Source organism: Equus caballus, chromosome 1, assembly GCF_041296265.1.
Source record: "Equus caballus isolate H_3958 breed thoroughbred chromosome 1, TB-T2T, whole genome shotgun sequence".
NCBI classification, from domain to species: Eukaryota; Metazoa; Chordata; class Mammalia; order Perissodactyla; family Equidae; genus Equus; species Equus caballus.
Genome location: NC_091684.1, coordinates 48,839,608 through 48,983,786, shown reverse-complemented (window position 1 = coordinate 48,983,786; position 144,179 = coordinate 48,839,608). Strand labels below are relative to the sequence as shown.

General features: G+C 38.3%; 2 protein-coding genes across 6 annotated transcripts; one reads left to right on the top strand and one right to left on the bottom strand.

Moving 5' to 3' along the window:
- Positions 1-41,820: 41,820 nt before the first annotated feature.
- On the bottom strand, positions 41,821-62,094 carry CISD1 (CDGSH iron sulfur domain 1). 4 transcript variants are annotated; one of them, XM_014732966.3, is made up of 4 exons: positions 57,520-57,615; positions 55,266-55,474; positions 53,854-54,059; positions 41,821-45,254 (listed from the first exon to the last, which is right to left on the bottom strand). In XM_014732966.3, the coding sequence occupies exons 2-4, from the start codon at positions 55,303-55,305 to the stop codon at positions 45,165-45,167; spliced, it is 336 nt and encodes a 111-aa protein (XP_014588452.1). In that variant the 5' UTR covers positions 55,306-55,474; positions 57,520-57,615; the 3' UTR covers positions 41,821-45,164.
- Positions 62,095-63,203: 1,109 nt separating this feature from the next.
- On the top strand, positions 63,204-104,435 carry IPMK (inositol polyphosphate multikinase). 2 transcript variants are annotated; one of them, XM_023643441.2, is made up of 6 exons: positions 63,204-63,750; positions 79,038-79,123; positions 84,196-84,292; positions 88,230-88,402; positions 97,604-97,685; positions 99,202-104,435. In XM_023643441.2, exons 1-6 carry the CDS (start codon positions 63,561-63,563, stop codon positions 99,822-99,824), a joined length of 1,251 nt encoding a protein of 416 aa, XP_023499209.1. In that variant the 5' UTR covers positions 63,204-63,560; the 3' UTR covers positions 99,825-104,435. The 2 variants fall into 2 exon arrangements, with proteins under 2 accessions (XP_023499209.1, XP_023499206.1); XM_023643438.2 differs by having other exon boundaries at positions 63,223-63,750; positions 79,038-79,132.
- The last annotated feature ends 39,744 nt before the right edge of the window (positions 104,436-144,179 follow it).

The following is a 144,179-nucleotide window of genomic DNA, read 5'->3' as shown; positions in this document are numbered from 1 at the left end:
ATTCTTTTAATTCCAGAAGTAAGATGTTCATACTTTAGGGATAGCACGTATCTTATTCATGACTGGTTATCTCAGAGCATGAATTCTAAGAACAAGGAAAATGTCTTTTTTTTTCAATGAGTCAAAATATACACACAGTGAGATCACACATCCAAGTGTACAATTCAATGAGTTTTAACAAATGAATGTACCTGTGTAACAACATCACAATCAAGATAGAACACTTGTATCACCACAGAAAATTCCCTTCCAGTCACTTTCCACCCCAATAGGGAACCACTTCTCTGATTTCTCTCACCATAGATTAGTTTTATCTGTTGTTGAATGTCATGTAAATAGAAAAATATAACACATACTCTTTTGTGTTAGACTTTTTTAGCTTAACATGTTTTTGAGATTCTTCCATTTTTTATGTGTATCAGTAGTTCATTCTTTTAAATTGCTGAGTAGTATTCCATGGTATGAATATACTGTAATTTTTTTCTCTTTTCTCAAGTTGATGAGCATTTCGGTTGTTTCCAGTTTGGCTTTATTATAAATAAAGCTGCTATGAATATTCTCATACATCTCTTTTTGTAGACATATGTTGACATTTCTCTAAGATAAAACCTTAGAATTGAAAGTACCGCGTCCTAGGATATGGTATGTGTAATATCGTAAGAAACCACCAAAGAATTTTCCAAGGTGGTTATGTAATTTTGAAGTCCCAATGGCACTGTGTGACTGTTGTTTGTTCTAAATTCTTGTCAACATTTGATGGCCATCATTTAATTTTGGTTATGCTCTTGGGTTTTAAGATATCTCATTGTGGTTTTATTTTGCATTTCCCTGATGGTCGATGTTGAGAACCTTTTCATGTGCCTATCAGCCATTCCTATACTTTCTTTTTCCTCTAACAATGCTATGAAATGGGTACAAATTTCACGCTCTTACAGAAAAGGAAAATGAGATACGTAGACGTTAAGTGATTTGCCCAAAGCCTAATGGCTCATAAATGGTGGAGCTGGTATTGGAATATGGGCAGACTAGCTGGCTACAGAGTTTTCTATACCTCTTTCCTATACCTTTTAAGTGGGCCTTAATTTACTCTTAATTTTCTAACTCCTTAAGGTAGAAAGTCACAATGGTTTTAAACCTTTCCTCCTTTCTGATAGAAAACTTCAAAGCCATTGACTTCTCTCTATGTACTGCATTTCACAAATTTTGTTGTTTCATTTTCATTGGCTTTAAGTGTTTTCTATTTTTTTTTTTTTTAAAGATTTTATTTTTTCCTTTTTCTCCCCAAAGCCCCCCGGTACATAGTTGTGTATTCTTCGTTGTGGGTTCTTCTAGTTGTGGCATGTGGGACGCTGCCTCAGCGTGGTCTGATGAGCAGTGCCATGTCCGCGTCCAGGATTCGAACTAACGAAATACTGGGCCGTCTGCAGCGGAGCGCGCGAACTTAACCACTCGGCCACGGGGCCAGCCCCGAAGTGTTTTCTATTTTTATTTGTGGTCTCTCTTTGACCCATCCATGGGTCATTTAGAAGTGTAAAGTTTAATTTCCAAATATTTAGGGCTTTTCTAGATATCATGTTGTTACTAATTTCTAAGTTAATTATTTGTGGTCAGAGAACACATTCTGTAAGATTCCGTCTTTTGAATTTGAGTCTTATTTCATGCCCCAGCATGTGATCTGTCTTGGATAACATTCCATATGTACTGGAAAAAAATGTGATTTTTGAAAGCTAGTGGGTATAGATTTCACGAACGATCCGTCAGATCAAATCTTCTTTATCCTTAGTAGTTTTTGTCCAGTTGTTCTATCAATTTCCAGAGAAGAGTGGTTAAAAATCTCCAACTGATTATAGATTTGTCTATTTCTCCCCTTAGTTATTTCAAATTTTGCTTCATGTATTTTGCAGTTCTGGTGTTAGATGCATATACATTTATGATTATTATGTCTACTTAACTGACCATTTTATCATCTTGATAAAGTTCTGTCTATTTTAGGTTATGCACTTTGTCTTAAAGTCTAACTGTATGATGTTAATATAATCACATCATCTTATGATGCTTACTGTTTACATGGTATATTTTTTCTATCCATTTACTTTCAAACTATTTGTGTCTTTATATTTAAAGTGAGCTTCTTTTAGATATATATAGTTGGATCTTCATTTCAATCAGTCTGACAATCGCTTCTTTTTAACTGGAATGTTAAACCATTTGTATTTGATATCATTGGGTTTAGATTTACCATTTTGCTATTTGTTTTCAGTTTATCCCATTTTTTCTTTTGTTTCTCTGTTCCTCCCTTCCTGTTTTTTTATTAGTAGAATATTTGTTAGTATTCTAATTCCTTGAATAGTTTTTCTTTGCACTAAGTGCTTTACTTGGTTACTTCATTTAATCCTCTGACAATCCTATGAAATGGGTACAAATTTCGCTCTCTCACAGATAAGGAAAATGAGATACATAGAAGTTGTGATTTGCCCGATGCCTAATGGCTCATAAATGGTGGAGCTGATATTGGAATATGGGCAGACTAACTAGGCTTCAGATTTTATGATTAAAAAAAGAAAATCTCATGCTTAAATAAAAGTTAAAAGTGTAGTATAAAGTTTTTTTCCTGAACAATATTGGAGTGAGTTGCCAACATGACACTTTGTCGCCCATGGATAGTTTAGTGTGTAATTTCAATGAAGAAGGCTATTTTTCTACATGACCACCGTGCAAAGGTCAGGATCTGGAAATTAATGTTGATATGTACTACCACCTAATTCTCAGACCCCAATCAAATTTTGCCAGTTGTTCCAAGAATGCCCGTTGTAGCAAAAGGACCAGATCAGAATCATGTGTTGCCTTTGGTTGTCATGTCTTCTAGCCTAACTTCAAGCTGGAGTTATTCCTCAGTCTTTCCTTAGCTTTACTGACCTTGATTCTTTTGAAGATTTTAGACCAGTTACTTTGTAGGATATTCCTCAATTTGATGTCTTATCATGATTAGATCCAAGTTACGCACGTTCATCAGCAATGTTGGAGAAGCAATGCTATAATACTTCTCAAGGAATTTGAAATTCAATCTGACCCATTACTGATGACGTTTACTTTGATCACTTGATTAAGGTGATGTCTAGAGGCTTCTCCTAGGAAAGTTACATTTTTTTGTTTTGTAAATAATAAGCATTTTATGAGGAAGTACTTTGAAATTAGGTAGGCTGTTCCTCATCAAACTGTCAGTTTATTCATTTATTATATCACTATGGACTCACAGTTTCCTATTTTATTCAATGGTTTATATTCTCTTATCATCATTTATTTTGATGCTCAAATTGTCCCAAATTTGGCCAGTCATAGCCCCTTCAAGATGACTTCTTTGTCCTTTTGACATGTCTTCTCATTCTTTGAGATTTTCCTTACTTTCTGACACAAAAACCAGCTCCAGGCTCTTCTACTTTTTATCCCCCAGCTTTTGAGTTAACCATTTTCCTCAAGGAATTCTAGTTCCTTTTTATGGTACTATTATTTAGAAACAAAAATCTGGACATTTGGTGTGTCATTGTTTTGGGATGTAGTTATTTGCAGGCCTGTGAGGTAGACAAAGTTAGGAAATACATGCATGTGTGTATGTACATGTACAGACATTTACATTTATAGTTATTTCTGTAACTATCTAGATATATTGAAAACGAGGAATTGACACCAATATCTCCAATTCAGTTCCAATACTGTAAGGTTCATTCTAGTTTTTCCCTTTCCATATTTTAAATTCTTTTCTCTGGTGATGAGACCATGTCTCCTATTATACTCAAAATGTTCGTTTATTTAGTCTATTCCACTGATAAATTAATCTTCTATCACCACTGCTCCCCATTCCCTGAGCAAATTACCTGTTTACCCCCCTTGGGCCCTGACACTCTGCACTGGGCTGCCACACCCCTCCACCCCTATGTGAATGCCCTTTTCATCCCATTCTTGTTCCAGCTGCCTATTCTGGGCTGTCTTGCTGCATGAAAGCCCTCTTTATCCACCCAGGCTCCAAAATGCTGCATCAGGTTGCTCTCCCCACAACATGAATACTTTCCTTACTGTGTTTAGGCCCTGGCATCTCATGTTGGGGTGTTCCCCCATGTGAATACCATCTTTCATTCACTTCGCTCTGATACCCAATACCAGGCAACAACCCTGCTAGGACACTTTGCTCGCTCCACTTGCTCTCTGACAATCCAAGTTAGGCTCTCCTTTTGCATGGATATCCTCACCCATCTTGGGCTCTCTCACCAAATACTGAGCGTCCCTCTTACACAGATATCTTTTTCACCCAGCTCAGGTCTGACAGCCCACATTGGTCTGCCTTCTCATGTGGACACCCTCCTCATTCAGCTCAGGCTCCAATACCCCATACTGGGCCACCTCCCTCCAACAGGGATGCCTCTCCATCCTGCTTAGGCTCTGACAAGTGACCAGTGCTACCCCCCTACGTTGATGCCCTCTTCACCTGCCTCGGCTATGATACTCTGTGCTGGGCTGCCCTTCTGCACAAACATCCTCCTCACTCCATTTGAATTCCAACACCCCAGGCTGGGATGCCTTCCATGGGGATGCCCTCCTCACCCTACTAATGTTCCTATACCTTGCATCCAGCCAGCCTTTGCAGACACTCTCTGTATTAGTCTTCTATTGTTGAGTAACAAATGACCACAGTCTTAGTGGCTTAAAAAAACACTTCTTTGTTATCTCATGGTTTCTGAAGGGCAGAAATCCAAGGATGGCGTAGATGAATTCTCTACTCAGGGTCTCACAAGACTATTAAATTGCCAGGGGATGAGAGTCTTGGGGGATGCAGTGGGTTGAATGATTTTACCCAAAAATGCGTGTTGACCCAGAACCTCAGCAGGTAACCTTATTTGGAAATAGGGTCTTTGCAGGTGTAATTCATTAAGGATCTCAGGATGAAATCACCCTGGACTTACAGTGGGCCTTAACTCCAATGACTTGTGTTTTTATCAAGAAAGGAGAGGGAGATGTGGACACAGAGGAGACAGAGAAAGAGAAGAAGGTCATGTGAAAACAGAGCCAAAGATTAAAGTTATGCTGCCACAAGCCAAGAAAAGCCAAGTATTGTTGGCAACCACCAGAAGCTAGGAGAGAAGCACAGGAAGGTTTCTCTCTCAGAGCATCCAGAAGGAACACACCCTGCCAACATCTTGCTTTTGGATTTCTGGCCTCCAGAACTGTAAGAAAATAAGTTCCTGTCATCTTAAGCCATGCAGTTTGTGATACTTTGTTACAGTAGCCCTAGAAAACTAATACCAGGGCGTGCTAGAATTCTGCTGACTACACTCTCCTAACCCCCCAACTTCACCCCATGCTGACATCCTCTTCACCGTAATTGGCCTCTGACATCACACTCTGGGCCACTTTCTCTCCCAACTCTGGCATAGACACCTTGCTTGGCCCTACTTGTTGTCTTTAGGTCTGAATTATTCAGGAAGAGAAGGAAAAGAATGGGAAAGAAGAAAATGAGGAAAACTCTCCAATAGATTTTTAGCTAATCCTTTCCACATCTCTCTCTCCCTTTTATTTAGTATTTGCTCTAGAGATTAAAATATGCATCTAAATTTATCAATGCCTATTCAGAGTTAACGTTGCATCACTTCATGTAAAATTTAAGAGCTTATGATGGCATACCTCCCTGTTCTTTGTGGTATTGTTGTAATATATTTTACTTCTACAAATATTATAATCCCACAATACATATTATAATTTCACATTAAATAGTCAGAAAAAAAGATAGTCTTTTATGCTTGTCCATATTTACCATTTTGGTGCTCTTTATTCCTTCACACAAATCTGAATTTTCATTGGTGTCATTTTTTCTTTGTCTTAAAAAACTGAGAGCAAGGTGTCAGCGGGGCTGCATTTCTATCTGCAGCTTGAGGTCCTCTTCTAAGCTCATTCAGGTTGTATGCAAAATTCAGCTCCTTGTGGCTGTAGGACTGAAGTTCCCATTTTTTTGCTGGTTGTCAGTCAGGTATTATTCTCAGCTCCTAGAAATCTCCCTCAAGTTTTAGCCGCATGTTCTTCACAGGCTGGCAGCTTCTCCAAAGTTGGCAGGAGAATCTCTCTGTCTTCAATCTGCTAATACAGAGTCTTATATAACAAAGTAATCAGGAAGGCAACTATTCTGTTGTATTCACAGGTCCCACCAATGCTCAAGGCGAGGGTATTAAACAGGACAGCAATAGAAAATTAATACAGACACTAACTCCCACATTCTCCCAGACTTCTACCTCCTACCTACTTTCTTGTTGGTCCATAGAGTTTTACTATAGGAACTTAATTATTTTAGCTTCATTGTTTTGGTTTTTTGTTTGTTTGTTTTTTGAGGAAGATTAGCCCTGAGCTAACATCTGCCACCAATCCTCCTCTTTTTGCTGAGGAAGACTGGCCCTGAGCTAACGTCAGTCCCCATCTTCCTCTACTTTATATCTAGGATGCCTGCCATACCATGGCTTGCCAAGCGGTGCCAGGTCCGCACTCAGGATCAGAACTGGCGAACCCCAGGCCTCCAAAGTGGAACATGTGCACTTAACCACTGTGCCACTGGGCCAGCCCCTAGCTTCATTATTTTGATCCCCATTAAACTATAAAAAATTATCCAAACAATACTAAGTAACCACCTAAATAAGATTAGTAGGAATTTATTATGAATCCTTTCTCTGGTAAAGAGGGTAAAATTTTTTTGCAGAGGAGAGCATAATGGTGGTAGGGCTGGTAAAGAGGGGACATTGCCAAAAATGGGAGACTAGATAAAACTACACTCTCACAAACAATTAGCTGTAAATTTGTGACTTGGACTCAATCCATTGATGCACCAAGAAATAACTTTCCATTCTTAGCTCAGCCTCTGCCCTACAGAAAGGAGCATCTAAAAGTCATAGCTTGATTTTAAATCTGTTCAACAACCATAGAATTTAGGTTTTCTAATCTATTGATTAACTCAAACTAACCCAAGCTTTGCATTTTTCTATTTGAAAAGTTGTCCCAGCTCGGGAAACGATCTGAGTCTGTGCAAAGGAAGACGGGTGGGGTAGACAGGGTCATGCAGGGCAAGGTGCTTGAAAACTAGGGAACTTTAAAGAAAGTCCAAATTTATGTACCCCAACCCAGGCTGGAAATCTGAATCTTAAAAAAGCTCTCTAGGGCCGGCTCTGTGGCTTAGTGGTTAGGTTTGCACGCTCTGCTTCGGTGGCCCAGGGTTTTGCAGGTTCAAATCCTGGGCGCGGACATGGCACCGCCCATCAGGCCCTGCTGAGGCGGCATCCCACATGCCACAACTGGAATGACCCACAACTAAAAATATGCAACTATGTACCACGGGGCTTTGGGGAGAAAAAGGAAAAATAAAATCTTTAAAAAAAAAAAAAAAAGCTCTCTGGGTGAAGCAACTCTTTCCTTCTCTCCCCTCTCACTCTCTGTCCCTATGAGTGGGTGTGGGAGGAGGGTGAGATTCTCAGGCAGCATCCGAGTGCAGGTCAAGATTCTGAAGAGCCTGTGTTTAGGAACCACAGAAAGGGTGGAAAGAGGTTTAGGAACCACAGAAAAGGTGGAAAGAGGATGTCACCAACAAGCAAGAGACTTAGGTCCTGCTAAAAATACAGATGTCACGATAGGCCAGAATTCTCAAACTACGGTGCGAAATCCTGAATTCATATTAGAATCAACTAGGGAGCTTGCCAAATATAGCAATGTCCAGGTCTCAGCCAGGGGTAATTAAATCAGACTGTCTGGTAAGCTCCGGCAAAGGCTTTTCGATGAAAGTTCTTAAATCAATGGTTGTCAAGTTTTAATGTGTTCTCAAATTTTAGCACGCATCAGAGTTTTTGACTCAGGAGGTCTGAAGAGGGGGCCCAAAAGTAGTGTTTCTAACAAGCTCCCAGGTGATGCTGATGCTGCTGGTTCTGAGACCACACCTTGAAAACTGCTGCTCAGGATCTTTGCTGTTCAAAATGTGGCCCATGTACCAGAAACATCAGCATCACCTGAGAACTTGTTAGAAGTGAAGAATCTCAGGGCCCTACTCAGTCATGCTGCATCAGAATTTTCAGTTTAATAAGATCCCTAGGTGATTTAGATAAACATTAGAGTCTGAGAAGCACCGTGCTGGAAGCCACTGATATACAAGACACCTCTAAAAATGCAAATTCCTTCAAAGAGTCTAATTTAGTAAGTCTTGAGTACAGTTGTGGAGTCTATACTTTTGAACAAGCTTCCCAGGATATTTTGATGCCTGAGGACAAACACTTGGAGAGACTCTCCACCTTAGGCACATCCTCAAGTCTCTCTAAGCCCCAATTTCCTCATTTATAACTAAAGTCAATAAATGTTATATTTGTTTAAAGTGAATGCAGCTGAAACTTTTGGTGCCCTTCCAACTCAAAGGTCTATGATTTGTACCAAAAGAGGTGATTTTTCTGTTCTTTGTAAATATTAAGAAACCTAAAAAGAAAGATTACAAGTTTATTTTTGTCTTTCCCAGGGCAAATTTACCTCCCAACAGAAGAGAAATCACACTTAAAAAAAAAAATCTACTTTAACATCTTATAATGATAGTTTACACTTTTGGATTGCTTTAAACTTTTCAAAACATTTCACATGTATTTTCGCAACATGCAAGTATATAGGCAACATATAGTAGTTTCAAGTTTTTATTTAGTCTCTTGTTCTTTCTTCCAGGCCACAGTTTCAAAATGTAGTCTGTAGTCAAATACATAATCAATTAAAAAACATTACTTAATACCTACTGTATGCCAGACACTGAAGACACATGATAAAGAAAGTAAATAAGATCTCTACTCTCAAACAGTACATCAAAATCTTATGGGAAGTGGAGAGGGCTGCAAGTCTTATTAGAAATGCAGATTTCTAGTCATCAGCCCACACTGTCAATAAACAATCTCTGTCTCTAGAATTACCTCTATTTGGGGCATTACACTGTGCTAGGTGATAAGGATTACGCAAAAGAAAGATTAGATTTTCTCCTACCTTCTATAAACTTAAAATCTATGTGGGAAGAAGATGTCAAAAAAACATATGAGATAAATAAGTAGCAATGCCAGATCATATTCATTCATTCATTCAACAACAAAATTTTCTGAGAGCCAAATAAATGGTGCAGAGGATAAGTGTTAATAGTGTTCAAAAATGGTATTATTGTGGACTGGAGAGCAAAGAAAACCTCTGTAGAGATAACAGAACTTGAATGGAGGGAAGAATTTGGAATAGCAAAGGAATGGGTGAACAACTTTCTAACATGAGGAAATGCACATGGAAGAGAGCATGAAATGTTCATATGGGGGCCAAGTTTCCTGTAGGGCAGTAGCATGGAAATACAGTTAGCTGTGATCAAGGATCAGGATCAGATAGTGAAGGCCATTGACTGCTGGGTCTAGAAACATGATATTGAGCTTAAATGCAACAAGAAGAGGTTTTTGATCATGAGAGTGATACTGTGACAGTGATATATTAATTATAAGATTGGTCTAGTAGAGGGGCATAGGGTGGATTAGATGAGGAGAAAAGGGAGGAAGGAAAACAGCTTGAGTTGCTACTGCAGTGTTTAGGGCCAAGACAATAAGAACCTATACAAGGATGACAGCCCTAGAAACACAAAGAAAAATATTTTGAAAAAAGAACCCATGGAACTTGGTTACAATTAGACAAAGAAACTGAAAAAGAAGAGTAAATTTGAACTTTATGGAGAGGGGATGGTAAGTCGAGTTTAGGACACATGCAATTTGAGGTTATCAAATGTACGAGGTGTCCAAGGGGAATTGCCATGATGGTAGATAGAGACATGGTGCTGAAAATACAGATTTGAGAGCAATCATGTGAGAGGATGGATTTGAAACTTTAAAATATAAATTGCTCCCCAAAGGAGTAGGGGGAAAACAGAAAAGAAAGTAAGATACTAGAAACTGAACTCTGGGAAATAGCTACAGTGAAGGAGTTAGAGGAAAAAGAAGGACCTGTAGAGGAAAAAAAGGTAGAGAACCAAGAAAGTTCTGCCTAGTGGGAGCCAAGAGAAGCAAACAAAAAGCCAGCTGATTGTTCCAGAAAGGCTCAGGAGATGAAGCTCTGGTTCCTCAGAAGGAAAGGGTAAAGAGTTGAGAAGAGGGAGTTGAAAGTCTGTGTAAAAGTCTATATAAAAAGCAGTTAGACCCTTACCTTACGCTACATACAAAAATTAATTCAAAATGAATTAATGACCTAAATATAAGACGCGAAACTTTAGAACTCCTAGAAGAAAACATAGGGGAAAAGCTTCATGACATTGGATTTGGCAATGATTTCCTGGATGTGACATCAAAAGTGCAGGCAACAAAAGCAAAAACAGACAAATGAGACTACATCAAACTTAAGAACTTCTGTGCAGCAAAGAAAACAATCAATAGAGTGAAAAGGAAACCTATGGAATGGGAGAAAATACTTGCAAACCATATGTACGATAAGGAGTTAATATCCAGAATATATAAAGAATTTCTAGGGCCTGGCCCCATGGCCTAATGGTTAAGTTTGGCACTCTCCACTTTTGTAAACAAATCCAGGAAGTCACACACTATCAACCTTACCCAACGTGAGAAGGAACTACACAAAAGTGTGCCTACCAGGAAGTGACAATCATTGGGCGTCTTGGAGACTGGCCACCACAGGGGGAAAGGAAAAGTTAATAGAAAAGAAAAGCTAATAGAAAAGGCATTAAGGGATGGGTCTAAGCCCTTGCTACTCAAAATATGGTCTATAGAGCGGCATCATTTGGGAGACTGTTAGAAATGCAGAATCTCAAGCCCTGTCTCAGGCCTACCAAATCAGAATCTGCATTTTACAAGATCGTCAGCTGACTCATCTGTATATAAAATTTTGAGAAACATTGATTCAGAGTACAGGAATGGGGATTGGCTCTAGAGAAGGAGATTGCATCCTCTGCAGGGACAAAGAAGAGTGGAAGTGAATCTCATGACAGAGTTGAAGGGGAGAGTAAATGAGAGTGCTTATAAAGGAAGCGACTTCTTGCCACATTGAGTTAGTTCAGATAAGGCCTACTTACAACTAAGAAGATTTAATGAATAATAAGCCCGTTTTCTTCAGGAAGTAATATAACGAAATGGAAAGAACATAACTTTGAAATAAAAATTTGGATTTGTATCCTGACTCCAGTACTAATCAGCTGTGTATCTTTGGGCAAGTTTCTTAACCTCTCTAGTTCTTAATTTTTTTCATATGGAATACGATGGTAATAATACCAATTCCATAGAGTGGATCAGAAGATGAAATAAAGTGTATAAAGCACTCGGTTCAGAGGAAGCATCCAATATTATTTTCATTCCTTTGCTTCTTTTTTCCAACTCTAAACACTCCATTTAGGTCCTATCTTTTGGTATTTTAACTTTGGTTGTTACTTGTGGGGAAATTTCTCTTGAATTCTCGAGATTCTCGAATCTCAATCTTTATAATTTTATTAGAGAGCACGTTGATTAGAGGGAGCACATTACATTTGCTAGCACCATATCTAAGAAAACACATATATTCTGGAAAGTCCCTAATTCCTCCCTCATTTCATCAGAGTCGATGTAGTAAGAGGTGCTATATTGAACAAGAAGTACTGGCCAAAAAACAGAGCCTAATTGCACAACAGAGGTGGGGATTGTGCCTGGTGTTGACTCACACGAGACTCTACTTCCTAGACATCGCTTTCTGGAATAGTCCCTGTCTCCACCTTATTGCTTAGCATTGGACCTTCCTTCTTATTGTAGCTCCCATCTATGTTTCTTCCGGGCCCTCTTGGAAGCCTACCATAGTTTTTCTATTTCTTCCTCTCACTTCTTTTCCCTAAATTCACAAACACTCTTCCTTTGAGACTTTTCAGAAAGAATTTTAATAGTAGTAACAACAGGGAAACTGATGAAGTTAACAAACACAATCAACAACAGTGACATGACAAACTTATAAGAATTCTTCAAAACAAATATAAGATGAAAACATTAAAGGCCAGTTCTCATCAACAAAGTGAAGACCACCCGCAAACTAGAAGAAAATATTTTCAAGTTACACATCTGATAAGGGACTTGTATCCAGAATGGAAAAGAACTCAATAATGTAAAGACTAATAACACAATTTAAAAATGGGTGAAGGATTGGAATAGACATTTCTTTAAAGATGGATAATAAGCACAAGAAAAGATGCTCAACGTCATTATTCATTAAAGGTAGGCAAATCAATGAGATAATACTTCACACCCACTGGGATGGTTATATAGATCTTCCTTGACTTTCAATGAGATTACATCCCAATAAACCCATATAAGTTGAAAATGTGTTTAATATACCTAACCTTACCAAACATCATAGCCTAGCCTAACTTACATGTGCTCAGAACACTTACATTAGCATACAGTCAGGCAAAATTACCTAACACAAAGCCTATTTTATACTAAAGTGTTGAATATCTCATGTAATGTATTGAATGCTACACTAAAAGTGAAACGCAGGATGGTTGTCTGGGTACAGAATGGTTGGAAGTGTGTCAGTTGTTTACTTTTGTGATCCCATGGCTCACTGAGAGCTGTAGTTCACTGCCACTGCCTAACATAATGAGAGAGTATTGTACCACATATTGCTAGCCCAGGAAAAGATCAAAATTCAAAATTTAAAGTATGGTTTCTACTAAATTTGTATTGCTTTTGCATCACCATGAAGTCAAAAAATCATAAGTCAAACCGTTGTAAGTTGGAGACCGTCTGTAACCAAAAAGACAGACAATAATAAGTGTTAGAGAGGATGTGAAGAAAGTGGAACCCTCACACATTGCTGGTAGGAATGTAAAATGATGTAGTCACTTTGGGAAACAGTTTGGCAGTTCCTCCAAACATTAAACAAAGAATTATCACATGATCTAGCAATTCCACTCCCAGATATCTACCCAAGGGAAATGAAAACAAATATCCATGCAAAAACTTGTACACAAATGTTCACAGCATCATTATTCATAATAACCAAAGAATGGAAGCAACCCAAATGTCCATCAGCTGGTGAATGGAAAAACAGATGTGGTATACCCATACTATGGGGTATTATTAAGCAATAAAAAGCAATATAATATTGATATATGCTACATCACAGATGATCCTCAAAAACGTTATGCTAAGTGAAAGAAGCCAGTCACAAAAGATTACATATTGTATGACCCCATTTATATGAAATGTTCGTAACAGGCAGATCCACAGAGATGAAAGTACATTAGTGGTTGCCAAGGGCTGGTGGGCTGGGAAATTTGGGAGGGTGGTGAAGGGTGACTTCTAATGGGTATGGGGTTTCTTTTTGGGTTGATAGAATTGTTCTAAAATTAAATTATGGTGATGGTTGCAGAGCTCTGTAAATATACTGAAAACCATTGAATTGTACACTTAAAGCTAGAGTCGGTTCTGTCCACATTGGGATTTGAATCCTCAGGCTTCATCACTATCCCTCTCTTCCCCTGGATTCTTTCCCTGGTCAGCCGTATTCCAGCGTCCATCTCCAGGTTGCCATTTCTGTATTTCCACCCCTCCAAATAAGAAAGGAAAGAAGATCTCAGAATCCTCCAGCCCCAAAATCTGTAAAGTAGAAGTCCTTCACCCTAGCTGTGCATCGGAATAGCTAGAACGGGGTAGAGAGGCACAGGGAGTGCCGGCCCTGGCAGCTCACCCGTCAGCCTTGCCTGGAGCTCCTGCGAGCTCCATCAGGCCCTTCCCTGCCTCTGTTCATCCTGTGGGCCCAACCTACCCACTGTGCCACTACTGTGCTCCAGGAAGCAAGTGAAGAAGACAGTCCAGCCCCTCTGGGCCAGGATGGAGGAGATGGTGGGAGCTGAACTCCACATCTCCACATGACCATCACCCATAGCAATGAGAAGCCTGACCTTCATGTCACCCTGCCGCGGGGCTAGGATGAACCAGCTCTCCATCGCCCAGTGGTGCAGCTTGTTGAAGTGGTCACAGGGATTGCACTTCCCTTCAGAAACTCCTATTTAAGGGGAAATCTCTGCAGGATATGGAGCACCCATTGTTGGTACTTGGAATAGAATGGTTGCTGGATCATGTTAAATCGGGAGAAAGAATGGTCCAGGGAAAGAAGTGAAATAAAGAATTGATGTATTTGGAATAGTCTCTGGAGAGGTTTGCTGACCAAGTACAAGAGGTGAATGAGGAGCTCCTTGGGACCGGGGAAGGCGTGCTGACCAAGGCGCACCGGATAGAGTCAAAGTGACAAACTGACAGTTTATAAAGACCTTGGAAAAACTGACGCACTGATTTGGCCAGAAAATTTCAAAGACAGTAGAGCATAAAGCAAGGGTTTGATGAAAAGATTCAGGCATTCCTGGCCGAGTGTGTGACATGGTAGAACACAGCATCTGCCAGAAATCCAGCGTTTGCAATCCATGAACTTGGCCCTGGCCTCTCTTGGTCAGGATGTTAGCGCTCAAGGGAGAACAAGAATTCATCCTTCCTCTGCCTTTTTGTTCTATTTGGGCCCGCAAGGGGTAGGATGACACTCACCCACACTGATGAGGGCAGATCTTCTGTACTCAGCCTAGCCATCACCCTCACAGACACACCTAGAAATAATGTTTTACCAGGTATCTAGGCATCTGTTAGCCCAGTCAATTTGGCACATAAAACTAACTGCATCTGGATAGCTAGGATGCTTCTTAAACAGAGCAGCTACGTCACCTCAGTCTTCAGCACAATGCCCGGCAGATGGGCTCCTGACAATCCACTCTGAGGCAGAGTGGTATTTCACTGAAGTCCCAGAAGTCAGGACTGGGATTGTGGGAGCTCAGACAAGGTGGTGCTGAGGGCAGACAAGTGAATGAGGCTCTAGGCCTGGCCCCTCTCACTCCCAAATGGAATTGGAGCAGTTCAGCATTTATCTGTTTTTCTAAAGTACCTGAGTGAACTTGGGTAAGTTTCCTTGTATAAAAATTGGTTTAATAGCACCTGCCTCATATAATGAATGAGGTAGTGCACGTAATCGCTTAGCACACTGGAGGAGCATGGGGCGCGCGCGTTTCAGAAAAATGTTTGCTGCTATTGTGTTTGGATTCTACTTTAGAGTTTGTTAGAAGGATGGCTTCCAGTACCTGAAAAACAGGTCTGGAAATTACTGATTTGGCCCTTATTCCTCTTTAAAAAAAAGTTTTGATAAATTACGTCAGTAGTACATGAATTCATTTGTATGAAAATTTTTTTTAAAGAAGCAACAGTGACAATACAGAAGTCTGCCCCCATGTTTTTTTCTCTAAAATGAAAAATGTTTTTAGGGAAAACATCCAAAATCAACTCAGTTCAAATTTTTAAGGTAAAAATGATTAAGGCAGTGATAGTCCTAGAGCAGAAGAACGTTATCTGTAGAGAGAATATTATTCCCTAACTAGATGTGTTCTACTCTGCAGAGTTCTTCCTTCTCAGCTCTCTTTTTTTGCAACTCCATTTAAGAATTTTCTCCTATGCTTGGAAATCTCTTGCCTCTCCACAAGTATTTTCAGAAATTTAGTCCCTTCATCCTTTGATATGAATTGTCGTATTAGGCTATGATATAAATATTCTGGATGGAGCATTTCAACTCCATCCCCATACTTCGTTACTCTGAGAATGTTGATGTACAAGAGTTGTCCATTTTGCATCTGATATTGCCATGTAGTAGTAAAGACTCTTCTTTAGAGGCAATAAATAAGTATCTCACTCTGTTAATTCTCTAAGTAATCCAGGACAATATTCGACAATATACTGAGAAAGAGGGATGTTTGTAATTTTACTCTTCAGTTTAAACAATAGTAAGCCTGTTAACGCTATAAAAGTTGTTACACAAGTCGACATGATACAGCCCTTTAACAAACAAACTTATTTCCAAGTGCCTTGCGTCACTGCTGGATGTGCTTTTCTGCAAAGCCTAACATGATCTAATTATGGGCAGTAAGAGCAACAAGGACTCCAAAAGCCTGTCTGCCCAGGAAGACCTTTGTTATATATCTCGTGAAAAAGCAGAGAGGCAATTCCTTCTGACTGCCAAAGGGAGTTTGGTGGTTGGGCTCACCCTGAGCAAAACTGGAATAAAGTGTGTATTCCTAACTCCTTTCTGGACTTCTTTGTCTTTTTCAGAAACTTTCCCCCCCAATATCCTTCTGCTATTTTCCTTCCTCTTTCCTTCTCTTTCTCTTTCCCTCTCCCACACCCAGGATTGCAAGGGGGACGTTGCTTAACTCCAAAGATGAGAAATAAATGCAGCATTCCTTAGTCTCTAAAAACCCATGCCTTCAACCTTAAAATAGAAGGAAATTCTGACACATGCTACAAGATGGATGAATTCAAGGATATTATATGAAGTGAAATAAGCCAGTCACAAAAAGACAAATACTATATGATTCCACTTCTGTGAAGTTCTACAGTAGTCAAATTCATAGAAACAGAAAGTAGAATGGTGGTTTCCAGGGGCTAGGGGGTGGGGGGTGGGGAGTTGTTGTTTAATGGGTATAGAGTTTCACTTTTGCAAGATGAAAAGAGTTCTGAGGACTGGTTGCACAGTGACGTGAATATACTTAACACTACTGAACTGTATACTTAAAAATGGTTAAGTTGGTAAATTTTACGGGTTTTTTTCTACCACAATTTTTTAAAAAAACATGTCTTATTGAAAAGACAAACAAGTGTTGGGGAGGATGTGGACAAATGGGAACTCTTATACACTGCCAAATATTTTGTCAGTTTCTTAGCAAAAACACAAACTTTACCATATAATCTAGCAATTTCACACTTAGGAATCTGCCAGGGAGAAATAAAACGTGGGTCCACAAAAAGATGTGTACATGAATGTTCATAGCAGCATTATTCATAGCAGCCCAAAACTGGACACAATCCAAGTGTCCACTGACTGGTGAATATATAAACTGAATGTGGTGTATCCATACAGTGGAATATTATTAAGCAATAAAAAGGAGCAAATTGCTGACACATGCTACAATATAGCTGAACATCAAAAATATTGTGCTAAGTGAAAAAAGCCAGATGCAAAAGACCTGCCTGTTGTATCATTCCATTTACATGAAATGTCCAACAAAGGTAAATTTACAAAAACCAAAATAAAGCAGATCAGTGATTGTCTAGTCTTGGGAATGCAAGTGGTGGTTAACTGTAAACAAGCACAAAGGAACTTTTTGGGAAGATTGAAATGTTTTAAAATGGGATGTGGTGATGGTTGTACTCCATAAAATGTACTTTCACTAAAAAAAATCACTGAAATGTACATTTTAAATTGGTGAATTTTATAGTCTGTGAGTTATACCTCAATAAGATAAGTATTAAAAATTAAAATTCAAAACAAAGCCATGCCCCACATATGGTGAGCCGTCTTGGAGGGCAACTGCTTCCTGGAGCAGAGGTGAGCTGTCTCTGCTGAGCTCTGCCCAACATGAAGATTTGTGAGCAAAAGAAATCCACACACATACACCAACCCTCGTACCCAATCATAAAAATAAAATCTCATGTTCCTGCAGATTCTAACATGCCTCCCCTACGTTCTCAAAGAAAAAACATATATCATGGAAGAATTCCCACCAGTGAAGTGCACTTTGCACACCAATCACCTTGCAGCCTCATAACCACCCTAGGAGGTAGGCATTAGTATACAAATAATGTAGAACAGCACAGATTGTCAGATATCCCAATTTCATAAATATGAAAATACAAAAAAGTCTGCCTTTCCATTAAGGAAATACTAATTAGCCCCATTTTACATATATGGAAACTGAGATTTAAAGAGAAAAAATGATTTCATGAGGTCACATAGCCTGCAAGTGACTGAGCTAATAGCCATGGTACTTCACTGCCTTCCACTACAAGATAATATGCTTTTTCTGAACGTATATGCTCCTCCCATAAGAACCCCCCTCTTGAGAACAGTCGATCTCTCAGAGGGTGGGATCTGGCACTCATTCTGCCAACCCCAGTTGGCCTTGGACAGTCAGGGCAAGGAGTGTTGCTTATCCCATCTGTTATGGAGAGAGCAAATGTGTGACTCTCAACTCTGTGAGCCAGGCCCTTTTGTACACCTGTCTCTCTGCTTTTATCTGTCAAAGAACTCCATCCACTGCTGTCCTGCGCAAGAGGAACACATTCTATCATTAGATGATCAGGAAATGGAAGAAACGGGAAGAGACTGAAAATGAGGGGGTCCACTTTGTAAAACTTGAAAGTAAAAAGAGTACAGCTGCCAGGAACAGTGAAGAGAAAGCACATTTTGACCAGGAAGAAAAAAGTGAGACTTTGGGCAGAGGCCCTTTGTTTGCTAGGGGATAACTGTGCTGTTTTGACGCTTGCCTGTTGGGAAATGGGGAGACAGCAATGGAATAGAAATGGCGAAGAGAGCCACAGTTTCCGGTTTTGACAAAAACATTCCATAAAAGGTGCACTTACATAAGTGACTGCTATGTTGTTAATTTCTTATGTCTCTCCAGCCCACCACCCCAGTGGGGATGGGAAATGACTGAGTCACATCCAACATTAACATCCCACCCACCTCAAAACAAAGCAAACTTTTGGTGTCTGGATTGAAGTTTCTCTTGCCTTTGCCTGAAAAGGAGGTGGAATTAGCGTGAATGTAGGTGTTGTAGCTACACAGCTGCTGTAGCCTTCATACCTTAAAAAAGAAAAATCACCTTATTTTGCAGTGTTAAAAAGTCTCATGCAACTGACAGCTTTAAGAACCTTAAGCCTCTTGGAATAATTTCCAGATATTTCTAACACAGAATGCTGGGGAGGGGGAAGGGAGAAAGAGTGAGGGAGAGAGAGAGAGACAGAGGAACGACAAGACAGAAAATTCAGTATCAGAGGCAGGAAAACTGCAAAGTCATCCCGGAATAGGTCTCAGAGGCAGGAAAACTGCAAAGTCATCCCGGAATAGGTCATTTAACGCTGGATTCCACAATCCCCCGGATTACTGTGTGGTTTAGCTTTCGGGCAGCCATAATATAGCTGTCCTGAGCTTAAAGCCTAAAGGAGTAAAATTTAATAACACCTACATCACATAGAATTATAGGCACATCCATTGATCCCATGTGTGTCAAGGATGCTGTTCACCCTGGGTACAGACTCAATAGGGCTCATTGTAGAGAATTTCAGAATAATATAAAACTGTCAGCGATTCTAAAAAATGTTCAGTGATAAGATACTCCTACCCCAAATCTTTCACTGATTGAAGTTCTGAACTATCCCTGCAGTTCCTCTTGAGTTTCTTTTTTTACATCTCTATTGCAGTGTAATTCGCCTACCGTAAAATTCACCATTTAAAGTGTACAATTCAATAGTTTTTAGTATATTCACAGAGTTGTGCAGCCATCACCACAATCTAAGTTTAGAATATTTCCATCACATATTGAGTTTTAGTAATACATATGTAAGCTTCTAATTAGCACATTGTTATTACTAATCCTTTAACAGCTTTGCATACTACATGGGAGTTAATTCGGAGAATTTTTAATTATACTGTTGGCAGTAAGTTTGTAATGATCTAGAACTGTTTTAGGTCGTTGGACAGTTTTTGCCTCCAATCTTTGTAATTTACGTATTTCTACTTTAAACAATAGATTGAAAATAAACAATGATAGATGTAAACAATTTTTTTTTAGTTTATTTCCCCGGTATGAAATTTTTGGATGAGGCTAATCAGATACAAAATATTTTCAAACTGAGAGGATCAGACTTTAATATTATCTTGTGAAACACTACCTTTAAAATTGTTCCCAGGGCCGGCCTCATAGTCGAGTGGTTAAGTTTGGGCTCTCTGATGCGGCGGTCCAGGGTTTCACCAGTTCAGATCCTGGGTGCGGACATGGCACCGCTCATCAAGCCATGCTGAGGCAGCGTCCCACATGCCACAACCAGAAGGACACACAACTAAAAATACACAACTATGTACTGGGGGGGCTTTGGGGAGAAAAAAGGAAAAATAAAATCTTTAAAAAAAAAGTTCTCATCACAAGAAAAAAATTTGTTAAAAAAAAAATTGTTCCCTGGAAATCTGCCCATAGAAATTGAGGAGGAGAGTATACAACAACAAAATGTAAGGAAATGGGAGATTTACATTTAAAAAAAAAAGAATAAAACTTCAAAGAGGAATGCCAAGAGAAACAATGAAAGATGCTGGTCTCATATTGCTAGAAGAAATCGAAAGTCAGTGTTTGAATTCCAAGCACTGGGCACCCATTTTAAAGCAATGGATCAAAAAATGCCAATATTTACTATTATTTAGTCATTTTCTCAGATTTTTTTAATAAGATGAAAAACTTTGGAAGTTTTTACTAAATTATAGAAAAAGTAATTTCTGGTAAAGATAACATTTTAATGGAAAATTTTCGATGCTGGAGACATTTGAAAGCTTCTAGAGTCAATCCTAAGGACAAAGACTTGAAGATATTGCAATTTCTGGTTAAATCCTATTTTTATGACTCTACCAAATTTCTCCTCATGTTTAAGACTTTCCCTATCTCTTTGTATGTCTCTTGCTTTGTGTGAAAGAAACTTTTCCAAGTTAAAATTATTAAAACATGTTGTTTGCTCCGAAGATAGATGGATGAATCTGACTAGACAATCTATTGAAAGTGACGATAAGAAGAGGGTCAAATTTTATGAAGTCATTGACAACTTTTTCTAAGTTAACACTCAAAAACAGAAAACATAATGCCATTCATTTGTCACAGACCCATATGTAGGTATTTTTCCCTTCTTTCAAAAAATACATTAATATAATTAAAAAGCATTGATGCTTTACTTTTTTCCTTAAAATATTTTAATTTTTTTTTTAAAGATTGGCACCTGAGCTAACCACTGTTGCCAATTTCTTTTCTTCTTTCTGCTTTTTCTCCCCAAATCCCCCAGTACGTGGTTGTATATTTTAGTTGTGGTCCTTCAAGTTGTGGCACTTGGGACACCACTTAAGCACTTGGCCCTGGGGCTGGCCTCAAAATATTTAAATTTTTTTTTTTTCACCAGCTTGCTTATGTATATGAAGTTAAATAAAAGAAAATTGTCTCCATTTGCTTTTCTTTTCTGGCCATTATTATTATTCATTTCTTTTTATGATATTACTGAAACTAATTTTGTCGTACAGAATGAGGGGTGTTTAAAAGCAACAACAACAGGGCTGGCCCTGTGGCCAAGTGGTTAAATTCACACGCTCTGCTTCAGTGGTCCAGGGTTTCATTGGTTCGAATCCTGGGCCTGGACCTAGCAACCCTCATTAAGCCACGTTGAGGCAGCGTCCCAAATAGCAGAGCCAGGAGGACCTACAGCTAGAATATACAACCATGTACTAGGGAGATTTTGGGGAGAAGAAGAGAAAAAGAAGAAGATTGGCAACAGATGTTAGCTCAGGTGCCAATCTTTAAAAAAGAAAAAAGAAAAACAACAAAACAAAACAATCTGCTCTGGATGTCAGATATGAAAGATATTTGACCACTACATTGATCACCTTTGAAAATTACTTGTATGTTTGGTTTCTCTTTTCTTTTTTAACCTATGTTCTCATAAATAAAGATATACTGGTAACTTCCTGCAAATTACTCTGTTAGAGCCTGGGAGGGCAACATGACTCACAGCTGGTGCTCACATGTGTCAGACGCTAGGACAGGCAGCTTCTCGTGTGTTGCTTGATTCAATCATCACAACAACCCCATGTGGTAGGTTTTACTATTTTCATTTTACAGAACAGGTTCAGCAAAATAAACAAGGTTACATGGTAACGTGGTTTTTAACTAATGGATTTGGATCCGGATCTGTCTCCAATGAGTGGTATTGTCCCACAGGTATTTACAGTCTAACTGAGAATTCAGAATCCATAAATAAAGACAAAAAGGTAAAATAATATAAGTAATATTATGCCAAGTGGCCATAAAAACCTGACCAAGCCCTTGATTGGGTCAAGAAAGGGAGCCATCACTAAAGGCTCTTGCAGTTGAGAAGGCTTTGTGGGGAAATGGTTGAGCAGGGCTTGCAAGGGAGTATTTAGATACAAAACTACAAAAAAGAGGAATATACATGAGGAAATGTGCAAAGTTGGGTCTGCTCCTGGCCTGTCAGGACTGTAAGTGCTAAATTTAAATGATTTAGAAGGACCTGCTTAGAGAATAAAATTCTTGTCGTTTTTGTCTACCTATATAAGTGAAACAAAATCCTACTAACCGCTTCCAGTCACCTTCAAGTTTGGGCTTGGATTTCAAAAGCTAATGCCATTGTATTCAATGTAACAAATATTTAGAGCATAGTAGCTATGGATAAAGGTTTGTTCTGATTTTTCTCCAAACTTCACGATTTTTAATTACTGTATATATATATGCACATATACACAAATATGCACACACAAATAATATTTTCGCAAAAAAGGTAGCTATAATGAAGCATATGCATACTCTTCTGCACCTTGCTTTTTTTGCTTAACCTATATTCTAGAGAGTTTCATATCAGCCTCATTTCTTTTATTGGATCCGTCTCTTTTCAATGTAGTCATACGCCATAATTTATTTAATCTGAACTCTGTTTTTTGCCCCTTAGGTTGTTTCTTTTGGTTTGCTATTACAAACAGTACATCACATAATGACCTTAAAACAATATCCTTTGCTTACATGTGAATAAATCTACAGGATAAATTCCTAGAAGTGGAGATTCTGGGTTAAATGATCCACGAATTTTTGATTTTTAAAATTGAAACCCAACCCCTTCATAGAGGTGGACAGTGATGGTTTTTCACCTATCTGGAACCAAATTATTTCCTCGTAGAAACAAAAGATTGATCCATTAATGCTTTGTACTGTCTCCTGGGTCCAATGAAGCAGCCTACCACAAAAGTGCTTTCAATTCATTTCATCCCATATTGCTGGGGCCCATGCTACGTGCAAGCATAACCTAAAAGAGTGAGCAAGAAAATGGACTGTGAGGGGGAGAATTAGAGACATCCTATAAACACTAGAGAAGAAAAAATCCTCCTGCACCAAAACACCCACATTCAGACAGGCGGGAAGTGCAGAGCAATCTTGAAAGAAGAGACTGTTTGTTCATCCCAAGTCCCCTCTCAAAGCCTCGAGAAGCCTGGGACAGGCAGGAGACTCCAGTAACAGAGGTCAGGCTTGGGTAAGTACACTGAGAAAAAGAACACAACCAAGCTGATAAGCTAAGAAAAAGTTGGAGTGGCTGGCGATGGAGAGGAGGAAGAGTGCTCTGGAAGTGAACCAGGGAAGAAGAAGGGTTGGGCTTCTTGGAAGGCAGAGAGAAAAGCTCACCGGGAGAAGGGTGTTAAGATGCCATGAAAAGGGAAGTAGGTTATACAGGGAAAGGTGGGAGGATGGGGTTTGTTGAAAAAAAAGTTCATTATAGTCCCTTTCCTGTCATTATGTCTCAAGTTTTATCTGTTGAAAGCTCCTGTAGTGTGTCCCTACCACCTAGACTCAAGTCTTATTTTCTTTGCACTGTGACACAGGCCAAAGCATCTGCTGTCTTGCCCTCCTCTTCTCACCTCTTTTCTTCTCTGCGCAAATGGCAGCATCCCACATAAAATATAGGAAGATTGGCACAGATGTTAGCTCAGGGCCAATCTTCCTCACAAAAAGAAAAAGAAAACACTATGGGACAACAGAGGAGGGAGTAATGGAATGTGTGAATGGAGGATCATGAGAAAACACCCAAATTCACAGTTAAATATTTGATCTGGGCTTTGAAGGATGATTTATGTATTTGGCAGGTGAAGAAATGGGAAAGGAATTTTAGGAAGCTTTGGTTTCAGGGATTTCTTTTGGGCTTATAGAGAGGCAAATTAGTCTGGGAGCCTAAAATTCTTTCCTCTCTATGGTGGACAGACTTTAAGACGGCTCCCAATGATCCCCTCCCCATGGTATTCATGCCTTTGTGTAATCCCCTCCCCTTGACTGTGGTCAGGATCTGTGACTTGCCCCTAATCAATAGAATACTGCAAAGTGACAGCATGTCACTTCTGTGATTACCTTACTTGTGGTATAACACCTGTCTTGCTGGCACTGATGAAGCAAAGGCCATGTTGGGGAGGCCCATGTGGCAAGGAACTGAGGGTGGCCTTTGCCCAACCAGACAGAACTAAAGGTAGCCTCTGCTGACGGCTAGAAACTGAAGCTCTCAGTCCACAGGTCACAAGGAAGTGATTTCTGCTAACAATCATCTGAATTTAGAATAGATCCTTCACCAGTCAAACCCTGAGATGAGACCACAGCCTGGCCAACACCTTGATTTCAGCCTTATGAGACCCTGAAATGAAGCTATACCTGGATTCCTAACCCTCAGAAATTGTGAGATAATAAATGTGTGTTAAGTTGCTAAATATCTGATAATATTGCTTGCAGCAATAGATAACTAATACACTGCCCTTATGCCTTTTCTCTTCCTGTTCCTTTTTTCGCCCTTTTTTATTTTCTTTCTTTTGAAGTATCTCCGCTCTTTACTCTCTTCTTTCTCTTCTCTCTTTTGTAGAGAGGAACTAAGCTAACTTTTCTGCCAAGCTTAGTCCAGAATACTCTCTCTCCTCTTGAAATACAGCAAGTAGGGGCTGGCCCGGAGGTGCAGTGGTTAAGTTTGCATGTTCTGCTTCGGTGGCCTGGGGTTCGCTGGCTCGGATCCAGAGTGCAGACCTATGCACCACTTGTCAAGCCATCCTGTGGTAGGCATCCCACATAACATAGAGGAAGATGCGCACTGATGTTAGCTCAGGGCCCATCTTCCTCAGCAAAAAGAGGAGGATTGGCAGCAGATGTTAGCTCAGGGTTCATCTTCCTCAAAAAGAAAAAAAAAAGAAAGAAAGAAAGAAAAGAGAAAGAAATACAGCAAGTAGTAATTTTAGTAATTATCTTTGTCTAGGATTGAGTGAAAAATGCAATTGTGTGCAAGAACTTGGATTTTTGAGGTCAGAGAGACTTGGGTTTGAATTCTGACCTCTCTACTTAATGGCTATGTGAATTTGGGCAAATTATTTAACTTCTCTGAGCTTCACTTGCAGTAAAATAATACAAAATGTTACAAAAATAATGAACCAGGGTGGAAGCTTCAAGTTTCGACGATTTACTTGTAGTCAAGGTGCTGTTTCTAAGGGCAGCTCTAAATACTGTGCTCTCAAATGAACAGTGGCTGGATCAGTGGCTAATAGTTCTCTCTAGTAATGCCAGTTAGTGTTAACTAGTGTAGATATGAAAGGAATTCTGACTATAAAGGAGTCATTCACTCTTATTTCATCTGGGGAAAATACCATTACATATTAAATTTAAATTTCTGGTTGGTTCTTATAAGAAAATTTACTTAGATATTTGTCTAAGAATGAGGAAGAGTTTACGTATTTCATTTAGTCTGTTGAAATAATGGGAGATTTTAACTTTGCTTTTATTTGACCCTTGTAATGCTCTAAATAGAAAATTGACCCCAGTTTAGCAGCCTCTGGTGGAATACACATCATTCACTTAAAGAGTGTTCCTAGTGTCTATTGAGGACAAAATGCATTTAAAAAATTCATCTGTCCTACAAATGAGAAAATATTTTGTAGAGGAAAGTAGCTGAATAAGTTAGGGAAAAAGAAATCATTCTTTTTATTGCTTAATAAGAGGGAAGAAAACCGAACAGAAGTCAGCTGTGTTCCTTCTCCCAACAAATGCACACCAGGAGAGGAAAGGCCAATCCAAAGGCCAGGTACCCAAGTATGTCCACGTCTACACCCCAGGGCCTAGCTTCTGACTAGTGGAGAGAAAACAAGGAATAAATGATCTGGTAAAGAAAAGAAGGCAGAAAGGAGAAGAAAAGAAGGAAGGGGGTTGGAGGAACACGTTTTGGAGAAACTTCATCCTCCTTTCTTTACTCAGTCACAAGGGCTACAGAAGCTGATGCAAGCCCTCCTGGAAAGTGGATGACGTCTATGTGCTGGGCATTTCTCTCACATAAGATCCCAGGGCTGGCATCAGCAGTTCCTGGGGTCTTAGGCTTATAAAGATTATCTTGAGAAGAAGGGCTCAGTAGGGCTAGACATTGGAAGGAGATAAGGGAGGAAAAAAAGGAATTTATGCAGTAGAAGAAGGTGTAATGAGATTTGGGAAAAGATGCAAAAACTACAGTAGAAATAGTAGAGACCTTTTCCTGGTCATTCCTTTGAACTGCAAGTTTGCAACAGGATTATGGAGGCCCTTTAGTTGTTGGATCACAGGGAACCAGGTAGGAGGGGAGTTTGGGAGAAGACCTAGGAAAGCCAGGGCAGCACTGGAGGGGGCCGTCTCTGGGCAGTGGCCATTCACCATCTGGTGTGAAGGAATTTCAATAATTTAACATCTGGCATGGCCATCCTGATGCTTCCCGGGCTGAACATCAGCCCTGCCAGTTGTCTGTCCAGGAACCCCCTCAGGTTCTTACTATTATTTCCTGGGATCAGTGGAGCCAATAGCTCAGTCATTGGACCAAATGCCCCTCTTCGGTCTTCTTTTCTCCTTTTGAAATGCCTGGAAAGAAGTACTGAAATGTTATCACTACTTTTGCTTCCAAACAGCACACACACACACATTCTCACACACACATATTTTAAAGGAAATCCACTGTGTAATGAATCTCGATCAGTCTTTCACAGTTTGACAGTTGGCCCAGTCCATATTAAAATCTCACAGGGACCATCCCGAAGCTACAAACTCCAAAAGCAAAGATGCGCCTTGTAGAAGAAAGGAAAGCAACCAGGGCTCGTTTAGGAGCATAGCCTCCTCGTAGACACGAGCATGGAAGTCATCCAACTGAGGGGAATAGAATTCCTCTACCACCTCCCAGAGCTTCCCCCATAGTCCTCCATTTGAAACCCTCTATCGGTATGTGTAAATTGTGTGTCCCTGACTCCAGTATTGTCACTGGGCTTGGTGCCATGCTGCTGCTACCTTTCATGCCCACAGGAGAGTTGCTTCCGGAGGATGCTTGTTATAAGCAGCGAGCCCTGCTACTGCTGCTTTCACCAGATGTCCCAAAAGAAACGACCCTCCACATCCTGGATCTCTACAATGCTTAGTGGTACTACCTTCTCTTCAGCCCTCAGGGTCTACTGTTGCAACTGTACGGTGCAAGAGAGCATAGAATACCCCTCCTTATCTCTTCCAAAGAGCTCAGACATGGTCTTAGTTCCCAGTTCCAGGGACAATCTGCATGACCAAATCTCTCCATAATTGCCCGAAAATCTCTCTCCACTGGCCTACTCTATCTCTTGGCTTCTCTTCATCATTCAGTCCTTTTAAATCCCTTTGCTCCTCCCTCATTCCTGGAGTTTAAATTCTCTTTATTGCTTGGGTTATCAGATGGGGCCAGGGGTTTTCCGATTGTGCCACTAGGACAAGCAATGAGGAAGAGGCTTTCTCTGTGCTCTGGCAAAAGGGTGGAGTACCTAAAAGAAAGCTAACTGTTGGCAGTGTTAAAGTTAGCCTCCTCCCAGCATAGTGCCGATGTGCTGAAAGGATGTCTGTCTCCTTCTTGGCCTTGAATTGCATGACCAAGTCTCCTCTCTGTTTTCACAGCCTTAGTACATACCAGGAATCAAAAAGAAAATGTGAGAGGGGCCGGCCTGGTGACGCAGAGGTTAACATCGAGCGTTTGGCTTCGGCTGCGCAGGGTTTGCCGCCTGGATCCCGGGTGAGGACATGGCACCGCCTGACAAGTCATGCTGTGGCAGGCATCCCACATATAAAGTAGAGGAAGATGGGCACGATGTTAGCTCAGGGCCAGTTTTCCTCAGCAAAAGCAAAAAGAGGAGGATTGGTGGCAGATGTTAGCTCAGGGCTAATCTTCCTCAAAAAAAAAAAAAAAAAAGGAAATGTGGGAAAAAAATTTGCCCTACTATGACTTGCACCACTATGTCTTCTAGAATTTTAAGGAAATTATGCTTTTAGTTTGTTTTTACAGAATTTCCCTCCATCTCCCTGTCCTCGCCTCCAGTTCTCCCCAGCAAACTATGCACAGGAGTCCGCGGGGAGGGCGGAGACGTGGTTCAATGAAGAATGTGAGTAGAAACACCATGTGTTACTTAAAATCATTGTTTCCAGTGATGACTAAGGCTTTGGGACTGGATGAAGTGTATCTGCTTCTCTCTTTAAATTATGATGTATTTTAAACATAAAGAAAATGCCCAAATTATGTAAAAGATCCCCAGTCCTATGTCCACCACCCAGATATAATGAATGTTTACATTTTGTAGTATTTAATATTATAGATAAAGTTAAAGACATTTCATTCCCCTACTTCTTTCTGAAGAGGTAGCTCCTGTGTTGAAGTTTCGTGTGACCCTTTTATAACTTTATTAAACATTTATGAACACATAGCTGTATATACTATTGTATATATAATATTAGATGAGTATATCAAATATTAGATGTGTATATCTAATATTAGATATACAATAGGTAGCTATATAGATAATAAAATATTGACTATACATAATATTGGTTTGTATATAATATTGGTGTCTTAAAGTTGTACGTTAATGGCGTCACACTTTATCAATCTGTAACTTTCTTTGCTCAACAAAAATGTTTTTGAGTTTTATTCATTTTGATGCATATAAAGCTTGTTAAGTAATTTCAATTGCTGTATATTATATATAAATAGGCCACAATTTATCCGTTAGTTCATGTCAGTCGACATTTAGATTGCTTCAACATTTTACTATTACTAATAATACGTCACTAATGGCTTTTGCTTTTTGGATTTTACAATTAAGCAAAAGATTTTCTGGGTTAAAGTCTAGAAATGAAATTGCTGGGTCATAGAGTATACGCACTGTCAATTTCACTCAATATTGCCAAATTACTCTTCAAGCTTATTGTGCCAACTTACACTCCCTCATTCTCTCCCAACATTCAGTATTATCAGTCTTTTTTGATAATCAGATGAACGTCAAACTGTTGTTAAAGTGTGCGTTTCCTTGATTAATCAAGAGGGTGAGCATCTTCTAGCTAATTATTGATCATTTGGGTGTCCTTATCTGTGAATTGCCTTTTCACATCTTTTGCCAATTTTTCCTCTCTTTACTTTCTTAATGAATTTATAGAAGTTCTTTATATATTCTGGATATTAAAGGCACTGTCTTCTGTCACACAGCAGTTTGAAATATCTATGTAGTCAAATATGATTATCTAAATAGTCAGATCTTCCCCTTCAGAGTTTGTGCTTTTGGGGTCTGGTTTAAGAAATCTCTCTCAGGGGCTGGCCCAGTGCCGGAGAGGCTGTTTGCCATGCTCTGCTTCAGTGGCCTGGGGTTGACCAGTTCCGATCCCGGGTGCAGACCTACACACCGCTTGCCAAGCCATGCGGTGGCAGGTGTCCCACATATAAAGCAGAGGAAGATGGGCACGGATGTTAGCTCAGGGCCTGTCTTCCTCAGCAAGGAGAGGAGGATTGGCAGCGGATGTTAGCTCAGGGCTAATCTCCCCCCCCCCCCCAAAAAAAGAAATCTCTTTCTCTGTCAATGTCAATAAAATAGTCTGCTGTATTTTTTCTAAGCATTTGAAAGTTTGCATTTTATATTTAGTTGTTTAATTTACCTGGAGTTCATTTTTGTATAGAATGATATTGGAATCCAATTTTGTCTTTTTCCAAATGTTTAGACAATTGATCTGCTGCTGTCCATATATATGTGGCTCTGGTACGGGCTCTCTATTCTTTTTTCACTGATATTTTTGTCTCATACCTAGCCATGCTATTCAATTACTCTAGCTTTATAATGAGTTTAATGTCCTGAGTTTAATGTCCTGTAGGACAAATGCTCCTTTCTTATTTGCCTTGAAAATTAAGTTGTCTATTCTTTACACTTTCATATGAATTTTAGGATCAGCCTGTCAAAGTCTAAAAAAAAACTCTGTCGGAATTTCAATTGTAATGGCATTAAAAGTAAAGAGTAATTTAGAGGAGAAATTGATAACACTGGATGGTAATTCCTAGCATTCTTGATCATACTGTAATCTTCATTTTTTTCAAGTCTTTTCATGTGTTTACTGAAATTGGTATACTTTTTTCCACAAAGATCTTTGCATCTTTTGTTAAATTTATTTCTTGGCATTTTTGTAATTATTTGTTGCTAGTTTAAAAGAATATGATTGATTTGGTATCATGACCTTGTATTCCGCAACCCAGTGTGATCTTATCTGCTTTAATTGTTATAAGATTTTCATGTCAACAATCTTTAGGGCACCAAGTATAGCCCAAGGTCAAGAGTAATTATAAAGTCATAGTTAAGACTCTGAAAATTAGGAAGTGACAAATAGACCACCAAGAATTGTTTGTCCTTTTCAATCCTTTCGTCTCTTATTCAAGTATCTTGGTGTCCTCCCTGTCTGCCCCCTCTCCTCCCACATGGACTAGGACTTCCAGTGACTCATCTGAACATAATTTTAATAGTCAAGTAGTACAAAAAGATTCTGAAGAGAAAACAGCTGTCCTTTCTCATCTTTCAGTTTGGGTAAAATAAAAATTAATGGTTTAATCATTATAACTAGATAAATATTATTCACAGCAAAGGCACACATGACTCTTTCTTTTCTTGTATTTCATTTATGTGTCCTGGAGTTTTTAATGCATCTATTAACTCCAAATTTCTTATCTCTCTTGCTTGTTTGCTCTTGTTTTTCCTGTTAGAGTTTACCTCACAGGCCTGGAAATCATTGGCTGTCGGTTCACCTTTAAGAGGGGGCACTGAAAAGCTGCCTCAGTCTCCGAGTGTATAAGAAGAATGTGCTGACCAATGGGTATTGCGTTAGGGTTATCCATTTACGTTACAAATGTCAGTATTTACTTTTGGCTGTTCTACAGGCTGGGGGTGGGGGGGTTGCTGTGGATGGAACGTTTGTGTCCCCTCCCCCCAATTCATATTTTGAAGCCGTAATGTGGTGGCATTTGGAGGTGGGTCCTTTGGGAGGTAATTCCTTCATGAGAGGAAACCCTATGATGGGATTGGTGTCCTTGCAAGAAGAGGAAGAGAGTCCTTTCTCTCTGTTCTCCACCATGCGTGGATACAGAGAAAAAATGGCCATCTGCAAACTAGGAAGTGGGCTCTCACCAGACACCGGATCTGCTGAGCACCTTGATCTTGGACTCCAGACAGTGAAAAATAAATGTTTGTTATTTAAGTCACCCAATCTCTGGTTGTTCTTGTCATAGCAGCCTAAAATGACTAAGGTGAGGGTGGGATGTGGAAAAGAGTGACAAACAACCCATCAGGAAAAGGGGCTGCAGGTCTCGTTATTTAATATAGAGATTTTAACTTAGCTTTCCTGTTTTTAATTGAGCCCCTTGACATCTTTAGAGTCCTGGAGTCCAGTACCCACCCATGATGACCTCTCCCCAGAGAAATCCTTAGTCATCTTTCAGAGAGTCATCTGCCTCTTGGGCCTGACTGGGAATTTGGTGAGAGTTGTCTATAGTTCTCTAGTCAGATGTTTAATATAGCCTCTTGTTTCCAGTGCCATAACCTTCCCCTGTGTTCCCAGATACCCCAGTTCCTGAATCTCTGTAGAATTATATTTTTCTTCTTCATATCTTTATTGAGATTTTTTAAATGAGTTTTTTAAATACAGAAAAGTTGACAAATAACATCATATATGTCTGTGACATTTGCAAATATACCCCTTCCCCCAATTTCTTGTTTATCTTTTGATTTTATTTATTGGGTTTTTGTCATGCAGAAGAGTTTTGTGTTTTTTTAAATGAAGTCAAAAGTCATGGCTTCTGTGTTTTGTTACATGTATAAAAGTCTTCCCCACTTCAAGAGTTTAAAAACATTGTTTTGTCTTCTAGAACTTCATAGTCTCTCACTATCTTTACATTTTTTGGTAGGATTATCAATTATTGTAAAAGATAGCAGGTAGTGGTAGGTATCCAATATCATTCTTTCTTCCCAGCTGTTGGCTATTTATTTGTCTCAGCACAATTCTTTGAATTATTTATCTTTTTTTGATGATTAAAAATACCACTTTTATTTTAAATTCTTATTTGAATTAAAGTTCTTTCTAAGCTTCTATTCTATTTCATAGTGTTTTTTTTTTTGTAAATTCATGCTCCATTATCATGCCATTTCAATTATTATTGTAGTTTAATAATAGGTTTAACTATTTGAGGTTGCTAATTTGGGGTTTAATAATAGGTTTTGTTATCCTCCTACATCGATCTGGAGAACATCTCAGTAAATGCTCGGGTCAAAAGCCTTGCAGAATCCTTTCTCTTTTTCTCAAATATTACATCCAATCCATCTGCAAATCCAATCCATTGTTCCTTCAAAATATATCCCGAATCTGACCAAATCTCTACCACTGCGTCCTAGACAAAGCTGCCATCATTCCTCTCATCTGGACTGTTGCAATAGCCTCCTAAGTGGTTTCCTGGCTTCTCTGCTTGGTGTCCCTACAGTTAGTCGTTAGTCATTAGTCTCCATACAGAAGCCTGGGTTATATGAAATCAGATGTCAGCCTCCTGCTCAAAAACCCTCCAGGAGCATTTGATCTTACATCTCACTCAGAGTAAAAGACAAATATATTCACACAGCCCTGTGACTTCTCTGATCTCATTCTCTCTCCCTCCCTCCCTCAGCACCAGCCCCAGGGACCTCCTTGCTATTCCTTAAAAACAAACGAAGAAACAAAAAACTTAGCATAATTTACCCCAGGTCTTTATACCTGCTGTTCAGCCACCTGGAACTTGCTTCCTTGAGATATCTATTTAGGTTGGTGGCAGAGAGGGAAGAAAGGGAGAAAGAAGCATAAGTATGCTCATGTCATAATTTCTGAATATATAGTAGCTAGACACCATCTAAACAAATAGGAGATAAAGCATTTCATAATAAAGGTCACAACTAAACAAAAATACAAACTTGCCAAATTGTCAGAAGCAGCACACACACCAACACAAAACATGCATAGAACATATAGTGAAATATTATTTAAAAAAAAGAAGCTAAAAAAAAGAAAGAAATCATTGAAAAATGATAAAACTGGGGCCGGCCCAGTGGCGCAGTGGTTAAGTTTACGTGCTCTGCTTCGGCAGCCCCGCCCAGGTTCACTGGTTCAGATTCCGGGCATGGACCTATGCACTGCTTATCAAGCCATGCTGTGGCAGGTGTCCCAAGTATAAAACAGAGGAAGATGGGAACAGATGTTAGCTCAGGGCTAATCTTCCTGAAAAAAAACAAAAAAAAAAAGATAGAACTAAGACTCATCTAACTATTATTTCTATAAATGTGAACATGCTAAAACCTACCTATTAAAAAAAAAGACTCTGGTTGAATTATAAAACAAAGAACATTCTACACTGTATATTCTGTATATACAGAGACCACTAAATTAAAATTACTCAGAAAATTTGAAAGTAAAAGGACAAGTAAAGATATTCTAGGAAAATAAAAGAAAGTGGGGGTTGTGATATTAATCAGATGAGATTAAATTCTGGAAAATAATTATAAAGATGACACTTTATAAAGGCTGCAATATACCATGAAGGTCTTACAGATATGCCAACTTACCTGTACACTTTGACCAAAATCGTTGGAAATTGCAGGTGAGGATTGGGGTGGGGAGGGTAGAGAATCTGGAGGCCCATGTATTGCTTTCTTTGACCTTGAACCATCATTTAAGTACCACTTTTACTTTTTAGGCCGCATCTAAGTACTTCTTGTACAGTTATTTACTTTATGTTTTTCTTTAAGTGACTCATTTCTTAACGGAAATAAGTTTATTTAATACAAAAATTGGTAAATGTGAGAGTTAATGCCCTATCTAAAAAAGGCAGCTGTTCCTTGGTTCTGAGAATGCAGTTCCTTTTTACTAAATTATTCAAGTAAAGCCAGAAATCTATCTTATTATATAAAATCTTCTGATTTTTCAATGTTAGCTTAAAGGGACAAACAAACCTGCCTGTGGTTCTTTTGGCCAAGGGTCTCCCAGTTTTCAGTCTTTGTGTTAGTAGGTGCTGGACACACAAAAGGAATCCTCTGCTTGTCTCCTTCCTCCAGTCTCAGTCAGAGGCTCTTTCAACTCAGTGCCCCCTTCTCTCTTCTCCCTTCATCCTCAGCCAGCGATGCGCCACTTAGGACTTTCCTGGACCGTAAACTCCTGAAGAGCAAAGATGATGTCTTGTTGCACGCCCTCTCTCCCTCACTCATGCCACCCCTCCTGCCTACTGGAGTTTCTGGTAGTTAATAGGTGTCCGTTCATTCATCTAACAAATGTTAGATAGCAAGGAATTAGAAAAGACTTCATAGCTTAAGTGAAAAGGTTTATAATAAGTGTAATAAGGACTCGGACAAAAAATAAGCCGAGTTCTGTGGGCTGCAAAGAAGGTGCACCTAATCCTAACTGAAGGAATAGGAATGACTCCCCAGAGGAGGCGATATCTGAATGGATTCTTTGATTCCTGAGGGAGAAGTTGGATTTATCCAGAAAAAAAAAAAAAAGAGCTGTGTGTGTGTGTGGGGGGTGGGGGGCATTCCAAGAAGAGAGAGCAGATTTGTATGGGATGTAAATTAGACTGGAAAAGCTGATTTCTAGAGCATGGGCCGGGAATGATGACTGATGGCGTCAGAGGGCAGTCAGGCTTGGTCACCAAGAACTGCACTGAATAACTTATGCCATGCTAGCACACTACACAAATCAATACCTCTGCACTTTTTTTTCCCAGAGTTTCCCCTCCCCTCCCCCCCCCCCAATTTGTAATTTCTTTTTTCTTATTCTCTGACTGGGAAAATCTCACTTATCCTTCATGTACCAGGTCAAATGCCAATTTTTCTGGAAAGATGTTCTCAACCCTCTGGTAACCCCCAAGAACAAAATTTGGATTGATTGAACTACTGTACTTGGCACATACTTTTATCTTAGCTCTAGTTATTTGTTTTATACTTGTTATTATTAGTTTTCAAGCTAGGCTGGAATCATTTTAAAGTCAAGGACTGTTTTTAAGCTCATCTTTGAATCCAAAGCCTCTGCAAGATATTTCGTAAAGGGCAAAAGGAACAAGAGTATGTCACTGACTTCGAGGAAATAGCATTTGAGATAAATGTTGAGAATAAATAATATTAGACACAAAAAAGAGTGAGGGAGGGCATATCATGCAAATGGAATAGCGGGAACAAAGATATGATTTCTTATTAAATCATTTGGGTTAAAATGATTGCTCAAGTGATTAATGGAGAAAAAGGAAATTTGATGGCATTGATATAGGAGGGAGGTTGTCATGAAATTCCATCACACTGAGCTCTTCTTCCATTGCTTTGACCTGTGTTCAAACACTTTTGATGGGGGGAGGCATTTGCCTATTTGTACTAGTGCCATTGAACAGACAACTCTGACAGGTCTTTCCTTATTGTGTGTCCTTTAAGACTCAGCTCATGTTTAACTTTCTCCCTGTAGTCTTTTCCAACTACTATTGAAACCCAAAAGGCTCCTTTTTCTTTTCTAAATCCCTCTGGACTTTCTGCTGGTACAAAATCTTTCAACACAAACTATAACCCCCAAAGGTATGTTTACTTCCTTTGTAATTGCATTCTTTATACTTTGATTTATATCTGCCAAGTGACCTTTTGGCTTGCAATTGATATTTGTAAGCCATCATAAATAATTACCACATATATAAATATATATATGTATGTATCCACATACACACACACATACACATATATACATAGATAGTTGACTCTTTGTTTTACCCTCCCAAAGAAGAAGAAAAAAACCCTCCTTTCTCTTTGGAAAATTAGAAAATTAAGTCTAGAGAAATGTGCTTCAGGAAGTGTATTATTTTTAAAGTTTCCTATTGTTTAAGATGTATTTGAAGGCAATGCGAGATTAGAAATTTTATTTGATATTCCATGAGGAGTTTCTCAGAGCTCACCCTGCAAGTGTGTAATTTTCTGTGCCTACTGATAAAGAACAGCCTGAGATCTACTTGCTTTGATCTGCTTACTGTCTGGAGTTTGATTCTGCCCTTAGGGTTTACATTCTTCTCTTTTTTTTCTTAGGACACTAATAAAAACTTAGCTGGTTGAAGCGGCTTCTTTGAAATCAAGTGGTACAGCCCCATTAGTCAACAGTACAGTAGTTTTTCTAATCTTGATTAAATGTTAACGAAAAACTTACAGAAAAGAGACTTTGTTTCCGTAAACCTAGTAACTTGCCATAGAAAGGTATGGCCAGGACTCCCCCTGGTGGACGTGGTAACAAGTACATGGGAATCTCCAGAACTTTGCATTTCTCGCTAGGCTTTCATCCTATGGAGTAGATATTAAAAGAAGAGGCCAAAGGACTAAAGAGGAAAGAAAAAAATGTGGAATGTTTGGGTTACGTTTCTCAGTTTAAATTTCCAATCTCATCACCTTTGTACGGTGTGTTTATTGCTCCTGTTCTCTTCCAGTTTCTTGTTCTGGGTCTTTAGACAGTGTTGATCAAACAAAGGGAATAACAAAGCAAGCTTATACTCAAAACAACTATAGTTGGCTGACTATAGTTCTGACGAAACTATAGTTTCTGATCAAGAAAAAGGTTTCCTTTTTACACTTTATTTATTTTTTTTTTTGAGGAAGCTCAGCCCTGAGCTAACATCCGCCAATCCTCTTCTTTTTTTTGCTGAGGAAGACTAGGCCTGAGCTAACATCCATGCCCATCTTCCTCTACTTTATATGTGGGATGCCTGCCACAGCATGGCTTGATGAGCGGTGCCATGTCCGCACCCGGGATCCAAACCAGCAGACCCTGGGCCACCAAAGCAGAACGTGCACACTTAACCACTGCACCACTGGGCCGGCCCAAGAAAAAGGTTTCTTTGAATTGAAACGATCATGGTGATGCAGGAGTAATGATTCCCACTGCATTCTGATATCCCGTTAAATGACTGAACAGTAATGGACGATAATGAATAACTGAGCACACTCAGCCAGGTGTTGGGCAATGTGTAGGACAGCCCTGTGAAATAGTTAGTCCCATTATCCTTGTTTTATAGGGGCCCTAATAAGTTAAGTGATCTGACCAAGGTCACACAGTGGAAAAGGCAGAGTCCTTACCTCTTTGTTTGTTAGGGACCCTCCAGGGTGCTCACTGATGGGCAGTGAATACTGAGAATAGTTTTGGTATAAATATCCACTTAACCCTCCTCTTCAAAAGTACAGTGTGCTATATATAGCTTAATTTAAAACATCACTATTTTACTGAGATCATGAAATATTTCCACCCAGATCAGGTATTTTTTCATTAGGCAATGACCACAATACATAACAACATTGATTTAACTTCTTGGCCTCTCTGGTGAAGCGATCAAGGTCAGACACATGACTTTTTAAGATTTGGCTAAAGCAGTAAGGGCCAGCCTCTTCTCCCTGGCTTTAACCCTGCCTTTGTCCTGCTTTCACCTGATGAGTCAGTGATGACAATAAGTTCATCTTGTACATTAAAAGTCAGGAGAAAAAAATACTATTAATGAGATTATTCCACAGGAAGGTGCACTGCAGACACACCAAGTGGATCACCAATCAGGGCCATGTTGGAGGAGAAAGCAAGGTGGACTTCTCTGGTCTCCCAGCCTGGAAACATGCTTACCTCTCTTCCCTTCGAACACTTACTCGTTCTTCTTAATGTCCTGACCTCTGATTCTGGATTTTTGTCCCTTGTGCTCTTACAACTTTTATACTTCTCTCCCTCACCTCATATCTCTAATTATATTGCTCATGGTCTGATTACTTGTCTGTAACACCAACCTTCCCCCTTACTGAGAGTGGGGTTTGATGAACTCCATGAGGGCGGGGATTGCTTCAGTCTTGTTACTTAGAGCCTGGCAAACAGCGGGTGCTCAATAATTATTGGCGGAAATCGCTGTATAAAGACCCTGCAGTTTAAAAAACTGCTTTTTTTCTTCTCCTCACACGGAAAAACAGAGGACCTTTTCAGAAAATTGTCTTGGGAAGGTCAACACGTTAGCCAATGTTCAAACATTTCTCTCTGCATTATTTAGGTAGAAAACAACTCTGAATCTCTTTCTGTGCTTCTTCTAGCAGGGGGCACGATTTCAGGGTAAGAAAGCCAAGCTGGTTTGTATTATGTGTGAGATACAATGATAGATGCTTAAAACCATTCTCTCTAACCTTCTGGGTAGAGTCCCCCTTTTATGTGTTCTAAAAAAATAAAAGGGGCTGTATTAGTCAGGGACCTCCAGAGTAACATAAAACATGTAAACAAAGAGAGAGAGAGACAGAGATTTATTAGAAGAAATTGGTTCATGAGATTACTGAGGTTAACAATAACCAAGATCTGCAGGGTGAGTCAGCAAGCCAGAGTCCCGGGAGATCCAACGCCGTAGTTCCAGTCCAAAGACTGGCAGGCTTGAGACCCAGGAAGAGCAGATGTTTCCGTTCAAAGGCAGTCCGCAGGAAGAAGGCTCTCTGCCTCCTGGGGGGGTCAATCTTTTTGTTCTATCCAGGCCTTCAGCTGATTGGATGAGGCCCACCCACATTTGGGAGGACAACCTGCTTTACCTAGTCTACTGATTTAAACATTAATCTCATCTGAAAACACCCTCACAGAAGCACCGAGAATAATGTTTGACCAATATCTGGGCACTCTGTGGCCCAGTAAGTTGATATATAAAATTAACCATCACAGTGCCCCACAGAAAATTATTTGTCAGGTGGTAGAAAAAGGATTTGAACTTAAGCCTGATCTAGAAGCCCATGATTGTTGCACCAGTCCACACACTGCCCCCAAAAGGTAATAGATACAATCAGAAAGCCTTCCAGGTTGACAAACACCAGAACCTTTGGTCTTTTTCTTTCTTTTTTTTTTTTGAGGAAGATTAGCCCTGAGCTAACATCTGCCACCAATCTTCCTCTTTTTGCTGAGGAAGACTGGCCCTGAGCTAATGTCCGTGCCCATCTTCCTCTACTTTATATGTGGGACGCCTACCACAGCACGGCTTGCCAAACCGTGCCGTGTCCGCACCCAGGATCTGAACTGGCAAACCCTGGGCCTCCGAATCAGAACGTGCACACTTAACCTCTGCACTGCCGGGCCGGCCCCACTTTGGTGTTTTTCACAGCAGCTTTCTCTTCTCCCAAAACAATCCACAGATTTTAAATATCCCAACTGTCAGCTTTTCCCCCAATTACCATGCATCACATGCACACTGGCTTAAAACAAATTGATCCAGATAGCAGCAGTATTGCCTGGTTGGTTGGTTTTTATACCAGAAGTTTAGGTACAGAAGTATTGATTAGACTAAGCTATAGCCAGTCTTGTTAGGATAAAACAGCTTTTCAGTAAATTTTTCTAATAAGCATGTTCAAAAGTCTACAATACTAGGCGTAGAGGAGCAAACGACAAAAACGGTAATCAGGATTTTGGGGCAGAACAAGACAAATTATATTGATTTTTTGGCTATTACCTCTGCATCCTTTTAAAATTACTTTCAGATCTCGTATTAAAGCAAGTACATATTGAGCACCTGCTATATACCTGTAACTGTTTTAGGCACTGGGTATAATGTAATGATCAAAATTTCAAACATTTTCTCCCTCAGAAGTTGAAAAAAGCAAGTTAGGTAGCGTGACCAATGACTTGCCAAACCAGATGCCAAATCCTAAGGGAGTCAGAGAGCTGTAAACCGTAAACTGCTGCAAGTGACGAGACTTTTGGGGGTACGAAAGTACTTCAGGATCAGGGGTTTACCTCAAATGCACACGCTGGATGGCATTGTTAAATTAAGAAATGCAATTTATGGTTTAATATTTTCATTATCAGAGACTCTACACTAGGTGGCATCCAGAGTCAGGATGGAAGCAGTAACCAGCAATGGAAAGCCAATGTTAATTGAGTTTCTGTGCTAGAAGCAGCTTTCCTGTGGATCTTAAGAGAAATAGTAATAAAAGAGAAAGGGATGAGGTTGCTTTAAGGGATGATCAAAACGCTCTTTGTTGTAAGGGATGTGGAGGTGAAGAAACAAGGAAAAGACTCATGTGATGGCTACAGGGCAGATTGAAAGTTGGAAAGAAGAAGGCTGAGAAATTTTAAAACTATAAAATCATAATGGTATTCAGGTGAACATACAGCCTTATTGCCTAGAATGAGGAGGGGGAGCTTGTATCAAGAGAGTTTAGGATAAAGAAAAAGGATTGCTGTGCAGAGATGGAGTACATAAATGGAACTCTTACCTTTCATTGTTGGGAGATTTTGAAATAAATTTAACCGACTTAGCAAAGTTTAATGGACGATGGAGCCATAAAAGATATCATCTCTCATGCCTGTCCTGATTATGGAATTAGATGAGCCACTGCCTAACCCAATAGTGAAAATGTTGGTAGGCAATATTACTGGCAGAAAAGTAATTTATCCAACAGTAATGAGCACATGGGCAAGCGTGCAATGTCCAAAATTACTTTAAACGTAAAATAAAGTTGGGAATCTATACAACTCTGTATACTTACAAATGAAAACAACTTCTGAAATAGCACTTGAAGAACCAGGTCTTGACAGAAATTGACTTCTGCTTATCTGTGACAGGTTGGAAGAACTAGAAATAGACTATCTTCAGTGATACAGGTATCAACTAAAGTGAAGAACATCTAGTCTACACAACACCTCGTTGACAACATTCTCAGCTTGGCACACTTTTTTTGTTTGTTCCACGTTTGAGGTTGAATGGCCTTTTTTCCTGTTCACAGACCTAAGGGGTAACACCATATCAATACCCCTAATTTATAATCTTAATTATATTCACCTATTTACTAATTAAAATCTTATTCTGTCTTTCCCCTTTGGCATGATTCTTGGCAACTTCAGTTAATATATGCAATTATTTTGTCTATGAAATACTTAAGTCCATTAAAAATACAGAATTTTCTCAGGAAAGGGAGACGTTCAGTTAACATTCATCCTTTGCAAATCTCAGTGTTATGTATTTTATTTAATCCTTTAAAGTCATAGGTTGCAAAGGGATTAAGATGGCTTGGCATTACTCTTAGTTGGGATCCATGATGGTAAACTAAGTGGAAGTAAATTTTTTTTTATTTTTGTGAGGAAGATTGGCACTGAGTTAACATCTGTTGCCAATCTTCCTCTTTTTGCTTGAGGAAGATTCGCTCTGAGCTAACATCTGTGTCAATCTTCCTCTAGTTTCTATGTGGGATGCCGCCACAGCATGGTTTGATGAGCAATATGTAGGTCCACACTTGGGATCAGAACCCACGAACCCTGGGCCGCAGAAGCAGAGTGCACACACTTAACCACTATGCCACTGGGTGGGCCCAAAACCATTTTTTTTTTTTTTTAAAGATTTTATTTTTTCCTTTTTCTCCCCAAAGCCCCCCTGGTACATAGTTGTACATTCTTCGTCGTGGGTCCTTCCAGTTGTGGCATATGGGACGCTGCCTCAGTGTGGTTTGATGAGCAGTGCCATGTCCGCGCCCAGGATTCGAACCAATGAAACACTGGGCCGCCTGAAGTGGAGCGCGCGAACTTAACCACTCGGCCACGGGGCCAGCCCTGGCCCAAAACCATTTTTTGATATTAAAGGCTTTGCATGAAGCCTCCATGCATTGTAGTAGTAATCATATATGAAGAATTTCAAATATACAAACTAAATATTAAAATCAACAAAACTGTTGTTTTAATACCTTAATAAAATAATTAATAAGAACTTTAGATAGGACCTTGGCTTAGTGGTTCCCAGACTTTTAGATTGCATGGAGCAGTTAAAAAAAAAGTGGGGACCAATATAGGGCTGCCAACTTTTTATTTTGCCAAGTAAGGATATTTAAAGCAACTGAAGCTACTATCAACATTTCATAAAAGGATCATTCAATACCGCAAAAGCTGGATTAATCTTTTAACAAAAATTAAATTCAAGCTGATAACCTTCCATCAGCCTTTTATCTTTTCCCTGTGTGGATGCTGAAAATTTAGTCTTGGCCTAGAATTTGGGAACAATTGGCCTAACATGCCATTTAGTCCAACCACTTCAATTAAAAGGCTGAGAGGTGAGTGGCTTTGCCTGAAGTCAGTTAGTGTTAAAATCTGGGGAAAGCATAGCTTCCGACAACACCCTCACAGATGATACGCAAGCACTAAACATGTTGCTAATTAGGCATCTTAATCAATGTTTACCTGAAAACGAAACCTGTCATAAGTAATGTAAAGTCAAATAAACCTACCTACTTTGTAGTAGAAAGACTTGGTATACATGACTGTCCCTGTTTGAGTTTGTAAGGGAAAATAACCTCAAGTGATAAGTTATCATAATTATATAACCTATGTCAAAAATGATATAACCTAACCTGTCAGCTTTTAATTCTCCAAAATGTTTCATTCTCAGTGACAAGGTCTACAGAAGATGCTTAATAAACGTCTGTTTCACGAACAGATGAACGTCACTCTAAATCTCTGCAAAACAAGTTTCTTCATCACATTTAGAAGCCTCTCAACCTAGCACATCTTGCAGAAATCACTGGGACAGAAGTGACATAGAGAAAAGAAGATGGTGGTGGTGTCGGGGAGCCCCACTTGCCTGATTTCTCAATCAAATGCAAAAGGAATTAGAAGCTTTAGGGTGCTTAAATAAGAACAGTAATTGCACACAGTGATTTTTGCGTAAAAACACCTCACATCAACTTGGCTACACCCACTTTACTTTTTAGGTTAACGAAGTAACACAGAAAGAGTTTAATATCCCAAAGGAATTCTAATTCAAAAGCATGTAATGAAACTAACGTGATTTAGGGAATACTTTTACTTCATTATTTTGGACTATCAAAATGCAACAGCAGATGCGCATTTCACAATTAGGTGATCATTTCCAATTTCACCATAAACATACACACCCCTTTGGAAAGTAATTTTGAGAATTGGCACTAGTTTCTTCTTACCCCATTAGCTACAAAAATGCATGACTAGGGGGCTGGCCCCGTGGCTGAGTGGTTAAGTTCGCACGCTCCGCTGCAGGCGGCCCAGTGTTTCGTTGGTTCGAATCCTGGGCACGGACATGGCACTGCTCATCAAACCACGCTGAGGCAGCGTCCCACATGCCACAACTGAAAAAAAGGACCCACAACAAAGAATATACAACTATGTCCCGGGGGGCTTTGGGGAGAAAAAGGAAAAAAATAAAATCTTTAAAAAAAAATGCATGACTAATTTCAAATTCAAAATTCAGAATACAGTGTTTGTTAAATGGAAGTCTCTTTGTCACTAGCTTTGGGAGGGCATGGATTTTTCTTTTAAACAATTAACCTTTAAAACCATGATGCTGTCTTTTGCTGACCCATTCATACCTATTTAAAAGAGGCGGGGAGAGGCATGGAAAAAAATCACCCTAAGAATCTGATAGGTAGAAGCAGCGTTTGTAGGATTTGAGATTTTTGAGCCAAAAATGTGCCTTAAAGACAAGTTAACTAAGTCACACGGGCTACTTAAAACCATATACACAATTTTGGTATCAGCTTTGTCTACTGTAACAGACAAAACCATACATTGAAAAAATATCAGTGATCATAAATAATATAAGAATACTGATGTTCGGTTTCACTGATTCCTGTGACTTTCAAGATAATTTCGGATTTTAGCAAGTAGAAATTTGTGATTGACTACTACTGAGAATTCAAGTATACTAAACGATGAGAACGTTTACCTGCTAGGGTTTTCAATTCCAAATTGTTTGCCTATGTTACATACATATTTTGTCATGACTTTTCCTTTCAACCCATAAAATCAAAAAACTTAACTTTACACTTTAAAAAATATATTCACTTCTGTCAATTCTTGTATTTTTCCTAATTATTTTGTTCTCACCTTTTCTTTTTTCTGAATTAGTAATGAATGCAATGTTTCTGGTCTGAGTCTTTGAAAAACGTTATATAAACAAACATGTCTTCAAATTTTTGCTTTTAAGGTCACACAATTTAAAAGAGGATTAATTCTTATTTTTCTCTCTCAAATAGTTTCTTTGGTAGAATCAGTCATGTGCCTGATTATCGATGGTGGGAAATAAAAATCTTCGATTAGCCCTGAGCTAACATCTGCCACCAATCCTCCTCTTTTTGCTGAGAAAGACTGGTCCATGCCCATCTTCCTCTATTTTATGTGGGACACCCACCACAGCATGGCCTGACAAGCAGTGCCTAGGTCCGCATCAGGGATCTGAACTGGCGAACCCCAGGCCGTGGAAGCAGAATGTGGGAACTTAACTGCTGCACCACCGGGCCAGCCCCTTCCCATTCCTTTGATCTAGCCTTGTGATTACTATTTCGGTCATGGATGTGTGGCTTTGTGTTCAAGAGACTTGACATTATGTGCTGCAATTCCTTCGATGCCTCTAGCTTGAGTGGTTGCCACTCCATGGGCCAAAATTCTGGAACAATTCCTTCATAACTACTTTAAATCTAACATCCCGTTGATCTAAATTTCCATTATTGGTTCCTTTAATGGATCAATTAAATATCTATGAAGATAAATAGAAAGAAGTCACTACCCCTTTATTATTGACCTGGCCCACTTATATAATTCAGCAGAGTAACATTCAAAGTTCATTTGGACTGAAAACTGTGAAAACATAGAAGCTATATTTTCTCAGTGCCTTGACCACTGTCAAGAAATCAAGGTCCTAACAAGTTTTTCCTAGATTATATTAAGAGATTAATGTAGCTTAATCACACTCAATTTACTTTCTAGGTTAACTAAGTAATATTAAAAGACGATAATTTTTCTTTGAAACCTACAAGTACAATCTGCATATACATGATTTTGAGAATAATTTAATACATTAAGATCAATGCACAACTATGTTCTAATGTCATTATTTGAAATGTAAAGAAACGGATCCTTACAAGACCAAAATAACCCACAGGCTATGAGGTTGGTTTTTACTTTTTCCTTTCTTTTTGTTTAAACAAATGTGCACCACGATGGTTCAACAAGTAAGGCAGATGCCACGAATATGAACGCTGTAGTCTGGAACACACCACATCAAGAATTCAAGGGAGGTGAATTAGACAGAAGTGGTAGTCATTCTAGTTAAACACTCAGGTAACATGACGACAAGCTGGTTTGCAGCATCAGAACTGTCCATTTAAGTGTCTTTTTTCTTAATGATCAGAGGTCCCACGTTGTCTCCAGTCTCTTCATTGTGTTTTGTGTGTGATCCATCACACAATGGGAACTAGGAAGAGAAAGAGAGAATGTGAAACATGTAATCACAAAACCAGTATTACGTGATGCTTAATTCACATATATTAACGTGAGAACTCAAAAGATTTTTCAAGGCTACCTTATACAGGTTTTCTTAAAGAGCATTTGTAAAGTGTATATATTAAGTAGGAGGAAGAAATCAACTTGTGGATAATACACAGATCATTAATTGCATTTTCATTTGTGCATTTGATTATGGATGTTAAAAACCCTTTCCATGTTTATGCACTAGTTACATTTCCTTCCTAGTGAACTATGTCCATTGCCTATTTATTCGTAAGAGCCTAAGTTCATTAGTTTAAAATCAATTTGTACATTATCCCTTTGTTGATCATCTTTGTAGCAATTTTTCCTACAACCTTTTTTATTTTGCTTATTTGTTCATATCCTTAATTTCTCCAGTTTTATACAAACAAGCCAATATTTCCCTTCTTAGCATCCTCCATTGAGACTTCTTTCTCCTAGAGATGTGATAAATTTCCATTCCTTTTCATTTCTCATTTTAGATACAACTGACATTTTGGTGTCCAGTGGGTGGAAAAGGGAAAAAACAATTTCTAACACAGTGTTTCCCAAAGTGCTCCAAAGAAGCTAAGTCCTGAAAGATGTTCTAATTTGGTTTCATTCTGTGTTTAAAAAACATATATAGTTCTCTTGATTCACAACATATATTGTTATTTTAAAGAGGTCCTGCTATAAAAAACCCCAGAATTTTAACCCAAAACTTGGCAAGCTGACTGGACTATGGACACTTTTAACTTTGATATCCACTGTCATAGTGCTCTATACAGCACATTTTGCAAAATGCTGTTCTAAGATCCTGTTGCTTCATTATTATTAGAGGCAGTTGCTTCCCAAATTGTTATACTTTTATGCATAATTTTATCAAAATAAATTCTACATACAAAAATGCCTACATAGGGCCTGCACGATGGTACACGGGTTAAGTTCACACGTTCCGCTTTGACGGCCTGGGGTGTGTCGGTTTGAATCCCGGGTGCGGACCTACACACTGCATACCAAGCCATGCTGTGGCAGGCGTCCCACATATAAAATAGAGGAAGATGGGCATGGATGTGAGCTCAGGGCCAGTCTTCCTCAGCAAAAAGAGGAGGATTGGCAGCAGATGTGAGCTCAGGGCTAATCTTCCTCAAAAAAAAAAAAAAGCCTATTTATAGGTTCTATATTATCATTATTCATCAGGCAACTACACTGGAATAATGACTTGTTTAAAATATGCTTCAATATTTGGTAGAGCTAGTTTTCATTCATATTATTCTTTTATTAAACCTTTCCTATTTATTCTTTACCTAACTTTATCTATTTATTCTTCCAGATAAACTTCAGAATTTTTTGCCAAGTCCTGTTTTACTTCTCTTGTAGTTTTCATCCTCACGTGCCATGCATATTCTGGTAAGATCACTTCTGCCTTATATGTTTTATGGTTATTACAACTAGGTACATTTTCATGCCTGACTACTCTGGCTATTTTTGCAAGTATATCCTTCCTACTGCTAAATGATAAAGAATCCAACAATGTTTTAAGTGTCTCCTCAGGATTTTACACTCAGAAGGTCCAAGCATCAGTAAATTATTTTGTTTGTTTCCTTCTAAATTTATACGTTTTATTTCTATTTCATGTCAAACGAAGATAGATAGCATCTTTGTTTTATTCTCGATATCCTGAATGTACTTAAACTCTAAAATCTAGAATTTCTCTGTTTAGTACAAGGTACATTGTTGCATTGAAGGAGCCTATGCGGAAGAGTAAAGTAACAGACATCTTGGCTTGAAGAGTAAAATCGCCGCATTACTGGGGCTGGCCCCGTGGCCGAGTGGTTAAGTTCGCGCGCTCCGCTGCAGGCGGCCCAGTGTTTCGTTGGTTCGAATCCTGGGCGCGGACATGGCACTGCTCATCAGACCACGCTGAGGCAGCGTCCCACATGCCACAAATAAAAGAACCCACAACGAAGAATACACAACTATGTACCAGGGGGCTTTGGGGAGAAAAAGGAAAAAATAAAAAATCTTTAAAAAAAAAAAAAAATCGCCGCATTACTCACAGTGAAGGGAGTATAATTTTAGATACCTGAAACTAATCTTAAACTCTGATATTAGAAGTGTTTATTCTAAGATTACAATAACATTGGGTTGATGTTAAAGAAACAATTTTAATTTTACTATCTGTATATAATACTGAGAAGCAGTAAATTAGTTAAAGAAAAATTCAAGGTATCAGCATATCTGAAATTTCTAGGTACAAATTCTATCTTGGGGTAGATGGTAACATGTATAAATACATATATTATATATACATAAATGTAATATATATAAAACTTACATTATTTCTTTTTGTTAGGTCAATAAGATGTGTTACACAGTAGATTCATACTAAAGACAAGTCTTTGTAGCAAAAACATGAACCCAAGCTTTCAGTTTTTTCTTGGCATAGATGAGGAGAGAGGCCATAAAAAAATCAAGCTGAAATGTATCCCACAGCAAAGAGCAGCATTTCAAAGGGACGCATGTTTAATAAACAAACAGATGATTTTACAGTGAGAATAAAAGTTTACTTTGTAAAACACTCGATTTTTATAAACAGCACATACAAAACAGGGCACTGTACAGTTTTATGCATCCAGGTTCTAAAACATATTTTTGAAAAATGACATATTTGTAAATTTAAAAAGCTTACTCAAATAACTTACTGAAATAGTATGTTTAACTTTTATTTCTTTCTTAATTTCATGTTGAAAATATTAGAAAACTAATGTACTTTCTCTAATTATTTTGCTCCATATATAGAATCAAGAACAGGAGAGAAATCCATAGAGAAATATACGAAGCAAATCTAACAAAAGATTAAGAAAGTCATACATTTAAAATGCGAATATATTTTTTATAACAATCTTGTTCTGCCTAAAAACTGAAATTTGCCTGTTTCACCAAGTTCTTAAAAGCAAACAAGTAAAAGTTAACTATTTCTTTAAGAAGTAGTGAGTAGTAAACCCTGGCTATATGTTAATAAACTTTCAAGCTTTTAAAGTGTATAAAGCTTTTATGCATTTAAAATGTAAACCAGGTATTAAAAATCATTTTGTTCAGAGTAGAAGATATCTTTTAATAGTACTTTCTATATAACTTAACCCCAGGAATTACTGAATAATTTAATAAATTTCAAAATTTTAAGTGAAAGTGGATTAATAAAACTCTCATTTTCATTACACTATTATTTAATACTATACTTCTTAGATTAGGTTTGAAAACATATATCCACCACACATTTTCTATGTCCTGCATAGAAAGGAGAAAAAATAAAACAAGATACCTCCTGAAAAACATAAATATTGTTATAATATACTATTTGAATTTTAAAGCCGAGTAATTACCATTCATTCATTTATACTCTATTGAGAATCATGAAACAATTTCAATAAACATGTTCTATTAACATGTACAACACATTCTTCAGAAATTGCTAACCTTATCATGAAATAACTCATTTTGACTTTGGTTGAGAAAAATGTTTAAGTCTTTTCATTAATTTAAAATGAGTAATCCCTGGGGCTGACCCAGTGGTGTAGTGGTTAAGTTTGCACACTCTGGCAGCCCAGGATTCACAGGTTTGGCTCCCAGGTGCTGACCTACACACCACTCATCAAGCCAGCATCCCATATACAAAATAGAGGAAGACCAGTACAGATGTTCATTCAGGGCCAATCTTTCTCACACACACACAAAAAAGGGTAATCCCTAATGAATAAATATGAGAATACCTAATCTTCACATGAAGTTTGGGAGATGATTCTGGGGTTCAATAATTAGCACAGAGTTGATTAAAATTTGTTCTGGGATGCCAGTGTTTATTTATTAAGAAATTGTGGAGAAAGTTGTGATTTAAATCAGCTGAATTTCCTGTATGTCTAGAAAATATTCCATTATGTTTGTTAACCCAATTAGACAACTGCAAATTCCAAATATTTTTTAAACTAGGGAAGAAAGGGTGGGGAGAAGAGGTTGGAATAAATGTTTAGGAGGAAAAAACTACTAGAGATCCTTCATCTTTACTCGGAAAGCTAGCAAGGTTATCTTCATTAAAAGACACAAGATTTGAGTTTTTCTTAATGATCCCACATCTCAAGTTATGAACTTTCTGTTATTAGGGTGATTCAAGATGGAAATAAAGGCTTTTCCTTAACTTGTATCGTCTACCTGCAACAACTAAAAAAAAACTGTATCTTCCTTCTCCAAACTTCGTATTTTTAATGAAATTTGGATTCTACTTCCCAAGGAAGTTGCCTGGGGTCATTTTGGGTCATTATCATAAATTGCTCTGAGAAACATGCTTGCTTTGGTTGAGAAAGAAAACAAAGGCAATGGGATCCTTGAGACTACCTGATAGAGCTATACGATATTTTATATCATTCTTACATATAGTAAAACTTAAGACAGATACAATAGGAAAATGTATAAAGAGAAATTAAGATTTTACACGACTGTTCTTATGTGGTTGGGCAAGCAATGTACCCGACATCAAGAATATTGTTTCTATAAAGAAATGGACTCACTGCAATCCACTTCCAAGCCATTAATGGGATGGAGATTTTCTGTCACACACACACACACACACACACAAAACAAAAAGAAGACCACCATCACCACAAAACAAACAAAAACTCCAATCCTGAAGTTGTAAATGAAGGAAATGATCCCATATAGTATGTTTCAATTGTGTTTCACTTCAATTTCAGTTGAGCTCCTGATGTTAACTCACAAGCATTCCTCTATTACGTGATTTTCTTAGTCTACGTTCTTCTGCTGTCCTTCCTCAAACTCTCTCCTGTCTCACAGATGGCCACCATACAACTCAGCAAATGACGTAACCAATGGCAGGGGGTGGGGGGTGGGGGTGGGGGGTGGGGTGGGGGGCGGGGAGATGAGGACCCAGCAAGACTATGCTGCAAACTCTTCCCCCTCAGACCAACGTTCTCTCATCTTGTTTCGAAAGTAAGACTATTTTTACGGCTGAGTTTCACATCTGTGCTCTTACTCTCATTTCCTTCCACCCTCTTTCAAGACACCTCTGTCTCAAATAGTATCTTTCTTTCCCTGTAGTCGCCTTAGTCATTTCCTCTCTTTTGGCTCCTTTCCTTCTCAGTTCAAATATGGACAGCCCTTTTGTGAAATACTATGAAATAGGCCAGTTTCTGAAACAGCAGAGGGCATACCAAACCTGGGGGGAAGAGAGGAAGAATGAGGTATGTTAAAAAGCATAATTTCCGGACATTACTAAGAGACCTGATTCACCAGGTCCGGGAAAACTGCTCAAAATGTCAGACACACAACACAGGTTACTAGTGGTTATACCTTAAGAATGAATTAGGATTGAATTAAATATATAACTTTTTTTGAGAGAGGCAAAAAGCCATTTAAATTTTATTTTAAAGACAACTGGTTTGTACGAGGAAAAAAACTACTGAATATAAACTCAATTTAGCCATCTAATCAAAGGTATTAATTACAAGTCCTCTGGGAATTGGCATGTAAGTGTGTGACTTGGCACCTGTAAGATAAGCTTAGAAACCTCAGGAATGTGGGGAGTTTCCAAAGATGTCTAAAGATCAACAACATCCACTAACTTGAACTCAACTGATTCACGTGGGAATAAAAAAGTGTCCAAGATTCAGTGAAAATTCAGAACTGACAAATCCTAGATGTGAAGAGGATCACTAATGGCATTACAGATAAGCCCAAAAAAAGACACTGAAAATAAAACGACTGGTCTGGCATCCCATTACATTAAGTCTACCTATGGGAAATGACAACCCCTAGTTTTACCATCTGGAAACTCTAAATTGTGTGATTAAAGGATAGTCCTGGAACACTTTGTTCAACTATAAAGTCTAATAAACATTTCAACCACTAGCTTGTGTCCACTTGTCATTCTTCCTGAAATACTTGAGATCAGGCCGCGAAAGTCCGTATTTGCTTTATCGACCCTTTACCCTCTGGGAAAACCCAATCAAAGCAAACACTTTATTTGACCTCAAAGCTAAGCTTTAGAGTTCACTCAAGCAGTTATTTTTCTTTTCATTCATTGTCACATTTACCGAAATTGTGACCTATACTCAGACTTCTAGCATTTCTTTATTAGTAATTCACACTCTAACCCACTTGGACACAGCTTCTATTCTAATCATTCTGTTGAAAAGACACCAAAAGGTCAAAAGCCTACTTGTTCAATCCAACAACAGTCTTACTCTAATAGTTTGCTCACCTGAGTGTCTTTGCGCAAGCCAATGGTCACAACCAAATCTTTGAAACTTTTTCCCTTTTCCACCGTGAAGCCAAGATATTCTTAGTTTTCTTCTAACTCTGGCCAAATTCATCTCCTTTTTGGGCTCTTATTCTTCTTTCCAAAATGCAGGAATTTCTCTAAGATTTCATACTTAGCCCTTGATTTTTCTCTGTATCCAGGATCTGCTGCATTCCTACACTTGACTCATCACTTTTGCTGATCTCTATCTCCAACCCTAATGTCTCAGCTTTAGTCCCACATTTCAGATCATCTGCTGGACACTCTCATTCAAATGTCACCTCAGATTCACTCTCTGAAATTATCACTGTCCTAGAAAAATAGGTTTTCACCTTGAATTCCTTATTTCTGTTAATGGCATCCCCTCTTCTAATCCTACATGCTTATTTCAGTGAGCTTTAATCTTCCTCACAAAGCAGTCACTGCATTTGACTGATCCTTCCTGCAAAATGTGTCATGCATCTGTTCATTTTTTTTCCATTCCCAAAGCCAGTACCCTGGTAAAAATATCATAACTTTATGTCTGAAGTCCCTGAAAAGGAACTCCCCCATGTTTGGAGGCACTCTTCCACGTCACACTGACACTCAGCACTCCTCAATATGCACTTGAGCATGGGGGAGGAGGGGTGCAAGGACCAGAGTAGATTCTTCATTAATCCCATTTGTGCTCATGTGAGTACTTCCTAGCAGATTTTGAGAACGACTCCCCAACACCTGCTAGTTTCTTCAAACACTACCACCTTTCCAGGGGCATTTTAACTTCCAGGTATTTCACTACGCCTTCCCAGAAAATTCTAGCCCATGGTGTAAACTCTTCCTTTTACTTGGAGCACTTGTACTGCATCTATTATACACATCTATGATTCCTGCTGTTTTACTATTTAACTTTTCTCATGCATGTATATATAGTAGGCACTAAATGCAGTACTTATCATTGACTAAGGAACTATAACAAGTGACTTAGAAATTCCCTAATTTCTACAGGTATTATTACTTTCTGTATTATGATGAGCAGCAAGGGAATGAAACCTATTATAACTTTAAAGAAAAAACCAGTTCTAGGCTACAGAATATTATTGAGGATTATTTTCTAGCAACTCCACTAGTACTTATGAACAATCCCACGTTCCAAATGAACAGTGCTCTTCTTAAGGTACAACTTGTTGGAATGGGACTATTAATTTTTGGTTCATATTCCATATGTTCATCAAGTAGTTTTCAGACACAATGACATAATCTAAGCACTAGATCACTGGATGATACAACATCACCTGTACTGGGAGAAGAGGGTTAGTGGAATATGCTTTCCAGTACCTAGTATGTGACTTCTTCCTTATTTGTGATCTGTGATTTGTGATAATGGTTTTACACTACGGGGAAGAGGTCCCTGACATAATGTGCTTTCAGAAAGAGATACATCATTTTTATTGTCTATTTTCTTAGGCCTTACAGTGTCACCTTTAGTGAAATCCATTTTATTTAATGCTAATAATGGCAGTACATCCAGTATTTTCACCATATTTCTCACAATACACCAGAAATTTTGAAGTCATTCAACGTATGAAGCTTTTCAAGATGACCTTAGGAGAGCATTTACCATCTTTAGATCTCTAGCTGTCATCACTGTCTAAAAGCTGCCCAAACACTGAAGGCATCACAGATGACACTTCCAAGTGGAACTTGATGAAATGCAATTCTCACAAAAGAAAATAAGATTTTAAAAAATCCTCTGTTAGATATTTAACTATAGGAGCTACAGCTTAAAGAAAGCTGAGGATACAGGGTGAATGTATTAATCGGATAAGAAACTTTCAAGGGCAATTTTCCAAAAGTTTCTCTTGAAATTTCTAAAACTTGTCTTAGAATCCAGGAGCTTGAAAGCTCAAAAAAAGAACTGACCTCTTCTGTTTCTCTTTGTGTTTAGGCCGCAACCTCCCTTTCAAGGCTAAGATCCACTTGGGGAGGAAATTCTAAGAGTAAATAAAGGGATTTTTCTCTCTTCTTTTGCCAAGAATACAGTTACATTCACCTGAAGTCAATGAGAGTACAATGTAATTTTACTGCACAGTGGTTATATATTTTAGTAAATATATTCCTGAAGAGTACATGGAAACACAGAAGAACAGGATCCATTAAAAAAAGAAAGAAAAGAAAAAGGGATATCTTAATATCTCATGACACAAGTTTGATAGAATAGTTTTAAAGGCAATGTTACATTAAAGATGGCACTAAATAAAGGACTTGTTTTCCTCACCTTTTTGGACCTCCAACAACGGCAGTACACAGCTTTATCTCCCAAATCCTCCATGTCAAAAGCGTGTACTACCTTGGGGTTGTCTTTCTGGATGTGAGGGTTGACCATTGATTTGTTGCGATGATCTTTACCATAAAATCTTTTGTAAGCTAGATAACCAATCACAGCTGTGCCCGCAGCAAAGGTAACTGCTGCGATCCATTCAACTAGAGCAGGGAAAGAAAACAGGAATAATGATCAAAACCAAAACACACGCTAATAATCTAACAGGAATGTTCAGGAAATCCAGTTTTTGAGTATTAAGCATCCCAACAGTCAAAGGTTTTTAATGTTAACAAAATGATCAGAACACACTGGTGTAATAGTCCTTTGTTCAGACTTTCCCCAGCCCTTACTAAAGCAACTGTGTATTTTCTGTTGAGTGATGATGGCTAAATGAAGATAGAAGAGGGAAACTTATTTTATTGATGGAGAAGGAAAAACAAGGCTTAATAATCTTTTTAAAGTGTTCATAAGTAGATTTAAAATAATATGAGCCTGCAGATACCTATTACTTAGACAAAACAACTGATACATAAAAAAATTCAGATTACAAGCAAGACCATAAAAATTCAGATTGCATATGACCTCCTCCCTCCCTCCCCACACCCGCCAAAAAAAAACCAGGTGATTATGTTAACAGAATGACTTATCAGAGTTCATTTAAACAGTAGATCTTTTAGGGATTTATTTATTTATTTATTTATTTGGTGAGGAAGATTAGCCCTGAACTAACATCCTCCGCAAATTCCTCCTCTTTTTGCCGAGGAAGACTGGCCCTGAGCTAACATCTATGCCCATCTTCCTCCATTTTATAAGTGGGACCTCTCCACAGCATGACTTGATAAGCGGTACATAGGTCCACACCTGGGATCTGAACTGGTGAACCCTGGGCTGCCAAAGCAGAGTACGGAAACTTAACCACTACACTACCAGGCCGGTCCCACTTCAGTGCTTTTAGAACACATTACCACAAAGTTGGTATCTGAAGAAAAAACAAAAAAGGACAAACCAAACAAAACCACCCTTCCTACTAAACATTCAGACGAATATATCCAGCAGGATTGTGGGCTTCAAAGTTATTCTTTTTTTTTTCTTAAATTTCAAAGTGCTTTCTCATTAAAATAAAAATCAGAATGTACTCATTTCATATTTCGTAAAAAACATGGTTAATATAATTATAGTTATATTCTCATTTAATAAATTCTAAATTTCCATTGTCAACTAGTGGATGATCATTTGAATTCTCTGCTAACTTCATTTTAAATTTAATGACATTTTTCTACTCAATTATTTGCTTGACTAACAGGCCATCTATTCTTTTCAATGTAGCTTTCAAGGAGCCCTTAGAAAACCAAGCACTTAACAACTACCCCAGTTCCAGGGAATGTTGGAGAGAAGCAAGTTCTGCATAGTCTGGTTAGCCTCAGCCTCAGAGGAGAGTTGTCTATTCCCAGCATGGAGTGGACTGCAGAAGAAGGTGAACAGGGGTCAGGATAAACACGCTGGACTGCTTCCCAGCACTTCCTGAGTCAGATCTTCATAGCGTTTGAAATAAGTTCCCAGACTATCAAATAAAGCCCTAGAGAGATAAGTACAAAAACACATTCCAAGGCCAAATAAAAACATATAATGAATAATTAACCATATGGCTTATTTACACTATTGAGTCAAATTTCTTACTGCACTAATACGAGTAAATACCATACCTAATAGCGCCTTACATAAAATTGGAGCTCATTCTTACAAAACTCTAATGGGAAGGAACAACCATTCTCACACTTAGTTCTTTTTATCTTGGTCTCCTCTTCTGGCTTATTTAATAATTTAGTTTTTATCAAATGCTTCTAATTAGCATGCTCCTTGGATTCCATTTTCAACTATCGTATTTTTCTCTACAAAGTAATTTAGTTTGTTTTCCTTCCCACAACATTTCCATTCCTCCTTGCTATAATACCCTCAAATAAACATGAATGTTATGTCCTTCCGAGGTGCTGCACGACTGGGAAAACAAGTTAATAAGTCATTTGACAGTTTCAAACCTTTGGCCTCATTGGAAGGATATTTCTTAACCACAAGCTTTATGTAGATTTGTCTTGAACCTTAGTGCTGCTTCATGGTATTACCCTGCGGCGATTCCAAGCAGGGCTGAAACTTTGCTCTGATTTCTAGCTTGATTCATGATCTTCCCTTTGGGCTAAAATATTGCTTTGCATAGTATATGTTCAGTTATGTTTGCCGAACGTTATCTTTAGTATAAACTTAAAAGGGAGAACATCCCAAAAGACTAAAATAACACAATTCCCTAAATGCTACTGATCTCAGTTACACCTAATTTTTAGGTGAATTATGAAGTAATCTCTGATTTGTTTTAATGGTGCCTATATATTACAAAAAGGCCTGAGCTCCAAAGAATAACTACAATTGGCTAGCATTAATTTGTCTCACAATATTCTCTTTTTAGAGAACCCGCTAGGAATTTCTACCTGAAATTCATGATAGGCCAAAAGAATCTTTCTTAGCCATTAAAACATTCTTCTATTCTCTTTTCTCATATTACTAACTGAATCCAAATGGTGACCTTTTTTTCAAACTTTTACCTCTCCTGGATTTTTTGATGGTGGAAGAAATGACAGAATAACTGACATAGAAAAGAGGCAACAGCAAATGAAAGAAATGGGAACTGACTCTAACTATTACCCAAGAGTAGCTGCCCCATGGGGGAATCAAAACACACACTCTGTGACCCTACCTCCTGACAACGGTCACTTATAACCCTATATAAATGTCACAGTACCATATGTGTGCTAGGAAAATGGCTTTGTATTTGCTCTAATGAGTTTTTTGGAATCACAGAGCTAGATTAGGTCCTAAGAATTTCCATTTCTTTTTTCCCCCGATCCAAAATTCTAGTTTTCTAATCTCATTTGAGACAAATGTAAAAGTTCCCAGAATAAGAAAAATGTTGCTGTTTTATCATTTCATTTCTGCAGCCTGAAACAGTTTTCTGGCAAAAAGCTATGGATGCCGTTGGCACTCTAGGGAAAAGAAGGAAAGGAAAGTATATGGAGATAGACGAGAATGATTGATTCAAAAGCCAAGAATCAGAGTAGAGAAAGAATTGAAAACCCAAGACAGTTAACAAACAAAAACAATAAAACCCAAGTAACATTTAGTCCTTGTCTATATGCCTATTAAGAATAGACACAACCTCAGAGACAACAAGGGATTTGCCAAGACCCAATTGTTAGCTGGCACCTTTCAGACACAAATCTTTTAGAACTGGCGTCCAGAAAAATCCTGAGCATTATTTCTGTCTCTTCTGGTTCATCCTCACTTTTCTATAGACATCTTCCAAAGTATAGTATTCCTACTTTCTATCTATACAAATACCATGAATAAGCCAATATGAGGACCAAAATACAAAAAATACATTTCTAAATAATCCCTCCCTTTCTTTTCTTACTCTTCCCATGGCCCACTACTGTATAATCTTTGGTTCTCTCTCAGAATTATTCAGAGGTCGAGAATACATGAACTTGTTCCCAAATCTCTTGTTTATGACCCATTCCTCAGCTTTTCTCTACTGTGGGGATTATTTCGATTTAACTTAGACAGAGATCTCACCCTACTTCTTTTCCTTTTGCCCCTTGTCTGCTCCAAACTGTCTTCTCCTGCCCAGTATCAACTGCCACAGAATCAGAACGTTCCTTTCATCTCAGGAGAGGGGGAGGGGAGCTGTGTTTAAATCTTTCACTCCCTTAGGTCTCCCCCAGATTGGTAGGCTGTGCCTGGTAATGTTTTCCTCTCAAGGCCTGCCGTACAAATGGTGTTCAGGGTTAGTCGATAAAAAGAAATAATAGATTACTCCATCTGTCATCCATCCTACCATCACGTTGCTCTTACACCAAATGACTTATCTTTGGCCTCATCTTAACCTATTGTATCCAGGTGTGGAATTTAAATACTTCCTAAGATTAAAAATAAAACTTTAGGGGCTGGCCCTGTGGCCGAGTGGTTTAAGTTCATGCACTCTGCTTTGGTGGTCCGGGGTTTGCTGGTTCAGATCCTGGGCATGGACCTATGCACTGCTCATCAAGCCATGCTGTGGTGGCATCCCACATAGATGAACTAGAATGACCCACAGCTAGGATATACAACAACGTACTGGGGCTTGGGGAGAAAAAACACCAAAACTTTATTATGGAACATTTCAGACATACATAGGGAACACTATAATGAACTCCCATTTACCCTCACCCAGCTCCAACAAATATCAATTCACTGCCAATCTTATTTCATCTATAGCCACCAATCCCCCAATGATTTATTTATTGTTTATAACCTATATGAGCTACCTCTTTTATTCTCAGTACAATCTGCACATTCCTTCTCAGGAATGTGAGAAACCCTTAAAGAGAAAATTTTAAACCTATATAATAAATGGATATATTCACATTAAAAAAATAAAGTTACTTTAAATGACTCAATTTATTGAACCCAAACAATATTTTCATATGTCAAGATTAAATGAACTGGAAAATTATGAATTAGTTTCAATCAAATAGACAAAGATATAAAAGTCAGAGAATAAGCACTTATGAAATTCAGTTTTGGTTATGTGCACTGTAACATTCAGGGTTTAGGATGAATAATAAAGTGCAAGGTCGACAGACAAACATCTATTTTGTAACTTGAGGCTAAAGCAAATACGAAAAAAAGTGATTTGAGGGGACAGCAGGTTAAGGAAGGCCTTTTAAAATATTTGGTTTAGGGGCCGGCCCGGTGGCGCAGTGGTTAAGTTTGCACGTTCCACTCCGGCAGCCTGGGCTTCACCGGTTTGGATCCCAGGTGCAGACCTAGCACTGCCTGCCAAGCCACGCTGTGGCAGCCATCCCACATATAAAGTACAGGCAGATGGGCACGGATGTTAGCTCAGGGTCAGTATTCCTCAGCAAAAAGAGGAGGATTGGTTTTTTTTTTTTTCAGGGATGAAGGTGAATTATGAGTGACTTTGGGCTAAGAGAAGAAAACCCCTGTGAGTAAGAGGCCTGAAGATTTAAGAGTAATAGGTATTAATAGTGAGGCAAGAGTTTAAAGCAGGAAGAGAAAACAGCATCTGGAGGACATGGAAAGAAAAAGGTCTCAGTTAATCTCTTCCTTACAAACAGAGGAGAAGAGGTTAAGGATGAGAGCAGATTCAATGAGTTTTGCAGGTTATCAAGGAGTGAGACGTCTAGCAAACTTCCTGAAGGTGATCTATTGGGTATGAGAGGGAGTCACTAGAGACTGGGGACTCCATAGTAGTGAAAGCCACTTAAATGTTAGAACTGTGGGGCCCGCCCCATGGCCAAGTGGTCAAGTTTGCCCACTCTGCTTCGGCCACACAGGGTTTCGCCAGTTTGGATCCTGGGCACGGACATGGCACCGCTCATCAAGCCATGCTGAGACAGCGTCCCACATAGCACAACCAGAGGCACTCACAACTAGAACATATAACTATGTACTGGGAGGGCTTTGGGTAGAAGAAGAAGAAAAAAACGAAGACTGGCAACAGATGTTAGCTCAGATGCCAACCTTTAAAAAAAAAAGAAACTGTAATAAACTAATATTTGGTATCAAATAAAAAATAAGATTGGTATGTCAATTATACCTCAATAAGGAAAAAAAATAAGGTCGGTGTCATAGACCAAACAGGTATCAAGAGCCATCTCAGGGACTGGGGTCTTTGGATTTTAATTCCAATTACTCACCTTCATTGCCTCTCCCAGATTCATGTCCTGGCCTGATTCTCATTAATTTTATTTATAACCCACCCATTATTTTTCCTCTAAATAGAAACAAGAATTCTGCATGCATACAAATATCCTTTTATTTTTTATTTAACATATACTTACATAGTGCTTACCATTGTCAAATACCATTCTAAGCCCTTTATAATTATTAACTTATTTAGTTGAGAAGAGACATGGTCATCTTCCCCAAAATCAAAAGATCTAAACTGATTTTCACTCTATAGGAATTAATAGGTTTGGTTTAAAAGTTGGGAGTAGAACAATTTGAGAGCTAAACATTACAAGGTGGATTCCCAAGACATTCCCTGTCCCTACCTTGCCACACCACTATATTTGAGGGCAAAGGTGCTGGCAGAAGAGATTTACAAAGGTGTTGGGCCTCTTTCCAAAGTCCTCACAACAACTTTTACGCTTTTAGGTGAAAAAAAAGTAGCTACCTCTCATAACAAAGTTGAGTACTTCAAGTTTAATCGCTTCAGCAAGCAATTGCCTACCCCTTAGAAAATGCCAAACTAATAAGAAAGTCACCTTTGGATTCCCCTATGGTTAAGATTAAAAAAACAACAAACTTGTCTTGACTGCAAGAAAGATGAGCCCGCAAATAGAGTTAAAAAGTCCTAGAGGGGTTGGCCTGGTGGCATATGGTTAAGTTGTGTGCTCTGCTTTGGTTTCTTGGGTTTGGATCCCAGCGGGGGACCTACACACTGCTCCTCAAGCCATGCTGTGGCAGCATCCCACATACAAAATAGAGGAAGACTGGCACAGATGTTAGCTCAGAGCCAATTTTCCTCACTCTTCCACCCCTCAAAAAAGCACTAGGATTCATCTATATCTATCTCATTTCAATACTAGACTACCCAAAGAGAGTTTAGTGCCCATTTACACACAATGACTCCACATTTTAAAAATACGTTTTGGAATCTTTGGGCCCATATCACACAAACACAAACTATCTTCTGAAATTACCGGTGGCTCAAGTCACATGAATATCTTATTTTACACAACAGTCTTATTCCTGAGAAAGTAAAGGTCTGAGTTTTTTTTAAAAAAAAAAACACAAACAAAAATCACTCCACATTTTAAGTGCACCAAAGTGCTTCTACTTAAAGGAGCCCAAAGATGAGTATCCTTTGAAATAATTTTTGCCAATAATCACCTCCTATATAACTCATTAGTAACTTAAAAATGTCACGGGTTATCACTCTCACTCTGCCAGGTAACTTTGGACAACAAAAGTGGAATTCTCCAATTTAACAGACTCGATTACAAAATTAAGGCTAAAGTTAGCAAGGGCTTTTTACTGAACCTGACGCTCTAGCTGCCCAATATTTACTAAGTGAACTGACGGGACTATTTTATATTAACTTCTAAACAATCTCTTTATCTTTACTTAACTACTGTTACAGGTAAGCAAGCACACCTTGAGGTGTGGCGTTTTACACCTGGGCAGGGAGATCACATGTATCACCTAGCTGATGCAGTTATATATTAACAATTATACCACCACCAAGAATTGTTATAATGTGAAGCCTTACATTAACCGACTTCTAGAAAGTCTCTTAATTTTAACTGGACCTTCTGTGAAGGTACGTTTCTAAACGCCAGGTACTAGCATAAGAAGCAAGGCTCAGAAAACTGAAGGCTCCGTGAGCTCGATTTTCAATCCTCTCTCCTGGACTACTGCCACCGAGCGCCAGATGCCAGAGACATTAAAAAACTGGGAAAACTGAAGACTTCGGACTGGATTTCTTCCCTTAAAAAAAAATGTGCAAAACTAAGATGTGATTAGTCATGCATCGCTTCGGGGTTGCAGGAAATCGACCTCCTCACTCCACGGTGATTTAAACATGAGAAGGGGGAACAGGTCTTTTTTTTTTTCTTCCCACCTTTCCTTTTTCCAGGCTCTGTGACTTAAGAACACAGAGGCATCTCAGGGGGAGAACGAGAAAAGCTAGCAGCGAGATCATCAGGTTTTAGGGTTTAGCTAGTTACGGGAAACGTGGTTCAGACCTGGGTGGGTGCTTGCGTGCCCCCCACGCCACTTATGCCAGAGGATATCACCAATCCATACCCTGACCTCGCCCCCTTTCCCCGTCTGGCCCAGGGAGCCCGTAGGCCGGCCCAGCGCTTGCCCTTCTGCATCTCAAGGTTACGGGACCGGCGGGCGCGCAGCAGGGCAGCCGTAGCAGCCCAGAGAAGCTGAAGAAGCTGCAACCGGGGCGCAGGCCGTCCCCCGCTCCCAGGCCCTACTTCACCTTTTACGCTGGAAGTCAGACTCATGGCGCCGTCGCTTGCCAGGCGTGTGCACAGGACACAGACCACAAACGGGCTCGCACGGACAGCAGGAGTCAAGGTGCGACAGGCGGCCTAAGGGCACCTACTCCAGGCTGCTACGGCGCAGGCGCCGAGAGCACGTGTGTATTATCCACCCAAGTAGATGTTGAGCATGCGCGGATCTGCCTCCCGGGATTTAGGGAAGTCTTGAGTCCGGATTTTGACAGCAGCAGGAGCGGGGGAGGAGGAAGAGACCTAGAGAGGTAGCAACTGAGTTTGCGCAATCCTGAGGCGCCCTGGGGCAGGGCCTTGGGAATACGTAGTCCAGGCCAGATTTTATATCTCTTCCAGGTGTGCGGGTTTCTCAGGGCAGAGGACAGGTGCTGGTGTAACACTTGGCGTAAACAGATATCTAAGATTTTACCCACAATTTTCTTGCTCGGTCCAGTACCTGCAGGCCAGGTCCAGTTTTCATATAAAGTGCCAGTGGCAGACACATAGGAATCAATTCTGGAGTCTCATTCCAGAAGCTCCCCGCGCTCCCGGTGTGCATCCCTTTCTTCTGCCTTTGACCCAGTTATCTCTTGAGGACCTTGGAACATGCGCTAAGGCTCGAGTGGGAGAGAGAAAAAAGCGGCTCACTTCTTTTAAAAATGTGTTAACTTAAAAAAAGAATGAAGATTATTCTCTATCTTCTACAGTCTGAAATTAGTACCAGTTCCAAAATTTTTTATAAAAGCTGTTTAGAGACATCAGTCGGGGGCGGGGGGGGGATTTGAGGGTGGGTGTTCTACTAAGCTGCCTGTTTTTACTCCTGCAGTTTCTGTGCAGGGTGGGAGTTGACTGCAGCTAAAGGGTGGCCTCCCAAGCTACCCTTGGCACAGGTACTGCCTCTCAACTCTCCTAACCAGTGACTGCTGTTCACAACTGGAAGCCCCTGGCGGCTTTGAGCCGGACCCTGGGAAGCGCTGAAACGCGCAGTGAATGAAGACACGACAACCCTGGGGGCATCGTCACGGCAGCCCGGGGGTGCGCTCGCCCCACCGAGGTCGGCTTTAGCTTGCTTTGGCAGCGCTGAGCGCCCGCCGCGCTGCTGGGGTCCTGTCCGACGGCCTCTGAGCATGCTCAGTAGCGGCGGCGGCCGCGGGTCGCGCAGTCGGAAGCTCGCGGCGGCGGCGGCCGTGCAGGCGGCGCTGACGCGCGCGCGGCAGCTGAGGGGACTGGAGGACGGCGGGAGGGGGAGGGGAGGGGGCGGGGGCGCGGGAGGTGGGGCCGCCGTCGCCGTCAGGGCCCCAGGGAGCGCGGGGCGCCGCCGCCGCTCCTCTGTTCGCTTCAGTCTCCAGGGCTGCGTCGTGCCGGTGGCCGCGGCGGCAGAGCAGCGGGGGCCGGGAGCCGCGCTCGGCCGAGAGTTGGGCTGGCGAGAGCCCGCGCCTCCGCGGCGTCATGGGCCCCCTCCCCGGGCCTCAGCGGACACCAGCCGCGGGAACCCCCGGGCCTCCTCGCGGCCGAGCCTGAGCGACCCCCGGCTTCTCCGGCGCCCCCTCCCTCCGCCCGATTTTTGTCCTGCTCTCGCCGTCGCTACCGCTTCAGCTTTCAGTTATGGCAACGGAGCCGCCATCCCCCCTCCGGCTCGAGGCGCCCGGCCCCCCAGAAATGCGGACCTCGCCGGTGAGCGAGCCTGCCCCTGAGGGCACCCCGAAGCCGGCGGGCGGCAGGCTGCGCTTCCTCAACGGCTGCATGCCCCTCTCGCATCAGGTGGCCGGGCACATGTACGGGAAGGACAAAGTGGGTAAGTGGGGGTGGCGCGGGGCTCGCCGCTCCCCTTCCGCCTCCGCGAGCCCCCGGCGGAGGCAGCCTGGCGCTTCGGGGCCGGGATGGACGCCCCTCCGGGGCTGCACGCCGCACCCCCGCCCCCCCCCCCCGGCCTCATCCGCTCTCCCTCGGAGCCTCGCGACCCGCGCAGCAGGGGCTCGAAAAGTGGGGCGATTCCTAGGGTGTGGGGCGTCAGGCTTGCAGCAGGAGGTGACCGGGAGGGGAGTTCCTGGTCTCCCCAGGGAGGGTGGGTGTCAACTGGAGACGGTATTGTTAGTGAAAATAAGGAACTTCATTTTTACTGGACGGGGAAGTAAATTCTCCCCAGAGCACAGGATCTGTTTATTATAGGCGGGCAGCTATTGCAAAAGAAAAGGAATGAAATGCAGATGATGCTAATCTGGTGCTTCTCTTCTCGGTGCAGCTGCATAGCTGGAAGGGAAGAAAAAACAGAGGGCTTTTTCTTTCTCTTCTTTTTTGGGGGGGTGGGGGCGGGAAGCCTGTCTGGGTTTATCCGGGATCTCTCTCCTTGACCTCCTTGAGAAATTTTTCTGCTATCTCCTGAATTTCTCTGGGAGGCGTGGCTCCAGTAGTGCAGAAACTCGGATTCATCGTAGGAAATACACCCTGCTGTTGTCCTGGAATGATACACAGTTGAGACATTCGGTTGTTTTTCATCCGTCTTTATCAGACTGTATCATGGCCTGTGTAATACATTTTGTGAGCTCACAACGTTTAAAGCACAATACAGGGCCTTATCTCAGTTTATTGTCTTGGTGAGGTCAAAGTTCAGTTTAGGAACTGAAATTCACCTAGTTTACTCACACTCGTTCTCTGGGCCGTGATTATTTGGGGAATCTGACTGATGAGTGTGTGAGAATTGGGCATCTTAGGTCGACCTGGAAACCACTAGAGACAGTTTGGTTTGTGCTGGTAAGATGGTTCTAGTTTAGGCTGGTAAGGTAATACTGACATATTTAGACGAGGTGACTGAGGCCAAGCCTGGTTAAGTGACAAGCATAAAGTCACACTGCTACTATGTGTTAGAATCGGAAAACCAGGGGTCCTGCTAAGAGCACTGTCTTTTTCGGCCATGCATTGTACTTGTAGATAACTCAAACATTTTTGAAAATGGATGAGTACTCGTTTGAATGTATGTATTTCTCAAAGAGCAGAATTTCCCACTACTATTGTCTTTATCTGTTTCTTTTCTCTTGTTGAAAGTGAGGCATAAATGATGTTGTCATGTAGATTGTGTGGCTTTCTGCTCAATAAATTTTGGGTTCCTTGAGGTTAGAGACCAAATCTGTTTATTCTCATAGCCTCATACACAGACTGGGCTCAGTTAAACTCCGGAAATGTTGAAAGAGTGAAAATGACTGTTCCTTTAGTACACATAGGTAAGAAAACAAGGAAACAAATATGATCCTCAAGGTGCTTCGCATAGATGTAAGGAAACAACCTTCTCAAGACGCTTAGCATAGACATATTATCATGTGTGTCACTTCTGGTAATGAGAGTACTTATGGAATTACTGTTAATAGATTTATATTGCATACCTATTGATTTATATTACTGAATTGTAATGATACTATTCCTAATAATCTAGAGGCCTGAAAAAGTAATTGTTTCCTTGAGGGTCCCTAGAGATCAATTTTCCTGCAAAGGAGAAGAGATTAAAAGTCCCAGCATAAACCCAAACAATCTCAATGACGATTGTCACTTAAGAGTGTAACCACTGCTTATCAAAGTATGTAATTGTGAGCCTATTCAGAGAGCTATTTCTAGGTAATTATAAATGTACCCTGAATGTGACATAGGCTGCATTGTAAAAACAGTGGCTGAAAGAGTTAATTTGTCATCCATATTACCTAATTAAAGGAGTAGTTTAGATTCTAGAGGAAGGAGTCCTTAATTTTATTTATTACTGCTTTTAATTTAAAATAAACTTTTTTTTTTCAATTTTGTAAGGTTTTCTTGTCTAGGGACTGTCTTTGCATCAGCAGGGCACAGCATCTCAAAGATACTGTGCTGTCAATCTAATAAATATTTGTTGAACTTAATTCTCAGTCATTTACACAATCTTGCATATATTATATATTGTTCGTAAAAGGACACCTGAATGGTGATACTCTTTTATATTCATAAAATGGATAACAATATGGTTAGTAATTCAGAGTTCAAAATTTATCATCTTTCTCCACTACCATAAATTACTTATAAAGTACATTGTGTAGAACATACTTTGGTTTGGCTGTCAACTGTAATTCTCAGAATAAACTTTCTTAAAGATGTGTGGATATTTATTTTTGTTTTGTTTGTTTGTTTAAATTTGTTACTATCATTAAGTAGACAGGGTTTTTCAATTTAGGATTGATGTCTTACCTATTTCCAAAAAGGAATTGTTGGCTTTTTTAAATTAAAAATTGAAAACATGGAACCAATTGCACAAAGGTACTTGAACAGAAAAATAGATTTTATTACAGTTAAGTGATAAGAATGTGATAGTTCTAATATGAGAGTTACATTTTATGTTCTTTATTGAAATCATATTTTATCAAAGTATATTTAAATCTTATTTCTAAGACTACAAAGTGTTTAGTTCTTTAAAATGGTAAAAGTAGTACATGATCTTTTGGGAAAAAAATTCAGTGTAGTAGTGCCCTGCCCCCACCTCTCCCTCTCCCTGGGCAATCAGTGGTAACTATTTCCCATGAATCCTTTCAGGCCTTTGTTTCTGGGCGCATACAAAAACATTAACAAAATTCGGATTTTTCATATAAATAGATGTATTAGCAACTTTTTGTTTTCATTCTGTGTCATGTAGTATGTCCATATTTTTCTACTTATGATACACTTCATTCTTTTAAAAAACTGTTGTATTCTACAGTGTGGATGTATCATGATTTATTCCTCTGGTAACGTATTTTTAAATTTTCACCATTTTTTTTTTCAATTATAAATAATATATTAAACATTCTTGTTTGTTATAGTGTACCTTGCACATTGTGCAACTTTTTCTATAGGAAAGTTTCACAGAAGTGTAATTGCTATCAATTTAAATTCCCAAAGTTTGCCAAAGTTAGCATAAAATCCTTTTTCTGTATTAATTTTTAACGTGTACCACTGATTTCTTTCAAAAGTCCTTAAAGCTTTAAATGAATAGTTGAAATATGGTTTGTGTATCCTGATCCAACTAAAGATATAGAAATGACATAGTTCGTAGGGAAAAGAAGCATTTAAACTGATAGTGTTTTGGGGGGAAAACCCGCAACTATTTTGGCTTACTGGTCTATTTTATTAGATAGTCTCTGAAACTAATTGACTTAAAATAATTTCAGACTTTCAGAAAAGTTTCAAGAACAGTATAGAGAACTTAACATTTTGCTGAATCTAGCGCTGTCTCTGCATATTATTTTTTTTCTGAACTATTTGAGTATAGGTTGCATAGATCATGCATACCCCTTTACACAGTAATGCTTGAGTATTTCTGTAACCACAGCATATTTATCAAATATGGGAAATTTAATAGTGATACAATGTTTTTATCTAATCTATAGTCCATATGCTAATTTTGTCAAGTGTTCCAATGTGTTTTGTTTTGTTTGTTTTTCTTGGTACTAGTCCTGGATCATTTATTGCATTTAGGCATCACATCTCTTAGAATCCTTCAATTTGTAACAGTTCCTCAGTCTTTATCTTTTATGACATTGTCATTTTTGAAGAGTACAGGCTGGTTATTTTACAAAACAGTCTTTAATTTGGATTTCTGATGGATGCTTATGATGAAATTCAGGTGATGCACTTCTGGCTGGAACTCTATACTAATGTGTCCTTCCTAAGGTATCACATCTGGAGGCCCATGATCTCTATCTGCCCATTATTAGTGATGGTAATTTTGATCATCTGGTCCAAGTGAGGCTTCTCCAGTAAATAGTTAATCTTTTTCCCTTTGCAACAATAAGATGTCTGTGGAGGGACAGTTTAAGATTGTGCAGCTGTATGGATCCTCATCACACTTCACCCTAGATTTGGTGTTTATTTATGATTCTTGCCTGAAGTAGTCTTTGATACTTGAAAAATGCTGATTTTTCCAGATTAACCACGCACCCTATTTTAACGACATTTTGTTATAAGAAGTAGCCCTCCCTTTACTCCTCTGTACATATCTGTGTGCTTTTTTTTATGATCAGTTTGGACTTATGGATTCTTATTTTATGAAGTGTCATATCCCGTTATAGAACTTATTTACTTTGCTGTTTAGATTGTCCCAGATTTGGCCACTGGGAGTGCTTCCTTTCTGTCACAAGTAATTTTAGACTCATCTCATACCTTCCCTTCCCAGCTCCAGAACCAGCCATTTCTCCAAGGACCCCTGGTTCATTTTTAGTGGGAAATGGTATTTAGAAACCACGATCTGGGTGCTAGGTGTGCTCATTGCCACTGGGGTATCATTGCTTCCAGGCCTTTTCAATGGACATAACTAAAAAGTATGTATAGATATTTTAGAAATCCTAATTTCATACTAATACTTCCAATTTCATTCCAACTCTACGGAGTTCTTTTCCTGATTCTAAATTTGTACTTCCCGTCTACCTCAGTGAGGACCTGGCTTCCAAGAATATTAATGGTTTTGGTTTTTTTTCCCAATCCTATAATTTTCAGAATTTTTATACCCATATTACTGCAGAAAACAAACCTAGAATAAAGAATTCAGGATGAGATTGCCGTATACTGAGGGGATGTGGTTGGAAACTTCAAAAGTTATTTGGATTGGAAGGTTTTTTTCTTGTTATTTTTACTCCCTCTTCTCTGTTGTAATATTATTTGTTTGAAATACAATTGGATTCATTTGTTTCTGTTTAAATTCAGTTCCCTCTCTTCATTTTTGTTTATTTGATTATATATTTTTGAATGCTTATAAAATTAACATGCTTCCAAAAGTCAAAACTTTATGAAAAGTTTATTAGAAGTGTCACTCCATTCCCTGTCACTCCATCCTATTCCTCAGCATCCCTTGTGGGTAACCAATTTCATTGTTTTCTCATTTATCCTTTCTGAGTTTCTTGTTGCAAAAATACGCAGATCTCTGTGTTTTCTCATTTCTCTTTCTTTCTGACACAAAAAGTAGTATGCTTATATAGTGTTTTGCACTTCTTTCTTTTTTCCTTTTTCCTCCTCAAAACGCTGGTACATAGTTGTATATTCTAGTTGTAGGTCCTTCCAGTTCTTCTATGTGAGCCACCGCTACAACATGGCTACTGACTAGTAGTGTGGTTTCTTGCCTGGAAACCGAACCCTGGTTGCCAAAGCAGAGCCTGCTGAACTTTAACCACTAAGCCATCAGGGCTGGCTTTACACTGTGCTTTTTAAACCTAACAATATATCCTAGAAGTCCATAGTATCAGTTCACAGAGTGCTGCCTCACCCTTTTTTATAGTTCAGTTGTGCTCCATTGTGTGTATATACCCCAGTTTTTTCAATCAGTTTTCTAGATTTGCTTTTGGACTTTCATTAATTTTTGTTGATTGATTTTTTTACCCTAGCAATAATATCTCACTGTCTTAATTCAAGTTGCGTTATAAGTCTTGATGTATGGTACAATAAGCATCTCATTTTTTTCAAGATTGTCTTGTCTATTTCTGGTCCTTTGCATTTCCCTATAGATTTTAAATCAACTTGTCTTTTTTTTCCCTAAGAAACCTGATAAGGTTTTGTGTCTGCTTTGAATCTATAGATTGCTTTGGTGAGAATTGATTCCTTTGTAATACTGAGTCTTCCAATACTTGAACATGGTATATCTCTATTTAGGCCTTTTTTAGTTTCACTTAGAGAGTCATAGTTATCAGTGAAGAGGTCTTACACAACATTCACTAGGTTTTTGCTAAGTAGTTGATGCTATTGCAAATTACACTGTCTCTTTAAAGAATTTTATTTTGGAGAAATTTCAGACTTACAGAATAGTTGCAAGAATAGTGCAATGAACTGATGTATACCTTTCATAATATTTTGCCACATTAGCTTTATCACTTTCTTTATTTGATAATGATTCTGCAGAACCATTTAAGACTAAATTGCAAACATAACTCCTTTCCTCTAAATAAAGTGTGTATCTCCTAAAAATAAGAACATTACCTTACCATGGTAAAATTAGCAAATTTAGAATATTTAACATTCATCTTTGCCATTATTCCTATAATATCCTTTGTAGAAATTTTTCCTCATCCACGACTACACGTTGCATTTAGTTGTTATGACTCTTGTTGCCTGTCATTTGGAGCAGATTCTCATTTTTCTTTATGCTTCATAACTATGAAATATTTGAAAATATAGGCATATGGCTTTTTAGAATATCCTTTAAATTAAGTTTGATTGTTTCCTTATAATTAGATTTAGATTAATGCATTTTTGGGAAGAACACTCTGTGAGTTATGTTGTGTTCTTGAAGCATCATAAAGCACGGATGTCAGTTGCATTACTGGTGATATAACTTTGATCAACTTGGTTAAATGATGTCTGCCAGATTTTTCCACTGTAAAGCTTTTATTTTTCCTATTGTAATTAAGTGATTTGAGAAGAATATTTTGAGACTGTTAAATATCTTGTTCCTCCTCATCTAAGTTTTCACCCAACGTGATAAGCATCCATTGACAATATTTGACCAACTCACTTATTACTATGATAGTTGCAAAATAGTAATTTTCTCTGTCATTCCTGTTACATTTATTAGTTGGCATTCTACTTTAAGGAATGTAAGTTTCCCTTCTCTTTCTCTTTCGTTATCAGGATGGACTAATGGATTTTTCAAACTTCAATGAATGAATCTTACCCATTATTGTTGCTGCTTCTTTTGATGCTCAAATTGTTCTAGATTTGGGCAATGGGAGCTTCTTCAAGCTGGCTACTTTGTCTTTTCAACATTTCCCTTTTTTTATTTTAAAACATTTTCTCACTTTCTGGCATAAAAAAATATTCCATGTTCATCTTGTACTTTCCTCATCTCTGCCCTGGAATGAGCCATTTTTTCAAGAACCTGGTTCCTTTAGTGGTAAAAGCTGTTTAAAAATCAAGATCTTTGCACCAGGTGTACTTACTGTTACTTGGGTGTGGTTGCTGTTTATCCTTTTAGCAGATTTGACTAAGAAATACATAATTTCATATTCTTAAACATTTGAGTTCATGCTCACTGATAATTTACATCTGTTACCACAGGGTGGTTCTTTGCCTCTCCCTGTTTTATATTTGTATCTCCCTTCTTTCTCATTGAGAACTCTGTCTCCCCAAAACATCAAAATATTTACTCATTTTGGAATATTTAAGCCAACCTTGCATTCCTGGAATAATGTCTATATGATCATGATAAATTATTCTGTATATATTGCTGGATTAGGTTTACTAATATTTCAGTAAAGATTTCTGTGACTGTTCATTTGAGATAATTGTGTGTAATTTTCTTTTAAGTCTTTGTTGGGGTTTTTAAAAATCAAGACTATGGTGGCTTCATAAAAAGAGTAGGGAAATATTTCCTGCTTTTCTGTTTTGTGAACAAATTTGGTAAGATTGGTATTTTTTTCTGTAAATGTTTGATAGAATTTACTAGTGAACTCATTTTGACCTACAGTTGTCTCAGGATATTTAAAATTATGAATTGAATGTTTTTTTGTAGACATAGGACAACTCAGATTTTCTATTCTTATGCAGTTTTAATAATTTGTATCTACAGGAATTTGTTCATTCATCTAAGATTTATTGATATGAAGTTCATAATTCTCTTAGGATTTTAATGTTTGTAGGATTTGTAGTCATATCCCATCTTTCATTTATTCCTCATAATGGTAGTGGTAATTTCTGTTTCCTTTTTTTTTCTTGTTCCATCTAGATGGAGGTTTATCAGTTTTAGTGGTCTCAGAGACTCTAAGTTTCACTGATTTTTCTCCATTGTTCACTCTTATTTTATTGAATTTTTTGCTCCTCTCTTTCCACTTATTTGGGGTTAATATTTTCTTTTTCTGTCATCTTAAGTTGGAACCTGTTTTCTTTTGTAACACAAACATTTAAAACTGCACATTTTCTTCTAAGCACTAAGTAGTACTTTAGGTACAGTCCACAAATTTTGATGTGTTGAGTTTTCATTATCATTTAGTTAAAATATTTTCTAATTTCACTTGTGAATTTTGACCCATGGATTAATTAGAAATGTGTTTACTTTCCATCTAATTTGGTATTTTTCTCAAATATCTTAGTGTTATTTTTGTTAAGGTCAGAGAATATTCTGTGTGATTTCAGTCCTTTTAGATTTTAGTCTTGTTTTTTATAGTCCAGCACATGGTCAGTCTTGGGAAATGTTTCATTTGTACATGGAAAAAATGTATATTCTGTTGGATGTAGCATTCCAGGTGTCAGTGTGGTCTAGTTGTTTGATACTGTTGTTCAAATTTTTTATATCATTACTAATGCTCTCTATACTTGTTTTATCAATTATTGAGAGTAATTGTGGGTTTGTGTATCTTTTCTGACAGTTTTTTTGTTTGGTTTGTTTTTTGGTGAGGAAGGTTACCCCTGAGCTAACATCTGTTGCCAATATTCCTCTTTTTGCTTGAGGAAGCCTCATGACTTGATGAGTGGCTTGTAGGTCTGCACCCAGGATCCGAACCAGTACAGTACACCCTGGACTGCCAAAGTGGATCATGCGAACTTTACTACGCCACCAGGCCAGTCTCTTGGTTCTGTCAGTTTTTGTTTCGTGTATTTTGAAGCTTTATTATTAGGTATACACATTTAGGCTTGTTGTGTCCGAATGAATTGACTTTCTTATCATTAGGAAATGTCCCTCTCTCTATGATAATTTTCCTTTTCTTGAACTCTCCTGTGTCTGATATATAATAATATTAATATATCAACTTTCTTGTGAGTAGTACTTGCTAGTATATATTTTTTCGCATCCCTTTAAGCCATCTGTGTCTTTATATTTAAAATGTCTAGGAGTTTGTTTTTTATGTCCTATTTAGGATTCTGTAAGCTTCTTGATTCTGTGTTTTTATGTTTTTCATTAGTTTTAGAACATTTTGGACATTGTCAAGTATTTCCTCAAACTCTTTCTGTCATTAAAAAATTTTTCCCTTCCAGTCTTTTTAAATAACTTGTTTATGTAATTGAGATTGTACAGATGTATAATTATTTTAGCATGTATGTATTTTTTATGTTATTTTTTCAATAATAAAAACGGTATGTGTTTATTATAGAAATTTCTAGAAAAAGTGACAATAAAGGGTTAAAAATTACCTAGAATGTTCCATCCACAGATAGAAAGTATAACATGCATTTATTTTACATAGTTGTAGTTCCACTGAATACACAATTTTTTTTATTGTGGTAATAAACCAAAACATAAAATTTACCATCTTAGCCATTTTTAAGTGTACAGTACAGTAATGTTTAACGATATGCTCGTTTTTGTGCAACATATCTCCTAGAACTTTTTCATCCTGCAAAACTGAAACTCTGTATCCATCAAACAACAAATCACCCATTTACCTTCCCACCAGCTCCTGGAAAACAGCATTGTAATTGCTGTTCTAAGAGTTTGACCACTTTAGATACCTCATGTAAGTGGAATCACACAGTATTTGTACTTCAGTGACTGGCTTATTTCACTTAGCGTGTGCCCTTAAGGTTCATCAATGTTGTAGCGTATCAAAGAATTTCCTTCTTTAAGGCTGAATAATATTCTGTTATATGTACATACCACATTTTCTTATCCATTTATCTGTTGATGGACATTTAGATTGCTCCCACCTCTTGGCTCTTATGATTTATGGCTGCAGTGAACGTTGGTGTGCCTTTCTCTCATTTTTTTCCTGAGATTCTAAAGATCTTTTCTCAGACTGTTTGATATTATTCTACAGATCTTGGATTCTCTCTTCAGATTTTTTCCACTCTTTTTTTCTCTCCCTTTGCGATTCACTTTGGGTAATTTCTGTTGACTTGATATCAGAGTCACTGATTCCTTCCTCTGCTGTTTTGTGTCTACTGATGAGCCCGCAGAAAGCATTTTTTGTCTGTTACCACAGTTTTTTATTTCTATCATTCCATTTTTTTCTCTTAAATTTTTGTTCTGCTGAAATTTTCCATCTTTTCATTCATGTTGTTTACCTTTTCTATTATAACCTTTAACAGCAATTATAGTTATTTTAAGTTGCTTTGATAATTCTAACATCAGTGTCATCACTGAAACTATTCTGTATGTTGCACTGTCTCTTGGCAGTATTTTTTCCCTTGCTTTTTCATGTCTTGTAATTTTTTTTATTAAATTCTGGACAGCATGTGTAGGATTGAAGCAACTGGAGCAAACATTATTTATGCCTGAAATAAATATGCCTTTTCTGCTAGGCTGTTAATGTTAGTGATTGAGCCAGTCTAGTCAGGAGTAGAGCCAGCCTTGACCTTTGTTGTTGTTATAGTTACCTTCTGTTATGGACTGAATGTCGTATTCTTCCAAATTCATATGTTGAAACACCAAGCCCCAATATGATTGTATTTGGAGATAGGGCCTTTATGGAGATAGTTAAGATAATGAGGTTATAATGGTGAGGGCCTGATCCAGTAGGCTTAGTATCCTTAGGAAAAGAGACAGGAGCAAGCATGCTCTCTCTCTCTCTCTCCCTGCCATGGGAGGACAAAGTGAGAAGGCAGCCGTCTGCAAACCAGGAAGATAGCTCTCACCAGGATCGAATTGGCTGGCACCTTGGTCTGGGACTTCTAGCCTCTATAACTGTGAGAAAATAAATTTTTTGTTGTTGAAGCCACCCAGTCTGTGGTATTTTGTTATAGAAACCTGAGCAGACCAATCCACCTTCAGTGCACCATGTGCTTGAAATACCTATGTTGTAAATTATGTTTATGTAAGTTATGTTTAAAGTGGGGCTGGTTTGCCAGAGGATTTTTCTCAGTATTGCTGTTTAACCCTCTGCTTTAGTTCTTCCTTGTGCACTCATGCCTCAGAGAGAGTTTTTCTTCGTGTTCATTCCCCTCCTTCAAATACAGATTACTGTTGCTGATTACTTGGTGATTGCAGGCCTGGACTAGGCTGTAGGCGTGTCCTGTGTTGCCTGGTCCAGTTTCAATATTAGGAAGGCCCTGTGACCTTGAGTCTTGCGGTGGGCTTTTTCAGTGATCCTACACCTTTTTTTTTGTGGGAGTCAAACTCTTTAGCAGGTGCTTTACATGAGTTTCCTTTCCTTCCCCTGTAATAGGAGACCTCTGAACTGTGAACCCGTTATCGTTTTCTGCTCTCTCGGCTCCCCAGGATTAGAGGATTTTTTCTTTTAACGTTTGCCTGTCCACAGTGGATCACCTGTGCCTTGGGGGGCAGCATAATTTACTGCCCTTATCCTGGAAGCTTAAGAGTTTTGTTCACGGGGCAAGAGGTCCTGGGAGGTCTTTTTTTCTATAATAGTGGTGTCTGCCTTCCTCAAGGACTTCCTCTCTTCCTACCCCTGAGGGTCCCTTTTTCTGGGTTTTTTTGAGAGGTGGGGTTTTCCTTACCCCAGTCTTTCTCTTGAGACACTGGAAGAGAGATCCCTGGAGAAGATGCTGCAAGTGTTTGCAGCTTCTCAAGAGTTCTGTAGAAATCTTCCTTGACTTATGATGGGACTATGTCCTGATAAATCCATTGTAAATTGAAAATATCGTAAGTTGAAACTGTGTTTAATACATCAAACCTACTGAACATCATAGCTTAGCCTAGCCTTCCTTAAATGTGCTCAGAACACTTACATTAGCCTACAGTTGGGCAAAATCATCTAACACAGAGCCTATTTTATAATAAAGTGTTGAATATGTCGTGTAATTTATTGAATACTGAACTGAAAGTGAAAAACGGAATGGTTGTATGGGTACAAAATGGTTGGAAGTGTATCAGTTGTTCACCCTTGTGATTGCATGGCTAACTGGGAGCTGCGGGTCTCTGCTGCTGCCCTGCATCGTGAGAGAGAATCACAGTGCATATTGCTAGCCTGAGAAATATCAAAATTTGAAGTCCAGTTTGTACTGAATGCATATTGCTAGATCTTCATCGAAGAAAATTCATAAGTTGAACAATTGTTATATTAGGGACCATCTGTACTCTCTCCCTAACCTACACTTGTCCTTTAGCCATTTGTTGAAAATGTTAGGTGAATTATTTTTACTGCCTTGTAAGGTGGCCCCATCTTCCCATGCTCTGCCAAAAGCAAGCCAGTGCTCCCATCCTGCCTTTTAATAGTGGTTTGTGTCTTAGATTTCATGTTTGCTGTTTACCATCTCAGCACTCCATGGATGGGAAGGCCTTTCTTGTTCTACATCCCAACCTTTGGGAACAGAATTTCTCTTCAGAAATTTTTAGTTATATTAAACTACTCCTTGAAGTCCTAAAATCTTTTTTTTTTTTTTTTAAGATCGGCACCTGAGCTAACAACTGTTACCAATCTTGTTTTTTTTCTGCTTTATCTCCCCAAACCTCCCCCCCCCCCCCGCCCCATACATAGTTGTATATCTTAGTGGCAGGTCCTTCTAGTTGTGGGATGTGGGACGCCACTTCAACGTGGCCTGACCAGCGGTGCCATGTCTGTGCCCAGGATCCGAACCCTGGGCCGCCGCAGCGGAGCGTGCGAACTTAACCACTTGACCACAGAGCCGGCCCCTGAAGTCCTAAAATCTTTTAACTGCTTACCAACAATCTTATCTATATGGTTTCTTCTGAGAAATCCACTGAAAGCCTGGTGAGGGATCCTTTGTACATTATTTTCTTCTTTCTGCCTTTAGTATTTTTCTTTGTCATTGACTTTTGACAGTTTTAATATTATATGCCTTGGAGAAGGTCTTTTTGGTTTGATGCAATTAGGAGTTCTATTACCCTTATTTACTCGGGTGTCCACTTCCTTCCCCAAGTTTGGGAAGTTCTCAGCTATTATTTCTTTGAATAAGCTCTCTGCTTCCTTCTCCTCGCTTCTTCCTCTGGGATACCTATAATCTTACTTTTCCTAATTGAGTTGGATATTTCTCGACATGAAAAAGAATTTCTTCATTTTTAAAAAAAATCTTAGTTCTCTCTCCTTCTCCACCTGAATCATGTCTGTGTTTCTATCTTCAAGCTCATTAAGTTTCTCCTCCATGGGGTCTGCTCTCTTTTTTATGTTTTCTATATTTTTTATCTCATTAATTGTGTTCTTCATATCCAGAATTTCTGTTTGGTTTTTGTAGAGCTTCAAGCTCATTGGTGAAGTATTCCTTCTGTTCATTAATTTTATTCCTGAGCTCATTGAACTTTCTGAATTTCTTGTAATTCATTGAGTTTCTTTATGACTGCTGTTTTGAATTCTCTGTCACTTAGATTGTAAACTTTTGGGACTTCAGATTTGGTTTCTGGAAAGTTGTCATTTTCCTTCTGTTCTGCCATGTGACTATAGTTCTTTAGGGTGTCTGATGAATAGATCCTCTGCCAGTTCATTTGTGGTAGTAATCACCTTCTCTTATTTGGATATGGCTTTGGTTAATTTGATTCCAGTCACCTGAGTCTCGTGTTTGTCCACTGGCTCTCTCTGGGCTCGGATGCTGTTGTCCCAGGCACCACCTGTGTTGCTGTTCCCCGGTTGTCTGGGGATGCTGGTTGTACCACTGCCAGGGGTACTGGGTTCACAGGTGTCGCTGTCCCTGGTGGGGGCGTATGGGCCAACGGACTCATATGTAGCCTCTGCTGCTGGTGGAATTGGTGTCAGGGTGCTGCCACTGGGGGCTGGGTGCTCCCGCCCTGTCTGCTTGCAGTTGTGCAGGTTGAGCCACTGCCTCTGCCGCCATTCCACTGACTGTTGTGGGGCAGCACTGCACTGCTGCCGTTGCTGCCCCTCAGGCATTCGTGCACTGGCTGTCGCTGCTTCTGGACTTTGCAGACGCACATGGGGCTGCTACTGCTGCCTTCTGGGTGTTTGTGCATGAGGGGCTGCCACCACCTCACTGGCATTCAGGTGCCCAGGGCCATGCTGCCCTTGCCTCCTCTTGCAGTCATTCAGGCCACTGTGTGAGGATCCATGTCCTGGGTTACTGCTGCTGTGGGTGGGGCAGAGGACTGCTTTCCTAGTTCCACTGCTTCCCCGGGGTCTAGTCCACCCACCTTCAGATATAAAGCTGCCTGGATCTCTTGGGCGTCTTGTGCTGTTTAGGGAATCCTGTGTTGCTCAGTGGATGTCTGTCTGGTTGTAGTTTAGAGGTGAGAGACACAGGGAACCTCTTACTCTGCCATGATGCTGACATAACTCTCCCTTATATCCGTACAGATTACTGTTTACCGCCTTTCTGTTCTGTGTCTAGGTCTTAAAACAAACGTGATTATTGTATTTCTTAAGTTGCAACTTTCTGCTTTTGTTGATTAAATTCTGCGTTTTTGTCATGATTAAAAATTCCTGACACTTACCAAAAGAAATAGAAACTTAATAGCATATTTCAAAATTATAAATAGATTTATTTGAGCCCTATTGTGTTTAGCATGATTTTGTAAAATCTCAGTATATGAAAGTTTAAGATTTTAACATGTAAGTTTGAGAATGAGTCTTCATAGTATAGGGACAGGGCCAGTGCTAGTACATATATGATGACTTTAGGAAAAGGCTCCCGCTTTGAGTGGGCTGATTGTAAAAGTGCCCCTTCCTGCTCCAGGGTTGGTGCCTGATTTCAACCCCCACTTTTCCCATTGGCTATGTGCCCTCCTACTATCTGTACAGCTGTACATAGTGCATCTGAATCAGGAAAAATTTTTAGTTGCTTTCTTGTAACAGATGAGAGAAACTTGTAAAAAATTACAAAGTAAGAAGTTCATATAGGACTACCATTAGCATGTATTTTTTTTTCTGCTAATAAAAGTGGCATCAGTTTATGCTTCTGCTTTCAACTTCTTGTTTTAACTATAAATTAGCATCTCTTGGAAAGTCTATTACCAAAGAATTTCTATAAAAATGTACACAAATGTTCTATTTATTAGAAAGTCTGAGAGCGCTACTGGGGAGTAGTGGTTGGAGACAATAAAACCAAGCTACTTAGAATTTTTTTTCTGGTGCTTTGTGTATAACAAGAATTGAAATGTGTTGCATGAATGTTAAAATTTCTGAAATAAGTAAAAGGAAACGCTTAAATTTATGAAAGTTGTTTATCTGTAACTTCAGGTACAAATCTATCCTATAATGCAAGGTACAATATTGTTAAAGCATTAAAGTGTATTCAATTTTTGTTTTATAGGTATATTGCAACATCCAGATGGCACAGTTTTGAAACAGTTACAGCCACCTCCAAGGGGTCCAAGAGAGCTGGAATTCTATAATATGGTAAGTGAGGTAAGATTTGTTTTGTTGTATTCAAAGTGTTTTTCATTGTTTTCTGGTGGTGAGTCAGTAAGAAATACATTTGACAGCAAGTCCTAGTATACTGTATATGTGACTGAAACAAAAGCTTCATGAAATACAATTCTTATCTTTACTGATGCAGTGTAGTATTTTCTATTCTACTTCATTTTTTAAAGATCCTTATTCTGATCCACTAAATTGACTTCAATTAATGAGATGACCTACATTTTGAAAAACACTTAACTGAGAGACTTTGTATTTCTCAGAAATACTGAGTGTAAATAAGTGTTTTTATTACAGGATTTCTTAGAGCCTTAAATAGGCTAATGTGTACGTTGAATCACCAAAGTGGGGGAGGGGGAAGAGGCATCCTTAACATCTTAGTTAACCATATAACTAGGATACTTTTTAGTACATTGGTAGTGTTTTTCAACCACCACCTCTGTCTAGTTTCAAAACATTTTCATCATACAAAAGAAAACCTTGTGCCAGTTAAGCCATGATGCCCTATTCTTCCTTCCCCCCATTCACTGGTAACCACCAATCTGCTTTCTGTGGACTTGCCTATTCAAGGTATTTCATATAAATGGACTTATACAATATGTAATCTTTTGTGTCTAGCGTCTTTTGTTTAGTGTAATGTTTTTAAGGTTCATCTACATTAAAGTAAGCATTAGTATTTTGTTCCTATTTATAGCTGAGTAATATTCCATTGTACTTACCTACCACATTTTGTTTATCCATTCACCCATTGATGGACATTTGGATTGTTTCCACCTTTTGGCTTTTGTAAATAGTGCTGCTGTGAACATTCATGTATAAGTATTTGTTTGAGTTCCTGTTTCCATTTTCTTTGGATATATACCTGGGAGTGGAATTGCTAAGTCATATGATAATTCTACATTTATCTTTTTGAGGAACTGTCACATTATTTCCCAAAGCGGCTGCACCATTTTATATTTTCATCAGCAGTATGTGAGAGTTCCACATATTGTTCCACAAACAATGCTTGTTTGATTTGTTTTGCTTTGTTTAACGGCCATCTGAGTGAGTGTGAAGTGTTAATCTCATTGTGGTTTGTTTTGATTTGTATTTCTCTAATGGCTCATTATGTTGAGCATCTTTTCTTGTACTTATTGCCATGTTTATATCTTCTCTGGAATAATGTATCTTCAGACCCTTTGCTCATTTTTTCATTGGGTTGTCTTGTTTATTTAGTTTTAGGAATTCTTTCCATATTCTAGATATAAGCCCCTTATCAGATCTATGATTTGCAAAGATTTTCTCTCATTCTTTGGATTGTCTTTTCACTTTCTTGGTAGTATCTTTTGAAGCACAAATGTTTTTAAATTTTGAAGTCCAGTTTATCTTGTTTTTTCTTTTGTTGCTTGTGCTTTTGGTGTCATATCCAAGGTCATGAAGATTTATGCTATTTTCTTCTAAGAATTTTATAGCTTTAGCTCTTAAATTTAGGTGCAAGTGAAAAAAAACAATACAAGCTAAATTGAAAAACAAGTATTGCTATAAATGCTTTACCAATATTAACTCAGTTAATCCTCACAACAACCTGTGAGTTAGGCACTGTTAGTTATTATCCTCATTTTATATATAGTCGTGTGTCACTTAATGACGGGGATGCGTCCTGAGAAATGCGTCGTTAGGTGATTTCCTGGTCGTGCTAACATCATAGAGTGTACTTACACAAGCGCAGATAGTATAGCCCACTACATACCTAGGATATGGTACTAATCTTACAGGACCACTGTCGTATATCCAGTCCATTGTTGACCAAAGCGTTGTTATGCGGTGCATGACCATACGGTACGTGCACACTACAGCATGATTAGTTTAAATAACTTGACCAAGATTGTTCAAATAGTTAATGATGGCCTCAGGATTTGAATGTAAGCAGTGTAGCTCTAGAATATGCGTTTAACTTCTCCACACTGCCTTTATTTTGAAGAAAGTATTTTATATTTATTCTGTAAAAGTCTTGTACATAATTTGTTGAATTTATTCTAGGTACTTTATTTTTTGTTTCTATTGTAAACAGTATTCTTTTGAAGTACGTTTTCCAATGATTGCTAATATATGAGTGAAATAGATATTTCTATAGTGTTCTTACATATAGTAATCTTACTGAACTCTTATTAACTTGTATTTATCTGAGCTTCTCTAACAATTCTAATTGTTTTCTGTATAGACAGTTATATCTTCTGTGATTGGAAGTTTTGTTTGTCCCTTTTGATTCCAGTTACTTCTCTCAAGGACTTCCAGTCTAGTCCTGCATTGAAGTAATGATGGGGGCATGTCCCTCTCATTTAACAGAAGTGCTTCTGACATTTCCCCATTAAAGTATGACTCTAAGTTTTTGATAGCTACTTCTGCGCAGATTAAGGAAATTGCCTTTTGTGTGAGTGAGGGTTCTGTCAAGAAATAAATGTGCTTTCTGTCAGTTTAATAAAAGGACTGTTTACAAAGGTGCAGTCAGAGTTTAAGGCCACCTGCAAGAGATAATGCTATACCACCCCTGGGCCGAAAGGGCAAGGAGAGGGAGTGGTTACTAAAACCCAGGAAGCTAACTTTGTGAGAAGACATGAACTAATAAGGAGGGAACTAGAGAAGTAAATAACCTGATCTCAACTCTTCTACCCTCCATCTCTTGCACCAGTAAGAGACAATGGCAAGAGGGCAAGGGACCCACCCATTGTCATGCAGTTGATTCAAGTTAGCTTCTTGGGAAAGGGGAAGATAGACAGAATTTTTTCTATTTTTATTTCAAGAAACAATTTAAAACATGAATGGGTATTGAATACTTTTCAGCTACCTTTTCTGTATCTGTTGAAATGATCATATGAGTTTCTTCCTTTAATCTGTTAATGTGGTAAATGCCATAATAGATTTCTAGTATTAAGTTTAGAATAAAACTTACTTGGACATGTCTTTTTTATTTGTTTTATAATAGTGCACATTACTGGGTTTTGTTTGCTAGTGTTTTATTTAAGATTTTTTCCAGCCATGCTCATAAATGAGATTAAACTATTATTTTCCTTGTCTGGTTTTGATATCAGGTTTCTTTTAGCTTCATAGAATGAGTTGAGGAGTGTTTCTTTTTCTATTTTATGAAAGAGTTTGTATCGGATAAGGATTTATCCAAAGTTTACACCAGTAAACTTTAATGGTTTTGGATAATTAGGTAGACCATATTTGGTGAGAGTTAATTGGATAAGATGTTTTACAAGTTGTTTTTAAAACAAAAATCTTTTCCTTAAAGTCTTGATAAAACTTAAGTATAAGTTCATCAGAGTAGCGTGTGGTCTGTCTCTGTCTCTTTCTTTCTTCCTGTCCATCCTTCTTTTTTCCTTTCATTCTTTCCTGGGAAGGGATATATTTTTAACCAGTGATTTAGTTTCTTAAATGTCTTGATTTTTTATTTGTTAATGTAATGGTAAAATAGTTAGATTATATTTTTATACAAAATTGACCACTTGGCAAAGTTCTTCATAGTATTTAAAAAAATCTCTGCTAATCTAGTTGTGACTCACTTTTTATTCCTGATATTGTTGACTTGCTGCTTCTCTCTTTTTCTCAATCAGTTTGGCCACCAGCATTCTTGTAGTGTAATGGTAGGGGAATGGAGAGGGATGCCAAGGTTTTTACTGTTCACTATTTAGATTTTTATTTGCTCTCCCTTTTTCAGTATAGTAATTCTATCATCATGTATGCCTGGTCCCTAAATTCAGAGATCCTTTGGTTCAAGTCTTCATAGTGGACCTTTGTGAAGCCCACAGATCACTGCTCAGCTTAACGCTTTTGGTTTCCTCTTTATTTAGATCCTTGTTAGTTTCTGTTCTTTCTTGGGAGCTCAGCTATGCATTTAAGGAAATATTCGTTAATTTTATCTTACATTTTTAGGTAGAAAGTCTGGCATGTTGCAGTAAATACCAGTCCTAGTACTTTAAGAAATTTATATTTAAAATAAGAAGAGAAGGTTTACTTCTCTACTCTTCCAGTTCTTTTATCTTTTTCGCTTATAAATATTTCATGGACTTCTTTAGGTAAGTACATAGAGATATACTTGGCTCCTCCATCTTGTTTTTACGTCATCATGAACACTGCCCTCATTGTCATTGTGCCAGGAACAGAGGGATGATAAGGTACACCCTGCTCTTAATTACCTTGGTCTGGAAGTGACTAATATCACTTCTGCTCACATTTCAGTAGGGGAGGCTGGGAAATACAACGTACCATATGAATATTTGGTGAGTCTCTGCCACACTTGAGTTTATTCTGTAAAGTTATGTTGTATGTAACTACTTGGCATGGTTTGATATATATAATTAGAATTCAAATACTAAGATTTCATAAGCATTTTATACCAGTAAACTTTAATGGTTTTGGATAATTAGGTAGACCATATCTGGTGAAATTTCATTGGATAAGATGTCTTACAAGTTGTTTTTAAGACAAAAATATTTGTTTCCTCTTCTAGGAAAAAAACTAAGACCCTAGTTCCAGGATATCTGAACATTTCTAGTATTTTCTAAAATTCTTACTGGTTATAAATGAAGGAATTAAATGAGCTATAATTAGACTTAACATTAAGTTAAAGGATAACTTTTTTAAAAAAAGTAAAATCGCAATTTGCTTATAGATGTGATCAAATGGACACTAAACTCCCCCCATCCCTTGGGGGTGGTGGAGAGACACCAATTGAACCTCCTCTGGCCAGAATTTATTTGCATGTCTATGAACAAGAATTATTTTGTATTTGCTAAGAGTTATCTACAACTTACTTAGTTCTAAAATAGTTGAAGGATAGTGAAAGCCTAGAGTTAAGTAACCGAGAAGACCTTGCTCTAAACAACACATAATTTTTCACTGGAGACGCACAGTAATCTTTTTTTTTTGCTTTTTCCAAATTTACTTCCAAATTGAAACTCAGACCAGATAAATTGTGATTCAACAGTATTGTTTTATTTGAAAAGTATATAGCAATTATAAAGCGTTATAAGAAAGCTAACATGCAAATGTTATATTTCTCTTTGTTTCAGGTTTATGCTGCTGATTGTACTGATGGTGTTCTTTTAGAGCTACGAAAATATTTGCCAAAATATTATGGTATCTGGTCACCTCCCACTGCACCAAATGGTAATCTTTTCTTAAAAATCTATCTTTTAATCTTAATTCATGAGAGTGGCTTTTTAAAAGTCTTTATATAAAACTAAGCCTAGTAGTATAAAAAAGAATATATATGTGTTTTTCTTTCTAATCCTTCTCTACTTCATTAAAGAAAACTTATTAACACTTGCTTTTCATAACCAGTTTCTTAAATGATACATACAAATTAATGGCCAATCTTACAATTGAATGAAAATAATGTATACTGGTACTTAATACTGTATCAATTTACAGATGTCCTTTTTTTCCTGGTTTATTGGGCAGTTTCTTTTCTCATTTTGAGTAGGAAAAAAAATCAAGAAAAATATTTTCTTTGCATAATTTCCTCCCTATCTCCTACCCACTCCTTCATCCTCCACCTCCAGGCTTTAAATTGCAGTCTTTTAAAAAATACTGGTAAGTTTCGTAGTTAGGAGACAAAATGATCTATGTAGGTCACAGTATTTCTCTCTCTTAATATTAGTTAATATTGAAGCAGTATTTGCCACTTCAAGGCCTTTGACAGAGCAGAGAGAATTTGATTAAACAAGCAGCTTGACTACTTAATTGAAGAAGGTTCATGAATGGAGAAGAGTTTCAAACTTGACAGAGTTTAAGAATAACCCATAGGCTTCTTAAAATGCAAATTAATAGACTCAACTCCCAGACATTTTGATTATGTAGCTGTAGGTTGGCGTTTAGTGATATACTTGTTAAATAAAAGCTGCAAGTTTTTTTGATGTGGATAGTGCTTGAACCACATTTTGAGAATGAGGAGAGAAGGGGGCTCCAGTTTGAGCTTGTTCTTTGCTTCACTTCTTTGTCTTCCTTCTGCTTATTCACAGGATTTGCCAAGTTGCATTAGTAGTGAATCATGGTGTCTGCCTGTGACTGTCCCCAGTTAGCTAATAGTCAGTCAATAATGTTTTTAAAAAGTGAGCTGAGCTTTAGTATTAGAGTAATGACGTAATTTATTTCCTGGCCCTTTTTTTTTTCTTTTTTTATTTGGGCATCTTTTCTTATATGCTCAGGGTAGAGTTTTATAAAGCTTGGTAAATTCTTATAATCCAAAGTAGTAAAATGTAGAAAGTACTGTCAGTTCAGCAAATTATTGTAACTTTAGGGAAGCATAAGAATGTGCTGACCAATGTGTTTTTTTAAAAAATTTTTTTCTGACAGCTTTATTTATCTGTTTATTTGGTGAGGAAGATTGGTTGCCAGTCTTCCTGTTTTTGCTTGAGGAAGAGTGGCCCTGAGCTAACATGTGTGCCAGTCTTCCTCTATTTTGTATATGGGACACTGCCACAGCATGGCTTCATGAGTGGTATGTAGGTCCTTGCCTGGGATCCAAATCTGCGAACCCCAGGTCGCTAAGGCGGAGCACAGAAACTTTTTTCTTACATTGAGATATGCTTATCTCAGTATAAACTTATGTTGAGATATGATTTACATACCATAAAACTCACTCATTTAAAGTGTACGATTCCGTACAATTCAGTTTTTAGTGTATTCATGGAGTTGCACAATCATCACCTGTAACTATTTTTAGAACATGACCAATAGGATTCTTTTTTTCTTTTTAAGATAAAACATTTGTTGGCAATTATTTTTAAAGATTTTGGGCTAGTTCTATATGTTAAATCTCATTTGTACCTGTGTATGAACACAGATGCCTAGTACACATACTATCAAAAGGCTTTTATTGATAGTTTTTTAGAGGAATGGAAATGTATATGTTCAAGTAGGTTTGAGCAAATTTAGGCTTCTCAGATGTAATGTCCAGCCTTATTGATTGGTGGGGTTCTGGATCTAGCTACCAGTCAAGCTTCAGGAAGCATGGACTAAAATAAGCTGGCATACATGTCTGTTATCTCCCTCCCTCTTTGCCCCAGATTTGGAGGTTCAAGTTCTCTACTTGTGATTCCTACTTTCAGCTTCTGTTGCTCAGAAGTGGCTGGTGATTGATGGGGAAAGTGGGAACAAGGCCTTCTCTGTTTTTCCGTTTGGCTTCATAGTTGGGCAGGGGATCCTCACCTGGTCTTTTCTCCTTTTTGAGAGGTTCAGAAATGAAGATGGTAGCCAATACTTAGTAAACTTTCTAGATATGGTGGGGAAGAGCCTGATGAAACTTGGAACCCATATTCTCATAATTTATAGAATCAGCGATATTCATTAAGGGGATCTAAATAAGTCTTCCTTCAACTCCCTAAATGCCCTCTCCCTTGTCTTTGTTTTAAAGGAACTAGTTATCTTTACTATTTAGTTATTTGTAGGTCTTTTGATTTTTCCACAATGTTTCAAATGTTTCTGTTTTTTCTCCTTTGATACTGGGGAATTTTCTGCCTCTCTTTCTTAGAGTGTCAGGACTATATTTCAGCAGTAGAAAATTTGCTATAGGAATTTTTATTTTATTTTTTTAGGAAGGTTATCCCTGGGCTAACTACTGCCAGTCCTCCTCTTTTTTTTGCTGAGGAAGCCTGGCCCTGAGCTAACATCGTGCCCATCTTCCTCTACTTTATATGTGGGATGCCTACTACAACATGGCTTGCCAAGCGGTGGTCCGCACCTGGGATCCAAACCGGCCAACCCTGGGCCACCAAGAAGTAGAACATGCACACTTAACCCCTTCGCCACTGGGCTGGCCCATCTATAGGAATTTTTAATGTTTAATGTATTATAAAACGATATAAGTATATTTAATTTATATTTAGGATAATATTTAATTATATATATTTAAGTTGAAAATATATGTAAAATAGAAAAGCTTCCTTCCTTCATAGTAACGTTGTGTAATCTTGTGCTATCATCAACAGCATGAAGTATATAAATGTTTTGAGCATGCTAACCATGTCATTGGTAAAGCCACTGAGAAATCTTACTTAGTAGTCTGCTTATAACCAGCCATGAAGTGGTATGTTTTGAAGTACCTGGTAGTTATTTTCAGGATCTTTACCTCAAAAAATTAAGAAACTATAGAAATTATATATATACTTTCCATAAATTAATAGATAAATGCTAGATTTATCTTCTGTGGACATAGCCTTTTAAACTTAACTATATTTCTCTTCAGTGTGACCTCTTGTAATGAGCTCCATGTATTTATGAAAAGTAGATGTCCTTCTATTTATTTTGCAAATGCCAAGACTAAGCATTGCAGAATACTGTCTTAGATCTGAGGTTCACAAATGCTGGTCCTTGGACCTCTGACAGATGGGCTTCATCAGAATCTGTTGTCCTAAACAGAGTGTTTGAGAATTTAAAAAAGTCGGTCCAGTTATTCTACTATCTATCTTTATGATTTATACACACACAAATACACACATGCATATATATGTACTTATATGTAAAACTCTCTCCATTTTTTTTAATATGTAAAATTCTGTCTTTACTTGCAAGTTACATCAGATCAAATAATCGTAATTATTTTCCGAATATCATATTAATGTAGTTTATTTCCTTGACCTTGGTCAGAATGAACTAAACCATTCCAGATAGAACATTTATCTTATGCTTAGTTTGTCGGACTTTTTGGATGAGTTTTACAACATATTGTCTGTTCACCTAAAAATTGAAAAGTACTGCTCCACTCTACCCAGAGGGGCCTAGCTCAAAAAGTGTCCTTAGATATCCATTCTGTGGCCTTGCTTTATAAGTGAGGCTCCCCTGCAATAAAATGCCTTTGATCATTTAAATTACTGAATCTCAAGATTGACCTACTTCAAATTAAGGTCTATTCTAGTGAAATAATTTGCTAATTGCGTTTTTCAGAGAGAATTTGTATTTAGATTTATTTCCAGTGATGATGACTGTAAAAAAATCAGCAAAGATCTCAATGCTCAGATGATTTCCTCATTTTGTTTTCACCTGACAATTACTTGAGTAGTAGTGTGTTTGCCTAATACTAATTAAGGTTTTTCTTTAATAACAGATTTATACCTAAAACTGGAAGATGTGACCCATAAATTTAGTAAGCCCTGTATAATGGATGTAAAGATAGGGCGAAAAAGTTATGATCCTTTTGCCTCTTCTGAGAAGATTCAGCAACAGGTCAGCAAGTACCCGTTAATGGAAGAGATTGGGTTCTTGGTGCTTGGCATGAGGGTAAGAGTGATTATTAATATAATGCACACATTTCTCTTTACATGTTTTTCCTTTGAAAAATTACAGATGTCATTATACTACTAATATATCAAAAGATAATATATTTGGAATTGATTTGTCCCTCACTCCCCAATGTGAGCAGAGATTTTTAGCTCTTTTGTTCACTGATAACATGGTCAGTGTCTGGAATGATTCTGACATATAATATGTGATTATTAAATAGATGAATGAATGTTTTAAACAAGCTTATGTTTAGGTACAAAATTTATGATAAGTAAATGTGATATTTATGATTTTCGCATGAGAAAAGTGTTGTTTATATATTCAGTAATTTTTATATATTTTAAAATAGAAAAAGGAAATTAAAATTAGGTCACTGTTTCAGATTGTGCTTTAAAACAGTTATTTTATTTGCTCATGCTTCTGTGGTTTGGCAATTTGAGCTGGGCTCAGGTGGACAATTCTGCTAGTCTCCCCTAGGGTCCCTCCTGTGACTGCACTCATCTGATGGGTCTACTGGGGGTAGATGGTGTAAAATGACCTCACTCTCATGTCTGCTTAACTATATAAGCATAATGGGTAGTTTTGAAATTCATGTAAGATGGTATATGAGTCTTTTGAGTTTTAAGCAGGAGAGTTAATAGGAAGCGTTATAGATGAACTGTTAATGTGATGGTTATAACAGCACAGTTGAATTTGGTATTCTGATTGTAAATAAACTAAAGAAATTGTTGATACAAGTATTTCATTTTAGGAACTGTAATTAAATGTGGGTATATAGTAAAGAGAAAAAAGGGTAATGGAGTAATGTTAAAACAAACAAGGAATAAACATTCCACAGGAATCTGAGTGGGCAACTATTTAAACTTTCACTGTTTTCAAATCTCTCACCTTTCCACTTTACTTCTCAACTTTTAGCAGATGACTTTGCCTTCTGCTTCAGAAAAAAATGAAAGCCATCAGACAGGATTTCCTTTAATTTCCTGCTTACAGATGTACATGCCTAACCTGCAAGTGCTTTCATTCCCTCTCTACTCTTTCCTGTCACACTGAAGAATTTTCTATCCTCCTGTCTAAGGACAGCCCTTCTCTCTGTTCTCTGGATCTCATTCCCTCCCACCTTTTCAGAAACCTCTAACACAATTGATTCTCTCTTGTCTTTCTCATATCTTCAACTTCTGTCTCTCTCTACTCTTTTCTTTTTGCTTTAAATATGTTCAAATCACTCTCAATTTTTTAAAAAACAAAACATCAGAACCTACCTTTACCCTGCCCTGTTCTCCAGCGGTGGATTTAATTTGCCTCTCCTTCACAACCAAATTAGTTATTTCCATTTCGCTACTTTCCACTTAGTATTCTTCAGTCCAATCCAATATGGCTTCTGCTCCATCATGCCACCAGATTGGCTTCTCACTAAGATGTCCCTAATGATATCTCCATGTTACTAAATTCAAATGGTATTTTTCATTACTTACCTTATGTCACTTAGAAAAGCAGCCTTCAAGGCTGACTTGGTCCTCCTTGAAACATTCCTCTTTGTGTCCATGGCACTGCACTCTCGCCTGGTTTTTTCCAAAGGCCACTGTGCAGGTTTCTTTGCCAGTTCATTTCTCTCTGTTTATTCTTTAAACGTTGAGATATTCTGCTCAGTTCCATTTTACTGCCTCCCTCTCTTTTCTTTCTATTTCTTCCTAAGCAGTGTCCTTTGTTTTCAGTGGTTCAGTTTCACTTACATTGATAACTCCCAAATGTATATCTTCAGCCTCTGCTTTTTCTTTGATCTCCTGATCTGTATAGCTAACAGCCTACTAGACATTTTACTTAGATAACTTAAAGACATTTAGGATTAATACATAAAAAACTGACACACACATCCCTCTTGGAAACTAACAAACATAACATAGCAACAAATTTCTGTTATTCCCTATCTCAATAAATTAGAAATCACCATTACATTCAGTTTTGTAAACTAGAAACCTTACAGTCACCATCACCTCTCAGAGCTATCCATCAATCCTATCAATCTTAATTCCCAAATATCTGTTGAGTCCCATTATCACCATTATCCCTCTCCAGACTCTAGTATCTTAACTGATCTTCCTCTTTTTGCTTGAGGAAGATTGCCGCTGAGCTGACATCTGTGCCAGTCTCCCTCTCTTTTCCATGTGGGATGCTGCCTCAGCGTGGCCTCATGAGCAGTGTGCAAGTCCACGTTCAGGATCTGAACCCATGAACCCCAGGCCGCCAACACAGAGCACCTGAACTTAAACTACTACACCACAGGGCTGGCCCCTGAAGTTAATTTTTTGGTGTGGTTTGAGGAAGGGGTCAAGCTTCGTTCTTCTGCGTATGGATGTCCAGTTGTCCCAGCACGAGTTGTTGAAAAGACTATTCTTTCCCTCACTGAATGGTCTTGACACCCTTGTTAAAAGTAAATTGACCATAAATGTGTGTTTATTTCTAGACTCTCAGTTCTATTCTCTTGATCCAGATTGTCTATTTCTATGCCAGTACCACACTGTTGTCTTTTTTTTTTAATTTCAACTCTATTGAGGTATAATTAACATATAAAGTTGTAAGATATTTAAAGTTTTAAAGTGTACATTGTGGTGATTTGATATATGTATACATTCCCCCCATCTGGTTAATTAATGCATCCATCACCTAACATCTATCTTTTTTGTGTATGTGTGAGAACATTTAAGTTCTATTCTCTTAGCACATTTCAAGTATACAATACAGTGCTATCAACTGTAGTCACTATGTTTTACATTAGATCCTCAGACTTTAGTCATCTTATAGCTGAAAGTTTGTACCCTTTTACCAGCTTCTCCCTATTTCCCCCATCCTCTAGTGCTTGGCAACCACTTTTCTGCTTTCTGTTTCTATGAGTTTGACTTTTCTTTTAGATTCCATGTATAAGTGATGTCAAACAATATTTGTCTTTCTCTGTCTGGCTTATTTCACTTAGCGTAATGCAGTTAAGGTCCATCCATGTTGTTACAAATGGCAAGATTTCCTTCACTTGAGAATAATATTCCATTGTATTTTTATTTTTTATTTATTTTTTATTAATTTTTTTCCTTCCCAAAGCCCCCCAGCACACAGTTGCACATTCTTGGTTGCGGGTCCTTCTAGTTGTGGCATGAGAGAGGCCACCTCAGCATGGCCTGATGAGCAGTGACATGTCTGCGCCTAGGATCTGAACCGGTGAAACCCTGGGCCTCAGCAGCGGAGTGCGTAAACTTAACCACTCAGCCACAGGGCCAGCCCCTCCATTGTATTTTTATACCATATCTTTATCCATTCATTCATTCATGGATACTTTAGGTTGTCCGTATCTTGGCTACTGTGAATAATGCTGCAGTGAACATGGCATGGAGATATTTCTTCGATAGCCTATTTTCATTTCCTTGGATGTATACGCAGAAATAGAATTGCTGGATCATATGGTATTTCTATTTTTAATTTTTTTGAGGAACCTCCATAATGTTTTCCGTGGTGGCTGCACCAATTTACATTTCTACCACTGGTGCCGAGGAGTTCCCTTTTCTCCATATTCTCACCAACACATGCTTATTATCTCTTGTCTTTTTGATGATAGCCATTTTCACAGCTGTGACTGCTATCTCATCGTGGTTTTGATTTGCATTTCCCTGATGATTAGTGATGTTGAGTACTTTTTGATGTTCTGTTGGCCATTTAGATGCCTTCTTTGGAAAAATGTATATTCAGTTCCTCTGCCCATGTTTAAATCAAATTGGCTTTTTTTCCTATTATATGAGTACTTTTATATTTTGGATATTAACCAGTTATCAGATATGTGATTTGCACGTATTTTCTCAGAACCGCACTAACTTGATTAACTGTAGCTTTGGAGTAAGTTTTGAAATCAGGAATTGTGAGACCTCCAACTTTGTTTTTCGTTTTTGAGATTGTTTTGACTATTCTGAGTCCCTTAAATTTCCGCGTGAATTTTAAGATCAACTTGTCAGTTTTGGCAAAGAAGTGCCAGCTAGGATTTTGGTATGGATTATGTTGGATCTGTAGGCCAATTTGGGTTCCCCTCTTTTTGTTCTCATATCTTCCTTTATATAGTATTTGACAGTTTATAATTACATATTGTTTACTTATCTGAGAAAAGGCATGATTGAAGTGTGAAATAAAATGATAATGTGAATATAGATTTAATTATACAATTCTGGAATATTCAGATTGGGAGATAAATCTTGAATTTTCACAGGAGTAATGTTAGGATTAATTTTTTCAAATGATTTATTTCTTTAGTAGGTGATAAATTCATTGAATTTTTTAATCACAGTGGGTTTATAGACTAATAATAAAGATAGACTTGGATAATTTTAGAATTGATGTTCCAAATTTTAAAAGTTTCCCCCCAGGACAGTCATGCCTTTAAATAAAAAAACCTTGGATATCACTGAGTAGATGGAGGTTCACCAAATACATGTTTTTAAATAGTTTTCTGTTATGTTTAACCAGTAGTGAAAGAAATTTCGTGGGCAGAATAACTTGCTGATTTTCTGTGCTGATTTAGGAATTCTTTATTTTTAAATGATTTTCAGCAATTATACTCTTATTTCCTTGATTCCAACATGGGGTAGATGATAAGACACCATTGATAGAATAAGAAGATTTGTTAAGATATGTATTTTAAAAGAGATAGAAACATAATAGGGCCTATAAGAGAAAGGGAGTCAAGAGAGGAGGGGTATAGAGTGACTTTGGAAAAGGTGGTATTTTGAACTGGTGGCAAGGGAAAATAATAGCTAGAAAACCAAGAAGAAGCAGAGCATATTGTGAACTGTTAGGAGTTTATGCAAGGTGACTAGAGCATACCATATATGGATAGGTGGAGTGTATATTGTCTTAAAGGATCATACTTGAGAGAAGTTAGTATATCAGCAACTTGCTTTGAGACTTACTGGTTTTTTGAAATAGGGTCCTTAAGAGTTAACTATTGTGTACATGGTTAATTTTCCAATTTTTGTATTGACTGTGAAGACATGTGCTATGTAATTATAGGGATTTATTATTGAAATAAAATCTGTAGAAATTCACCTGAAATTAAAACATGTAATTAAGACTTTAGAATGATTTAATTTTTAGATGTTTCTGTATGTTTTTTGTGACAACTTAAATTTTTGACAAAGAAATACCCTTTGGAGAGAAATAACCTTTCTTAACCACTGATTCCTGATTACTTGATACTTCTCTTTTGATCTTGATTGATCACGTTATCTAAAAATCAGAATCACTCTGTATATCTTTTTTCTTTATAATACTGAGTCACTGTCTTCAAATCTCTCCTTCCCATGAATTGATTTAATATGAAATGTATTTCACTAAAGATATTTCATTTTGTTTGCACCTGACATAAGTTCATATAAAATAATCAACTTATATAGTGAAATATGATCCAGTAAGTGCTGGAGCTTACTTTTGCTTGTCATTCTGTCCTACTCGTGTCTCCCAGCTTTCCTTTCCATTAAAAAAAAATTAGGTACCTTTTTTGCTACATATTTACATATTTTCAAGATGGGAGTATAAATTTTGATTTAGAAATATGTTTGCTACTGACCAAGGCTGGGAAGTAGGTAGAGACTGGAGAAATTCTCAGATCTCTTTCCATTCTAGCTTTAACTAGTAACGTAAAAATAAATAGAGGGAGAGGGAATATCAACAAATATCAATAATATCAGTAAACTGAAACTATTTAGCTTTAGTCTATATGTGAAATTTAGATTCTCATATGTGAAATTTAATTTAGCTCAGATAATATACCGCTGAATAGTAGAATGGTGACTCTTTTTATTTTGAGAATCCTCTTTTTTTTGGTGCATTTCCTGGTTTGTAGTTTATATGACTATGACTTGAAAATTTTCTGTTTTTTTGTTTTTATGCAGATTTGTAATTTATTCAGATTATTATTTTTCTCAATTTCATCCTTTTTATTGTGACATAATTGACATATTGTGTAAGTGTAAAGTGTACAACAGGTTGACTTAATACATTTGCATATTGCAGTATGATTACCACCATAGCACTAAGTAACACCTATATCACATTGAGAATCCTCCTTTAAACATATTTATGTGTATAGAGAACATAAGTTGTTTCTGTTTTTGTTTTATAAACATTTTGGATGTGCTTAAGTGTTCCTACAAAAACATTTTTTCCTGTAATCAAATATAATTTTTGGTGTTTATAAAGTGCTTTCTTCCATTCATAGTAACAATTTTTAAAGATAAATTGTCTCTCTTTAATGGGCTGTATGTGTATATAAGAACATGGTTGTATTTGAACTTTTCCAATGACTTGAAGCATTTGAGATAGATGATAATTAGCTATGCGAAACTGGGAGTTACAAAATATCAATTTGTTAAGTTAATATATTCTTAATGCTTCTTAAAAATGTATTTAACTAAAATTTGAGAAGTTACAAAGTTGTGTGGTTCAAACTCCAAAAAATATAAAAATATGCAGAGTGAGAAGTCGCCCTCCACAGAGAATACCGTATTCTATTTTTTTCTCCAGCGTATCCTTCCAGAGGTATGTTACACATTTAAAAACAAGTACTACAGGGGGTGGCCCAGTGGTGTAGTGCTTAAGTTCGCATGCTCCACTTTGGTGGCCCGGGGTTCGTGGATTCAGGTTCTGGGCACAGACCTACACAGCACTCATCAAGCCATGGTGTAGCATCGTCCCACATACAAAAATAGAAGAAGGTTGGCACAGATGTTAGCTCAGCAACAGTCTTCCTCACCAAAAACAGAAAAACAGGTACTGCTGATATGTGTTCTATTATCACAAATCCTGCTTTGAACACTGTTGCATATCTTCCTTTTTTGTCCATTTAACATATCATGCCATAATTTGAACAGTTCTCTTTGATGGATTCTTTGATTGTTTCCAATCTTTTGCTATTACAGGTGAGTAACCAGAGACCTACCTCATTCCACCAGTAAGCTAGCATATTTATGGGATAAGTTTCTAGGGGGGAATTGCTTGGCTTATGTGCATTTATAATTTTGGTAGATATGAGCATCTGCCGGATACAGAGCAGTAGTTTTGAACCAGGGGCACTTTTGCTGCCCAGGGGGACATTTGGCAATGTCTGGAGACATTTTTGGTTGTCACGGTTTTGGGGAGGGCTGTGGTCCTGGTATGTTTGAGAGCTGTTTGATTTTCGTGAACTCTTCAGGTCCTTTGTTTATTTTCCCATAAGAGTATATATGTCCTTTGTTTGTCATAAATTTCCAATACTGTTTGTCTATTTGTGTTTTGATTTCTCCATGGTAAAAACACTGTGAACATTTTTTAAATATTTTATGTGGTGGAAATTGCTGAGTTTTGGTTGGAAATACCTTCCTAGTTAGCAGTTATTCAAAGATTCTTTCATGTTGATGGGGGGAGGGCACTTGTATCATTTCCTTTTGTGCATTTTGATCTTTGATGTATTTGGAATTTATCCTTGCATAAAGTGTAAATACAGCTTTTTTTTTTCCCAGATCACTACTTAATCATACTAACACCATTTAATAAATAATTAATCTTTTTCTGCTGATTTAAAATATCATAACATACAAACTTGTCATATGTATTTAAAATATATTTTAACAGAATCAGTATCTCAAAGAGATACTGTTCATTGCAGCATTATTCACAGTAGCCACGATATGGAAACAACCTAAGTGTCTGTCCACAGATGAATAGATAAAGAAGATGTGGTATATATACACAATGAAATATTAGCCATGAGAAAGAAAGAAATCCTGCCATTTGTGACAGCATGGATAAACCCGTAGGGCATTTTACTAAATGCAATAAGCCACGCAAAGAAAGACAAATACTGTATGGTATCACTTCTATGTGGAATCAAAAAAGAAGCCAATGTCATAGAAACAGAGAATAGAATGGTCGTTTCCAGGGGCTTGGGGAGGGAGAAATGGAAAGATGTAGGTGAAGGGGTACACACTTTCAGTTATAAGATGAAGAAGTTCTGAGGATCTATTATACAGCGTGGTGACTATATTTAATAATTATGGTATTGTAAACTTGAAATTGACTGAGAGTAGATTCTAAGCATTCTTCCCACACACACAGAAAAAACGAGTTAATTATGTGACGAGATGGGAGTTAATTATCTTGATCTTGGTAATCATTTCACAATGTCTGTGTATACTAAATAATCACATTGTACACTTTAAATATGTACAGTTATGTTTGTTATTTATTCCTCAATTAAGTTGGAAAAAAATAAGTTTGTTTTAATGTCTAGTAAGATGGCAAAGTTAGTCCCTCGTTGCTAATGTTATTTCGATTTTTTCTGGCTATTCTTATTTTTCTATATGAACTTCAGAATTAGCTTATATGGTTAAAAATTGTCAGTGTTTTATTATAATCTCATTTTAAGTAGAGATTAACTTAAGTAGAATTGCTATCTTTTATGATGTTGAGGCTTCCTCTCTGAGAACATGGGTGTGTGTTTGTGTGTATGTCTTAGGACTGTTTTAAAGATCATACGTTTATTTAGTTTATTTCTATGTCTTATTTCTTTTTTGTTGCATTTGTAAATGGGATCTTCCATTACAATTTCTAAACAATTATTTGTATATATGAAAGCTGTTTTCTGTTTACTAATTTGTACTCAGTCACCATTTCGTTTTCATTGTTTGTATTAGTTTTTCATTTGATTTTACAGTATATAACTATTACCTACAAAGAGTAATATTTCTGTCTCCTCCTTTCCAAATTATTACATCTTTGATTTCTTTCTCTTGTCTATTTGCATTTATTAGAAACTCCAGAACAATATTAGATAGTAATGATGATGGAAGACATTGTAAGAGAATACTTTTTGTGGAAGTTTCTTGTGTTTTACGACAGATACTTCCTTATTTCCACTTTAAACTTGAAACTAATTTTTGTTGGATTGAGATAGATAATTTTCATATTGGGAATATTCATTTCCCTTTTAAAGAATTTTCATCAATAGTGGATATAAATTTCTTAAATGAGTTTTTGGCATCTGTTGATGTGACGATGTGATTTTCTTCTTAGATCCATTAGAATGAAATATATGAGTAGATCTTCCCATCTTTTACCATCCTTGCATTGCTAGGGTAAACTCCACATGGTCAAGGAATATTAGTTTTTAATATTCAGTGCTTTTTCTGACAGGTTTATCATGTTCATTCTGATACCTATGAAACACAAAACCAGCACTATGGAAGAAGCTTAACAAAAGAAACTCTAAAGGATGGTAAGGATTGAAAAACCATATTTCAATGCCTGTATTACTGCATGGTTGTCACAATAATTCTCAAGTGATTTCAGTTTTAACTCTCTGTTGGTATAAATAAATAAATAAATAAATAAACTTTACAAAAAATAATAAATAAATAAACTTTAAAAAAAATAAACCTTAGATGCACAGAATTAGATTAATCATAATCTTTAGTTCATGATACACCAAAACCATAGGTCCATGAATGGCCCTCTTTTACATTTTTATTCATTTTTTATTTATTAATATACTTTAAAAAAGTAATGGATATCTGTGAACCAACCATCTAGTTCAAGTACTGGAACTAGAGATTGTCTTTGAAATCATAGAATATAGATTATAGTATATTAAAACTGCTTGTTTTATAACACACTTTAAAATGTGTGTTATAGCATGTAATGTATTTTTATTGAAATTTCCTTCATATAGTTGAGCTATATAAGCTACATAATGAATAAACAAGTGGCTTTAAAAGTAGTTTAAATAAAGTCTGTTAACATATATGCTTCTAAAATATTTATGGCCATTACAAAAGAAATGATATCTTGGATTTCTGGAAATACTATTCTATTAGGAGTTTATTCTTAGCTCTACCTAAGATGAGGAAGAGCTTATGAATAGTGTAAGGAGTTTGAAGAATAATTTTTATTTTATGTATAGAAAACAAACATCCACAGTGTGATCTTAACAATTAGTTTCTGCCTTGGTATACTTAATCAATAGCAAGATAATAGTCCAATTGACTCTTGATTAATATTTTCCAGGCTAATCTGAATGTTTTTTAGCAGTTTCTATCCCAGAGTGGAGGAATAAGCTATTTAAAAACAAAAATCAAATTATGTATGCCCATAAATTCCCAATTATGATAAATTAGGCATAGATAATTTTAAAAGAGGCCTAATAATCTGATATATTAAACATTTAAAAGTCAATTTTGAATAACATACTCAACCTGGAGTAGTGCTGATCCCCAAAGTGAGCATAACTTTTGTGAAAAGACTGATTTAATCAGTACTATAGAAAACAAAAAACTTATGACAGGTACAATTTGTTATGTTGGTAATGGGCTGTTGACACCATTAAAAATGGTTACGATTTAACTCTAGGTTTTAGATTAGTTCTTGAGTGTTATTCTAACAAACAAGTAATCTTACTATCAAATCTTTCACGATAGCAAATGAAACAAATGTTGGAATGATATTCTTTAAGAGAATATGTATAGAGAGAAATAAACCATCAGTCTACCTGTAGTAAATGTTTTTGTCCGAATACAATCTTTCACTTTACCTAAGTGTCATTTAAATGTTTTCTAGTAAGGGCATCTTCACCAGAAATTAAGTTGAGGTCCAAGTTTCTGTGTCTGACTGGAATTCTTACCTGTTCAGTTAATTTCAAGGAGTGATGGGAAAAAGTTGAAGAATTATATCTAAGATGAGTTTACTTCCCAAGTGATAGCTATTTCACTATAATACTAATATTTTCCTTTTTATAGGAGTCTCCAAGTTTTTTCATAATGGATTCTGCTTAAGAAAAGATGCTATTGCTGCCAGCATTCAGAAGATTAAGAATATTCTGCAGTGGTTTGAAAGCCAGAAGCAGCTTAACTTTTATGCAAGTTCATTACTGTTTGTTTATGAAGGTTCATCTCAGCCATCTACTACAAAATCAAATGACAGAACTTTGGCAGAGAAGTTTTTGTCCAAAGGACAACTTGCAGACACGGACGTACTGGAGTACAATAATAACTTTCATGTGTTAAGTTCCACAGTGAATGGAAAAATAGAGTCGTCAGTAGGCAAAAGCTTGTCCAAGATGTATGCTCGTCACAGAAAAATGTATTCAAAAAAGCATCACAGTCAGACTTCATTGAAAGTTGAAAATATAGAGCAAGACAATGGATGGAAAAGCATGTCCCAGGAACATTTAAATGGAAATGTGCTTTCCCAACTGGAAAAGGTTTTCTACCATCTTCCCACTGGTTGCCAAGAGATTGCAGAAGTAGAAGTACGAATGATAGATTTTGCTCATGTGTTCCCTAGTAATACAGTAGATGAGGGATATGTCTATGGGCTGAAGCATTTAATTACTGTATTGCAAAGTATTTTAGATAATTGAATCCTTTGCTGCAGTCTTTTTAAGAGGTGGGGCAATCATAATGAAGAGCAGCAGCAGTCAATATCTCTATACTTGTAATGCTATGTAAGAAATTTGTATTGTGAATCTACATTTTATTTGTCTTTATACTTTTGGTAGAAGGGTTAACTTTTTTATAATCTTACTCAGGAAAACTAATTATTTGTTCATTAGAAAACTATGAAGAATAAAGAAACTTAGGAATGTTGAGCAGGGAATGTGGTGGTACATGGCTTATACATGTATTTGGCTCAAGCAACACACAAACCATTTTTCAGTCATTGAGTTCAATTTTCTGTAGCCAATTTATCAGGAAATCTCTGTCCACCCAACCTTGACAATGAGCCATATCTAAACTCATTACATTATTAGAACACTTTCAAAAATCTAGAAAGCACAGATTGAAATACTTAGTATTGCTATGTATGAAGTTATTAAAACTGGAGAAAATTCTACTTCAGAAATAAGTACTGTTTAGGTTTTATATTAAAAGTTAAGACCAGCATATCAAAGGTGCTTCTTAGTGAAATGATTTAGAATTTTCCATTTCAAAAGCAGATTTTCCCTTTAATTTTCCTTTATATTCATATTTCAAAATGTTACACTTCATGAAAAAGATAATTGAAATGGACAACAACAACAACAACAAAAATCTTGAAATTAAGGGCACTAGTAATTACACTTACCAGGATGAGAAGAGAGAAGTAACTTGCAAGGAACAAGGTGTTTTGTTTTAAAATCTTTACTTTATGGGAAAATGTACTACCTTGTGAAAAGTTTTAGAAACCATATAGTACCTTTTCCTCTAACTGCAGCTTCAAAAAGGTGGGTGATTGAAGCGTTATCTTATTTCTCCTTTAAATAAATATTGAGTTTTTTCTTCTAAAATCCGAATATTTAAATGTCCCCATTTAATTAAGCAGTAGTATAAATATATGTTGCTAAAAATAGTCTTTCTGAGAATTCTAATAAGCAGGAAAGAACAACATGCAATATTGTGAATGTTACCAAAAGTGCTATGTGTAAATTAGTGCATCCTCTAGAGTTTGGTGCATATCTAAATCCATGCTTCTATTTCACCCAAAAGTTTTATATCATATTCAAGAGAGAAATTTTAATTTCCTGGAGAGGAGGGCAATGCTGTTTTCCCTGGAAAAATTAGATTCTTAAGTATTATCTTTTACACATCCACTACCTTTTTAAAAATAACTATTTGTTATTGAAAACACTTAAAACTTTGAAATTAAATTTGCAAATAGGTTAGATGTTTATGCTGTCATTACTTGCACTTTGATTCACTAATAACCCATTTAAGTAGTTAACAGTTTTGCCATATTCCTGGAAAATGTTTCAGAGTTGTGAATTGTTAAACTTTTTCCCCTAGAGTTACAAATTAAACGTTTAAATCCAAACATCTTTTTTTTTGATGTGGAGGAAAGTATCACAATTTTAGGTTTATTTCACCTTCTCAACCCTCTCTGAGCGCCGTTTGCAAATATCTGAGCACAAACAGAAGTACCACATATTCTGAATTCTATGCTTAGTAAATCTGTTAAACCTGAATAACTTTAAAATCCATATGCATTTTGTTATTGTTTAAAATTTTTTATTTAGAGTCATTGTAAGTATTTTCCATAAGGACTTCATATTTTTCTCTACTGCCTAATGGGTATTGCTGTTGCTTTTTTTTGTGGGGATGATTTCAGTCATAATTAGTAGTCAGAAACTTTTTAGTTTTATACTTTTTGTCTCCTACAGTACAGACTTTTGTTGTTGTTGTTGTTATTTGGATAGTGGTTCAATAAATCTTAAGCTCGGATAATTAAACACTATTTTGAATCTGAACAAAAATGAGGCTTTTTTTGTATGGGATGATATCAATCAGCCTATGTACAATCAATTTAATAAGTTTAAGTATTATCAGATTTTTTGCACATTTTAGCTCAATAAAGTCTGAATCAACTGTTCCAGATTTTCTTTATCCGTATTTGGAAATATAGTTTTGTAAAATCAGTGTCTTACTTTTTGATACAATAGATCATGTTTTGTTTTAATAAAACAAGAAGCGCTTTTATCTTTTGTTTTTCAGGGAAGGGATTAACATTTAATTCTGTTTGTTTACATTTTTTATCACTGTCATCCAATGCCCATCTTGTGTTACTTTACAAGTAAGCTTACATGTAACAGAATAAGCATCTGTTTATGTAATCTACATATGACTATTTTACTATCTATTCCAGTCATTTAACATTATGCTGAAATTTACCACTGTGGGGCTGAATAATCACTATTCACCAAGCATAGTTAAACATTTAAATGTTTAAGAAATAAGAATAATAAGGATATAGTTTGGGTTAATAGGATTATCATAGTTTTTTCCCCCTAAGGAAATGTAAGTAATGATTTTAGTGTATTTCTTATGGAATACACTCATAAAAAGGACTATAAGCAATTGTGGATAGTGAATAATACATTTCTCTAATAAAAATTTAAATTGTGTAATAGTTTTATAATAAAGTATTTACATTAATTGATATTTTAATATGGATGGAAGTTGCATAGATTCAAATAAATTAAAAGTTGATAAATACTAAATATTTTATCTAAATAGTTTTTCAAGAAACAATTGTGAAAATGTGTATATTAAATGGCTCTGACATGGAGCTTGTGGTATTTTCAACTCAGTATTCATTATTCTTTGTTTTATCTGTCTGGAAAGATTGTACTTACTATGCCTCTTTACACTACAATTTGCTGTTGTGGGGCTTTCGATTGTGTTCAACCAAATAACTTTTTTCTGCATTTTGATTGAGTACAATTTGCTATTTTATGATTTCCAAGATGCTGTTCTTCATATCGTCTTTATAACATCTGCATATCAAATTTACAACATAACTTAAGAAAAAGGAATTAATTTTCAGAGATATGTCACTGGCACTTTTATTGTTTTACGTGACTGAAAACATTTGTTTCTAGGATTTAGACTATTGTAGAAGATGTAGGATGAAAGAAAACGGTAGAACAATGAAAGTTTTATTTGTGAAATTACAGAAATTTTGTCCACTCTTAAAGCATTGTCATTTAGTACCAATTTCTCTTAGCAGGTGGCATTTGATACTTAAGCTTGATTTGCTTTAAAAATTGTTTACAGTGCTTTGTAATAATCTTCCTTATTCAGTGCCTTTAACCTTGATTTGATGTATTTGTAGCCTTAGTTATTCTTCTATTACATCCTACGTTTTCATAGTCTAGACATCAATTTCTTTTAAAAATTTGTCAATTTGGGTTTGTAAAGAGGTAGCAATTTTCTATTAATGCTTTGCAAAGGAAAACAAGTCGAGTTGCCTTTGGAGGCCAGGCTTCTTAGTTCATTCAGAAATACTTACTGGATGTCTACCATGTGCCAAGCATTTTTAGCCCCTGAATATGCAGTTGTGAACCAATCAGACGAAGCCCTAATCACTTCCAACATTCTTTCTCCATGGGGTGGGGTTGAGGGCTTAATTAAAATAGAGATACAGAGAAATATGCATTTAAAGATAATAAAGTTAACTAGCATTTGAGTTTGTGTAAAGATAAAGTAATTATTGAGTTGAAGCATTACCAATATGTTAGAGAGGTTAAAAATAATACTTTGTAGCATTGTAACCTTTATTTGACTTCTGAGTTCAGGTAGTGATTATAGATAGCATAAAAAGGCCTTAATTTTTCACTTTTCTTGCTGGTAAGGGTACGTTTACTTAGACTGTCCATTTAGAGTAGTGTTTTAACATAACGTTACTGTGAAAAACATTCTATTACATATTCACAAGCAAATTACTGCACATTTTTAAAATTGTATTTTACAATTTAGTACAAATACTTTAGGCCTCAATCTTATCTTCAAATCACTGGTATTTTAAATTTGGCAATGAATATAAAATTACTTTTTGGCTTACAAAGTGATTGTATTGTTACTTAAAATACTTGTTAATATTTTAAGAAGGTTGGAGTCTCCATTTTTGGGGATTTAATGTTTAAATTCTTATTTTGATAGAGTCTAGTAAGGGGAACTAGTACTCATTTGATTAAACAAATTAGAATATACTTTCAAAAAGTTTTTTAATTGTTAAGCTTTGTCATTTTTGGGGTTAAAATCTGGCCTGGTGTTCACTTACATATTAACAAATTTAATTATGACATAAAATAGTCTTAACTATCATGTATGATGCACTTGCATATAAATGAAAATGGTGTGCACAAAGACACTTTACTATGGGAGCTATACTGGAAGATTTATGAAAGCATGTGAAATTGCACCTAAAATTGTGTTATTAGTGACTATGCTAAATTTATTGTACTTGATGAATGAATGTATTTAGTCTAGTCAAAGTTACTTTGGTTTAAATGTCTAAACAATGTCTCTTTTTTTTAATGTGTTTGTAATTTGTACTATTGATGGGGGTATTCCTGGACTGCAGGGGTTATTGTCAATGTGATTTGTGTTTTTATTTTATAGAATCATCTAATGTGATATACCGATTTTTATAAGTGATATTTAGATAATTCTAATAACTGTATATTTGACAACCTATTAAAATGTTTTGCATTGGAGCTTTTTTCATTAATTGTAATATGCTAACGAACAACGGTAATTTTAATTTATTCATTTAACAAATACTTGAGTGCATGTTATGTACCAGAGACTATAGGAATCATTAGGGATTCAGAGATGATTACGACAGGATGTAATTGAAAGAAGCATATGCACTGGAAATGAAAAAGTATGTAAACTCTTTTGTTTGAATATTTATTTTTCTATCATAGACTAAAATCTTTGGAATCAACCTAATAGGACAAGTGAACTATGGGAGGAACAAATTGACATGACTATGAAAATATATAGTTTTAAAGCTTCAGGAGTAGGTAAGATATTTTTGCGTGTATTTTAAATTTCATGAATCAGTTAATTAGTGACCAAGTTATTCTTTCTGTCATTAATTAAAAAGAGAGGACACTGTCAAATACCTTCCCTTTACTAGGCACTGTATTTGACTTTGGAGATTTTAAAAATTTGAACAGGAGATTCAGTACCTGTCCTCAAGATATGGACCATCTGGTAGAAAGAAAAAACCATATAAATGTGGGATAAAATGTTATTGGGGCTATGATTGATACTTATCAATATCCAGCAGGGCTGTGAAAGAGAAGGGAGTCAGTTCTGATAGCATGCAGGAGGAAGAGGGTCTGTGATTCATAGTCTCTTAGCAATCTTGAGTAGAGGCTCTGGAAGGTTGTATGGCATTCCTGTTTAGTGCATGCTCCTGTGCACTGTGTGGAGGAGCAATACTGTGGGGAGGAGCAATACTGTGTGAAGTGTCTTTTGTTAAGACTGGCTGCCTAACTGCTGAAAATACCAGGGAGTCACCACTGCTATAGTCCCCAAGTTACAGCTAAGTGTAAGAACTAAATAAAACCTGAAATGAAATAATAAGTGAAAATAATAATTAAAAGTAAAAATAATCACTTGGAGATTTTGTTGAAAATGCATGTTCTGAATGGGATCTGTGATGCTCCTGGTCTGTGGACCACACTTTGAGTAGCGAGATTTTCAACAAGTTCTTTGGGAGTGGAGTGTGCAGTAGAACTTGGAACACTTTGATCCAAGCAACTGGAGCTGTTTGAAAACCAGGAAAGAGTGCTGAGAAAGAAGTGAAATTTCTTTCAGAGAAAGAAGTGAGTTTATAATGTGACAAAACACAATCAGCAATGGCTCGAAATAATACTGGCCATTCTCAATTGGAAGAAAAGTTCATCAGCTGTGTCAGGCCATTAACTCTTCCTCCTGCAACAGGTCTTAGGAATCCTGTGATAATAGACTTGTCTTTTTCTATTGTGTGTGTCATTGGCCTTTTTTGTGTGTGAATGATAACTACTTTGTCAACTGAAGAAAACATTCTGCATATGCTCATTAATTACATTGTACTTGCCATCTAACATTCAAGAGATGCTTTAGGCATAAATGACATGGTTTGGATACTCTCAGGTCTTTTAAGCTGAAGCTTTATGTTTCTGAGAGAAGTTAGGAAGGCCTTTAAAATTAGTAATATTTGACAAAGTGCCTTGGGCTGGGCACAAAGAAGATGATGAATGTGAGGCATTGTGTGGATGCTTGTTAGTCTGGAAGATTAAACAGTATCACCTCACACGTTTTGAAGATGGTAAACTTAAGGTAAGCAGCTTTATAGCTTCTGAGGCTTGAATCCAGTTAAAAAAAGATCACTTGTTTTTGTAAATTTGTGAGGAAACTATAATACCATAACTTTTACTTCTCATCGGTCTTTCATTTTCCACTCCCTATTATGGTTGACCCTAACCCATCCAGGTTATGCCACAGAGAGAGAGGACAATCTAAATATTGGGCTAGCCTGACCACTCTGTCAGCAGTTATTGCTTCATAACTCCCCAAAATGTAAGTGGTCTAAACAACCCCCCTTTATTATTTGTATGGGTCTGCAAGTCAATTGGGTGGTTCTGTGGATCTTGGCTGGACTTACTCATGTTTCTCTAATCAGCTGGCAGATCATCTGAGTGGGGGCCTGGGCAGGGAGGGTTGTCAGCTAGTCTAGGATGACTGGGATGAGGTGACTCTCACATTCTATCAGCAGGCTAGCCCAGGCATTTTCTGCTAGTGGTAGTGGGGGTCCAAGAGAATATGCTGAAACATGCAAACAGGTTTCAAGCTTGTTTGAGTCAAGGTTGCTGCTGTTGCCAAATCTAGAGTCAGTGTAGGAAGACCCCGAAGGAAGGGCATGATGCAGGGAGGTCTCAATGCAATCAACAACATTCTCCAATCTCACACCAACTCCTGTAGGGCACCAGGAAATTGATTCTCGGCTTGTCATGGCCCACGATTTCATAGGAAGCAATGTCAGATCATGTGAGAATGTGGATATTTAATTCTGCTGATAGAGCAGAGGCAGCAGGACAATTCTTACTTTGCATATGCAAAATTTAAAATCTCTTTTCTTGTTCCTTCTTTTAATTTCATCCAGGTTTCCACCCATCACCGCCCGTAGGTAGAACCCACTGGGCCGTCTCATAGTGTTGCCGTCTTCAATTTATGTTACTGTGTTGTTATAATTTGGGGAGTGGTTTTGTATCCTCAGCAATCTTGTCTTATTCATGAACTTCCTTGGTGAGAACTTGCATGTCACTTGATTTTTCTTCCAAGTGTATACAAACTGTTAGGTTTCTATGACAAAAATTATGTTAAAAGTGTACTTTCTATTCCAGTTCAGTTGATGTTAAAACTATTTTTTCATTGAACTAGTAGTTTTGGTTCAATTTTTACGTGCGGAGGCTACTTAATTCTAAAATACTGTTTGAACTTGAAAGTGCTGTTTTATTGACAATTTAGCTGGATTTTAGTTTCCCTAAATCAGAATTTTACTTTAATTCATTAATTGTCACTTTCTCCCTATTTTTTTCTGTTATTAGTATACAATATACCAAAGGGTGAAAATTCTTAGGAAGAATGTCTGTTTACTCCATAGTTTCCCTTCCTGATGCATTTCCTGTTCGTCTTTCCCAGAGGGCATACTATTATGGTTTTTAGCCTTGTAATTTGTTCTGAATATATTCTTGGGGAAAATAAAATTAAGAAGTCTTCTTTTAAGAATGACAACATCTGGGACTCTGGACTTAACTTATCCAAAGCAATCAGTGGGTTTATCCTTAATTTCTGATTTCTAGATATATGGTAATTGTGCGTAACCTCAAGTGGGATGATTCATCAGATGTATGCTCAGGAACTACACAAAGATATGCTGTGTAGCTTTTCCCAGCTGTTTAATCTTTTTTTTTTTTTTTGTAGCTTTTGTAGAGAATTTGCTTTTACAAAAGGGCTCAAGTATTTGACTCTTTGAAATGTGATATTCATATCCTTTTCAGTTAAGCCGTAAATAGCAGATAACATATTAGATGCTTCCACATAACAAATCTACAAATAACTTTGTGTCACAGTGTTTTTAAAGTGTTTATAGTAATCCTTCCAAAAGGCATTTGACGATTCCTTACATTTTCAGAAGAAGATATTGAAGGTAAGTGGTGACTAAAAAACACCACCTAAATAACTTTAGGCCAGGAGGTGATAGATATTCTGTAGCCTCTTCCAGAATCATTGTTATTCCCATCTCCTTCCTTAAAACAAAACAAAAGCGAAAGCAAACTCCTGTGAAGTACCTGCTCTCCCTCCTTATTGCAGTCGTCTATTCACAGACCCTCCAGCGATGTCAGATATAGCACCTGGCTTACAGTCATATTCTCCACCTGAGTGACTGAAGTTATTCTTGGTGATTTCCATGTATACATAGGTGATTTTCCTAACACCTTGCCCTCTCAGTCCCTGACCACTCACTTCTTAAGATTCTGTTTTCCACCCCTGCTTCAGCCACTCATTCCGGTGGGCATAGCCTAGACATTGCTAATTATTATCCTGCTCTGCCTCCTGTACTTTCAATTCTCTCTCTCTACTACTTTTAGGTCAACTTTCTCTTTTTGCCCCACCAGGATTATTGATATATCATTCTTGTTTTTCTCCAACCTCCTACCTTCTCAGTCTCTTTTACTGAATCATTCTTTTCACCAACCATTGCATTTTGGTGTACACTGAAGATCAGTCCTCTCTTATATAATAATTCTTCAGATCAGATTCTCAAACTTATTAGACTTAACAACTCTTTCAATAATTAATACTTTATAAAACCACATTTGAAATCCTGAACTAAAACTCATAGATGATATAATCTATTCACACATATAATTTTTTTTAATTTAAAGAATCGAAGAAGATCTAAATAAAGGGAGGGTATACCATGTTTATGGATTGGGAGACTCCCTGTTTTTAAGATGTCGATTCTTGCCAAACTGACCCTTCAACGTGATCCTAATTAAAACCGTAGCAGGGTTTTTCCCCCTTAGAAATCCACAATGGAATTCTAAAATCTGTATGGAAAGGCAAAGGAAATAGAATAGCCAAAACTTTTGAAAAAGAATGCAGTTGTAGGATTAGCACTACCAGATTTCAAGACTCACTATAAAACTATGAAAACTAATAGACTTTGGTAGTGGAGAATGGATAGGCACATAGAGAAATGGTACAGAACAGAAAGTTCAGAAGTAGACCCAAGTATATATAATCAATTGGATTTTTAAAAGCTCCCTTATATAATTGACATGATAAACTCACATATTTGAAATTTGATGTTTTGATATATGTATACACCCTTGAAACTATCACAATAATCAAGATAATGAACATATCAATCAACTCCAAAAGTTTCCTTGTGCCCCTTGGTAATCCCTTCCTCCATCCCCTCCTCACCATCCCCTCTTCCCTCCTCCATCCCCAGGCAAACACTAGTCTGCTTTCAAGTCACTATATATTAGCTTTCATTTTCATCATTTATATACTCTGTTTTTTTGATCTGTCTTCTTTCACTTAGCATAATTGTTTTGGGGTTCATTCTCTAGTTTTCTAATTCAAGGTCACAAAGATTTTTATGTCATGGATGAATCCACCCTCAGAGTTCCCAAATGGACAACCCCCTATGTTTTATGTATGATTCTAAATAAATATACATTGACTGAATCCATGAAATTACATTCTTTAAATTTTTAAAGCACACAGCTTGATATTGCAATGCTTTTTTCTTTTGTAAAGCATTTTCATACTAAAATATATTTCCATTATGATCCCCATTGGATAGGTCAGAGAGCTTCAGCCCAAATAGTTTAACGCTTTCCCTAAGTTATCAGAAACTTGAGTATAAACCCAAACACACCAGAATTCAAAGAGAGTCAAGCTCTAGTCATGAGTTAGGACTATTAAATTATTTAGAAATATCCAAAGGCATGCTAGTTGTTTTTTCTAAACTAGGAGAGAATATTAATTACATTGAGAAAATAGTTTAAGTGGAGTTTCTGTAGTTCAGTGGCCTCTCCTGTAGTGAAAATATTTTCACCTTGTATAATTAGTGCTTCAATGCATTCTCATCAAGTAGCAACCAACATTTTAAAAATCTTAAACAGAAACTGAACAAGAAGAGAAAAAATTAGGTCATATTTCTATATCTGTAAAAGTTTTACCTTAAAATGAAGAAATAAGCTTCTACATAAAAATTTGCAATTTCAGCATTAATGCAGCCATTTTCAGCCTTTTGCCTCTTACAATTCTTTTCCTCTCTCCATCATGTCCATTTTGTGAAAGTGGGAAAAGAATGGCAGAAAGGAAAGGGGCTTTAGAAAGAATGTTTCTGAGGGAACCAAATCTGAGTGAAACCAAGAGATTTATGAGACACTCAGAGCCACACGCTGGGTTCTACAACCTGGATCACTGCTTCCTGTGGGCCAGGCCTGGGAGGTGCAGCGGGGGCAGGCACGGCCCCGCCCGCCAGAGTGCACAGATTATCAGGGAGGCAGAGGCACAGGCAGAGGACGTCAGTACATGAGGCCACTATTGTCCTTTTTACAGATGAGGAAAGTGAGGGTCAGTCTTGTTAACTAATCTTGCCCACTGTCTTGCAGTTAGTAAGTGTTAGAGCTGAGATTTGGATCCAGGGCTGGTGGACCCACCCTTCTCCCCTTACACCAGCCGTCTCTCCCTCCTCCACATTTTAGAGCATGTCATGTGTTCGTCTTTTAGTAACATGAAGTTGGAAATGTCCCACCCAGAGGCAGAAAGACATAGTTTTTAATCCCTCTAAAAGCACTTGGAGAGAAGAAGAATATTATATAAAACTCTGACAAACTTCATTAACACCTCCTCACACCCCTCCCCTACCCCATATACACCAGGTATGTGGAATAGAAGTCCCTCTGTCTCCCCAAAAGGAGAAAAATGCAGGACTCATTCATAAGTTTGAGTTTCCCCAGCTGGACAGAGATGGTGACTCGGAGTTAATCATCTCCAACAATAAATAGAAGAAGGGCCACCAGAAAAGGTGGAGGGAGATTTACTGGGAAAGAGATGATGGCGATATTATCTAACTTGATTGTGCTGGTGGATACACAAATTTGTCTATTTGTCAGAACTCATGGAACTCATAGAAGGGTTGCATTTTGTTATATGTAAATTATACTTCAATAAAGTTGATTAAAATAAGCAACAGGAAATGTGGCGACTGCTCATGCTCTGCCAGTTGTTCTGTTGTAAGACACACATTCTGTTTATTTTCATGGGAACTAAACATTGGAGCACATGGCAGAATACAATATGATTGAAAGCAATATAAATTTTCTGGTTTACAAATGTTAAATATCCTTCCCCAGCAACATTTTTTAGGAGCTTACTATTTTAATCTCTACGTCTTAGACGTCTAATTGTCATTCCAGTTATTCCAAGAAAACAAGTCTGAAAGCCATGCATTCAAATTTAGTTTCTTCTGAGAATTCAACACTTGAACACTCTCCCTTTACCTAGAAGGATGGTTAATCACTAAGTCAGAAAAAAAACTTGGGTTACTTTCTCAAGGACTATCCTTATTTTGGGTCTGATTGTTCTGGACATTTTACAAAATAATTTACCCATGTGATCTAAAGTGTAGTATTAGTAGCTAATATTTATTGAGCCCTAACTGAGTCCCAAGCACTGTACTTTACAAGTTTTAAGCCATTAGCCATTTGGCAGCCAAAGTAATTTGAAATAGTATAGTCACAATGTATTTCAGCTACACTAGAGCACTAAGTCTTCCAAAAAGACTTAGAAAAATATACAGATTCCTTCCTGCTGTTCCCCAGTTCTGTTAATGTCAACACCGTCCTTCCACTTGTCCTTGCAACAAAACTGGGAGTCATCCTTGAGGTCTTTTTTTCCATACATGCCAAATCCATTCCACCAGCAAATCCTGTTGGTTCTACAGTGGTCCTTCCTTATCCTTGGGGCGTGCCTTCCAAGGCCCCCAGTGGATGCCTGAAACAGAGGATAGTACTGAACCCCATATACACTGTTTTTTCCTATATATACATACCTATGGTAAAGTTTAATTTATAAATTAGGCAGAGTAAGAGAATATTCTAATTGCCACATCCCTACTTTTGCATTTTGGAGTCATTAGTAAGTCAACTAAGAGTTACTTGAACAGAAACACTGCAACACTGCGACAGTCCATCTGATAACCGCCAAGGCTACTAAGTGACGAATGGGAGGGTAGCATATACAACATGATACACTGTATAAGGAGATGACTCATGTCCTGGGCGGGACAGAAGGGGATGGTGCAAAATTTCATCATGCTATTCAACTTGGCACGAAGTTTAAAACTTATGAATTATTTATTTCTGGAATTTTCCATTTAATATTTTCTGGACCTCTGTTGACCACAGATAACAGAAACTTCGGAAATGAAACTGCGGATGAGGGGAAAGTACTGTACTTCCAAAACCTCTCCAGACTCTGGCTCCCTCTCACCACCTCCAGCGCTACCACCCTAGTGGAAGTCACCACACTCTCCAGGCTTGCTCACTAGCTTCGTAACTGCTCTCATGCCTTCCTGCTTGCCACCTTATGCTCTTTCTCGACTTAGCAGTGAGAATGATTATTTAAAAATATAAGTGAAATCGTATTACTCTCCTGCTGAAAATTCTCCAATAGTTTCTCATCACACTAGGATAACATCCAAAATACTTGCAATTACTTCTTGAACCTTATATTCTTTAATCTGCAGCTGCCTTTCTGATCTCAGTTCCTACCATTCCTATCGTACTTAGCCCTATGGCTAAGCTGGCACTGCCCGTCTTACAGTTCCTTTATCTTACCCCTGAGGTTTGGACTTGCCTTCACCTGAAACTTTCTGTTCTCACATACTCATACAGTTCTCGCCCACACTTCGCAGGTCCCTGTTCAGGTATCAATGCCGCAGAAGGTTTTTCCCTGAATGAAAATAGGCAGTGCCTCGTCTCTCAGGCATTTTACACTGTCTAGTTTTCCTCCCTAGCACCTATTACTATCAGACACATATTAGTCTATTTAAAATTTATTTGCTGTCTATCTTCCCCTCCTGCCCCTACCAGAAGGGAAATTCCACGAGAGCAGAAGCTTTGCCATTCCTGTCCACTGTTGCTTCCCCAGCCCCTAGAACACTGCTTGGCACAGAGTAGGTGTTCCTCACATGTTACTGAATGAATCAATAATGTCTTTTTGGTGAATCTAAAATTTAAAAAATAGGTAGCAATGATCCTGTTACCCAGTAGCGTCAGGGGCTTATGAAGATTACAAGGCTGTTTGAACATAAATGGCTCTAGACTGCCAAGCTCTTGGTTAGTCTTGCATTACCTATCTTTCATCAGCTTCTCTCTTCTTTTCAACAGAAGCTTTTTAATGGTACAAAAGCTCTGTGTTCAGGATCCTCCCAAACCTCGCCCTACGTGTCCTTTATAATAAAACTGTAATCACACGTTAGTGTTTTCCTGAGTTCTGTGAGTCACTCTGGTGAATTATTGAACCTATGCCCGGGGGAGGGGCAGTCACTGGAACCACTGATTTTGTAGGCAGTTGGTCAGAAGTGTAGATGACCTGGGGCCCCCCAAAGTTGTGACTGGCATCTGAAGTAAGGGCAGTCTTCCTGGGGACTGTGTCATTTAACTTGTGGAGTCTGATGGTGACCCCAGGTGGTCAGTCAGAATCATATTGCAGTACCTAAATGTGTGTTCTGTTTAAAGACACTTTAGTTAATTTAATTGTTGATTCATTAAGATTAAAATCATGGGGGCCGGCCCCATGGCCGAGTGGTTAAGTTGGCGCGCTCCACTTTGGCGGCCCAGGGTTTCGCTGGTTCAGATCCTGGGTGTGGATGTGGCACCACTCATCAGGCCACGCTGAGGTGGCGTCCCACATGCCACAACTAGAAGGACTCACAACTGAAAATATATATAACTATGTACTGGGGGGATTTGGGGAGAAAAATCAGAAAAACAAAAAACAAAAAAAAGATTGAAATCACAGCCAACAGCACTATAACTCATACCTGAACAAATCTAATGTAACCCATGTGTTTTCTTTGTCAGGCATGGCGCAGCCTTCTTCACCTAGGTACAGTAGACAACAGTTCATCACTGTACTCGGAGGGCCCTTATAAACAGCCATATCACCAAAAAAATCACAAAAATGCGAAAAAAGTAGCACTAAACAAACTGTGAAAAGGATACGTTTACATTATGAGAGCTGAAACAAGAAGGCAGAGCGTTGCCTCAGTCAGCCTCAGCTGACAACCTGCACATTGGGTGACTCAGGTTTTGCTGCTCTGGGAGTGTCTGCAAATGGCTGCAAAAATGCCATGAGTATTGATTTGAGGCTACAAATAAATTTTAGTGAGTAGGTGAATTTACAGATATGGAATCCATGAATAATTAGACTCACCTATATAGACGTAGTATGGATATCAGCCCAGGACAAGGTTGACATGAGGGAAGTCATATTGTAACTCAGAATGACCTCTGACTAACTCACCCACGCTATATGTTTTAACTTACATGTAGCCTAGGTGATGAATATGCATGCTCTGTAGATTTCATAATCCTGGCTGACGCATGTACCTCCTTGCAGTGATAGATGATAACGTTGTTCTTTTGAGTTTCTTTTTGTGTGTGAGGAAGTGTGGCCTTGAGCTATCATCTGTTGGCAATCTTCCTCTTCTTTTGCTTGAGGAAGACTGTCGCTGAGCCAACCTTCCATTTTATGTGGGATGCCACCACAGCATGACTTGACTAGTGGTGCTAGGTCTGTGATCGGGATCTGAACCTGTGAACCCCAGGCTGCCGAAGCAGAGTGTGTAAACCTAAACTCTGTGCCACCGGGTTGGCCCCTCTTTTGAGTTTCTTAGGAATATGACAACCTCCTCAGAGAAGAATGTCTATGCTGGCATCCATCATCAATGACAACTGAAAGACCTGGTGTGGCATCTCCCGTCACTGATGCCAGATGGTCAACATTCCTGAGCCCCTCCCTTATAGCCCACTAGTCCCTGTGTAATTGCTTAAACTTTGTGCTTGGGGAAGATGATCTTTGGGACATGAGTTCACCATCTTCCGATTTGCTGGCTAATCAAATAAATCCCTTTCTTGACCCCCAAATCATCTTGCAATTGATTGGCTTCAGGGTTGTGGGGGGCAGAATGAGCCTTTGCTCAGTTACAGTATGTGTGTTTTTATCAGCCACTGTACTAATAATTTACATATTATTCCATCTATAAATATACTCCGTTAGTTTGGGGTTTAAGCATAATTGATTAGAACCATCTATCCCATAGCCTATGAGAAGTTCAATGTACTTCCCAAGAGTCCTGTGAAATCCTAGGTGCTTGTGTTCAATAGGAACCAGCCCCAAGTTCGTATTCCTCCTAAGCCTTTGATCTCGTTTGTCTCAGCAGCTGCTCTTTCTGCTCCACACAAAGCCAGGAGTGAGACTCCGCACCTTTTCCTTGATTTCCTCTCAAACTATTCTCACAGAGACTTTGTTTGTATATCAGGCTTTAAGGGAGACTTGGGAATGAAAAACTTGGTCACATTGCAATAACACAAACAAATTAAAATAGAATATTAAACATCCTTGTCTTAAACTGAGCTTTAGTCCCTCTACCCCAGCTCCTGGAATTTTTAATAATTGCTAGATCTGAGTCTTTATTAAAAACAATAGGCTATTTACCTGCTTCAGATCTTAAGCTTAAGAGCACTGACCAAGGCTTTTGGACTTTGTTTTTTCCCCCTTTCCCAATAGTATCTGTAAGTGGGAGAACAGAAATTCAGTGTTACTGAGATGAATTATGATAGCCACTCTTTGGCAAGCACAGTTTAGTAACATGTTTTCCCTCTAGTTTACTGATGTCAAATCCATTTAATCCTCACAAAATCTCCACAAGAAAGTTTTATTCCAAATTTACAGAGTAGGAAAAGGCCTAGAGAGATTAAGTAACCTGTCCAAGATCACAGAGCTTATCGTAAGGAGTTCAACCCAGATCTGAGATGCCAAGTAGCTTAACTCTCAACTAGATTTGCTTACTTCCCAGTTCCCTAACTTCCTGAACAAGGGATGGCTGGATTAGTGAGAATATGCTGTACCATGTACTAGCATTGTAGAAAAAAACACCTATAATCCAATTAAATGCTGAAAATATCATCCAAGTTAAAAACATGGGTTTATGGGCTCTCACTCTTCATGGAGATACTCTGCATGTTAAAGAAGACGTTGAAGGGTCAGAACTAAAAATAGGATTGTTTCTATTTGTGTGTACTACATAACCTAGGAAAAGAGATTTTAAATATGTACTTAATTATACTAGTTAATTAGTTACTTGCAGCATTATGATGGTTTTCTGATGTTGCAAAACAATTTTGAAAGGATGCAAAATAAAGGAGTAAAAGTACAGTGGTGGAAGTATGTTCAGATTATATACATGAATCTAAAATTTTAACCTGCAGCTAAGCAGAGAGCTTTCTTATGAATACAAAGACAAAGCATAGGAATGCTTTCAAGATATACCATGTAAGGAAAAGTTTATTTTTGCTTTTTCTTTTCTTTTTACAGTTTTATTGAGGTATAATTCAGGACTTTTTAGTAAATTTGAGATTTAAATTTGTGATCCGTCACCACAATCTAGTTTTAGAACTTTTCCATCACCCCCAAAATTTCTCAAGCTCATTTGCACTTGTTTCACTGTTCTTAACAGGCCTGAGGGAGGAAAACAAACACAAACACAGACACAATCATTTTACTACTTAAAGAGAACGAAAAATTACCGAGTACCACCTAGTGGTGTTTAAGTAAATAGCAAGGTGACATTGCAGTTCCTGAAATCCTCAGATTCCAGATTCCTTCTATGGAATCACTAAATCAGCTACAAATATTCATGGTTTATAATTGAAATTCAACTTGAAAATATCGACAAGCTTATCTAAAATCCTTACTAGATAAATTTTTGAAACTTCAATTTAAAAAAACTAATGATATCCTTTCTTCAAACGAGAGTTTCCCTGGAGCCCCAATCTGCTTAGCTGATAAATGCTTAACAATTTGAGGCAGGGATGAGGAGGCCTGGATCCTGATCCACTTGCTTCCCCACTTGATGAAATTAACTTTATAAAGAAAAGACTGTGGAGAAATACACAAAAATAGAAAGAGTGGTTATTTTTGGATATTGGAAAAAGAGTGAATTTTTCCTTTTGGTTTTATTTTTCTCTCAAGTACATACTTATAGTTGAAAAAACTGTAATAAACTTTATTTTTAAAAATGAACATCAAATTTCAAAATATTGCAAAAACACTTAGCAAAGTCTTTGAAAGACAGTAATTTTCCATGACTATTATTCCCCTTCTGGATTCCTCCCTTTCGGTGGCAGTAACTGCATACTGACAGGAAAAGACTTAAGGCAGTGGTTAACTGGGAAGCTCCTGCCTCAGCCTCACAGTATGACTCCTTGCTGGGGAGTTCACCCGTACCTGCCTTCATGGGAGCTCAGTGTCCCAAGATTAATTAAATTTTGATCAACAGTGTTCATATGGTGAAATGCAAATAATTCTGATAGTGTTCCCAGAAAACACTGCTTTATTACAAAAAAATTATTCAAAGAAACAGTAATTTTGGCGGTTTAGTAATTAGAGATGTCAAGTTAGATAATAACAATAAATACTTAGTTTAGATTCCTATTCTTGCTCTTATTCTTGTTATCAATGTGACTTAGGAAAGCCACTTGACCTCCTTCTGAATTTTTTTCTCAACTGTAAGCTGAAGATAACAAAAATGCCTACCTTATAGGATCCTTATGGGAATTAGATGAAATGATACATGTATTCTATATATTGTGCTCAATAAATGTTATATATTGCTACAATTATTTTACTATCAGTATTCTTTTCTTAGAGTGGTGTGTGGGAGGTCTGGTTTACCCTGTGACTGTGGGGGAAATCTGATCACACCACTCCTGTAGGTGTGGATAGTAAACTAAAAGTATGGGAGAGGCGGGGCACAGGTGCTGTCCTTGGTTCTGAAACCACCGTCACTCAGCAGGGCAAGCTTGTTTTGAAACCTCAGGACTAGTGATTCCTTGTCCAAACTCTTAGAAGAATTTTGAAGCAGGTGAGAGCAGAAGTGAAGAGAAATGCACAGACACAGACAAATTACATTGCTTGCTGTCATCAGGACAGAAATTACAGTACCTAATCACTTTGGGATTAGTACCTAATTACTAAACTGCAAGTTCCCTGAGGTCAGGGGCTGGGTCTTGTGCTTGTGAGGACAAAGGATAATGCTTGTGTCTTAGTTAGCTGGGCTGCCTTAACACAATACCCTAGACTGAGTGGTTTAAACAGCAGGGATTTATTTATTTATTTATTTTTTGAGAGGAAGATTGTTGCTGAGCTGACATCTATGCCAATCTTCCTCTATTTTTGTAGGTAGGTCACCACCACAGCATGGCTGAGAAGTGGTGTGTAGGTCCACACCCTGGATCCAAGCCTGTGAACACCAGGCCACTGAAGCAGAGTGTGCAAACCTAACCACTACCCCACCGGGCTGGCCCCATTAAACAACAGGAATTTACTTCTCACAATTCGGGAGGCTGGAAGTACAAGATCAGGGTGCCAAGATGGTTGGTCTTCTTGCTATGTTCTCACCTGGCAGAGAGGGAGAGACAGAAAGGGACAGAGAGAAAGAGCAGACAGCTTTCTGGTGTCTCTTTTTACAAGGACACTAATCCCATCATGGGGGCTCCACCCTTATGATATCGTCTAACCCCAATTACCTACCAAAGGTCCCATCTCCAAATACCATCGCATTGCCAGTTAGGGCTTCAACATATGAATTTGGGGGGACAAAAACTTTCAGTCCATAACAGCCTGTAAAGTGGGGAGCACACAGTGTCTGTTACACTAAAGACCCTCAATAAATGATAGTTCCACATAGAGGGGATGCTGTAACCTGGACCTCATTGTTTCAGTCTCACTGCATAATTCTACTTCTTTTCCTTGACACAGACCATACAAGATGAGTCTGGTATCAGCACATACAGCCCTACCATTGTCTTTGTTTCCTTAGCCACATGCAATTGCTCAGCATAGAAAATGTGCAGATTGACTGTGTTGGGGGTGGCGGGGATCCAAAGATGTGAAACACATCAGGATGGAGCCTGAGTGCCAGGAAAGGCCTGAGTCTGGTTACACTAAGGGATGATTGTTGGTTGGGACACATGTGGACTGTATCTTAAAAGTAGTTTAATGTAACCTGCAATAATTGCTAAGAGTTACATAGCACTTACTCTGTGCTGGCTGTTCTAACATGTTTTACATGTTGATTCATTTTAAATATTACAAAAACCACAAGGGATAACGTTATTATTTTTGCAATTTTACAGATGAGGAAACTGAGGCAGAAATATGTAGAGAGCCTTGACTAAGGTCACACATGGGTGTCACAGGGGAGGTTTGAACCCAGGCAGCCTGGCGCTCGTGTCTGTGCTCTTAACAAACATGATATCGTGTCTTTCCTGAAATTTAAGCCACATATCACAATGACACATTTTCCTCTTAGGTTTAGTCCCCTATTGTATACTGTATCTTCTTCTGGTTAATATCTGAAGACTATGAAGAGTGGTAAGAGGGAAAGATTGGGGATGAGCATTGAGCAGTGACTTCCTTTGGCAAGGGGTTCACTCATATAAGGGAGTTACTGTGTCTTCAAGAAGGTGGGGGTCTGCCTCAGCAGGCAGGGGCAGAGAGGCTGATTCATTTGTCTGAGGAGGTTCAGGGAATGTTGGAGTCTTGGGATAGTCCAAATCTTCTAAATCTTGCTACATATTCTCAGTCAAATTCTTGGTATTCCACTCCTTCGTGACCAATGCTATAATTGCCGTGTAAGAAATCATGGGACTGCCAACTCGACAACCCGGAGGAGTTTGGTCCCCAGTTATCCCAGCCTTGGTGCTGAATAATAGTCTTTAGTTCATCCTAGTCCAAAGAATTTAAGGATTTAACTTCTCTCTATTTAAACTTTTGGTTTTGTTGGAAGTATCCCCCCCTACAATTTTGAATTCCTCATGTTCTTCATACTGTTCTATGGCCAGAGAGCAGCTCGGTTCCCCTAAATCTCCTTCAAAGGTTGATTTATTCCAGATGATCCCAGGAATTAGTTTAATTAGGTGATTCACCACTGCACGATACAGGCTGCTATAGTCTCATTTCCAAACGTTAACCTGGTTTTTACTGCCTTCAGGCCAAATAACCAACGCCATTTTTTCCCCATTTCCCTGAGGTTCTATTGCCTGCAACTAACTCCTGATGATGTAATATAAAAATTTGACCTAGAAATATAATTTTCATCTGTATTATTTTCCTAGAGCTGCTGTAACAAATGACCGTGAACTGAGTGGCTTAAAACAACAGGGATTTACTCTTACACAGTTCTGAAAGCTAGAAGTCTGCAATCAAGGTGTTGGTATGGCCATGCTTACTCTAAAGGCTCATGGAATCCTTCCTTGCCTTTTTCCAGCTTCTAGTAGCTCTCGGCGATCTTTGGCATTCTTTGACTTGTGATTCTAGTCTCTGCCCCTCTCTTCACATGGCCTTTTCCCCCCTATATATGTGTGTGTCTGTGTCTCCAAATTTCCCTCTCCTTATAAAGACACCAGTCTTTGGGTTTAGGGCCCACCCTGATCCAATATGACCTCATCTTAACTTGATTACTTCTGTAAAGATCCTATTTCCAAATGAGGTCACATTCACAGGTACCGATGGGGAGAGGGTGGGCACGGGGGCCTAGATCTCGGGCATATGTTTTGGGGGATACTATTCAACTCATTACAAGGCACAAAAAAATTACCTTAGGCGTAATTCTTGCTAGAGCTCCTCGTAATCATTTTACATATTTGCACATCCTGTACCTGCACATCCTGCCAAACCTCTCCCAAGACTCCTGACGTGGGTGAGAGGACAAGTGAGAGGAAACCCGCACACACAAACACACATTTCAGAACTCAGGACACAGGAAGGTGTACGTGTCATCTGAAAGAAGCGACTTTCCCCTAGCTGTAATTAGACCCCTCCCTAGGGTGTAATAAATTCCTGACCTGGTACTGGGCATTGACTGTGGCAGGCAGCCAGTGGCATCCCAGTAAAGAGACAGTGTTGCCATGTCCTACATTTTTCTCCCTTTTATGCATTTTTCTGAACAAATGTAAATTTTAGACTGATTTTACTCATGTCTCTACATTTCTTTGAGTGGTGTGTGGGAGCACAGAGAAGAGGTATAACAGAAAGTGGTGTTTCGGCGGTGGCTGGGTGGCGTAGTGGTCAAGTCCGTGTGTTCTGCTTCAGCTGCCCAGGGTTCACCAGTTCGGATCCCGGGTGTGGACATGGCACCACTTGGCAAGCCATGCTGTGGTAGGAGTCCCACATATCAAATAGAGGAAGATGGGCACGGATGTTAGCTCAGGGCCAGTCTTCTTCCACCAAAAAGAGGAGGATTGGCAACAGATGTTAGCTCAGGGCTAGTTTTCCTCAAAAAAAAAAAAAACAAAAAAAACCCAAAAAAGAAAGTGGTATTTCATCCCTGTCCGGTCAGTGGGGTGAGGATTTGGGCCTGCTGAACTTTGAGTTGATTACCACGATCCTGAACTCTAATACTGGCCCCTAAGAGTAACAGCACTTTGCCTGGTATCACAAGCCTCCTTCTCTTGGCTTTTACTTTTCTCCTCATTCATTCTTATTTCCTGCTTGCTTCTATCCATCATGTATCATAGATGTCAACTGATTCTTTCTGTCAAACACTTCCTTTCTTCTGTAAAACCTTCCTTTCTTCCTTTCTTTCTTTCTTTCAGGAAGATTGTCACTGAGCTAACATCTGTGCCAATATTCCTCTATTTTGTATGTGGGATGCCACCACAGCACAGCTTGATGAGTGGTGTGTAGGTCTGCCCCCAGGATCCAAACCTGTGAACCCTGGGCCACTGAAGCGGAGTGTGCAAACTTAACCACTATGCCACCAGGCTGGCCCCTAAAATATTTCAGAATAAAGAATTTAGGCTTTGATAAATTGACAAGGCTGGGTCATCTTGTTTCTTGGAAAATAACTGGAAGTAGACTGTGAGAAGAAATTAGGCATTTCAAACCAACTAGGAGGAATCAACTATTCCAAAGAAAATCTTTTACTCTGCACTCAATTAAACAATTAATTGATTTGTCAAATGCCCATTCATTTTCCAGAGATTGCATTCTTGATATAAAAGAGGCATTAAAAATTCTTGTTGGGGCCAGCCTGGTGGCGCAGCGGTTAAGTTCGAATGTCTTTGTCATTGCATTCAAGGATATTTATAGTTTTTTTTTTTGAAGAAGAAGAAGATTAGCCCTGAGCTAACATCTATTGCCAGTACTCCTCTTTTTGCTGAGGTAGATTGGCTCTGAGGTAACATCTGTACATATCTTCCTCTACTTTATATGTGGGATGCCTGCCACAGCATGGCTTGACAAGGGGTGCATAGGTCCGCACCCGGGATCTGAATTGGGGAACCCTGGGTTGCCAAAGCAGGACACGCAGACTTAACCACTGCACCACTAGGCCAGCCCCTTATAGTTTTTTTGATGTGTAAGGAATTAGAAAGATAAAACTATTGGTAAATCATGGAATACCATAAACAGAAATGCAAAGTGGTCTGATTTTAACTATAAGTAGTGGCTGCCATCAAGTCCCAGGGTTTGAAGTATCTATCAATTCCCCTTTAGAAGACTGCAGGTACATTGCTTCAAAAGCTCCATTAAAGGTACATACTTGAAAAGCTTCACGTAATTAAATACTGGACTAAATAAAGTTAACGAGAGTTTCCTAAAGGAAGGTTTGCATGCATACTTTTAGTTTTCTTTCCAAAGCTTCTTTTGGCCTGTTTTTGAAATTCCAAATCTGAGCAGCAAAGATTTTTTCACAGACAAATGAACTGAGACCATCACAAGAGGGCTGGATCCCCCATAGAAGACTGAAAGTTAAACAAAAAAATTCACTTAAGTGTGTGTCACATGTGACCGAGCCTGCTCGTTATCATCCATTCTCTGTTGCTTCTACATTAATATAAAACCCGGTCTTCAACTTGATACATGAAAGCCTTACGATAAAGTATACATTTCCCAGACCCTCGGAAAGCTCTGAGGTATAGTCAACTGTAGTCATGTGACCAAGTTCCGGTCCATGGGATGGGAGCTGTTGTCCCGTGTGCAACTTTTGGGTCATGCCCTTTTGAAAGGAAGGACTTTTCCTATTCTGTCCATTTCCTTGCTTCTTTTTCTGATGGCTGAAATGCAAATATGGTAAGGACCTATCTTAGACTATGCAGATGTGCATAACAAACCAGCCTTGCATCTTATTCTTTTCATTTGCTTATCTCTGAGTACTAAGGAAGCTGAGCATCTTTTTTCATACACTTACTAGTCACTGAAGCACAGCATTAATTCAATGAATTGAAAAAGAATAACAAAGCACATCCAAAGAAATAAGAAGGAAAGAGATAATAAAAATATTTATTTTTAAGTTTTCTTAATTCCTAATGAGCACACATAAAACAATACATTTCCCTCTGAGTACTATCATAGGCAAGTCAAACAAATTTTTTTGTTGTTGTTAGGAAGATTGGCCTTGAGCTAACATCTGTTGCCAATCTTCCCCTTTGTGCTTGAGGAAGATTGTCACTGAAGTAGCATCTGTGAGAATCTTCCTCTCTTTCCTGTGGGATACCGCCACAGCATGGCTTGACAAGTGGTGCTATGTCTACACCTGGGATCCAAAACTGTGAACTCCAAGCCACTGAAGCGAAGCACATGAACTTAACTACTACGCCACCGGGCTGGCCCCTATGTCAAACAAATTTTTATATGACCTGCATTTCGCTTGTATTCAGTTCTAAATAGATCTTAACTTCCTTTAGAATTTTTCTTTTAACCCCATGGGTATCTTGATCATATGTTATTTAGTTCCCAAACATTTGAAATGTCTTAATAGCTATATTTTTGACATTAATTTCTAATTTTATTGCACTCTGGTTGGAGCAAATATTCTGTTGATCTTTTGGAATTTGCTGAGATTATTTCAAAGGCCTAAAATGATTTATTTTTATTAATGTTGCATGTGTATCCAAAAAGTGTCTATTTTTCATTGGCTGTATGTATGTGTGTGTGTGTCTGTATTCCAATATGTATTTAATACATTTAATATATTTAATAGATCCAATACAATATTAATTTTTTATGTTTTGGATATCTTGACATCCTTGTCTGCTCATTACACCAGTTTCTGAGAGGATTATGTAATAAATTTATAACAATTTTAGAATTATAGTTGTTCTTTTTAGAATAAGGCTTTTTGCATTTATTTTGATGAGCATCTTATAAGATGCTTGTTTTGGTCTTTGTCAAACTGTTGCAGCAGTTGATTGCATTTCTGTCTTGCCTTGATTCGATTTTTTCTCAATTATTTTGGCATTTGGAGTGCATTCTTACCTTGAGAGGGAAGGCTTTATTTTACTGGTTATTTTTCTCTTTCCTGCTGTGCTCATCTGTTCTTCCTTAGTGGTTTTGAAGTTGTAAAAAGAAGGATGGAGTTTCAACAAGAAGGGATGTTTTCAGGGAGCTTTATCTAAAGTGCTCAGTATCACGAAAGGAGCAGGTGAGCTCCTGGGAAGGGTGCAGAAAGAATGGACAGTTATGCTGTAGCGCTGGCGGTGCTGGGACTCCTGTGAGGGGAGCTGGGAAATGTAAGCTGGACCCATGAGGGTGAGAATCTTCGAAACAAAGCTCTTCATTTTATTCTGTAGACCATGTAGAGTTCTTAGACATTTTGTTGTATTGGCTTTGATTCTGAGTCCTTAATAATAGAATAGGGAAAACATTTAGTTAATATTATTCTCAAAGTCGTCATGTAAATTACTTGTCACTATTTGTGACATGATTTGAAGATCTGAAATGATAAACTCCCAATGTCAAAAAAAAATATTTCATTATTATTCTCAAAACTATGTCTTTGGCGAAAGTCTAAAGCTATGTAAGTGATGCGCTCCAAGTCTCTGGCTGCCTCAATTTTACTTTTATCATTATTTAGGGTTCTTTTAGATCAATGATTCCCTAATTCAGCAGTGTTATCAGGAGACCAACTTGAATTATAGCTGCTTAGCATTCCAGAAATATAAAGCCAAAAACATCATCCTTTTATTTTATCTTATTAGCATTTACTAGCTTGTATTGTACTACAAGTGTTTATTCAAATTTGTGTGGTAATGTATACTAGTTTTCCCCCAGCATTCATCCTTTTCATCTAAAACCCCAAATTTTTAAACCCCAATTTTTGTTTTGATGAATAGTTACTCAGAATAAAGACCATATTTTCCTTTGTAGCTAGATATGGCCAAGTGGATGCATTCCTCTCAATGGGATGTAACTGGAGGTGATGTTTAAAGGCAAGGGGGTCTGCATTTCTTGTATACTTGCTCCAATCTGTTGGGCAGAATAAGGATGTAATAGCTGGAGCTGCAGCAACCATCTTGGACGATGAGATGAGATGACTTTTAGAATAGGAATCCTACAGGGAGCAGCAACAAGATAATTGAGTTTGGATCTCTTACACCATTGAGCGCCTTAACGATTCTGATCTGACTACCATTGGGCTTCTTAAATGTGAGAGAAAGATAAACTTCTATTTTTGTTTAAACCACTATGATTTTGGGTTATTCTGGCACTTGCATTCTAATATAGTCTTAACTAATACTCTATAGTGTTTTTGGATGTCACAGCATACATTTCCCGTTCTTCAGGAAACACGGCCCTGATTTTCCTGTTTTTGTCCATGTAATTAGATGAGGCTGACCTTAGCCTCCCAATTTCAGGGAAGGGCATATGAGCCTTGCTCACCAATCACAATGTTCCATCTAATTGGCCTCAGTTATTGGCTCATGGGTGGTCACATGATCAATACCAGACTAATGAGATGCAATCTGGGACTTTTGTTGTAACTAATCGGAAAGACAAGCTGTCATTCCACCACAGTCACTACACTGTGAGGACGTGAATCTGAGGCTCTTATTAGCACAAAGGAGGACTGGTCTGAAAAAGAAGTCAACACAAGAAAAATGCTGGAATGGAGTTCACACACACACACACACACACACATTCACACATACACAGAAACAGATTGTGACATCACTTGAGCATTTTGATCTAGCCATTCTTGAAGCTAAATATTCCTGGACTTCAATTGCTTGAGTCAATAACTTCTTTCCCTTTTTCGTTTGTTTGTTTAAGCCTATCAGGTTTGTCATTTGTGACTGAAAGATTCCTGACTATGACTTCCTCTGTTTATTTAGGTAGTGACAAATAAAAATGGCAAGCAATAGGATATATTGGAGTATATGAGGAAGCCATTCGGTATAAACCTAATTTGGCCTGACCTTGTCTTTCCAAAAGGGCCTGACCATGGCTGTTGAGCATGCATTGTGTATCTGCTTTAGATATTCCCTATGGCAAGAACAAAGGCCCTTGAGATAAAGGTGCAACTTCCCTCCCCCTCCCAACGTTGGTGTCTCCTTAAGGATTAAGCATCTTTCCTTAGGCTAGAAACTGATTGCTGCACTCACCTGTGACCGTCCAGCTTGAGACAATAGACTTGCCTCCTGCTACGCCCACCAAGATAGCAGACCCACTACCTGCTGTGTCCATCAAGTGCTGTGCCGACAGGGCAATCTTGTGACTATTGTGGGAGGGACATTTCAATCATATGTGAAACACCCTGTTTGGGGGTATATAACCACTCTGTGCATCCTACTTCTTCGGTGCCCTTTCTTCCTTTGGGAAGAAAGGCCCTGGGCCATGGTCCTCAGATTTCATCTCAGAATAAACTCACCCAAATTTTCATTTATAGATTGGTTATGGATTATTTTCGTCAACAGTAGGTACAAAATGTTTCACATGTACCATTTTCTTACTTTAATTCTCAAGACATACCTATCAATTAGGTAGGAAAACAAAGACTGGATCTTATTCAGCTTTGTTCTTCTCACAGGGTAGAGCACTGTTTCTTTAACAGAGCAGATGCTTAACAATGGCATGATCGACCCCCTCAAACAGCTAACTAATTTTATTTCCACAGGCCAGAATTCGTAGGATGCCTATTATTATTTTCAAAGTAGTCACCTGGGGGTTTTAAAAAGTCTTTCAGTGAATGTTACTGCCATTGCTCAGTATATTTTGAGAAATAGTCTTATGAATTGCCTTCAAAATCTGTGGCATTTTTTTCTTTGTAACTCAATAGGGATAAATCTTCATCCTATGAAAATGACTTGACTTCTGCAAACAGCCAAACTTCAGTTAAAAATAAGTCTGGTAAGCCTGGGAAGAATGAGGCTAAAGGGTAGAAGTGGAAGAAGGAAAAGTGAAAAGGAAATGAAATTTTATTAAGTTTTGTTAAAATTCATAAAAACCTACAAAATCGGCATTATTAATTCCAGTTGTGTAAGTGGCCTGAGGATACACAGTTCCTATTGTTATGGCCAGGACTCAATCCAAGATTTATCTCACTCAGAAGACTGGCTTTTCCTTTCCACCATTCTGACTCCTTAATGCTGACTTTATTTGGAATAAAAACTACTATAAAGCGAAGAGAATCACTTTCTCTTGAGTTTTGTCATGTAAGTGTCATGCCTTAGGGCAGGGACAAGCATGCCTAGTGACACAAGGGGTAAGCATAAAGTGAAGTTTATTGGGGAAGATTTTAGAAAGGTCAGCCCGTTGCATGTAGGGTGCTTAGTTTAGGCACAGCTGGATGCACAGTGGAAAGTGCTCCAGCAGAAGAATCCTGCCGTGGTACCACTTTACATATATATGGAAAATGCTGTGGTCTGAATGTTTGTGTCTTTCCAAAATTCTTATGTTGAAAACCTAATGCCCAAGGTGATGGCATTAGGAGGTGGGGCCTTGGGGAGGTGATTAGGTCACAAGGGCAGAGCCCTCATGAATGGGATTACGCCCTTATAAAAGAGACTCCAGAGAACTAGCTCACCCCTTCCACAATGTGAGGACAAGAGCAGAAGGCTGTCTGCAACCCAGAAGAGTGCCTTCACCAGAACCGGATCATGCTGGCACCTTGATCTCAGATTTCCAGCCTCTAGGGCTGTGAGAAGTAAATTTCTGCCATTTATAAGCTACCCAATTTGTGGTATTTTGTTTTAGCAGCCCAAACAGATCGAGACAGAGAATGTGTGAGGGGAACAGGAAACACTTGACTGAAGCTGTACCACGAGTTTTCTGGTTTCGAGAAGTGGCCTTGTTGGGGAAAGGGAGTGTCCGGAGCCCAGAGGTCAATAGTTTAGGAAGTTCACACGCCAGAGCCAGTATGAGCTCGTTCCCTTGTAGTGCTTCAGCTGAGCCCGCTCAGTTCTGCTTAGCTAACTCACTGCCATGCCACCCCAAGGTGGGCGGTGGCGAGGGGGACATAGGGGGCAGCCGCCAGGGCCATCCAGTGGGTTTACGGTTTGTCTCTTTTCAGCAAGTGTGTAGTTTCCTGATATGACTATTTTATTTGAATGGGTCTGTTTGCTTTATTATTTTTTTTGTTCTCATTCATTTTCATCTTATCTCTTCCCTTATTAGTGTATTCTGCATTGCGTATTTCTAGGGTATACCTCCAAATGGTAACAGATTCAATTCTTCCCTGAAAATGAGCTGCTGGAGAGTGCCTTGGGCCTATACTATCCAGGACTCTCAATTTCCTGTCTATTTGAAAGAAAGTCTCCCAGGAGCTTCAACAGAGAAAAGGAGTGAGTATCTCATGGTTATCTTGAGCAACTATGGTAATAATCAGTAGCCATAACATCCCAGGGTAACAAAAAGGTCCAAGGCTCTCTGATAGCATCATATTTTTTCTACTTGCTTTTTTGAACCTAATCCAGAGACTGGAATAGAAGCAATGAGTCAGGTGTCTTGATGGACCACACGTTGTTGTCCGTAGATAGAGGTCGTTATTTTTGAAAAGGACATCTGACACTTTTGGCTGGAGGCTTTCATTTTACCTGCTTCTTCTCTCCCACTCAATGAAATCAGTCTCCCAGTGGTGACTACAGAGTGGAGCACTGTCACATTCTGTAACTATGTGTCAGCCTGTTCAAGAAGCGGCTTGAAATTTTCTGTACTTGCAGCATGTAAAAAAAAGATAGCTCTGCCGTGGCGCTGTAGAGAAAAGGATGGGCAGGCTGCTTCTGGCTTTTACTGCAGACCCCAGAAAACAACAGCAGGGGCACAATGAAGGGAGGGTCTAAAAGCAGATAGCTGGAAGATAAAGGGAGATAAAGGAATGTGATGTGCTAGCATGCACAGATGCTCTTGGTTCCATCATTTCCTGGCTGTGTGATCCTGCACAAATGACTGAACCTCTCCCAGACTCATATCCATCTGAAAGTGGAACTAATGATAAAATCTTGTTGATTCACCACCTCGAGAGTTCCAGGGTGAAATCTGAAACTGGCCCCCATACACAGAGGGCAAGGAGAGACCAAAGAAAGAGGCAGACACTCCAGATTGCTAGGTGGCAGGTTTAATAAGCAAGGGAACTTACATATGAGGCTTGTCCTGGGTGGCTGCAAGATGAGTAGATCTCTGCCCCCACTCGCCAGAATTTTAAGTTTATGTAAAAGCCTTAACTGGGTTTGTTCTGTCTAGATGATCTCACCAACACCTTACTCTCTTGAGGCTGCATCCTTGGAATGGTTGTAGTATGGGAATAGTAGGCTGATGGACATTTCAAGGACAGGGAGCGGGTGAGAAGGTTCTGATCGCCTGGGTCCAGCTTGTGGGTCAGCCAGCAGTCACAGCCTCTGGATGACCTCCTCCAACATATCTACCTCAGAGAATTGTTGGGAAGATTAAGTAATTGAAACATATTTCTAGAGTGTTGGCTATACACAGACATCAAAGTAAGCAATCAGAAATGTTAATTTTGATGATGATGATGATGACTATAATTACAATTATTAATGGCATCATGGGAGAGGATGGGTGTTTTGGAAGTATCTGGCCTAGTTGAAATGACTTTACGAGATAATTCTACCTCTTTAAAGTTTCCTTTCGTATCTAACAGCAATAACAATATTCTCTTATTTACTCCTCTCTCTGTAGAGTAGGCAGGAAGGTATGAAGGACTTCATTTTTCACAGTGAGGAAAATGGAGATCAAAACCAAAAATGACTTGCCTTATTCACAAAGCATTTTTTTAGGAAGCTTAGCCCTGAGCTAACATCTGTTGCCAACCCTCCTCTTTTTGCTGAGGAATGCCAGCCCTGAGCTAACATCCGTGCCCATCTTCCTCTACTTTACACGTGGGACGCCTACCACAGCATGGCTCACCAAGTGGTGCCATGTCCACACCCGGGATCCGAACTGGTGAACCCCGGGCTGCCAAAGCAGAACATGTGCACTTAACCACCGCGCCACCTGGCCAGCCCTTCACAAAGCTTTTAAGTGGTGGAGTCAGAATGCTGGTCTCAAATGATGTGACTGTGAGCATCTTTGTAAAAAGGCCTCAGGACAAAATAGATAGGAACTTACTTTTTCTTTGTAGAGGACGAGCTTGGGGGTGACTAGGAGTATCTTCTGGGAAAGGAAAGCCAGGGTGAGGCACCAAAATGGGGCCTCCCTTTGAAGCTCCAGAATGCAGGGACTGGACGACTGGAGGTGAGAAGTCACCTGGCTAATTCCTGCTCATTTTTCAAGCCTCAACTGCTGACATCTCACTTCTTCTGAGAAGCCTTTCTGATCCTTCAGACCAGGGTTGGCCACTGCCTCCTTTTCACAGCAGACCATGCTTCTCCTTGCAGCACTTCTATATGTGTTTTTGGTCTCCCTATTAGATTTTTCAACTCCAAGAAAGCAGAGGTTTTTAAGACTGTGCCTCAGGCTGAGCACTGTGCCTGGCTCACAGCAGGGGCTCAATGCACGTGGTTGCTGAATGAATGAACATCATGCTCACTGTAAAAGAGAAATGCACAAGAAAATCCATCCCTTGTTACAGAGCGTGTATTAAGAGGGGAATTTAAAGCTGAGAGGCAATACATTGATAAGTGGCACACAGGGTTTCCTTGTCTCTAATCCTGGTGAGTGCTCAGTAAATGTTGACTTGATCCTTTGTCCCAATCTAGCTGGATGAGCTAGTAGATACTTAGAAAGAGCACTGGTTTGAAAGCCAGGAGACACGGAGTTCTTGGCCCTCCTGTAGCATTAATTTTGTAACCTTGAACAAGTCACTTACCTTCCCCAGGGCTTAGTCTCCTCATCTGTAAGACAAAAAGGGTGGACTGTATAGATAGCTGCCAATGTCCATCTCTAAGATGATAAAATACATTTTAATTTAAATAGCACTATTCCTTTAGAGTTTCTGTGACATGATGTTATATCAATTGTCTAATTGAACATCATCTTGCAATAGATGAGGATGCTGGTTTTTTTTCCTTCAACATTTAACATGCCAAGGAATTCCCTTCACACATAACACTACTGGGGTAGTTGTAATCTTGTTTCTTGTGACTATGAAATAAGAATTTTACTCTTTCCTTTTTATCCTTTTTCACATAATTCATACAGAGAAAGCATAAGGACATGATATATTTTTCTTGTCACCATCACTCAACTGTTGGCTTACTCTCAAGGAAGTGTCGACGAAAATAATCCATAACCAATCTATAAATGAAAATTTGGGTGAGTTTATTGTGAGTTTAAATCTGAGGATTATAACCCGGGAGAGTCTTTCCACAAAGGAGCAGAGCACTCCAAAGAAGTGGGGGTATACAGGGCGGTTACATACCCTCAAAGAGTATGTTTCATATATGATTGAAATGTCCCTTTTACAATTGTCACGAGGCTGCTCTGTCGGCACAGCGATTGATGGAAACGGCAGATAGGTCTACTGTCTCAGTGAACGCTGCGGGGTGGCAGGTGTGTTGCCTCGAGGTGGGCGGTCACAGATGAGCGTTGTAATCGATTCCCAGCCTAAAGAAAGATGCTTAGTCTTTAAGGAGATGCCAACGTTGGGAGAGGGAGGGAAGTTGCACCTTTATCTCAAAATGTCTAAGCAGATATACAATGCATGCTCAATGGCCACAGTCAGGCCCTTTTGGAAAAACAAAGTCAGACTGAATTAGGTTTATACCAAATGGCTTCCTCATATACTCCAATATATCCTATTGCTTGCCATTTTTATTTGTCAGAAGAGAGATTCAATAAATGGGAATAGTTATTTAGAATGGTTCCATTCTCAACACTTTCATAAGAAAATAGCAAGTTAGTTAAATTGCTCTCCCTTCAGATGTGACTAAATGTTCCTTATGGATTCCAGTCCATATTTTAATTAAAAAATATCAAAGAGGAAATCATATTTCCTGCTGTCTTATGAAGGTGTCTAGCAATACATAATTTGCGCTAAAGTGGGAAAACCACACGGAGGAATAAATTTTTGATGTAAGAGAGGAATAAATTTAGAACTCGGTGGAGGAATTTAACTACCAAATGTTCAAAATTATAGTGCAAAATAGACCCTAAGAACCCAAGTGAGATATTTCTGCCGGTAATGTAAATCAGTGATTTTCCAACTACATGAGCAGATCAATAGTCCTATAGGTAGAAATACGTTTTCTTTGCCAGTTAATGCATTCTCTTCACTGAACTCTTGTGTGAAACTGGATGATTTCCAAATATCTGATTAAATCGTGTCTTGCTTGGGATGTCATCTTGCCAGATAACTTAATATCAATGCCTTTGATGTGAGGCATATTAAAAAATGACAGGATCAAATCCTTAGTGACCCTTGATAAATATTATATGTGTATATATAATGTATTGACATTGCTTATTTCTAAATATTAGCTGCAAGGTGGCCAATATATAATTGCTCTCAGTTAAAGGAAAGTGCAAAGAGCCCCGTTATAATTTATCTCATTATTAGAAAGCATGTTGTAGAGCACACATCAGGTGAATTCTTTAGAACTCAATACTAGAGCTCCAGGTCACTAATTTAGATGAACTGGGTGGAAATGCCTATGTAAATTGAATAAATTTGAAAAAAAAGCTTGTAAATGAATTTAGTCGAATATTTTCAAGTGCTTGCTGCATTCAAAGTCTCCTGGAAGCTTTGCTTTCATAAATAGATAAGTTTATAAAACCACCAGCCTAAGTGTATTATGGTTGCGTTGTTCATATATATGTAAATAATTATGGTCTCTATGTAGTACAATATAAAGTGATAAACAGGGAGGTGTGTTAGAACTATGTTTCAGTTTTGATAGGACTGTATGCCAACCAAATCAGGGCACAGTTCTCACCAGCCCAGTGCCATCTCCATACTGGTCACTTAACTTTTCCCTGTGCTGGGGTCATTTTTCCTTATAGATGAGTCCTGCTGGTCAGTACGAGGCTCATAGAAGAAAATAAGAAGGAATCAGAGTACATTCACTATGGTGGGAGAAACTCTTTGATGGCATGTCAGTACTTTCCTTATCTTCTGCTACTATAGAACAGCTTACAGACATTTATATGCAATGACGCTGTAGTGTTTGCTTTATTACTTTTTGCAAAAGAATTCTAAAGTGTTTGAAGACTTTTTATTTTTCAAGTTAGGAAGCGCTCTCTCATATATGCTATCAATACCATTGATTTTCTTCACAAACCCTTTCTCCCCATAGACAAGAAAATTAAAAAACCAACCACCATGTGAATTATAATCAATTTCAAGTGGGTAAAGTCAAGCTTGATGCATGTTGATTGTATGGTAGCTAAACGCTGATGAAAGATAATTTGTAACATTAGGAGGCTGTGAGTTCTATCTTTTGGCATCAGAGTTGCTTCCATGATTCATTCTAATTTTTTTCTCATTGCTATTCCGCCAATACCCTCTGAAAACATTCCCAGCATGATTCAGGTTGAAGAGTTTTGAAAGATGACTTTCCTTCTCTACAAGAACTCTATCTGGTTCCATAAAGAGTATTTATCTTTAAACTGAAAAAACCTAGACACATTTTTTAAAAGGTGACATAAAAACTACCTCTCCATTTCCACCTGAGGTGTAAAGGAGTTGTATAAAGAAAGCTGACATGAAATAGGAGTTTGGAGCGTTTTTTTTATAGCAATCATTTTGGAAAAGCTACTATTGATCTTTTGTGCACTAATTACATATAAAATTCACACTGAAACGCATTCAGCAAAATAACATGCCCAATGCACATATTTTTGCTGGGTTAGGTGACGCAGCCATAAGCACAGCCTTAAAAATGAGGGATGTGTGTATGCTTAGGTGTGTGTTATGAGAGAGACGAAAGAAGAGTTAGGGGGATCAGCTCTTTACTCCGAGAATCTGGCTCCACTGAGGAAAGATAAATGGGAGTGAATCTTTTTCATTTTGTCCCTACAATCCCTTTATTTTTATATTTGTAGCCAATGGCTCCTCCCATGCTCCACCCCCTAGTCTGGACCTCCTGATGCCATAGGTGAGGTCTGGCAGAGGCAGTCCAAAAGGGCACCCTTCACAAAATTCTTACCTACTTTTTGTTTACTTTGGGCTCATTGCGTACTCACTTCTTGATTAATGGTGAAATGTAGCATGGGACTACTCAGATGTGTTTTGCCTTGATGCTAGGTGGTCTGGATTAGAAGTTCTGGAGGAGCTGGTTGAGAAGTAGATACAGGAACCAGATGGGAATTAAAATGCAGGATTCATTATGTTGTCTATGTAGGAACCTTCTTTTACCCACACCCAAGTGTAGACCTTGGGACTTGCAGGGGGACTTGGGTTTGTAAGGCAGATGCTTCCCCATCGAGACAACGGAAGGTCACAGCCTGCTCATAACCCTTCAAGTTTAAATAGATAAGAATCAGAGGGCCAAGAGAGAAGCCTAGAAGCTAGGGAAATCATCGGGGCACTTGCTGCGTGGAAGCAGGAGCAGATTGGAGCAGATATTCTACTTGTGAGCAGGCCCGCTTGGGAGAGAGCAACAACCAGAGGCAATAGGACAGTCCGTACAGGCTCGGTGACCTCCCCACAACTCCCCCAGTCAGGGCAGGTCATTCCTCATCTCAGGTGGGAGCAAGTGAGAAGAAGAGGAACCAATGGCTGGCAGAAACTTCTTCCCTCACACTTAGGGTAAAATTCAGGGTGGAAGTTCCTATTTTCATGAGCCAAAGTAGGAACAAAGAGAAAGAAAGAGAAGGGCTCCTCCTGCTGTCTGGAGCAGAGGATCTCAAACCTGGCTAACTATTGGAATCATTGGGAGTTTGTAAAAATTACAAATTCTTGAGTCTCATCAGAATCAGATTCAGATGATCCAGGGTGAGCCTGGGAGCCTGTACATTTGGCAATCTGACCAGGAAGTTCTGATATTAGTCAGATCTTGAACCACTGACTTAATCCCTGGGAGCTCTGTTTTCTTAAAGCTTTTCAAGGGCTTCACACGACAGAGCTAACAACAGTTGCCAATCTCTTTTTTTTTTTTTCCTGCTTTTCCTCCTCAAATCTCCCCAGTACATAGTTGCATATTTTTTCAGTTGTGGGTCCTTCTAGTTGTGGCATGGGGGACACCACCTCAGCATGGCCTGATGAGTGGTGCCATGTCCGCACCCAGGATCCAAACCGGCGAAACCCTGGGCCGCCGCAGCGGAGAGCACAAACTTAACCACTTAGCCATGTAGCCAGCCCCGGAAAGGAATTTGTTTGCTGGGAGGAAAGATTTCAACCTACCCAAGTAAAAAACCCAGTACAAGGAATTAAAATTACAGAAAATGTTTAGTCACAGTTTAGATTGTCTTTAAAATTTTTGTCTTAAATTGCTTGACAAATTGTAAATGTTTGCAAATGTTTAAAGCAACATGTGGATGCCTTAATACCAATATTGTCCAATCTAGTAGACAGGAACTTCGATTATTATACAAAGGTCATGTTGTGTAACCAGGAGAAGGTCTGGGGCCATGAGGCCCTGCTGTACACTATTGTTAGACCCGTGACAGCCATCCCAGCTTGCTGATGTCAGTAATGGGGGCCCAGGAATGGTTTTGTGCTTTCATTCTTCATCATGGCACTGAGCCATGCTTTCAGGAACCAGCTGTTAGGAATATTTATAGCACTGGGAAAGAATTAGACATTTCTATAATGGTTTTCCTGTGTGTTTTTTTTTTTTAGGAAAAGTGAAGTTGTTCACTTTCTGATTTAAATTTAAATGGTATCACATTGAGATATTTCTTCTTTGTTTCTGTTGGGCTGAGAATAAGCTGTCAAGGGAGAATGTAGAATGCTATGTTGCAAAGGGCAGTGTAGTAGCACGTTTAAGAGCCCAGGTTCTCGAGCTGACTGCAGACTGCCTGGGTTCAGTCCTGGCTCAGCCACTGACGGCTCTCATTGACCTATTGCCCAAATTGGGGCCTTTGTCCAATGAAATGCTCCACATTTCTAGATTTGGCTGATTGGGTCTTCATGTCATTGCTCAGCTTGTCCCTAGACCCCCACATTTTCCGTAAACTGGTAGTTAGATACAGAAGTTTAATTTTTAGGAAAGAATTCTTCATAGCACCACATTTAAAAAATTTAAACATACTATTTGCACTTAGATTCAAACTACTCTATTGTAACAAGTTTGCGTCATCTGGTTTATAACTTAGGCTCGGACACACCAAGTAATTTCGGGGACAGTCTGGTGACAAAAGGAGAAATTCTCCCTACAAGATGGCATTTATTTGGAAGCATCAGTTGCCCCCCAAAGAAAGATTTTCTTTCATTGGATCTCTTACCAGTCTATTTACAGGTTAATGTTAGGTGTGGAAATACGTCAGAGGAGATGTTTAACTGCTATAAAGACAAGGCAACTCCATAACATAGTAGAAAAGACATATTTTGGAGATAGAAACAACTAGCTTTGGTCCAAACTTGACCACATTTTAGGTGACCTTTGGCAAATTGTTAACGTCTTAGAATATTGGTTTCTCATGTGCAAAAATACCTTCTTTCTTGGTGGTTTTTAGGATAAATAAAATAACATACATCAAACATCTACTACTGAGATATGCCCTCAAAAGTATTAGTTTTCTCTCTTTCTTCTACGAACATTTCTTGAACATCTACTTTACACCCAGCTGTCTGTCAGGTGTTATGTTGGGGCCTTAAAGAAGTATAAGGTAGCAGGGTACATTGTGCCCGGCACAAAGAAGATTCTCAATAAATGTAGTTGAAATTTGAATTGGAAACATGGCTTTTGTCCCAGAGGTGCTTCAGTGCAGTGGAAACACACACACACACAGGCTCTGGTAAGCGACTCTGACAATAAGGGCTGCAGGAGTTCTGAGGGTGCATCTGCACAAGCAGGGAGCAGCAGCAAAGACTGAACATCTAGATTGTGGTCAGATTAAGGAAAACCTCAAATACCACATTAAGCATTTAGATTTTATCCTGGACCACAGGAAAGATATGAAAGCTTGAGTGTGTTTTGATGAAGAAGATATAAAGAAAAATTAATTTAGAACATAATGGACTGGGAAAAAGTCTTCATGGACTGAAGGGTATCAGGTAGGAGACGATTGTTAAAATCCTGGCATGAGGTGAAAGGATCTTGGGTGACTTGTGTTCATACGGGTTTAGATCATGAAAGTAGTGGTACCAGACTATATAAACACGATTGAGTAATATTTGAGTCATGTTGGTTTGGAGTTCTCAAAAACTTTTTTCCCTAGGGCCTAGAGCCAAGGTGGCTTATGGTATCAAAGATAAACAGAACACTGGAGTTCCCTGGATGCTGGGAGGACCTCTAGACCCTTCTCTGATTGGTACGGGGTACCATGAAGAGAAGGGGCTCTGCAGTCAGACAGTTAAAGCCATCTCACTGGTAAGATGGGAGGAGTAATGTAGGTAAAGCATGGTCTTGGTTCGTAGTAAGTACTTGATTGATGCCGGTTAGTTCCCTCTGTGGCCAAATGCAGCGACTAGAGGAAGGGTCAGGTTTAGACTACTTTCGCAGTGGTGGCAGTGATGGCATCAATTCCCGTGATGGCCTTTTGTCCTTTATTTGTTGCCAGTGGGCCATAGCTATTTTATCTTTACCCTGGGAGAGTGCAAAGAGGATAGAGTGCATTGTAGAGGTGGAACCACAAGCGAGAATATCCCCATAGACTTCTCTCTCTCTGAATCCATTACCAGGTGATTCATCCCTAGTTGCAGTAGCTATAGCACGGCTCTTCCCGTGGCTGGGAAAGGCTTTACATCATCTAAGGAACATCTTTGCTTCTACAAGCTCTTTTACCCTTGCATATAATAGCTATCTTTCAACACCTCCTTGTGAGTAAGTTCAGGCTTATTTTCCAGCTGAGGTTAGAGATTAAGTGTCTTCTTCTTTACCACCTGGGGAGAGAAGACTGTTGAGTCTACTGAGCTGTGAGCTCAGGCATTTCGTAGGGACAGAACATTTTGATGTGAATCATATTTTGTGAAATGTGAATTTCAGCACCAAAATACTGCAGTCCTCATATTACCCTCTTGTCGAAGCTTAAATTACTGTAATTGGATAGACTGCCTCAGCCAAAGAGGCACAAAATTTCTCAAGGTTATAGACATGCACGTAGACACTATATGTGGCTGACTACAGCAAGGCTCTGGCTCTACGCGCCTGTGTTGATCTGGTTGGCAACTTTGTGGAGCCAATTTAATGAGAAGGAGGGTCAAACAGATGGATCATGACTTTTTGGATTAATGTTTATAGTCTTGCGCGAGTGAGTAGTGCAAGTGTTTGAGCTTTTATAGGTTTTACCCAGAAATAAATACCTCTCCCTATTACCCCTAAGCATCCCAGAATTGACCTTAGCTAAAGAAAGTAAAACTGCAGCGGGCAGGAGAGAAAGGAGCTGCTACCCTCTGAGTGCTGACAGGATTTTATGCTGACTTTGAACACTAGGTGGCAGACGTGCTCTTGTTAAGATTTGGTTGAGTTTGGAGCGTGAATTTGTCCTGACAGGACGTTGCATCGTCTTAATTAAATAGTCACCCTCTTACACACGAAGGCCACACAGGATGTTCCCATTGAAATAGACATCTCTTTTGGAATCTAGAGCGAACATGTTTTTACATTATTGATGACTTGGCTGGGGCTGCTTTTTTGAGGCCTTTCAATTCATTTTAGTAACGGAGTGGAGTCTTGAGGACCTCAACCTCGCATTCATCAATGGGGAGTATTAGGAGAAAAATGAAATCTGATTTAAAACCTGGACGTCATGTTTGATACCAAAAATCTTTGCCTAAGAATCTTGAGATCCTAGCAGAGGCTAACAGAACAGATGGTGGGGTATAATTTTACCTCATGATTATGGATACAGAAATGTTTCATTGCACATCTTAGAACTTCAGATTTAGGTTGGTCCTCAGTGATTATCTAATGACTAGAATCTCTTTGAGAGGAAGTCAACCCTGCCTGACTGTGACTGAAACTCACCTGGGTGCTTTCAAAAAGTACGGGTGCCTGGGTGATAGAGATAGCATCCCCGAGGTGGGAAACGGGCTTGGGCGTTTCTACACAGGTGATTCTGCAGTGAAAACCCCACTCCTGGAGTAGCATTTATAATTTCTTAAACATAAAGTAAACACATCCTCAGGATCATCCTTATCACGGTAACAGCCTACAACGGTGGTTTCAGGAGCACAAAAAGGACCCAGGGGCCCCAAATCCATTCTTCCCTTCAGCCTCGTAGGAGATTTGAGAGTCTTCTTGCTGGTTCCTCCCTTTTGTCTCCAAGGCTGAAGTGCAACAGTAATGTTAGATGTCATTCATTAACAGCGTTTAGCTTTACTGTTTTGAATTGTTTATAGTATTATCAAAAGCAGTCAATACAGCACTGAGCATAAAACCCTAGTTTGATAGGAGTTGAGAAAAGTTTTAAGATTTTGCATCCTCTTGGGAAGAGCAGGTCTGACTATGGGGAGGCCCAGAAATTCACTGGTCACCAGAGCGTAACAAGCCAGGAAAAGGATGCTGATTAGAGGATTTGTAAGTTCCCCAAAGCAGACTTTGTATGTTTTCCAATTTTGCGGGGTGCTGCCCAGGCTCACTGCTTAGTATGGAGGAGTCAAGTTTAATATATAATTCTTCCCAGGGAAGGATCGGAGAAGCTGAATCCAGTTGTGTCAAAGGCATGTTCTAATCTCTGAGCAGTGTTGGAGATGAGGTCAGGTCTCCTGGTCAAGAGCACAGGGCTTCTCATTGTGGATGTCGTAGGGTTTCATAGTGTTATTGCTGAGGCTATGTTTTTTCTTTTTCTTTTCCTTTTTCTCCCCAAAGCCCTCCCCACCATACATAGTTGTATATTCTAGCTGTAGGTCCTTCTGGTGTGCTATGTGGGACTCTGCCTCAGCATGGCCTGATGAGCGGTGCCACATCCACGCCCAGGATCTAAACCGGCAAAACCCTGGGCCAGGAAGTGGAGTGCCTAAACAATCACTGGGCATGGGGGCCGGCCCCTGAGGCTATGTTTCTAAGACACCACAATGATAAATTAAAAAGTAAAAATTTTGTCCATCAGCCAAATGCATGAGAACACAATCTACTTAATTATTATTTTTCCTCTGGGTTGATTTGTTATTTTAGTATTATATAAGCACATATATCCATATATATATATATATATATATCCTGAATAACTAGTCAATTTGAGCCAGTTGTGTCTAAAACTAGTCAGTTCAGTGGAAAAAAAAAATCAGTTAAAGCTTTCATTTGGCATAAACCTAGCATAAACCTAAAGTACAAAACATTTCTGATTGATGATGTCTTTTGCTTTTAGCATTGGAATGGCATGGTAGCCAGTTGAGGATTTAAAATACCTAGAAAGATGACTTTGCATTGTTCACTTTAGAATTCTATGTTACATGTTATGTTAATTTTATGTTTTGTGAATTTCACCTCAATAAACACACACACACAAACTAGAAAGAGCAAATTTTCCCATGGGGCGGGGGGGGGGAAAACTTCCTAGCTATCAATTCTAAATTAGCCATCTACTCCAATAGTTTTGTTATAAATTACTGGAGGCTTTCTCTGTTTGGGTCTTTATCACACTCCAGGAAGCAGAAATAGAATTCAGGATATGGAATGAATGGTGTGCTAGTGACATTGGGTCTTCTCTGGTTGCCCATGTGGTTAATCAGACTCTGAAATATATGCTTTGGAAACCGATTTGCTTAGCCTTCCAATATTTACAGTAATATCGTTCCAGGTCTTAATTAAGGAGCAGGTTGTAGCCACAATAAAAAGAAGCAGGATGGATCAGAGAGGCCTCCAGCCAAGGCAGCTACACACCCCGTAAAGCAGCCTGAGCCTCTTCAGTGTTGTGTGTGACCCCCGGGCATCAGTCAGGGTTGTAGAGATGAGCCCTGAGGCCTCTTGTACCACAGAGTCCGAAGTTCTGTGAAACCAGAGAGAAACATACATTTCTCAAACTTGATTTTTTTTTTTTTTTTTTTACAACAGACATTTTTGGAGATTGCAGTTCTTTCTCAGGGGAAAAGAATCTCATAAATATTCCTTTGGAACTTAGTCAAGTATTTATAACTTCAGCTCAGAGACGGAATTATTGGCAACTGTAAATATTTCTGACATTATGCCTTAGTGCTTCTCCTCTTCAAAGTCACGGGAAGCTTGGTCTGGTACTCACCATTCTCTTTGGAAAGAGCAGTACACACAGCTCACAGGAGATCAATGGGATGGTTTGAAAAACCAGCTTCTGACTCTGCCAGGTGAACTCTAAACTATTTAAAATCAGGAGGTCAGTAGTCATAGATAGGGTCAATCAGATGCCTGAAATATCCTCGCCTTAAAAAAATATTATTAGGGGGCTGGCTCCGTGGCCGAGTGGTTAAGTTCGTGCCCTCCGCTGCGGCGGCCCAGGGTTCGGATCCTGGGCATGGACATGGCACCGCTCGTCAGGCCATGATGAGGCGGTGTCCCACATCCCACAAGTAGAAGGACCTGTAACTAAGATATACAACTATGTACGGGTCGGGGGTTGGGAAGATAAAGCAGAAAAAAAAAAAAAAAAGATTGGCAACAGTTGTTAGCTCAGGTGCCAATCTTTAAAAAAAAATATATGAAAATGACTTACTTTATTCATGGAGAAAACAAATTTCTCTCATGTCTTTGATTTTTAGTGACTAATCAGTTATAAATAAATTAGATAATGTGGGCACTATCTATTTTCTCGTGACTGACTGGATAAAAAAGAGTTTTGCTTGGCTTTAGGCCTTCACAGATTCCTGTTCTTAATGAAATGTGCTTTCAATGATTAACTGACTGAAATACCACATTTGACAGAAAAAGGTTGAGGTATTTGCATAGTGCCTCTGTGGCTTCCTGTGATAAATGTGAACGGCTTTATCTGGTTTTCCAATAAATAATTTGCCTACATTGTAATGAAAACGATAATGGACTGTCCTGAATGCTATGCAAATGCCCTGCTCATCATGAATTATCCAGCTAATTGCAATAGTTCTTTGCATTGTATAAGCTGTAACAATCAGGCCATCAGGTGTTTTATAAAATGGAAATTTGCTAATATAATTTGACTGGGAAGTAGGAAAGCTGATAATAAATAGTGAAAAGATCTCCCTCCCTTAAACACCCCATAAATCACAAAGCACATTATGACCTGAGAATTAATTTGAGCTTAGTTTGGAAGTGAATAGGAAAGAAAGTTTATATTTTGCATTATTTTGTTAATTTCTAGTTGCAAGTTGATGTTATATACGCCAAAATCATCCTACAGATGTGTTCTATTTAGCTTTCATGTTATTAACCCACAGTTTTCATTTATTGTCATCTTGCTTTTCTTACAGCAGAATAAAAAGGAAAATGCAGTAATGTCTTATGAATATTTTTCCATCAAAAGCGGAAAAGCAAAACCCAGACCTAGAAAGTCATGACTTTTCTAGAAAAATCAAACAACATTTGTGTGTGTGTGTGTGTGCGCGCGTGTGTATGTAATTGAAGAGTAGTCTACATACAAAAGGTTTCTTTGTCAAAGGATACATTTGAATGGATATTATGTAACAAACCTCTTTTCTTAACATTTTCTTCCTGGACCCCGTAAGTCATTTTGGTTTGAGAATATTATTTCAAACAAGAATGAGGTTTTTCTCTTGATGTTTTGTGCTCTTTTTTTTCCCTTCCTGCTCTCTTTCACTTGTTTGTCTCTTTAATTAAAAAATAATCATTCAAAAACAGTGTCTCAATTCATTGCTGTTTTTTCTTCCTGCTGCCCAGGCTATGTATAGTTGTCCAAGGTCCTGAAACACTACTTACAGGGTGGCTTCTCAATCTTGGCTGAATATTGGAGGCCTCTGGGGAGCTTGAAAAAAAAAGAAACAAAAAACATCCTGCGTGGGTCTTATCGCTTCAGACTCTGGTTTAATGCATCTTTAAAAGCTCACCAGGGGATTGTAATGTGCGAACCGAGTTGAGAGCACTGTCTATGGCCATTCTGACTGCTGTTTAACTGCTCCCTCTGTGCATAATTTATTATGATTATTTAAAAATTTTCTTCCTTGGTGAAGATCATTGTGATTTTTTTCATAGTTACAAGTTGAATAAGACCATTATTTTTGTTCCATGATACAGATAAATAGAAATTATGACCGACCTATTATCCTTCTGTCAGAGACAGACATTTCCTCCTCTTTGAAGTATTTTTACGATACTTAAAAAAATCATTTCTAGTATTTCATGAAACTATACCGTAATTAGATAGAACCCAATTTCCAGCTCAGGAGTTGCTGAAGACTTGAGAGAAATGGGAAGGGGAAAGAGCACTATTGTAATTGTAAAGAGAGAGAAATGTGGCCTCTGCAATTTGTGAGAAATATTATGGGATAAGAGGGTGAGGCTTGTATTTGACCCAAACCCCTGGAATTTATTCCTGTTTAATCCTTCAGAGTGTCTAAAGAGAATATGAATTAATGGAATAAAATGGTGGAACCAAGCAGCATTCTTCATTATGCTCTAGCTCTGGCCCCAAAACCTACTGCAGAAGTTTAGTGGTCTACACTGAGCCATATGGAAAACTTTTTTTTACCATCTTAAGGGCCGTTGTGAGGTCTAGAACCAAAACAGATGATGTGGTCCATTTCACTATATGCCCATTGGAATTATCTGGGATTTAAAAAAAATACTGTGGCTTGTGTTCTTCTCTTCCCTGCCACCAGAGAGACTGGCTAAATTGGTATAATTTGTGGGTTGGCCAAGAGAATTTTAAAAATCTAACAAGTGTTTGTTGTTAGTGCTGTTGAGTGGATCCCG

Excerpts from the sequence above, each read along its gene's own strand:
- IPMK (XM_023643438.2), top strand. The coding sequence starts at position 63,561 with ATGGCAACGGAGCCGCCATCCCCCCTCCGGCTCGAGGCGCCCGGCCCC. Across the intron at positions 63,751-79,037 it reads GTACGGGAAGGACAAAGTGG|GTATATTGCAACATCCAGAT; the intron begins GTAAGTGGGGGT and ends TTTGTTTTATAG. Across the intron at positions 79,133-84,195 it reads TCTATAATATGGTAAGTGAG|GTTTATGCTGCTGATTGTAC; the intron begins GTAAGATTTGTT and ends TCTTTGTTTCAG.
- CISD1 (XM_014732966.3), bottom strand. The coding sequence starts at position 55,305 with ATGCAGAACTTGCTTCTCTCCAACATTCCCTGGAACTGGG. Across the intron at positions 54,060-55,265 it reads CAACATTCCCTGGAACTGGG|TTGAATGGATCGCAGCAGTT; the intron begins GTAGTTGTTAAG and ends TCCCTGCTCTAG. Across the intron at positions 45,255-53,853 it reads GTTGTTGGAGGTCCAAAAAG|TTCCCATTGTGTGATGGATC; the intron begins GTGAGGAAAACA and ends TTCTCTTCCTAG.